Source organism: Lacerta agilis, chromosome 12 (assembly GCF_009819535.1).
Source record: "Lacerta agilis isolate rLacAgi1 chromosome 12, rLacAgi1.pri, whole genome shotgun sequence".
Taxonomy (NCBI): Eukaryota; Metazoa; Chordata; class Lepidosauria; order Squamata; family Lacertidae; genus Lacerta; species Lacerta agilis.
Window position 1 is genome coordinate 29,557,221 of NC_046323.1, and position 121,896 is coordinate 29,679,116.

Here is a 121,896-nt window from a genome sequence, read left to right on the forward strand (position 1 = left end):
ACAACAAGGAAAAGATTTGAGCCTCTGGAATTGTTGTCTTTCCCCTGTTGCAAATTAGAAGGAAATAGATCTGGAAATCATTGGAAGACAATAAACACAATTGTGCTGTATCACATTTTTACAGTTGCTTTTCATAGCTGATTTGCTCTCAGGACATCATGCTTGCTTCTGATGCATGAAACCACAGAACCACAATCAGCTGATTTCATAATTTACTTCTTCCTGTCTCTCTGGATAGCCAAACTAAAAGAGGGGAGGAAAACCCCCAAAGCCCACCATTCCTAATTCGAACCACCTGTCCTAGATACATGGATACAGACGCCGTGGGTGTAACCGACTTCCATTAAAATCAATTGGAGATCGGCCGTTGACTTCTTTGAGAGGCTGATTGCACCCTTTATATTGGAAAAGTAGTCATGTTTTCTTAAATATGCAAACTTTGTGGCTTTCCCAACATCAACCTCAATTTTCATTAAGGCAATATATGATCATTAGTGCACAACAAAATGACAAAACTAATCTTTTATTTACTTTGAGTATTGCTCTGTATGCAGACTAAATGATTTTATTTATTCATTGTAATTCACTCTGCGATTTTCTATAACAAAAATATTTGTCTAGATATCAAGATACTTAATGGCTATGGAAAACAAATGGACAGATTTTCTAGTCCAGATGAAGTCAGTGGGACTTGCAATCACACTGTTAAGGCAGGACTTGTCATCTGAGATTTTTAAATTACATGTATCAAATAAAATCTTTCTGATTAATTGGGTGACTGTTTTATTTGACCATTTAAAAAAATAGTCAATTAATTGATTGAATATTGACTGTATAATTGTAGCCCCCCCTTTTTTGTAATGTTTTAATCTAGTACTAATACTTTTTTCTTCTTCTTTGGCGATCACTTGTGGCCGAGTAAGATTGTCTTCCATAAACATGGTCTTAACAGTGAGTCTGTAAGTGACTGTGGAGGCTAATTCTGGATCCACAATTCCTTCCACAGTGGGGACATAGGTTTCCAGGCGGGAGTTAATTACGGTGAGGGTTTGATGAACATGCCTTCCTCTTAGCACGTTTTCCCCTTTTGTCAAAGCCCATGACACCTTTGGTAAAGGCCATTCTCCATTTGGAGTGCTCGCAGGCCAGTGTTTCCCAATTGCTGGTATTTATACTACATTTTTAAAGATTTGCCTCGAGGGAGTTTTTAAACATCTTTTGTTGACCACCAGCATTACACTTTCCATTTTAAAGTTCAGAATACAGTGGTTGGTTTGGAAGACAATAATCAGGCATCCACACAACATGACAAGTCCAACGAAGTTGATGTTGAAGAATCATTGCTTTGACAATGACAGTAAGAGCTGTTCAACAGTGGAATTTGCTGCCAAGGAGTGTGGTGGAGTCTACTTCTTTGGAGGTCTTTAAGCAGAGGCTTGACAGCCATCTGTCAGGAATGCTTTGATGGTGTTTCCTGCTTGGCAGGGGGCTGGACTGGATATCCCTTGTGGTCTCTTCCAACTCTATGATTCTATGATCTTTGCTTCTTCCAGTACACTGGCATTAGTTCGCCTGTCTTCCCAAGTGATGTGTAAAATTTTCCAGAGATACCGTTGATGGAATCTGTCAAGGAGTTGGAGATGGCATTTATAAGTGGTCCATGTTTCACAAGCATACAGTAAGGTTGGTAGTACAATAGCTTTGTAAACAAGCATTTTGGTTTCCCTGTGAATGTCCCGGTCCTCAAACACTCTGCACTTCAATCAGGAGAAAGCTGCACTCGCAGAGTTAATGTGATACTGGATTTCGGCATCATTATATTTCCTTGTGGAAAGATAACTGTCCAGGTAGGAGAAGTGATCGACACTTTCCAACGTTACACCATTGAGCTGGATTTGTGGTGCTGCAGAGGGGTTGTTTTGTGCTTGTTGATGCAGCACTTTGGTTTTTTGGATGTTGAGCGATAGGCCAGCTCTTCACAAGCTTCTGTGAAGATAATTAAGGATGGTTTGGAGGTCATCCTCTCAGTGTGCACACACTACGTTGTCATCAACATACCGAAGTTCTGCGATCAAAGTTATGGTAACCTTACTCTTTGCTTTCAGTCTATACAGGGATTGGTTTTGCTCTCTGCATTGTTCTTGAAGCTGTTGAGTGGTGAAAGTCATGTTCACTGTTCCCTATGAAAGTCGAAAACCATTTGGGATATTGTTAGGAGACGGTTTGCAAAGATCATTGCAAGAATTTTGCCGGCCGCAGCTAATAAAAAGATGCCTTGATAGTTTCCATAATCCGTTCCATCACCTTTTTTTAAAAAAAGATTAATAATTTGGGCATCCCTAATGTCTGTTGGGATCTCCTCTCTCTCCCAGATTTTTTCGATGAGCTTGTGAAGTTATGTAAGTTCAGTTCCTCCCGCTTTGAAGACTTTGGCAGGTATCCCACCAGGTCCGCTGGTTTTTCAATTGGTTAATAGCTGTACACAACTCTCCCAGATTTTGAGATACTGCAAGCTCATCTCTAATTTGTTTTTGCGGAATTTGTGAGTGGACCTCAGCAGCTACGGTGGAGTTGCAGTTAAGGAGTGGAGTTGCAGTTAAGGTAGTGGAGTGGCCGGCCAGACCTCTTAGGGCACGCATAGGCAAATTTGGCCCTACAAATGTTTTGGGACTGCAACTCCCATCATCCTTGACCACTGGCCCTGTTAGCTAGGGATTATGGGAGTTGTAGTCCCAAAACATCTGGAGGACCGAGTTTGCCTATGCCTGTTTTAGGGGATAGATTCCAAAGATGTGATGCTATGTCAAAGAAACTAAAGTATAGGCTTTTATTTTTTGCAACCAAGGCTGCAACCATATGCAGAATAAGTCCCATGTGGGAGTAAGTCCCACTGAATTCAAACAGATTTAGTTCTGAGGTCATGTACTGAGTTCATTTAAAGGACTGAACTGTAAATATTTAGTTATGCTTAGAGCAAACAACTGGAAGTCTCACTGATTTCACTGAGTCCATTCAAAGCATGACTAAACCTAGATTCAACCATACACCTCTATCCTGTTTATGTCTGAATGGAAATTATGGACATCAGATATGCAGTCTTTCTGGCACTCAGTGTTTCATTGACTATTAGTTTAAAACTATTTTGATAGTATTTTCATTTCTCTTTTGTCATTGGCATCTTGCATTTATGCAAATCTTTTACCAGCTCAGAATAACAATGATTTAACTCAGGGGACAGAAATTGCTTAATGGTTGAATGTGATTAATCATGTACAAATGATTGAATAATATTTCCTCTCTCTTGATTGCTAAAATCCTACAGGGGAATAAAACCTCAATTCATTGTCTCCGGAGAGTTATTGATGGTCACTGACTAATTGTGGACAAAAAATAATAATATCAGTAGTCCATTACAGTCTGATAAATATTCCAAGCATATATGACACATTTGAGTTGATATGTATTCTGAACATGTACTCCAATAATTCTCTCATCAGAGCTGCCTTGTTACCCTAACGCTCTGCAGATACTGATAATTAATCAACTGCATCGAATCTCTACAGAGTAAACAAATCTGCCACATGTGTGGGATGATTATGTTTTGTGTACTGTAGTTGGGAAGATTTCCCCGCTTAATATATTCATGCCAAAGGCATCCTCGGTTGCAAAGTATTTTTTGTCACTCATGGGGAAAAATTACTTTCTTCTTATTTAGAATAGATGTTCTCCGCATGTTATAGGAAAACTCTCAACTGGTGTAAATTAGAATGGAGTCCTTGAAATCTGCAGACCTGTGCCGATTTAGGCCACCTGAGGATCTAGCAAGCTGAATATTTATGGGACAGTTTGCAAAATGTAAGATTGTTAAACATCTCTATTTTTGGTATTTTCTCCCCCCCCCCACTTTCCTTTCCCCTTTTCTGCATTGTACTTGGGGATGATTGAAAAGGCTTTTTTCCCTTGACTTGAGGAAACTCATCTGAGAAAGATTATTTCCAAAGTAGTTCTGACAGCCTTCGTACAAACTTGTTCCACAATAACAGTTCCTCCTTAAGTGCCAAACTCTGCATGCATGTGTGTAAATCCAAGGACAATGTGGAAGAATTGTGGTGGAATCCACAGGAGGGTGTGTGTGTATTCCATGTGGAGTGCAGACACACACTGACAGACACTCTGGCATCATGTAATCCTATGAAGTGCCGGCCCTACCATTAGGCAGGAAGCTGATCCGGGCAGCAGATCCTGGGGCAACCCCATCCCCTTGAGTTGCCTAAGCCAGCTTGCTCTGCACCTCTTAAGCTAGCCAGCTTCCCTTAAGTACCCTGATGAAGAAGGATGCTGTCCTGTTACCAGTGCTGAAGTAAGATTCAACTGTACCTAGAATCTTGTCTTTTGCCTCAGGCAGCAAAATGTATTGGCCTGGCCTTGATCCTATGTTTCACCTAATGCTACAAGTTATGTGGGTTTAAACATATTAAATTCAGTGGGTTTAATTCTGCACTGGATATGGTTACACAATGGCTGTTACAGGGAATCCTGCTAGTGCCAATGGAAGCTGCTCATTCTATTTGCAGCCCAAAGCACCACACTTCAAGCTGTATTTCTCTGTACAGTGGTACCTCGAGTTACATACGCTTCAGGTTACAGACTCTGCTAACCCAGAAATAACGCTTCAGGATAACTTTGCTTCAGGATAAGAACAGAAATCGTGCTTTGGCGGCGCAGCGGCAGTGGGAGGTCCCATTAGCTAAAGTGGTGCTTCAGGTTAAGAATAGTTTCAGGTTAAGAACGGACCTCCGGAACGAATGAAGTATGTAACCAGAGGTACAACTGTATTCCCCAATACCCTGGGGCAAGTGGATGAAAAAAAAGAATTAATCACAGTTTTACGTTCAGACAGTTGAGTCTTTTGGCTCAACCCTTATGCATGTTTACTCAGAAGTTAAGTCTCATCAAGTTCAGTGGTAAGTGTGCATGGGACTGCAGCCACTGGTACAGTTTTGAACATCAGTGTTTAATCTTGGGACACCTGAAGTTATAAGAAATATGTAATTTCTCTGAGCATGTGCGGTGTCTTTTATATCCATAGCACTGATTGGATCCACCTTAGCCAAGAACAGAACAAGGGGAGTGTGACCTTGCTGCAGCTTTTGGTATGATAGACCATGGCATTTTTCAGGACCAGTTCTGTGAGATGGGTTTGAAGGAACTTCTTCTTCTTTGGCGATCACTTTTGGCCGAGTTAAGATTGTCTTCCATAAACACAGTTTTAACAGTGAGTCTGTAAGTGACTGTGGTGGCCAGTTCTGGATCTACACATCCTTCCACAATGGGGACATAGGTTTCTGGGCAGGAGTTGATCACGGTGAGGGTTTGCCAAGCGTGCCTTCCTCTTAGCACGTTTCTCCCTTTTGTCCCGAGTTCGAGCATCTTCAAAGCCCATGACACCTTTGGTAAAGGCTGTTCTCCAATTGGAGCACTCAAAGGCCAGTGTTTCCCAGTTGTTGGTGTTTATACTACATTTTTAAAGATTTGCCTTGAGAGTCTTTAAACCTCTTTTGTTGACCACCAGCATTATGTTTTCCATTTCTAAGTTCAGAATAGCTTTGGAAGATGATAATCTGCACAACATGACCAGTCCAATGAAAATGGAGGAACTATGTCACAGTGGTTCCAGTCTCATCTATGTAGCCAAGTCCAGAGGGCAGCATTGGGAGAACACTTTTGGCTCCCTAGCAGTTACACTATGGGGTGTTGCAGGGCACTATTATATTCCCAATGATAGTGCTGCAGCCAGAACTTAGGTGATGTGGGCAAGGTGCCATCAGTATACTGATGACACTCAGCTCTATTTCTCCACAGCATCTGAATCAGGCATAGCTGTGTGGGCTTAGCAGTAGAGGGATGAAGGAAAACAAGTCAAGCTTAGAAGTTAACAAGATGGAGGCACTGTGAGCAAATGGTTCCCATGTCTGAGGAAGTGGCCATTTTCCTGACCTAGTCAGAGTTGCATCCCCCTGAAGGAGCAGGTACACAATCTGCAGGTGCTTATGGATCCAGTTTTGTGGAGGCCTTGGTAGCCTCAGCGGCTATGAGCAGCTTTGATTGGCTTCAGCTGGCATGTGGTTGCTCCTGGCCTGAGAGAACTTGATCACAGCAGTCCAGGTAGTAGGGACTTCATGACTGGATTACTGCAGTACATCCCATGCAGGACCCCTCATGCTTGGTCCAGAAACCAGTTAGTGAAGCATGCAGCATCACAACTGCTGACTGGAGGGATATTTGCACCGGCTGCCAATTCGTTACTGGACAAGATATTACTATTAGCATATAAACCCCTTAACAGTTTGCGACTATTTCACTTGAAGGACTGACTCAAGTCACTGCCCACTCAACCACTTTGATTTGCAGAACCGGTTCCTTCCATCTCAACGATTCCAAAATGTAGAGATCCAGAGATTCACAATCTCACGGCTCTTGAGGATTCCTCAACCTCACGTAGCGCCGGCAGGCATGCAGAGCAGCTTCCGGGGCTTAACCCATGGCAACCACTGGAATTTGCGCCTGCTTTTAGGCTGCAATCCAATATACAGTACCACCCCCTTACCCCGGGAACACATCCCATTTAAACTTGATGGGCTTTACTTATGATAAGGCACAGGCAGGAATACGCCACCCCCACCCGTATAGGCTACATATGCTGCATGCAGCATTCCCTCTCCACGGGATGCAGCTGCAGGAGGTTAAGGTACGAATTACCAAAAAATAAAAATAAATAAATCCTAAAGTCTCTCCACGCCGCAACCTCCGGGATGGCTTTGCCCGCCAGTGCGGCTACATGTCACCTTATTGGCCGGATATTGGTCGACACGCGCCTACCGGGCGGCCAGGCCGGAGGACACAGGCGGATCACGCGCGCCGCAGCGGGTTCCCGGGGGCCGCCGGCAGCCAATGGGCGGGCGGCGGCGGCGCTTCCTCTCTCCTGGTTGGTGCGTCTGCGAGGACGCCGCTCGCCGCTGCCGCCGCCTCCGCTCGCCTAGCCAGGGGGAAAGGGCCGGCTGCGCAAGGTAAAGCATGGCTGCCAAGGTAAGTCATGGAGCCCGGGCGCCGCGCGCAGAACAGCGCGGGCTGCGGCTGCGGCTGCGGCTGCGGCTGCGGCTGCTGCTGCTTCGTCTTCTGCCCCGGCAGCAGCCGCGCCACTTGCTTCCCCGGGCCTCCAGGCGGCCGGGAGGGGAGAAGCGGGGAGGCTGCCAGAGTTGACCTAGGGCCTGTCCTTGGCACAGCTTGGCCCCCTTTTTGGGGGGAGGGGACATCCCTCCCGCATCGGGGGAAGGGCCAAACCGAGGCCAGCAGGTCGTGCTGCTTCCGGAAACCCCAAAGAGGAGGCGAGGCTTCAGGGAAGAGCCTTTTGGCTAGCATGCAGATTCACCAGCAAGCGCCTCCCCCCCCTCCAACGGAGAGGTTCCGGGGCTGAGGGTTGCTTCCTAAAAGCATAGCCCACAGGCCCCATTTCGCTCGCCCAGCGTCCCGTTTCCCAACAGAGGCCGGGCAGATACTTATAGGAACCCCAGCAGCAGGTTCCCCGCTGGCAGCCGCCTCTCCGCTCTTGCTGCCTTCCTTGACATTCGTAGGTACACTGCCCTTGTGCATGGAGGTTCTGTTTTGCGGTCAGGCTCCAGAGCCATGGATGGAATGGAAGCTTGCCCTGTAGGAGCTGGAATATTGCTTCCCTCTGGCAGCGTTCATGGAGGTGTTGAAACATCCTGTGCTGAAAAGAGAATGCTCTGGGTGTGTTCAAAGACAGCTTTATATGGTTGGTTCATTGGCACTTAACACTAGAAAGCGGGTCCTGGGGCTAAGGCCTAGCACAGTAGGTCTTGACTGGCAACGCTAGTTAGCTCCACATTGGTACCTGCCTTCAGTGCTGTGTTTGCTCCCTAATTAGGATGAGCCTTGAGATTTCTGTAAAATGCCTCTGTATTACAATGAAGTGACTTTTAAGGCCCATTTCCACCTGCAGTCCTTTTCAGTTTGCAAAGCACACTTACCTCAGAAACTGGATTTACTATTTTCCAATATATAAATCCATTATGCACATTTATGGGAGCTATGCAATATAGCTTCACAGTTTCCTTTTTAAAAAAATAATACTTTCCCAACTATAATGCCTGTACAGTTCGGAGCATTGAGACCAACACAAAGGTCACATTTATGTAAGGACTTTGGTTTGAACAGTGATAGTCACCTGACTTTCATTGACAGTTTTCCAAGTTCAGATAGTTAGAGGCTGAAGGCTGCCTGTCAGCCAGAAGGAGAAATGTCTTAAAGTTACCTTGAAAAACCAAACATAAACCTTCTGGCAAAGTGGTGGCAATTTGTGCAAAGCTACAATAGAATGCTAGGAAAATCCTATGCTTAAAGACGCCTTATATCTTCTGCAGCCTTACAAACCCTACAAACAGGACAGTGTTTGACTGCACTGAACATGCTCTGCATTATAGACAGCCAAACAAGCAGAATGAATGAGTGAATTAAATCAAAGGCCTTGCATCATTTGGTAGCCTATTCACACATACAAACTATACATGCAAACCGTCATTCACACAATATACCATAGACAGAAGTTCTCTACACTTCAGTACATGTTCAGCTGCTGTCCATCGAGCATATTCTAAGCAAAAATAGAGAAATCTTAAGGTCATATTGAACCACACCTTGTTCTCATGTAAATGTAGTTAGAACCCTAGTTAATAAACTATTTTAAGTTTTCCAGAAGCAGTTATGTGAGTGCTTACAAAGAATATTCTAAACAATTTCTTTTAAAAAAGTAAGAGGTTGCTAGCACTGTTTTTGACAATTGCTGACAAACATCTGCCTATTAAACTACATTAAAGCCACCCCTGTTCAGAACCCTGATCCTTAATGTTGTCAAAGCTGCCTGCGGTGCTATGATAAAGTGATCACACCCTAAGAGAAGCCACTGTGTTGTATTGATTATAACCTGCTTATGGGTGCAGAGCAGCCTTCCCCACAGTTATTCTCCAGATGTTTTGGACTACAACTCCCATCTGCCCCAGCCAGCTCCCAGGTTGGAGAAGGCTGGTGAACAGGTTTCATACCCAAAACCCTAATCATGGCTATGTGGAGGTAAGTCCTGTTGAAAGCAGTAGACTTGCTCCAAGTTTAGCAAGTTTTAAGTGTGTTAAGGGTGTGGATCGGCTTGCAGAGCAAAACTTTGGTGTAAGGCTTGAAACAGAAGTCTTTAGTTTGAGAGACGGGCAATTTGTTTAGTACAGAGGAGCTTCCTTCAGTCTTATCGTGGAAAACCACGCAGTCTGAAGGCTGAAAGGAATATCGAGGATCAGTCCTGTACAACCATCTATTTTGACACATTTGCTCTAGAGCTGACCATCTCGTATTTATCCATTTAAAAAAAAAAGAAAGTGAGTGAGTAAAAATCCATAGTTGCCTTTGGTAGATTGACAAGACAGGTTATCCTTCATTGGAATGGTTCATGTTACAATATGCCTGGAGGAATATATGGTAGAAACCTCTCAGCAGATGTTTATATTAAAGCATGTTTATTTCGCATTGCACATAGCGATTTTGCTTGCAGGAAAACAGTATACAAATGCGAGAGGAAGCCTTGGTTGACTGTAGCTCCTCACCATAGTTGTACACAGTGAACTGTACATATGCAGCGGGGCTATCAAAATTATGTGGACTTAAAATCATGAACATTATCAGCTTTGAATGCTTTCCTTTCCTTAAGATGGTATCTAAAAACCTTATGCACTTCTGGCATTAAGTCAAACACAGTTGCCGTTCCAGTGCTAGGCTTGTAGGTTTGTGCTGTAAATATATAGGGTAGAGTGAAGCCCCTCTTTGAACCTGTAGAGCTTCCTGGGCACTGGCAGTTTTCAATTCAGTACTGGAAGTTCAGGCTGCGTATCCTAGTCTTTTCTTAGCTCCATGTTTTCCCCTCCCATCACAAATTCTAGAAACTTTGGAATGAAAGTTAAGCTTTTCTTGGAAGAGCGTTCTGACTGCTCTCTTAAATGCAAAGCATGTGTGTTTTTAAATGGGCCCTGGACAATTGGCATGGTTACAGGTGACATGGTATATATATAGTGTTTTCTAAACATAGCATTCTATAGAGATCTGAATTATTTCTTAGTATATATATGGGGGGGCTGGGGCGGGGAGGAAAGGGACAGAGGTTTAATGAACTAAAGTGTTAAATTATGGTGGAAGGTGCAGAAGGACACTGAAATAAGTAGAGTCAGCATAGCATGAGTTTGATCCTGCATGCAAACTACTAGAGGGGCTGCCTAATTTATTACATTTATTTAATATGCGGTCCCAGGATGGATTACGTGGACCTCAGTACTATACAATAAAATATGCAAGACATAAGCATTACTAGAGTATAAATTAAGCTGTAGCAACAGCAGTCAGAAATGACAAAAACACTACAATGAAAGGCATATTCTGATCTCATCTTCCACCACCAGAAGTCTGTGCAAAAAGGGTGCATCTTGACCACACATCATGGGTGTAGCCAAGATTTTTGTTGGGGGGGGGTGTCAGAACCTCAGCTAGCTATGTATTTTTATGGATGGGGGGCGCAGCTGCCCCTTCCTGCCCCCCCCCCCCGGTTACATCCATGCCAGACATCAAAATTTGTACAGTGATGTATCTTGGAGGGGAGGGCATTCCCCAACCTGGGGGCCACCACACCGAAGCTCAAATATGTGCCTAAGGTTCAGGCTGAGTTGTGTGAAAATACACCTCTGATCTGTCTAGTCCAATAACGTTCCGTTTGATTTTTCTCTTCAGCCAAACAATGGATTGGTGAGTCGTGGGTATTTTTCTGAGTCGTTGATATTTTTTTCTGCATTTGCTTGAGACCTGTCCTGTGTCAGCATCCTGCATGATGGCTTTTTAAAATTAATTTTATTCATTTTTGTATACCCTCAAACTCATGTACCCTTTTGTATCCTGTTGCATTGTACTTTAAATGATGTGTTTAAGGTTTCCAGATTGTTCCCCCCCCCCTTGCAAAAGAACACAACCCACTTGGATGCATAGGGTATTTGAGAGTGAATAGGACTTTTTTTGTAAATTGCAGAAGGCTAATATAAGCATTCTTTTTTATGGTCTAATACAGAAAGATTATAAGTACCACTGCAATCGGACGCAGGTGTTGTTGTGGGTTAAACCACAGAGCCTAGGGCTTGCCGATCAGAAGGTCGGCGGTTTGAATCCCTGCGACGGGGTGAGCTCCTGTTGCTCGGTCCCAGCTCCTGCCAACCTAGCAGTTCGAAAGCACGTCAAAGTGCAAGTAGATAAATAGGTACCGCTCTGGCGGGAAGGTAAACGGCGTTTCCATGCGCAGCTCTGGTTCACCAGAAGCGGCTTAGTCATGCTGGCCACGTGACCCGGAAGCTGTACGCCTTCTCCCTCGGCCAATAAAGCGAGATGAGCGCTGCAACCCCAGAGTCATTCGCGACTGTACCTAATGGTCACGGGTCCCTTTACCTTTTTACAGAAAGCTTGGATCAGGCTGCAGGTCCCAACCCACCAGTTGAAAACCACTGCACAGACCTGTAAAGTTAAATAGCCTGCAAAAAACAAACAAACAAAGTACTTGCCTGTTAAGGGGCAACTAGCCCGTGTTTCAGGCAGTTTGCAGAGGATGGACTCCTCCAGGGGCGTCGCTAGGGGGGTGCGGTGGGGGCGGTACGCCCCCGGGCGACAGGGGCCACAAGCGGCGGGTGGGGGCGACAAGCGGCGGGTGGGGGCGACAAGCGGCGCCCCTCCCGCCACTCCCCAGGCAACGCCGGTCACCCCGGGAGCAGCAGCGCTGCACGGATGGGGTGCTCCCTCGGCCGTGCGCTGTTGCTCCCGGGGCGACCGGAGCGAGCGGCGGCGCATGGGGGTGACAAGCGGCAGCCCCTCCCGCCATTCCCAAGCGCTGCCGCTCCCTCCATCACCCCAGGAGCAACAGCGCACGGCCGAGGGAGCACCCCGTCCGTGCAGCGCTGCTGCTCCCGGGGTGACCGGCAGCGTGGGGAGTGGCAGGAGGGGCCGGCGCTTGTCAGCCCCACGCGCTGCCGCTGGCTCCGTCCCCCCGGGAGCAGCAGCACACGGTGTGTGCGGTGCTGCTGCTCCTGGGGCAACGGAGCGAACGGCGGCACATGGGGGGGACAAGAGGCAGCCCCACCCACCATTCCCACGCGCTGCCGCTCCCTCCGTCACCCTGGGAGCGGCAGCGCACGGCCCGACGACGGAGTGCGCCTGCACGCGCAGGCGCACTCTGTCATCGGATCGCCGCTTCCACAGCCTCCTTTTGAGCCGGAGAGCTTAAAAGCGAGCTCTTCGGCTTAAAAGAGGGCTGCAGAAGCGGCGCCGGCACCCCCGGAACCGCCCTGGGGGCGGAGCGTCATGACGTCACAATGTGATGTCACGACGCCCCGCCCCCGGGGCGTTTCCTTTGCCGCCCCGGGTACCGCGGAGCCTTACTCCGCCACTGGACTCCTCTTTCTCCAGCCTGCACAGAAGAATCACCATGGTATCCCAGTAATACCAAAAAAGCCTGGCTGGGGCCAAGATTGGCTACATTTTAGTCCCGTGTTAAAACCTGGCTTTTTACTCAGGCGTTTGGACCATGTTGAGTACTTGACATGCTTGTGCCGTTGGTTGATATTGCATATTTTAAGATTCCATGCCAAATATTATTAATTGATTGTTATGTTTTATGGTTTTAGGAGTTCCCAAGAATGGTTTTATTGTTGTTTTCTGCCCCCCCCATCAACTGATAAATATACAGGTGAAACTCGAAAAATTAGAATATCGTGGAAAAGTCCATTTATGTAAGCAATTGTTTTCATTAGCTACTGGAGTTTAATATATGAGATAGACTCATGACATGCAAAGCGAGATATGTCAAGCCTTTGCTTGTTATAATTGTGATGATGATGGCATACAGCTGATGAGAACCCCCAAAGTTGAAATTATTAATTTTGGGTTCTCATCAGCTGTATGCCATAATCATCATAATTATAACAAATAAAGGCTTGACATATCTCACTTTGCATGTCATGAGTCTATCTCATATATTAGTTTCACCTCCTAAGTTGAATTACTGAAAGAAATGAACCTTTCCACGATATTCTAATTTTTCGAGTTTCACCTGTATATAGTGGATTAGAAGTGTTTTAATTAAATCCTAGCCTCTTAGCTTGCCAGTAAAATCATAATGCCAAATGCACTGATGGTAGAGACTTGTGTCTCCCCTTTCCACCAGTGTTTCTGTACTTGTTGCGGAGGCAGAGACTTAATCAGTTCATCTGTAGGTAGCATGGAAACTAAATGAGTTGGTAGCCTCCTCCATCAGCTTTCTCACTTGCATAGAATTCCTGGTCACCTGTGGCAATCAGGCAAGTTTTTGAATGCAAGGGTGGTTTTAGGCAAAGTCCAGCGAAACGAATAGGAGTTACATTCTGCTCTGACCAGCTTCCTCGTAGGAAAGCAGAGAGTAAAAGCTGGGTGCAGCTGTGGTGTGTCATTTATAGCACAGGCATTGTGCAGGAGAATTTCCTTGTTAATTGCGTCCTTAATCCTCCAGATTAAGCGAGACATGCCAAAATTGTGCTGGATACTAAAAACATATATCCCTCTTTTATCCAAATACAAACTCAAGGCAACTTGACAACAGTTTAAAAACAAAACAAAACAAATACAGAAAAAAGTAGCAGACAACAAAGCAGTAAAAACACAAACTGTATTTTGGAAATGCCTCTTGAAACAAAGGCTGCATATACACCATACATCTAAGGCACATTTAAATCTCACTCCCCAAGAATCATCGGAAATGTAGCTTGTTATGGGTGCTGGGAATTGTAGCTCTGCAGTGGGTAAACTACAGTTTCCAGGATCCTTTATGTGTGGGGTGTGGGGTGGGGAGGAGAGAAAAGGCAATGTGCTTTAAATGTGTACACCGCCAAACCCGTTTTAAGAGAGTAGTTTTAAAAAGTGAGCTGTGAAAAGGCCAGGCACATTTCTAGGAAGATTCCACCACCAGACAGACCTCTTCAGTTGTTCCCATTAGTTGAATGTTTATGAGAAGGAGGCAAGGGGCAGCAAAAAGAGCAGAGTTCTCGAGCAGAGATCTTAAACTGGTTCATATGGTAGAGTCATGGAATTCTGAGTTGGAAATGACTTTTGAGGTTTAACCCCTTGTCCAGATTAACCCCCTGCTCAGTGCAGGAGGCAACTGCAGCATCCCTGGCAGATGGCCATCCAGTCTCTGCTTAAATACCTCCTGTGAAGGAGAGCCCACCACTTCCTGATTATAGGTTTGTGACACCTGTCCCATTAAGTACTCAGAATGCTTTGTGCGGGAGGTACACCATAGGCATGTACGTCACAATAAACCTTTGTTTTTATACCATTGACCTGCACAGATTATGATGGTACATTTTAAAAATTTACAACTTGCTGGACAACAGAGGCTGTTAAGGGGTAGAGGAGGAGGAGGAGGAGGATAAGAAGAAGAAGAAGAGAGGGGACTTGCCAGCCATTTTTGCACATTGAGCTGGCTCTGAAACAGGTCTGAGAGCACAGCTGCATGTCTTCCACTGTGCTTGTGGAACGTTCTCAGACTGAAAACGTGAACTTTGTGCTAACACCCAAGTTCCTGTCCTCTGGGTAATAGTCTTGTTTTGTGAGTTAATGCTACTGTTCTTATGATGATCCTGATTTGGGCCATGGTACAAAATTCACAATAACAGATCCAACGATGTGGTGACTAAGAATAGATTTATGCACCTGACTTTTTCCTATCACACTGTGATTCCAAGAACACATTGTGAAAAGAATGACATGCCAAAATGCTTGTTTTTATAGCTGATAAGACCTGCTGTGCTACATCTGAAAAGCCTTGACTTGTGTGTGAATATATAGCCTTGGCTATTAAGTAATTCTTTTTATTCCAGCTCTGGGTAGGAATTCTTAGTACTTTTTATTAATTTGTTTATCATGCACAGAACAGGAAAATGATGGGGCTACTTCACAAATTATGTGACACGGAGCTATGGCCCATGTCATTTCCTAGCAGTGTTAGCACTTGATTCATGCGAATATATATTGTTCTTCTGTGTATATATCAAATATGATACACAAGTCATAATCTCACTTACCAGTTAAGGAAAAATGTTTGATGCATGATTGTATGAAGCTTTCAGCCTTGAGTCCTGTTGGGGGGGGGGGGGGGAAGGCAGGATATAAATTAATAATAATGTCAAAGAAAATATGCTCTGTAACACAGATAAATGAATTTCAATAGGTGTTCAACAACCAGCCATTTGCACGGAACTGGCACATCTCATTGATAGCATCCACCCTCTGGAATGCCATCCCTTAGTTAATTTTTGAGATGGCAACCTTTGAACATCTCTTCACTTCCTGTGACCCAAACTTTCCTGGACACTGAGGAATTTTTATTTCTGTGTTTGTTACACTTCCCAGTTTCATTTGTGAGATATAGTCGTGTTTGGTTTGTATCTAGTTTTTAAAATATTTTATCAGAGGTTTTTAATTTATATGTAAACAGAGAGCTTTTTATTGTATTAAACCATATATAACTTTTTTTTTTAAGTACATAAAAGCTGATGCAGCCTTGCTTTGGTGTAAGCCACTCTTCTGTTCCAACTGGGTTAGTTCTCAGTCCTAGGAGGTTGGCTGGAAGAAGACCACACATAAAAGTCCACTGCAACCTCAGGTCTAAAACAAAATAGCGCCAAGCAGTAATAGAAAAGAGCCCCCAAACAAGGTCCAGGTGAAGCTGAGGTTCAGCATAGGAGAGTAGCCTGAATCAGACATAATCCAAAGGCAGAGTCCTAAGGCTGAGGTGTAGAGATCAACAGCTAGGAAGGGCAGAATAAATTCAGATCAGGTTGCTAGAGTAAGAAGCAGAAACGTATATTAGTTCTAGTAACTATCAGAGCTCAATGTAACAACAACAACAACAGCAACTGCAGCAGCAGCAACAACAACAGATTTATATGCTGCCCATCTGAATGGGTTGCTCTAGCCCAGGGGTCAGCAACCTTTTCCAGCCGTGGGGCGGTCCACCGTCTCTCAGACCTTGTGGTGGGCCGGACTATATATATATATATTTTTTGGGGGGCCCCCACAAATAACCCAGAGATGCACTTTAAATAAAAGCACACATTCTACTCATGTAAAAACACGCTGATTCCTGAACTGTTGAGAAGGCAATTGGGCCGCATCCGGACCACGGGCCTTAGGTTGCCTACCCCTGCCCTAGCCACTTTAGGTGGCAACCAGCATCAAACACAGTACAACATCATACATTAAAAACTTCCCTATACATGTGGTTTATAAGGCTGGCTTCCCACACTCTTCCCCAAATCAGCTGCTTCATGAGCTTCCTCTCCAGGAACCCTTTACTGTTGAGGTGTTATTTCCAAGGAGCACTTTACTCCTGAGTAGCACGGTGACTTTGGACTTTCAGGTGTACGCCCCTTTGTTGACCAGCTGCTGCTGCTTTCAAGGTCTGAGGATTATTTAACCTGCTCCTCTTCCTCAGACAGAGAGACCTCTCCAAGAGCTCTTGAGGGTCACCCCATGGAGGCCAGTCTGGCGAGGTCTCTCCAGCTCCCTGAATATCATGGGCTTCAGGATCAGTGCTGTAGATCTTTGACCTGCAGATTCCAATGTGTTTTCTGAATGCGTCCTCCCAGGCAAGCACTGTTGTCTTATGCTGCTAATATCACATCTGGGATAGTTTAGAACAGGGATGGGGAACCTTTGGACCTCCAGATGTTGTTTTACTCACGCCCGGTCAGGGATGATGGGCCATGTAGTCCAGCAACATCCAGGGGCTCCCTATCCCTGTTCAGAGCACGTGGTAAGCCTTTTTGCTCCCTGCTGGGAATCCAGGCTCTAAAATGGGAGCGTTGTTCTCTTGTACTGCCGCAAGGGAATGCTTACTATGTCCTGAGCATTGGGGCATCAAAGAGCGCTAGGCCTGCCCCTGCCTCACAATAGAATTTCACTTGGATAATTACATTATCTTGCGTTACAGCAAGAGGCCTAATTGGCTTGGGCCATGATCTGTAGGTCTCTGAGTAGCATAATGCCTAATCCTGTCCAGGTGCTGGAGTTCGTTGCAGATTAAGCGCCGGAGATTAACCACTTAACATTGCAGGCCTCAAGAGACACTGAAATGTTTTTTGTTGTTTTTTAAAAGGACACTATAATAACCTTTTGTTTTGGCAGAAGTAATTCAGTATAAATAGTGGGGGGGGGAATCCTTGCTGGAAAAAAAAACAATTGAATGGGGTGCATGGCTTTTGTGACAAATTTTAGGGCATTTAAAAAAGTTCGGTGTGGTAAAATGAGTATATTATGTGACTATAAAAAAACACCAAAACCCTGTTATCCTGTGGAGGTTGGTTGATTTGGGAGAATGAGGCCTTGACCCACCAACTTCACTCTGCCCTCAGCCAGCCCTCACCTGTCTATTTTGTTATTTATAATTTATAACCCATTTGGGGCTTGTCCACACTTCCTCTTGTGCCTAGAGAGCAGTTTTCGATTTCTCCCGCTTCTCTTCAGTGCTAAATCACGGCAAACGTCAATCCGTGCTTTGGTTCAGCTGTAAAGATCGGATATTCCCAGGGGGAAGCGGTGGGATAAGTGGAAGTCTGGATGAGTCCTTAATCTCAGTGTTGTTGCCCCTTGTAGAACTCAGCAGGGAGTAAGATGGCGACACAATCGTCTGCTGTTAACTCTGGCATCATTTACCAATCCCAATGCAAGAAGTATGATCGGAGAACAAGGATGCATTTCAGCCAGCCAAAAACATTCAAGGAGGATGCAAAGCTGGGCTTTTGAGAAGGGTGGCTCAGGTGGGTGTGTGGCCTGGGGGGAGAGTCCTGAGGACCACCTAGAGAGGCCCGAAGGGGTCTGAGGCTCCCCACTTCTGAAGTAGCTGGTGATGTGGAGACCCTGGAGAGCTGCCTCCTGTCAGATTAGCCCGTATTGGGCTAAACAAATAGTCAGGGCTGGTGTAAGGCATCTTACTGTATTCCTATGTTCCATTAGAAACACTGCGATGGCTTCAAGATAATGTGTTTAGTAATGTAGTGTTGGGACGGTGTTTTCAAGGCAAAGAAATGCAATTTAAATTTCTTCTGTATACTTTGTGAAGTATCCAATCCGTCTCAGCCATTTCCTACAATATCAAGCTGCCCTGGTAGAAGCAGTTTATTTTGGAATAAAAGAAATTGAAATTGTAGCTTTGTTAAGACACTAAGAAGAATGCTGCCGGTACATTTTTCATAACATTTTAAAATAATCCCATGCTTTTTACATGCTTTTAGAAGCACGCAGCTGAGTCATATACTTTACCAAAAATGTTACTCTGGCCTGCCTAAATGGTGGTGAAGTAGGATAATGTTGCTCATAAGAAGTAGGCAGCTGGCATTTTCCTTTTTTAAAAAGAAAACAAGAAAATAACACTTGGAAGTGGGGGTGGACATGTAAAAAGGATGAATTTTGAGAAGATGTACAAAGGAGAAAAATTGATTATTTCGACTGCCTGAGTAGTGTCCGTTTAAGTTACGACTGACAAGTTGATTATAAATCTTGGAAGAGGTTTAGCTGTTGCACTTGTTCGCAGGGATGAGAAACATTTGTCCAGATTTGATAACCAGGTTCATTTATACTGGAACTTTAAACATGTGCTTTATTTGGAAAGGAGAAGTAGAATACTTTTTGCCCATGACTGAGTCCGACCTGAAAGGTTTGCACATCACAAGACAGGAAACTCAGACCACAACTCCCATTTCCATTTAAATCTGTTGTTGCTGATATTTTTGGTGGTGTGTCCTTAACATGTCATTGGTTGGCTTATTTGTGTGCTAAAGTGTGGACTGGTTTTGGTAATAGACCGAGTGGAGCCGACTTTTAAGTTTTGTAAACAAAATTTTACAGTTTGATTTACCTTTGTTAGTTTCCCAATTGGGTACATACTCCTATAGCATCTAAGCAGCTCGGAGTCCATTTTTCCTCCACCACCAATCTGAGAGGAGGAAGAAGATTTGATTAACTTCCGTTGTGAATGTCACTTAGTGTTTCCTTCATCCTTTCGTAATTTTATTTGCATGCCGCCTTTCCACGCATGAAGTGACACAAACATTCTCAGAGTGGTTTTCAACAAAGAGAACAGCAGTACACCCGAAAATCAACAAGAAAATAATAATAATAATAATAATAATAATAATAATAATAATAGGAATACTAAATCAACAACATAATCACACACACACACATACACACACACTTATAGTATTGAAATGTTATTTTTTGTATCAACATTAGATTAGCAGCAACATTAATGAGAAATCTGCAATTGTAAAATGCACTTTGTGTCTCTAACCTCAATCAAACATGGCAGAATGTCTGAAAGCCATTTGAAATTCCCACAAGTAGGAATTATTTGCCTAGTCCCAGCACACTGCACAACCTAAATTCAATTTTGGTTTTCACAACTGAGACGTACTGAATTTTGAATAATTTTCACTTTTCCATTAATGTAGTCATTTGTCACTGACATTAAGTCAGGCTGCTTGTCAGTTCACTATTTTATAGTACAATCTGCCATGGCATGTCAGTTTAGATAGAAGGCATCTTTTAGTGATTGTGAATTAGTCCCTTGTTGATATGAAGTAAATTTTCTTGTTTCAGAGATAAACATAATGATAATTGGATTTCCATTTGACCATTATTGGTAGTTTGATGCCCAGTATAACAATTTCCTGCGTATTAGTTTTTTCATGAGAGTCCAACATAACTTATGCTAAATATTAGGATTGCAGTTACAATGCTTAGGAATACTGCTGTGTATAATCTGCTGATGTTTCTCTCTTGTGCTTGGACCTAGCTAGTGCTATTCTGGCTATGAAAGCATTCTCATTCAGAGAAGCAAGTTCGCTGTTAGTATATAGCAGGCACGTCCAACTCCCAAGAGACTGTGATCTACTCCCAGTATAAAAAACTGGCAGTGATCTCCCCATTGTCATTGGAGGGAGGAGGACCATGCGTGGAGTGGATGGATTGCCCAGAGTTGTTGAGCTTTTTGGGGGGAAGATTGCACAGAGCTATTTTAGCTTCCCCCCCATAACTTTTTGTACACGATAAGGGTCCTGTGATCTACCAGGATCAGCCGGGGATCTACTGGTAGATCACAATCTACTGGTTGGATATCCCTGGTATATAGGATTATACTAACATTTCTATGTTTATCTTTATACTAGTATATAAAGTCCTCAGCCCTTGAATTTCCCAGTAATTTAAGGCTATTTGCTCTTATAAAAATGCTCCTGCTTTTTCAGTCAAAATAAAACACAACTCGCTTCTTTTCCCCTGAAACCTTCCTACTATTGCAGTGGAAATGGTCCGTCTGAGAGTTGCCCTGGATCTTTTCACTTAATTTTAAATCTGATTGAGTGCCAGGCTTGACGTCATATGTTGTTTCCATGGCAACCAGTTGATCTCATTTTTTTTTTTTTTTTTTAAAAAAGGGTATAAAGCCGGGTCTGGAAAGAGAAGTAAATATATCACTTTAACCAACCAATCAACCAAAATCCTTATGTGCCTGAAAATTCAGTTAATAAAGTATTGAACAAAAGGAAACCAAATCTACAGACACAATTGTTTCTGAACCAAGTTTGTGTTTCGAAGCTTTCAGTGCACGAGTGGATTTTAATTACTATCAACAGACATGTCAATTTTTGGGTGTGTGTGTGTGTGTGTCAGTTATAATTAAGTCTTCCTAACAGCTGTTTCTGCTGTTCTTTCAGCCATCCAGCACCAGGCTTGCTGCCACCTAGTCTATCTCTTCTGAATCCATAAATAATCCTTACTTTGCATAAACTGAAGACACTCAAGGCACACTATCATCCCACTGGGGGAAAAAAATACATGCATGCTTTTTATTCTTGTGCTACAGAACTAGGTAACCTGTGGCCCTCCCAGTGTTTTTCAACTCTCCTCAACCACATGGCCAACATCTGAAGGCCCATAGCATCCTCATTCCTGCTGTGTTGTGTTTGTGAAGGAAAGCTTTATACCAGTCGCTGAGCATTTGAAGCTACCTTGCAAGCAAGCGTACTCAAGTTTCCAGCCTACAAAATATATTATGAGTCTGTTGGATGGAGAGCTCCATCCTTTCTCCAGAAGCTCATTGCATTTGTCTGGTGGATTCAGAGTCCTGTTGTCTAGCACCCTGTTTGGTTTCTGTACCGAGCACCGAGATGGGATAGAAAATTGAGTTGGCCCTGTGCCAGCCTGATCACTTGTCTCCTATGGATACCTGGCAAGTCCTGAAATGCATGGCCTGTAGACGCACTGTTTGTATGCTGGACACTGTTCATTTATTTATTTTGAATAGTTCTAAGCTTCACCTTCATCCAAAACATAGATTGTAGGCCAGTGTACATCCTATGCCCTTTTAAAATGTGGCGGGGTGTTTTTTGGGGGGCGGGCAGGCGGGCGGGGAGGTCGTTATTGGGTTGCTGTTTTAATTTTGATTATGTATTTTGTGGTTTTATATTTTGATTTTATTCTGTGAACTGCCCTGAGACCTCCGGGTATAGGGCAGTATATAAATTCAAATAAAAATAATCAGTGCTCCCACCCCAAATGTTTAGGAGTACTCTCATTTTCCTACTCATTGAAATACTGCCCCTCAATGAGGCCAAACTTAGGTTCACAAAATGTTTAGGGGGTGTGCGTACCCCTGCGTACCCCCTCCTCCCCAAAAAGCACTGATCATCATCATCAGTACAAAGCCTGGGCAAATAAAAATGCCTTAAACTAATGCCAAAAAGAATACAGTGTTATCACCAGGAGGTTATTACATGGCAGGAGCATAATGCATCTGGGTCGGAGGTAGAAGAAAGAGAAGAGCCTCCTTTGTAGATCCTGATGCAATAGTCACAAAAGCCAATTTAAATGCCAGTTACTTTTAAAATGGATAGCTAGTTTTTACCATTCCTGGCCTTGAGAACTCCCAGTTCACAACAGAGTACTGTTGCTACCTTTGGGTGCAATTCATATCCTACTGAGGCCAATGGCAAAACTTTTTCATGAAGTCAGCTTTCATGTTCTTCAGCATGACTGCAAATGGAGGACTCAGATGTTGTTGAACTGCAACTCTCATTGGCTTTGCTGGCTGGATCTGACAGCAGCGTACCTATATTCTCATGGCATATGCAGTGGTAGCTTGGTTCTCAAACTTAATCTGTTCCGGGCATCCGTTCGACTCCCGAAACCGTTTGAAAACTGAGGCGCGGCTTCCGATTGGCAGCAAGAGCTTCCTGCACTCAATTGGAAGCCGTATTTGACGTTCGGCTTCTGAACAACGTTCGCAAACTGGAACACTTACTTCCTGGTTTGCGGCGTTCGGGAGCCAAGCTGTTCGGGAACCAAGGTACCACTGTACATAATTTGCTGTAGCATGTTTACAAAGAGAGAGTGGCTTTCTAAATAAGTCCTGATTTTATTTTCCAGTAGCATAATACATTCGAACCAGAGTGGTTCCGTACTGGTGTTCATTTTGCTTTTTTTAATTCTAAAGAAAGCTTCTTGACACTGAGATTTCCCCCTCTTTACTATTTATAGTACAGAAAAATGCGGTTACTTAAAGGTGATGTTGTCTGTTTGCATTATGCATTTGCATTTTAGTCCCCCCTTTTTAAGAGCCAATAAATTGATTCATGCATGCACATGGATTTGTACCCACTCACACACTCAGCTACTGAGGTGTAGCATTTTGAATAGACAGGAACAGACAGATCTGATTATAAATACAATCTTTAAAAGTTAACTTCTGTGCTCAGTCAAAAAAAGAAAACATTGCATGAAACAAAATGCATTTACCTGTCAGTTATTTTTACATAGTTCCTGTCACGCACAATTATTAGGTGGGACACTTTATCTATAGGATTTTATTTTGTCCTTCTGCTTATTCATGACAAGGGTTCCACAAATAAGACAGTCTTGCTAGCAAATTAGTGCAGCGAACTTCTGTAGTAAATAACCTCCACTCCTGCATATTTTACCCAACTTGCCTTGCTAAGGTGATCTGCATAAACCAACTGTGATGACTTTGAAACCAAACCTTGACAAGTTGGAACAGATTGGGTGGGTTGTACCCAATGGTGGATTGTCATTAGCAGAAAGCTCTTATGCTCATGTGAAGTGGGATACCTTATTTTCACTGTGCTTCCCCTACCCAGTCATATGTTGGTGAGGATTGGGAGATCTTCCAGAACATGTTGGGATATGGTGAAGAAGGTTGGAGTAGGCAGATGGGATTGTTGAAAATTGGATTATGAGTGAAAGCGCTTTCCCACCAAGGCAGCCTTTCCCAATCTGGTGTCCTCCCGATGTTTTGGACTCCAGTTCCCCTCCTCTCCAGCCAGATGGTTAATGGCCTATCTGGAATGCAGTTGTCACCCAGAACATCTGGGGGGCACTAGGTTGGGGAAAAGTGCATATGCATTGTGCCTGCTTTTCAGTGATTGTCTTATCGTATGGTCTCTGATTTTAAATTTTGTATGTGTTTTCACTATATGTGGATATCATTGCTTTCCATGATATATTGGTATATAAATATTTTTATACATAAATAAAATTGGTGGCTGTCATGTTGCTAGCCATGAATGATAACAGCCTTTTCTTCCTTTCCATACTTTTGGCCATCCCTTTACAGTAGCACCATCGATAACGTTGGGGAATTCCTTACCCACAGAGATGCGTCTGGTTTCTTCACTTTCGGTGAATGCTGAAGACAAACCTCTTTTCCGTGGTTTTTGGCACCTGAGACATGTGTTTTAAGGGCCCACCATAATCTGTTTTAACTGTTTTAAATTTTAAATTGTTGTAACCCACCCTGGAACCTGCCAGAGAAGGGAGGGTAATAAACCTCTGGCTTTCTACCTACATAGAACATACAAACCTGCCTCCTGCGAGACTAGTAAATATTTGCTTTTCTAGCCTAGCACTGTCTATTCTGACTGATTGGCAGCGGATCTCCAAGTTCTCATTCCATAAAGATTTTGATGATCTCAAAACACACTCCCCCCCCCCAAAGCCGTAGCACTAGCCAAGCATGCTGCCGGTACCAATTACTGGGAGAAATTCAAAGTCTTTGCCTATTGCATGCTTTTATTAATGCATGTTTTTATAAATGAAAAGAGTTGCATTTTTATTTTGTTGTTTGTGTTTGCACATATAGGGCATCTATAACCACAGATTAGTCTCCAAAACAAAGAGTAAAGCAGCATGCTTACTGAGAACCAGACCTATACAAATTTCAAGATTTCCTAGCAAAATGGGACCAACTCAAAATCTACCCACGTTTCTATTATATTTGCTTGTTAACGGTCTTGAGGGCCTTTATTTTAGGGTTGAAAGGCAGTCTAAAATATTTTTGCAAATAAGTACCATGTGCTGTAGGACTATCAACGTGGCACTCACTTTTAAATTAAAACACCCTCATGCTGTGGATGTGAAATGAAGATAGAGCTGTTAAATTATTAAATGAAGGCATATGTCAAGTGTGGGGAACCTTTGAGTCCCCCCGATGTTGCTGAACTACAACTCCCATCATCCCTAGCAGACATGGTCAGTGGCCACAGAAGATGGGAATTGCCATCCAGCAAATTCTGGAGGGTCAAAGACTCCCAATATATGATGGTGGCATGATGTCTGATCTGCCTTTAAAGTTGCAGGAGAATAAAAAAAAGCCTGCCACAATTTTGCAGGCTTGGGGAGCTCTGAGAAGAGCTTCCCAGGTGCCTTTAATAAAATAGTGGCAGTCCTAGCTAAAACTTGCTAAGCAGAGCTGGTCAGTTCTCAAGGGCAGTGTTTTTCAACCTTTTTTGGGCAAAGGCACACTTGTTTCATGAAAAAAATCACGAGGCACACCACCATTAGAAAATGTTAAAAAATTTAACTCTGTGCCTATATTCACTATATATAAAGTAATTCTCTTGAATTTTTCCATTTTTCCCACGGCACACCAGGCAACATCTCGCGGCACACTAGTGTGCCGCGGAACAGTGGTTGAAAAACACTGCTCAAGGGGACGGCTGGTTGCATTTCATTCAGGTTGTATGCAGCTCAGCCCAGTTCACTCAGCTGCTGTTTTGTAAAGGAAATGTGAAATCGTCCAAAGTTTTGTTAAATGGGCACTGCATATGCCAGTCAGGCTTGCCAGTAAAGGCCACCGAACAAGAACAAGCCTAAAATCATGCATGTCAGCGTCACAGACTTGGAACACCATCCTTGTTCCAAGATGCCCCTTGTATCATTCTGATATCTTGGAGGACAAAACTGCCACCAGCAACAATAGGCACAAACTGCTGCTTCCCCTGCAGTACAAGAAACTTAGGAGCACCGGCGTGTGTTTCTAGAAGCCTAGTGAGTGAGGAGCAGATTGTCTGTCTCTTATTGCTTTGTTGGTATGCTTCGCAGCAAGAGCAGCAGAGTGGGCGGTGGACTCTACCTAATGTGTTTCATCAGTTCAGCATTTGAAGGTTAAACTTCCATTTTCTTCAAGTACAAGAAATAACAGACATGGAAAGATGATGGATGCCCGTGTTGTTATGCTGCAGTCATAGTGGAAGGTGTGTGGGAGGAGGAAGACATGGGGCTCGAAAGGATCGATGGATTGGAAGGCTTCCAGCTTTCATGAAAAGCTGCCAGGCAGGTGTTGCAGCTCTTTCCTTGGGCTTTACAAAATATGTCATTTCCTTGGCTTTTTAATGTGGTTCTTGTTTTTGATTTAATTAAATGATAAGATTGTTCCTAAGCTCCATCATGATAGTAAATATTCTGCAGTATATAAATGCCTTCAAACATACAAACAAAACAAAACAAAACAAACCCACCCTCCTTATCCTAGCAGCTACATTTGCTTGGGAAGTTTAGAGTTGAAAAAAATCCTAGTAAAGTATTGTGAATATTCCCTTTATTACTATGTAAGTTGCCCTTAATGCCAGTCTTTAGCAGATGCATACCCTGCTGGCCAGCCTCCTTTTGCAGATGGCATGGTGGGAGGTGTGTATTACACCTGTGCTCTTGCATCTGCAGTGGCTTCCAGTTAGACAGGAAAAATGCAACTTTCCCCCTATAAAGCCCCAAATGTCCTACCATGATCCCTCAGCTAGCAAACAGTGCCCTTAATGTGTGTGTGTATTCCGTGACTTATATAACCACCAAGTATCCCCATGTCTTTCCCCTTTCTCTACTGCCCCTCCTTTGCCAAATTTTACATTGTATTAATAGAGAATGCAAAGTCGTCTTTTAGTTTATGGTTTTGTTCTATTGCAAATTGATTTGAATATTTTTTAAAAAAGTTTTTTTTTTAAAAAAATTACGTTGTAAGTTCCTTGGGGCAGAGACTCGTCATCTTGTAATTTGGGGCGTTGATGGTGACTAAAAACCTTGGAAGGCGTTCTTAGTGGCTACCTAAAATGTGTATTATCCCCCTTTCCCAGTGTTGCTATAAGGATAGGGTCCAGATTTTCACTCTGACCTGTATTCTGAATAAACACCGAAAGTCCTCTTTTAAAAATAAAATAAAAAACAAACTTTTACCTGTGGTGCAGAGAATCAAAAACCCTTGCTAGGATTTGTTTCCTTTTGTCCCTTAATGAATACCCTGCCTGCTGATCCACTTTTCCCTTTCAGCCATTTCACTAGTCCCTACCATCTGATGTCCGCTCAGGAGTGTTTCAGGTTCATTGTAGCTGAACCTGAGCACTTCACTATATTTGAAGGACTGGACTTTGATTTTACTAGTACAGTGAGGGAAATGCTCAGTTAGCCATTAAGAAGGCCAGATTATCGATTCCCACCCACCCAACTCCCCTTTTCTGGACTTCAGGCGTGTGTTGTTGTTTTTTTAAAAAAGCACTGCTACCTATTCTCTGCCCTGTTTCCTCTGCCCTGTTTCCCTGATCAGACAGTTGGGAATATTGCACCCTTGTTGGCAATTTGCTTGTAAACCTGCTGATTGCATTTTGCGACACGCCGTTGTGGCCGTATCGGTTCATCATTCTATACCACAATCAAGGTTCTTAACTTGGATTCTGACAGTGCTGGAAAAGCACAAGTGCCATTCATCCAGAAGAGGATGCTGACAACCAGGTGCACTGGGTCATGGACTGGCGGGGGGGGGGGAGAGGCTAAATAAAATCTGGGCTGTAAGAGGATGGCTTTTGAACCCCTCTGGAAACTCTCAATAATGAAATAATCCTTTTCAGGTCAAGTTAGTTTGTCTAATACAGCTGAGTTTGTTTGTTCTGGATTTAGGAACATTTGCAGGACCTGGAACAAAAGTGTGCTGTTTTTTGAACACGAAAGACAGCCACTGCATTTCCTCAGGTACTCCATTCCATTCCTCTTCAGTTTTTACTGAGCTATGTTTAGGTCCCCTCACACTTAGGATTTATTTTTTTGTACTTTTGCAAAACATGGGGTTCCACAAAGCCTGCCAGTACCTCTTGCTTTGTGTATGGATGGTGCTACTTTGGCTTCAGAAGGAGAATATGTTCACTGCTAATATGCTGAAAAGAACATAGTGTTCGATATCCCAAACTACCATGTGAAGAGCAGTTTAAAGACCATTTCTGAGATATACTTTGAAAGCTAGCTCTCTACTCTTAGGCTCTTGTACAGTTGATAGCGAAGTAGGTTCAGGTAAGGACAGGCCTTTCGTTTCTTTTCTATAATAACTGTTGGGAATCTGCATTAGGAGCTGTCCCAGGTCCTGCCTTGCCTGACCCAGCCTAGCCATCTGGATACTTGTAGACTGCTGTCTTGAGTTGGACTTGGGGTGCAGTTTAGCCACCTGCTAGGCTTTGTTGCTCACGTTGAGGGCTTGCAGTTTTGCTTGAGCAGGGTAGCTGTATTGCTCACACTACATTATCATCAACTATGGTTTGGCTACAGCTTCTGTTTCCATTTCCAGGGAATGACCATTTCGTTCACGCTCAAAGCACACACAACTGAGTACACATACACCATTTTTGGACCCAGAAAAGGGGGGAACAGGGTGGCCTGGGCTTAGGCATTATCCTCGATGTGCACAGTGACCCGGAACACAACACCTGTGCAAATTGGGGGTTGCCTGTAGTTGCAGGTGCTGTGGTTAAAATATGAATCAAGTATTGTTATGTTAGCATGGCGCAATGATGTGATCTTAACTAGTAGCGTAACTAGCCAGGGGCGGGCGTTGGGGGTGGCGGTCTGCACCGGGAAGGGGGTCTGTAGTGCGGCATGACTGCACATGCTGTGCACTGCCCCTGGGCTGGCTGAGAGGGGGGGAGGGCAAGCGGGCTGAGGGCCGCTGGACTCTATGTTGCACAGTGGCCTGGTGCCGCCAGGTTGAGCAGTCCTGGGTCAAGCTTGCCACAGGGTAGAAGTGATGGAGGGGAGAGGCAGCGGCAACATCCCTTTCCAGCTGCCCCCTCCCCAGCTGGGCTCCTGTGTGCAAGGGAGCTCTGGAGACCCTTGCTCCCTTTGTGTCCTGCTCCCCTATGTGCTTTTAGAAATTTAGTATTTTCAGGGAGTGAGGGCAAGGAGAGTGCTTGGCCTCGAAGCGTTTTGGAGAATTCTGGACTGCTCCTAAAATGTTGTTGTCCTTTTGTAGGTGAAGGAGTGATGGATAGGGTGGCATGCTCCTTTTGTACTGGGGAAAGATTTCTAGTTGCGGTTGTGGAATTCATTGAATTTGGGTCCAGTCTGCCACAGAGAGCACAAAGCCTTGTGAATGGGCTCTCAAGTAAATAACTGTCTTAGCACAAGATTATGACACTTAGGACAGCATGTACACTTGGATAACACACATTTTCTGGCTATCTACCCCACAATTGCTCATGTCGTTTCGGTGAGTTTTGGAAGGAAAAAGCTACCAAACATCATTAACCCCCAAGTAGCTAGCATCTAAAAGCATGCACTTTCTTCCTAATGCATTAATGTATCTTGATGTACGTTGTTTAGTTCTAATGAGAGGCATGGGCTAAAGTGAGAGGATACACATTGATTTAGGGTGGGGGTTTCCATAAAAGATGTTTTGGATGGGTGGGGTATAAATAATAAAATTATTATTATTTACTGGGGGGGGGCATTCCTAGGAGATTGCATTGTGTTGATCTGCATTATGTATACAAACGTTCACACATCTGCACTCTTGGCTATGCTGTGCCCATTTGTTTCTAGGGACCATATTCTCAGGAGGGCAGCTCAGATGTTTTGTCTCTTTCTTATAACCACTATGATAGACACCAAAGAATGTATCTCCTTATTGATGTGTGTTTATGGGAGTAGGACAATGTTTTTCCCCCCAGATCATTCAAAGTCAATAGCCATCTTAATATAGAGGATGTTGCCTGAATATAAAAAGGATTCTTCTAATATCATGTATCATTTGCTCTTACAGTTTTTTTTTTAAAGCCTACATTAGATTTTTTAAAAACCTCCATTATTGTTAGGATTAATTTTAAGTTTAATTTGTTTATATTTCCCACACTGAACTGTGCCCAAAGCAACTCACAACAAGTACCCACTCATTAGCGAAATGCAAAAAATTTGCACACACAAAGATGTGCAAGGAAATACATAAATAAATTCAAATAATCAATAAACGTAGGAAAAATTAAAGAATACAAAGAAATAATACAGAGGTAATTACGTTTAATTTTGCTCAGCGTCTGTCTGTCAGCAGACAAAAATAAATAAGAAGATGAATAAAGCCAGTTCATATTACCAATTCTAGTCTTTCCACACTCCAAGGGGCTAGAGCAGCCTGGTTTAGATACAGTTCAGAGCTTTCTTACCAAGGTGAGATAACTCTAGCTAACTCCCTTATCTCTCCTCTGGAGGAGGCTGGGAAAGTTCTGCAGAGGGCAATCAGGGAAGAAGGGTTGTAGGTTAGAGAGGTAGAACATTTGCTGTGCATGCAGAAGGTGCCACTTCCAATCCCTGGCACTTCCAGGTAAGGCTGGGAAAAGATCTCATGACTGAAACCCAGTTCATGAGAGTTGGGTGCTACGTTCCCCCAACAGAGATGGCCACATGCTCTGGCCAGCCAAGCTGCGCTACTGCGCTTAAAGAGTTACGGGTCAGAAAAGGCAGATACCATGTGACTGTAGCGACTCCAGTAACACTGTGCTTTGCTTCCCAAACTCTGGAAGTGAAACTTGGGACTAGAGGGGGTTGTGGCTGGGCAAGTGCGCTTTGCTGCAGGTGTAGTTGCTACTCTTTGTAGCCCCATAGCAAACTGCATGGCTGGAATATTATTTGGAGAAGGGTGGTTGTTGGGTCATCAAGTACAGCTACCGTCCACCATTGACAAAGATAGCCCCTTCCCTTATTTTGTAATCATGATGTTTTAAGTCTGTCCGGGAGTTTCTTCAACCCTCAACCTTCCTTATATCATTGCTGCCCTAGCTTTGAATGGCAGGTGAGTGCAAAGAGTCATTATTGACAGCTGCCTTTCAGACTTATCAAAGCCATAGAGTTTTTCCAGAAGTGATGGAAGACTTCTTGTTAGGACTTGTTTTAATTGCTAAGTATTTACTATTAAATAGTTTATATTTTAATGGCATCTCTCTCTCTCTCTCTCAAAAATGTGTCATTGCTTGTCCCTAGTACTCAGTATTGGGCACTCAGGTTATAAAAAATAGAATCAGTTCCTCATTTAATATTTGCCAGGTTGTTCAGAGGAACAACGCCAGCAAAAATATCAAATAATTGAGTGTAAATGTTAAAAGTATCTATCTATCTATCTATCTATCTATCTATCTATCTATTTCTCACATAAACCACTGCCTAATTTATTTGAGGGGAACATTTATTTTTCATCACTCATTCTTTTGTTTGAATTATCCTCTTCCTTTTTTTAAATGACATTTTGACATCCTTTGTATAGACTATGCATATTAATATAATTGTATTTACTTGTAGGTGGCTCTAACCAAGAGAGCTGATCCAACTGAGTTGAAAACAATATTTTTGAAGGTATGTTAAAAGTAAATATTTTATCCGTTAAAGCCTGAATTTTTCGTTTCTTTAGCTCTTATTGCATTATTCATCTCTTGATAGTCTTCTAACCATTAATCATTCACTGTATTATTACCATGTTAGATTTAAATACCACTATCAAAAATTGAACAATGCTCTCCAAGAAGTCAAATATGTTCTTGAATGATTATTGTATAGACTCGGGGAAATATAGCTATCCCCCCCCCCAAATAGAAGAGAAATTTCAGTGTTTCCTACATGGAGCGGTGTGTGTGTGTGTGTGTGTGTGTGTGTGTGTGACTCTCTTAGAAGATATGTGAATTAGAACTGCAGTCTATAACTGTTTTCATTAGCATTTCCCCATCTCTCCCAAATCATTGGACTGCTAACTATTGGTGGAAGCGAATGCAGATAGACTCACCCTGCCCCTACAAGAGAGTAAGAAGGAATAACATGAAGATTGGTTCTGCAAACATTTTATTGGAGTTAATTGCTGGTGTAACTTCACCTGAATACTAATCATGGATAGGAGCCAGTAGCATAACTGTTTTCTGCCCTGAGTTGTGTGCTCTTGTTTTCCACTGCTACTTGTAGCGTTGATTTCGCACCAAACTTTCAATTGCTAACCAAAGTTTAGGGCTGTGGCTTGGAAAGCTGGTTTCTAAATCTGAGTTTGGAAATGCTCTCAGCTGTGGTTAGAGGGCCGAATCATTGTTCAGGGAGACACTCAAGAGCAAGATGGAAAGAATGCAAACATGCAGCTTGCTCCTGATTTCTAGATTGTGATGGAAGTCTGGTGTCTGCACTGATTTCTCATTTCTGCTTTTGGCTCTTGGAATATGCTAGGTAAGCAAAACCATCAGGTTCATAGTGAGGACTTCCACATTGGACTTAGGCCATGGGTAGGCAACCTAAGGCCCGGGGGCCGGATCCGGCCCAATCGCCTTCTAAATCCGGCCCACGGACGGTCCGGGAATCAGCATGTTTTTACATGAGTAGAACGTGTCCTTTTATTTAAAATGCATCTCTGGGTTATTTGTTGGGCATAGGAATTCGTTCATTTCCCCCCCTTCAAAATATAGTCCGGCCCCCCACAAGGTCTGAGGGACAGTGGACCGGCCCCCTGCTGAAAAAGTTTCTTGACCCCTGGCTTAGGCTGTTGCTTCTGCATTGGGGACGAAGCAGGTGGGGAGGAGTTAAATGTACAGTTCCAGCAAACTAATTATTTGGGAATATATGGCATGGTTTCATTCAAATTCCTTTCTGGTCTCTTGTTTTACTTGTACCTGGAAACAACAGCTGCTTGAAAGTTTCCCTCTACCCTCCGCCTGGTGAGATACAACAACAACAACAACAACAACAACAACAACAACAATAATACCCCACCCTATAACAGTGAGAATTTGGGCCTCTGAGAAAAGCCAGTGGACTTGCTGCATCAAGTAGAAGCTGTTCTAAAAGCTGGATTAAGTAAAAATAATAATAATTTGAAACAAGAGATCTATCTCACAGCTACTTCAATATCAGGAAAGCCAACAATAGCAAGATGAGCCAGTAGCTGTGACCTGGTATAAATGAGAAGGCACAAAGGTCGCTCCAAACCTGTATATTTTATGCTACTTTAACAGGCTTATCATATAAAATGGGATAAGCCTGCAAAGTCTTTTCGATGGCACACTTTGTGAGAAATCCGCATGTGCTGCTCTGAGAGTCTTCGTAGGAGGATGATACATAAGTACACATTTAATTCTTACCTGACATGTGTATTTATGAATATAAATTATTTTCTCCTTTGTGGATTTTCTACGTTGCATTTGCAAAAACGGCATAAATTCCCGATAGTGCCTTTATTTCTAGACCATCCTCACACCAAGTTTATTTAGGACACTTCAGAGTCATAACACAGACTAGCTGAAATTGGCAATTAAATTTCTATTAAAACAAACAACCCACACATACCAAGGAAACCAAAACACAACACCGTTAGAATGGGATTTTTATCACATCATTTTCCATTTCAGTTAAATGCATTGCAATCAGTGTGAAATTCCTTGGTTAGTTACATTTCTCTGGATATATATATATATATGTGTGTGTGTGTGTGTGTGTGTATATATTCCTATGTTGTATTTGTAAGGACTTAAATGGGCTTGAACTAGTTAATGCTCGAGTATTTAAAATATATGATTATCCAGTGTGAATTTTGAAGGAACTTACCAAAAAGCCATTAGGCATTATTGTGTAATATCAAATTCTCCATAGGTATAATTACCAAAGTGGAGAGAAAATACATGACTGCATAGTACCACCTTTTCGAAAGTCTTTATTCCCAAACTAATAGAATTGATGTGTGTGTCCCCCCCTCGCTTTTGTCATGATAATTTCCTCAGAGTAACTCTACTTCTTGTAACTCTCCTACCATAACCTAAGAGATTAGGCTTCAGTCAAAATGAGCAAGCTGACATTTTCAAGGTCATTTTCTATATGTAGTGTGGGGGGTACGTGATTGGATTTCAAATACACAAGAATAAATCGCAGTGGGTAGGAACAGGGGGACATCGAAACCTTGTACTGCTTTCTATTATTGAATGTCTTAGCAGGGGGGCTAGCCTGGGAAAAAAATGAAATGTAGAAGCAGAAAACGGCTGACTTATTTGATTTGTTTCTCGATAACTGTTGTGTTAAAAAGTTTTCAAGCCTGAGACTTGGAAAGATTTTCTGGCAGGTGATTGCAATGAGATCGATTTGGTCTGTGTGCTGGTTATAAAAGTGTGCAGCTGGATGTGTGTGTGTGTGTGTGTGTGTGAGAGAGAGACATATCACATATTAATCAGGTTGCTGATTTTATGTTGCTGCTGTGTTTTAAATTGCTTTTAATTGTGTATGCATGCATAAGCGCATGCGTTGATTTTTATTTGATTCTTTAATGTGTTTTAATGTGATAGTTTTGTTGGCCGGGCCGTTGGAAGGATTGTAAATATATGAGAAACAAACTTGCTCCTAAACCAAGCTTGCTCCTAAACATAGAGCACGTTGCAGCTGAAACACAAACAATTAATTTGAAATGATAGAAACACAACATTATTAAATGTTTGGGCTATATAGTTTTCTGTTTCTCAATAAAACACTTGCCTGAAGGAAATTACTTTACCTATATATGGTTTAAATCTAGACAACTAAAAAAACAAACAAAACACGTACATTTTAACTCTCGGAGGGAAGCCAAGAGTTATGTACTTACAGAAAATGTAAGGGTACTTGTCAGGCACAACGGCTTTATTCAATGGGATCTAGCAGCAGTCTTTGCTCTGCAAGAGCTATTGCAACGTAAAACGAAACCAGAGTCTTTGAAGTTGGTTGCAGAATTGTAGTAGACACCTAACTTACTTGTTACTTCATGCGGATAATGTTCTGTGGAGAATCACAGCAAAATGTTTTTATCAGGCCACCTCAGAAAAGAAACACACCACAGTAATTAGCAATTTGGCTTTCCTGTTCAGAACATGTTGCTTTGCTGCGATACAGATCTTTCTGTTTAAGGTGACACGTGGCAACGTATGTGCTCTCGTAATTTATTTACAGCTGCGTTTTAATGTCCCTTCGCTCACCGCCCAAGGAGTTTTGTAGTATTTAAGGTGCATTTGCAAAGTAGCTATTTTACATTCTGCCCCCCCGACCCCCCTTATCGGATTTTTACTGACCTCAATATATGCAGAGTGGTGGCTTTTAAAAGAATGCAGTGGTGATAAGGAATGGGAAGTCGACATTAATAACACTTAAAAAGTATGGCTGGGATCCAGAGAACTACTTTAGGGGCACCCAAGGGCTTGGGCGTCGCCAATGGATTTGTTTTGTTTTTATAAATAAAATCAAGCCTCTTCTCTTTGAATTAAATATCCTTTGAATATCACCGTTTTCTCCGTCTCCAAGATGTTTGCCCTAAGACATTGAAGGAGGAATTGTTAGAGTAGCGCAAGTCCATGGTTGCCTTCAGCATGCAGAGATAGTCACATGGGTCTTCAGGTCCCAGCCAGTCTACTTTTCAGCTATGCCTGTGCACATTGCCAAAAAGAAAGAAAGAAAGAAAAGAAAATGCATTGCAAAAAGGGGGAGGTGGACCGCAGTTTTGCATAATGTTTACGTGCGCTAATTTTAATGTGCAGATGCAAATTTATAATAATCCAAATAGAAACACAGTATATCTCACCATAGTGGGAAATGCTGGGCCCAGGTGTACTTGCTCAGTCTGCTGTCCAGGGGCGAAGCGCTGATAGGCGATGTCAAGGCACTCCCAGCTCTCCTGTCTTTTGGGTTCTTGGACTGGATACCCCTTCCAATGAAAGACTATCCTCTGTAAAGTGGGACACATTGCCACCCTTCTCATAAGTGCTGCATCTCCAAAGGCAGGCCGCCAAGTGGCCCGTGGTAGTTGCGAGGTGAAACATTTTTTAATAACAAGAATACCCTTTGTAATAAGCAGGAGATTATCAGCATATGTTAAAAGACTCATGGACAGATGTGCAGCTGAGCAGTTGGGGAGTGATTGGTACCATTACATAAGAAGCTGTGAAAACGTCCTTCTCGCCTGCCATCCAGTTGAAATAATGATGATGATGATGATGATGATGATGATAATAATAATAATAAATAATAATAATAATAAACGGCCTCAGTCCTATATACCTGAAGGAGCGTCTCCACCCCCACCATTCAGCCTCGACACTGAGATCCAGCACCGAGGGCCTTCTGGTGGTTCTCTCACTGCGAAAAGCAAAGCTACAGGGAACCAGGCAGAGGGCCTTCTCGGTAGTGGCGCCCGCCCTGTGGAACGCCCTCCCATCAGGGGTCAGAGAGATAAACAATTACCTGTCATTTAGAAAATAACTGAAGGCAGCCCTGTTTAGGGAAGTTTTAAATCTGTGACTTTGTATTGTATTTTAATATTTGTTGGAGGCCGCTCAGAGTGGCCAGGGAGACCCAGCCAGATGGGTGGGGTATAAAATAATAATAATAATATATTATTATTATTATTATTATTATTATTATTATTATTATTATTATTATTATTATTATTATTATATACCCCACACATGTGGCTGGGTTTTCCCAGCCACTCTGGGCAGCTTCCAACAAAATATTAAAATACAGCAATCTGTCAAAACATGAAAAGCTTCCTTAAACAGGGCTGCCTTCAGATGTCTTCTAAAAGTCTGGTAGTTGTTTTTCTCTTGGACATCTGGTGGGAGGGCATTCCACAGGGCGGGTACCACTACCGAGAAGGCCCTCTGCCTGGTTCCCTGTAGCTTTGCTTCTTGCAGCGAGGGAACTGCCAGAAGTCCCTTGGCACTGGACCTCAGTGTCTGGGCAGAACGATAGGGGTGGAGATGCTGAGTTGTGGCTGGAAATGAAGTGGCTGTGAGAGGCAATAATGGTGTATCTCCTCATCCTGAAAGCACTCACCTGTTGGCAAAGCATCTTTTAGGAATTCTTAAATCATTTGAACCAATGGGTCCCTTTCCTTAATATTTTTAGGACGCACCCTATTTTTTGAGATTGCACGTTGTTCTGAACGGTTTTCATTGCATTTTAATTTGTTGCAGCCCACTCTGGGGGCTAAAGGTGAGGGATAGACAGCAAATTAAAATAATAATAAAAACAGCAGCAACAACAACAACCCACAATGCTAAGCTGAAAGCCCAAATAATGCCTACCAGCTCCTGTAATAAATGCTATTCTTGAAAACTTCAGAGGTACACACAATCTCTTCCCCTGATCCCTGTACTCCCCCCTTTTGTCTATCAGTTTATGGACTTAGCTCTATACTTGTGTATGTGTGGGGGGGGGGGAGAAAGAATAGAAATGCCAAATGTATTGTGTGCTTCTCCCCCCCATCCTCTCTTCCTGTGTAATACTATATGATTTCATGGGGTTTAGGCCAGTATAGTGTATTGAGGGCATTTTTATTACTGTTCTTCATATTGCTTTCTTTCCTTTCTGGAGTAATTTTAGTTTTCAAATAAAATTTGTTTTACTTCTGCTTTCACTTCTGTTTCTTTTCTTCTTTTACTCCCAAGAGGTAGATATTTGGGAGTAAAATCTGGGAAAAAAATGTCAGAGTCATGCAACTGTAATGTTTTGCACATGGCTGATAAGTATGAATGCATATGAATGGGCACAATCATGCATTTGTTAAGTTCATATAAGAGAGAGTAGTGATCATATTTCATATTTTGCAAGCTGTTCCACTGGCATTTGCTGGCAGCAGTAAGCAAGAGATTGCTCAGTGATCAAAGACTCAAAATACAGGCTCAATTCATATGATGTTCTGAACCATGGTTTAGAGCAAAGGGTAGAGGCAGCGTGATGCCCTCCAGATGTTGCTGGACTTCAACTCCCATCAAACCTAGCCAGCATGGCCAATGTGGTCCAACCACATCTGGAAGGTGCCACGTTGTCTACCCTTGGTTCAGAGGGCTGGAAACAAGCTATTGATAAGCATACCCTCTTCCCTTTTAATGCTAACCATGGTTTGCTGCAACAACCAAACGAGCAAAATGTTGTTACCGATTGCCCTCCAAAATATGATTAGCGCTTGGTATTGTATTGAGTCGCGATGTTTAGATTTGCTTATATATCTCTACAACAAACTTATGGGTTGTGAATCCACTCTTGAGTTCAGCAATAGCAGAAAAGGGAATATATATAAATCAACTTCAAACCATGGCTTCTGATTCCTGTTTTGGAGAGCATATAATAACCATAATTTGGGTGTCTTGGCAAGCTACAGTTAGCACTCAAAGAGGATAAGGAAAGGCGGCTGGGGGGGGGGACACTCATCATGAGAAGTAGAGAAGGTAGCGTGTGCAAACCCACAGTAGCTTTATGACGTACCACATGAGGCAACGCATGGGGCAGCGCAGCTGTACAAGTGATGCAATGCTACCTTGTAATTTAAGAACCAAATTCTTCTTCTTCTTTTACAGTATGCAAGTGTTGAGAAAAATGGTGAATTTTACATGTCCCCCAGTGACTTTGTCACGCGGTTCCTGAAGATAATAGGAGATGGGGTGCCCAATCCCAGAACCGTTCAGCTGCTCGGAGGTGTGGTGGATCAGACGAAAGATGGGTATGTACTGTGACATTTATTTAAATTACTTATATGGTGGTAGCATTGAAGATTCACAGAATAAGCTGCCCTTCACTTTTAAAGTACCGTATATCGCGGCGTATAAGACGACTTTTTAAGCCCGAAAAATCTTCTCTGAAGTCGGGGGTCGTCTTGTACGCCGGCAACATCATGACCCGGAGTTCCGCCCCGCCACTGGTTGCATGGAGCCTCTCCCCGGCGCTCCAGCCGCAACCGCTGCCTCAGCCGCCATGGAGCCCGGGCTGGGCGTGGGCGGCAAGCGCGGCGGGGAGGTTCTCCCCACTGCCCCAGGCGTCGCTGCCGACGCCTCAGCAGCCGTGGAGGCCGTCCTGCGCTTCAGCAGGAAGCGCGGAGGCCTCCTTTGCGGCGACGGGGAGCTTCTCGTCGCTGCCCCAGGCGTCGCTGCCGACGCCTCAGCAGCCGTGGAGGCCGTCCTGCGCTTCAGCAGGAAGCGCGGAGGCCTCCTTTGGGGCGACGGGGAGCTTCTCCCCGCTGCCCCAGGCGTCGCTGCCGACGCCTCAGCAGCCGTGGAGGCCGTCCTGCGCTTCAGCAGGAAGCGCGGAGGCCTCCTTTGCAGCGACGGGGAGCTTCTCGTCGCTGCCCCAGGCGTCGCTGCCGACGCCTCAGCAGCCGTGGAGGCCGTCCTGCGCTTCAGCAGGAAGCGCGGAGGCCTCCTTTGCAGCGACGGGGAGCTTCTCCCCGCTGCCCCAGGCGTCGCTGCCGACGCCTCAGCAGCCGTGGAGGCCGTCCTGCGCTTCAGCGGGAAGCGCGGAGGCCTCCTTTGCGCCGACGGGGAGCTTCTCGTCGCTGCCGCCGCCTCAGCAGCCATGGGGGCCGCTGTGCGCTTGGGCGGCAAGCGCGGAAATCTCCTGTGTGGCGCGGGGGACGCTCTCCCCGCCGCTGCCGCCGCCTCAGCAGCCATGGATCCCGGGCTGGGTGAGTATACCCCAAACTCTGTTTTTTCACATTAAAAGTTGGGGGGTCGTCTTATACGCCGAGTCGCCTTATACGCCGCGATATACGGTATACGAAAAAGATACTGTATTGCCATAGAATTTTGCTTTCAGTAGCAGTTGGTTCTTCGGTGTCTCTGTGAATCACAGGGAGAGAACAGGGTACGCTGTCTTAAAATGCGTTCCACTAGACACTGGGCCAAATACATAAAGGGTTATAAAATGCATGCACTTTGTACCAAACTCAGTGACAACATTTTTAAACTTGATGTGCCACATTCAGAAGTTACAATGATTAAGTAATGCACGCAAAATGAATTTTATAGAGCAAGTTTGGGAAAAGTAGAGGTGGATATTTAAATGTACGACACAAGAGGAAACATGCTTTGTTCTTACCCATAAGCCTTAGGTAGTAGCATGAAGGACACTGAAAGAGACCTACTCTTGATTTATTGTAACATTTTCCAGCAAAAAAACAAGACTCTGTGACACTTTAAGAGCCAAGAAAATATTTTATGGCATAACCTTTCATGGGCTAGAGTACGTCTGACTCTAATCCACAAAAAATAGGCTATCATAAATTGTTATGCTTTAAGCTGCTGCAGAACTCTTTGTTATTCTCAATTTTCAAAGCCTTCTCAGAATACTAAAACCCCCCAAAACTTAAGGAATAATGTGTCGTCCTGTGCTGTTGTGAACAAAGTCAGACACAAGTAATTTACTTACTATAAATTAGAATTGTGTATGATCCCTTTTTCTTCTTCTGCGAGTGCTAGCATACAGTGGTGCCCCGCTAGACGAATGCCTCGCTAGACGAAAAACTCGCTAGACGAACAGCATTCGTCTAGCGGAAGCTGCCCCGCAAGACGAAAAATGTTCGTCTTTTTTTTCCGTTTAGCGGAGCGCGGCTGTCATTGCCGCTTCGCTGGACGAAAAAACCGCTAGACGAAAAAAAATCGTAGAACGAATTATTTTCGTCTAGCGGGGCACCACTGTACATGCTTTTACAGGAGGGCTTTGGAAGCTTATATTTATGCTAGCCTTTCTCAGCCTGGTGCCCTGCAGATGTTTTGGACCACATCTCACACCATCCTTGTACATTAGTGATGCTAGCTGAGGGGAGCTGGAGTCCAAAACCTCTGGAGGGCAACCAGTTGGGGCAGCCTGATTTATGCTGAGTAATTCAGATTTGAGATCCAAGTCCTACATATAGAAATGAGTTCACTATTGAAAATCTCTACTCTGCTCCCACCAGCCCCTGTTTCAGTCTACCTGTGGTTATTCTTTTGGAGCAACTAAGTTTTAGGTCCTCATATTACCACATCTGTTTTACTTGAATGCCACTTTCCTGCAAAACTGCTCCAAGTGGTTCACAACATATCAGGTGAACAATAACAATTAAAGAAACTCAAAACCATTATAAATCACAATATCAGTAAGTAATAACATTGCATACAAATTTGTTGTTGTTCAGTCGTGTCCGACTCTTCGTGACCCCATGGAGCAGAGCACGCCAGGCACGCCTATCCTTCACTGCCTCCCGCAGTTTGGCCAAACTCATGCTAGTCGCTTCGAGAACACTGTCCAACCATCTCATCCTCTGTTGTCCCCTTCTCCTTGTGACCTCCATCCTTCCCAACATCAGGGTCTTTTCTAGGGAGTCTTCTCTTCTCATGAGGTGGCCAAAGTACTGGAGCCTCAACTTCAGGATCTGTCCTTCCAGTGAGCACTCAGGGCTGATTTCTTTAAGGATGGATAAGTTTGATCTTTTGGAGTCCATGGGACTCTCAAGAGTCTCCTCCGGCACCATAATTCAAAAGCATCAATTCTTCGGCCATCAGTCTTCTTTATGGTCCAGCTCTCACTTCCATACATTACTACTGGGAAAACCATAGCTTTAACTATACAGACCTTTGTCGGCAAGGTGATGTCTCTGCTTTTTAAGATGCTGTCTAAGTTTGTCATTGCTTTCCTCCCAAGAAGCAGGCGTCTTTTAATTTCGTGACTGCTGTCACCATCTGCAGTGATCGTGGAGCCCAAGAAGTAAAATCTCTCACATGCAAATAAGCTATGCCAATTAATTAACTGAAACGAAGCGGAAGAGAAAATAATACCAATTCAAAATAGTATAGTAGGAAGCAAAACATCACCAGATGATGCACTTGTGACCCAGTGGTTTGTTCTGAGACGCCATCTTCATCATTCAAGGACGCCACCCCATTTTCTCACCTGGGATAGTGCAAGCACTCCCACCTTGGCTCTCACCTGGAGGGGATTTTTGCCCACCGTTATCATGGGGGTCTTACCCCACATGGTGGCCAATAGCTTTCCTTTCACACTCTCCTACCAGACAATATGTCTTCAGCCAGAATGGGGGCCCTAAATAAGGTCTTGTGAAGTGACCCTCGACGTGGCAACCCCAAAAGGATTTTTCATTTCTTCCCTTTGGTTGTTAGGAGGTATAAAAAAGTCGCAACAGTGATTCTTTTGAGTGGCCAAAGGTACATATTAACATGAGTTTATCCAAGAACAGTATTTTTGCCTCATACAGTGTTTCATGCTCTCCCGCAGAGCTAATGAATTCTGGTCACTAATTAACAGTAGAGCTAGGAAATATCCCTTGACTGTTATCCCGGCCCCTACTTGGGAACAGTTCCTTAGGAAATGTTTCTCACAGGCAGAAGCTCCGGTTCCTCATCTGGAGCACTTGTTCGAACACCTACCCAGATGGCCACCCACAGACCCAGGCGAAATATCAGTCCTAATATCCCAGTTGAAAGTGGGTAAGGCCCCCGGCCCTGACCTGGTTCCTGCAGAGGCCATTAAATCACATCCTGAGTGGTGGTCAGGAATCCTGGCCAAAACCTTTGATGCCATTAATGTTACTGGCTGTATTCCCAAGACATGGAAGGAAGCCATTATTATACCAATCTATAAAAAAGGTCCTCCTGCTGATCCAGGGAACTATCGTAGTATCAGCCTCCTTTCGACCATTGGGAAAATTTATGCCCGCCTGTTGCTGTCTAAACTGTCTCAATGGGCAGAAGAATCCAACCTGATTGGCCATGAACAAGCGGGCTTTAGACCCAACTGTTCCACCATAGATCATGCCATAATCCTTTATCACTTTGCAAGGAAATACTCCTTCCCCAGTCGAGGACATTTATGCGCTGCCTTCATAGACCTGAAGGCAGCCTTCGACAGCATCCCCAGAACCATTCTATGGGAGAAATTGGCAAGGTGGGGCATTGATAAAAGGCTCCTTTGGCTCATGATCCAACTGCATGGTGGATCCTCTGCCAGAATTAGACTTACCCCCGCTGGTGACCTTACAAATGCGGTCCCGATAAATAAAGGAGTCCGACAAGGTTGTATATTAGCACCTTACCTTTTCAACCTGTTTGTCAGTGATATGAGAGAGCCTCTAAATGAGTCGCACGCCTACATTCACGCCCCCCGCATCGCAAACTACCGTTGTCCGCTGCTTTTATACGCAGATGATGCGGTGATCCTTTCTTACTCAAGGGTTGGGCTATGTAGGGCGTTAAAGATCTTTACTGCTTACTGTCAATCCAACCAATTGTCCATCAACCACTCAAAATCAAAAGTTGTAGTCTTCTCTAGAAGTCGTAAACTTTTTCAGTGGAAGCTTGGTGGAGTTAAAATAGATCAAGTTTTTAAGTTTCAATATCTAGGGATTGTTTTTCAATATAACCTGAGCTGGAAATCCCAAGTTCAACATCTACTTAACAAGGGCAAAACTCTATCTCATGCACTTCTCCAGTTCTTTTTCTCAGACGGAGCCCTACACGTGCCCTCGGCTTTAAAGGTGTACAATGCAAAAGTTATTACCACTCTTACTTATGCTGCTCCGCTTTGGGCAGCTCTGGTAAATCCGGCCCCGCTGGAGGTGCTGCAAAATCAGTTTCTTCGCCGGCTTTTAAAACTCCCTACGTGTGTTAGTAATGCAGCTATACGACTAGAATTGAAGATTCCTTCACTAGAGACTCTCTTAAGGAAACGAATATTCACCTACTGGTTAACTCTTTGGCATAGATTACCCAGCCATTATCTCGTCCAATGTCTTTGGCGTGACGAATTTGCAAACCCTTGGACTGGGAAAATCCACGCCAAACTTCTGTCTTTTGGAATCTCTCCTTCAGATTCGCTTAATTTAGACCCTGCTTCGGCAAAAAGATTAATCAAACAAAGACTGGACGATTTGGAGCTGCAGCGTAACCATATGCTGGGTGGGGGTGTTTGCTCGCCTCGGAATTTTGGAGTTACTCCAATACATCATGTCCCTCTATACCTATCCTCCCTCTCCACTCTGGGCACCGATTCGCTTTCACCAAAGCGAGGTTTAATGTTTTTCCTTCTAATGTCCTGAGACATAGATTTTCCAAGGGCCTAGTTTCCGCCTTTTGTGATTGTGATAAAAAGTCGACGGAATCTCTCCATCATATAATCTTTATCTGTTCCCTGTATAGTGAGGCTCGGGCAAAATTACTAAGACCAATAACTCAGAAACTTACAGGTGCACCAGCTGAGTCACACCTTGCCTTACTCCTGCAAGACAATGACTCCTATACAACCTTGCAGGTGGCAAGGTTTCTAAACTCTGTCATATCTCAAAAAAGGCGCTGTGGCCAACTACACGACCACTAATACTTTTGTTTCCTGCTCCCTGGTTGCAATTTTAAAACTTGTATTTGTGCTGTGGTTTGTTTCCCTATGACTCCAGGGTCTATGGTTTGCTGTAACTTTATGTCATATATTCCATATTTTATGTTTTTATGGGCTTATAGCCGCAATAAATTTGATTTGATTTGTTTCATGCTCTTGCTACAGTAAGCTGAAATAGTGCCTCTGCTCCGCCCCATTCCCATCCAAGAGATTCTTGCATGGTGTTTTCTGGTGATTCGAGACATTACTGAGATTTTTCGTACACACACACACACAAACACACACACAATGTAAAATCCCCTTCATTATCTTTTTCTGCATGGCTGCTATGTTAATAATATTTCAGAAAAACGACCCAACCATCCACGACCTTTTCTCTTGCTATTGTGTGGCCATCTTGTTAGTCCTTGTGTCCAAGTATCTCAGTGCCATTAAGGTAATGACCGAAACTCCAGAGCAACCTTTGTGAGTACCTGAATGCACATCTGTATGACTTTCCCTGTACAGTGCATGCATGAATCCCCTGCTCTGTTTCCCCCCGTGCTGATCCATTGTTCAGCCTCGCAAAGACAGGAGTATTTTTTGCCTGGCTGTTTTCTTGCTAGTTGGATGCACTGCGAAACGTTTAGTGAGAGGAGGCTTCCAGAGGGTTAGGTGGGAGGTCTGAGACCTGTTGTTTAGCTTCAGGAGGGCCATTCAGGGTGCCTGTTACCCTCCCACAGATGAGCATGTAAAGAAATGTTTTACTGCAAATTGCACTCTTTAAAAATCCAACTAGCTTCCTCTAACAATCCATACTTCCCCCCTTTTTTTGCTGCTACAATTAAATTCTGCCCAATAAAATATGCCTGTTCTGCCAATCATAGCTTGGTTTCCAGTAAGCAACTCAAAATACTATATGGCTTTTATTTTTAGAAAGGGTAAACAATTCAAAATAATGCTTTGAAATGCCAGCTTTTCCCATTATTATTGATTTATCTCTAATCTACCATTTTTCAGAACAAGTTGTTTATCTAAGATTGAAACATTAAATAATAGGCATAGCTTACCCTGTGCCCCATTATGCTATTATGGTTAAATTGCTGATTTTAGTAAAGCATTGTAGCTTTTGTATTTATTATACAATGATGAGGATAATGATTAGTATTGCTAAACATGTAAAAGAATGGATGTTGCAGGAATACACACACACACACACAAGAATTTCAGACGTGTGTGCCTTGGGTACTTTGTCATATAGCAGAAGTTAATAATTAGCCAATTTAAAGGTACCGTAGCAAAATTGCCTGATTTTGGTGGAAAAGATGTGTTTGAGGGTAGATCTCTTGATATTGAAGTCAGTGAGTGTTGGGCAGTTGTGGATGGCTGAGTTCTCTGCAAATGGGCACAGATAACTTTACCCCATTTCCACTGGCATTTCACCCCTTAACACAAAATTGCTTCCATGAGGCTCCAGTACTTTGGCCACCTCATGAGAAGAGAAGACTCCCTGGAAAAGACCCTGATGTTGGGAAAGATGGAGGGCACAAGGAGAAGGGGACGACAGAGGATGAGATGGTTGGACAGTGTTCTCGAAGCTACTAACATGAGTTTGGCCAAACTGCGAGAGGCAGTGAAGGATAGGCGTGCCTGGCGTGCTCTGGTCCATGGGGTCACGAAGAGTCGGACACAACTGAACGACTGAACAACAACAACAAGTAAATGGTCGAAAGCATGGAGCTTTCAGTTGTTCTTTCAAACAGGGCTTTCCAAACTTCTTTGCTAAGTCTTGATTCTAGTGGCGCACCTTCTCACATCCCCCACCGGCCAAATGGGAAGCTGCCGCCCATCTAGCAAGAATCTGTTAATATCTTCTGCCGTCTTGCTTTGTGGTGGTGAACTGTGTTCTCTCAAGCTAAATCTTTGTTATGCAGGAGGTCTCCTTTGTGATAAGCCCATCCTTGTTCTCTGTACTTCCTTCCAGCTTTCTCTGCCTCCTCTACAGGTTGTCCTGTAATATGAAAATAGGAATCCTTGACCCTTCAGAACCCACCTTCAAAACCAATTCGTATCACAGGCCCTTCTGTTTGCTGCCACTTCTACCTTTTCTGAATGGGGAAAGCTAACAGACCAACCTGTCGCTTGGTGCTTGAGATGAGACAATGGGAGCAGCCTTATCCAAAGGCAGTCTCAAAGTCAGTATTGTCTGCACTGAGGGCAGTTCCCAGCTCTACTTAGTAAGAGATTGAACCTGGGACCTTCTGCATGCAAAACCGATGGGGAGATGCTGTCTCATTTTCACCTCACATTAGAGATGGGTGAGAAATTTGATTCAGTTTGCATTTAAAGGTGAACTTTCTGAATCAAGATGTGAACCAAAAGATGCACCCATCCTTTGACATTCACACTTCTCCGGTTAAAAATGCATATATTAAAAATGTGTTTATAAGGCAAAATTGCAAGCAAAATTTACGTTAGGAAGATTCACACTAGAACGTTGATTAATTTTCATGGGAACTCCCCCCCCCAACCCCCCCCCCCCCACAAACAGTTGTGGAAATGTGGATAACTGAAGTTAAGGTTGGGAAAATGAGAAACTGTGTGAAACAGAAATTGATATATATTCCCTACCTCAGACACCTGACTGTAGGGGACTGAACCTCCACCTCCCACAAAAAAAACCCTTTGCCATGCTGGTAAAAGTTAGCTCAAACCAGTCTTGAGTTTGCTGGTAAGCTTGTGGAGAAATTGGCCTCAAAACACAACTGAAGAATGCAGGGCGAACCCTCTTTTTTGCCCCCTTTCTTTTTTCCTTCTGTTAAACATGTCTTTGCCACCTCATTCGCTTTTGAAGAAGTGATGGCACTTCCCTTTTTTTCTTCCGTTAAAATGGGGAAGATAGTACCAAAGTGGAGAACCTCTGACTTAGAAGGCATCTTTCTGCTTGATTTATAATTCATCCATCTCCTCCTAGTTTCACATCGTTAAAACGCAGGGTCATTAGGCTTTACTCAGCCGGGCTTTTAAGTTAGACAAGGCCTTGCTTATGTAGGCAAAATTATTCTTAAGTAGCATATTGAGGTTCATGTTAATATGTGCTGTTTAATGAAACCTAATGATATTCAATGAAGGGTTGCACTATGCCAGAGAGAAAACTTGTTACCTAGGCAACTGCCCTTGTGCCGTATAGAGCTTGGAACATATGGCTATGTAACATGCATTATTTCAGCATCTTTAACCATTAGGAACCACATGTGTAATTGACTGTGAAAAATTACTGCTCAGTTACTGTATTGTATGGGCATAATAGAAGTAAATGAGTGCGTCATTGTTGTCGGAGTCGATCTGTTGGGAATCACTTGCAGGCCAGTCTATTTAAGGAGCAAAAATACAATAAGAAGAAAATAGCTGGTTTAATTAACATGTAAAAAATGGGTTAATTTGAATTCAGCTGGCACAGCAGATATTCATGTTTCCTCTGCAGTAGTCTGATGGGAGCCTCGCATTTGTATGCTTTCTCCCCTTTTCCATTAACCCCCCCAACCCATTGCTTTCGTTAAAATAGAAATAAACTCTCTTAATTAAATATCTGACTTTTAGAGGTGTTTGGGTTACTCGACTGAGAAGAGCTTGATGTAGCCAAAAGAATCTTTCCCAATCTGGTACCCTCCAGTTATTTTGGATTACAACATGCTAGCTGTGACTTAATGGAAGCTGCAGTCCAAAACATCTGGAAAGTACCAGGTTGCCAAAGGCTGCTTTAAAGACAACAAATTTCATTTTGGCATGAGATCTGTAGGCTAAAGTTCACTTCATCGGACCACTTAATGTATCTGAAGCAGGTTCTGCCTTATGAATAATTATTTTAGTCTTGTTAATTGGACATCCCGACTGAAATATCACAAATCCGCATTGCAAAGACTCTGGAGCCCGCATCTTTATTAATAAAATTCTACCCAAACCTGCATAAATATGATTTTTATCCATGACAACAGATGTCAGCTGTTGAAGCTCTCACATACATTCCAACAACTCAAGGAACTTTCATACAAAATAGATGCTGACATCTTGTTTTTACTGCTTAAATGATGGTGCGAATTATTATCGTAATGCCGCATTGTATCGCTTACCTTATTTATGTAATTTATATACTGCCCTTCATCAAGAGAAGACAGGGCAGTTTACAACATAAAATTACTTCAGGTAAGATGATGTGCTCCACGTGTGTGGGCAAGTGATGACACTGTGATCCATCTGGTCAGTGGCAGAACCTTTTCCCACGTTGCCTCAAATCAGAGGAGCTACTGCCATGTGCCATCTATTTTGCAAATGATTAATCTGATGGGCAACTTTTGGAACACTTTTTTGGTTGGTAAAATGTAGTTCCACCCCATATTTTTTTTTAAAATTATTATTCCATGACAATTGGATTGGGATAATTTGCATTTCAATTACTAACTTGGCAACTTTCAAACTTGCAATTTCAATTGTGCCACCATTCAAGATGCTAGTAGCATAATAGGAAGCTGCATTTATGGTGAGTCAGACCATTGGTCCATCTAGCTCATCACTTTTTATACTGGCTGCCATTGGCTCCTCAGGGTTTGAGGCAGGGGTGCCTCTCAGCCCTAAACGGCTCAGGACCTGGGCATCTGAAGAAGTGTCTCTCGCCTAGGATTTGAGGTTGTCTACAGAAACTCTTCTGATGGTGCCATTGTTGCATGAGACTAGACAATCTGTTGCTTTTCATGACTAGCAATAATACCCCAGTTATGGAACACTCTCTGCTCTGAGCTTTGACTGGCAGGAACCTTGGATATTTTTCAGTGCAAGCTGAAGGCTCTCTTCTTCCATGTTTTTTGAGTCGTCAGTTACGTGTCCAAGTTTCATGGCTATCCTGATACATTTATTAGATTGAAAATGGCTATACAGTCATACCTTGGTTGCTGAACACCTTGGAACTTGTACGTTTTGGCTCCTAAACAATCGAAAACTGGAAGTGTGTGTTCCGGTTTTGAATGATTTTCGGAAGCCGAATGTCTGGCGTGGCTTCCGATTGGCTGTAGAAGCCGCGCTTTGGTTTCCGAACATTTTGAAAGTCAAACGGACTTCCAGAACGGATTTCGTTTGACTTCCAAGGTACATCTGTATTTTAAAGTTTATTCTGTTTTGTTTTTACTATAATGTACTTTAAATGCTTGTGATATTTGGGGAGGGGTCACATATAATGAGGGATAGAAATCTAATAAGTAAATTACTTACCTGCGAAATGTTCTTCTGGTGATCGCACCTGAAAAAAATGGCTTTCTTTTTCCTTTCGTAGGTTGATATCCTTTCAAGAATTTGTAGCATTTGAATCTGTCCTCTGTGCCCCAGATGCACTGTTCATGGTGGCATTTCAACTTTTTGACAAAACTGGCAAAGGAGAAGTTACTTTTGGTAAGACCTGCTTTTTCCTTCCTTTCCTCACCTTATATTATTAATGGACTTTTAAATGTTGCTATTGCAGATTGGTGCTACTGGAGAATGCTTAACCATGGTGATATTATACCCAGGCGTTGCCCCAATGCAAATTTTAGACATGTTAAAATCTTGCTGGTTGCTTTGTTTTATTCTGCTGGTTTTTGTGTTTTGACATTTTAAGTGGGTGAACTGGCCTGGAACCAGTTTTGATGAAGGGCAGTATATAAACTTTAAATAAAACAAATTAATAAGTTGGGAAATGCAATATACTGTCACTATTTAAAAAATGAAAAGGAAAAACTTTAATGAAACACTTCCAGAAATTCTTCATAGGCTTGTAACTTGTGCATGTTCTTCCAGACATAAGCCATGTGACTAGGCAGGTGGCAATTCAGTCCTACAGATGTCAAGCACTTGTCTAAATTGTTTTCTAAGAATAATACCTCAGTGCCCACAGTTTAAGTGACGCGTCTTGGATTCATGGAGCTGATGTTGTAAAACACTTTTAATTTTTTTAAAAATGTATATTTTATGTGTGTGAAGAAATGTCTCAAAGAGAAACCCAGCTTTTGTTTTTGTTCCATAACCTTTTTTTTTTGGTTTGATTTAGGGCCTACATATTTCTGCTCTTTCCTGCAAATAATACGTGTGCATTTCCTCCTCACACACAAAGCTTAGTTCTTTTGCTGCAGAATAAATGTCCTGCACATAAATATTCTGAAGCTTTCCATTCAGTGGGAATATTGCGCAGGAAATATTCCTCACAGATGATGCTAATTTGATGATCTAATCAGGGCTCGAATACCAGTGAGTCAGGGAATAAAGTATAACCAGCGATAAAGACCACAGAGTCAAGATTGTAACTGAAGTGAATCTCATTTGGTTTATCGGTGTATAATGCTCAATTCAAAGCATATTACTATCTTCATGTGGAAGATAATATCCTGAACTTTGAGGCAAAACATAGCAACATAAAGCAACTTGTAGATGATAACAAGACAGAATTTAGGGAATAATACGGATTAAGAATGACATAAGAATTGCAATAGAATTGAATTGACAAAAGTAATGCATCGGTCATTTAACAGGAGATCTTACTTCTATCTTCCTCTAGTCCACCAAGTTGTCAAACAGTTTTCCTGTTAGCATATTCCCAATTTTCTACCATACCTTGCATTTGGAAGAAAATCCATAGTTAGCTAGAGTTGGGTGGCGAGGGGTGGGGGAGCATGCACATTTTTGAGAGCTGTGTCCTAGAAAACAGAAGAAGGGGGCAGCTGGGGTCCAGAGGCATGTGTGGGACTGACACACACACACAAACAACACTGAGAGCCAGTGTTGCATAGTGATCAGAGTGTTGGACTAGGACCTGGGAGACCAGGATGCAAATCCCCTACTCGGCCATGAAGGTCACTGGGTGACCTTGGTCCAGCCACCGGCTCTCAGCCTAACCTCTCTCACAGGACAGTTGTGAGGGATTAATTGAGGAGGGCAAGATTCATGTAATCCACCTTGAGCTCCTTGGAGACAAAGGTGGGATAGAAAAAATAATTAATATGTAGGAAGATGAGGTTGTTTTTTATTAAGGTGACTGAGCCACCATCCTGGAGGAATTGCAAAAGTAAATACTTTTAACCCCCCACCCTCCCCAAAAAATCTCAAGCGGCACTCACTTCTCTCCCCCCCCCCCCACTTATACTCTTCCATTTTTACTCGTGGAGACTCCTTGAGAAGTTTATGTCAACCTCCCTTCCTGTGCCCAATCATTTGGTTTGCATAGTAGCCAATCATGAGACACCACTATGTTCAGGTTTCTGCCACCCATCTGTAGGTCAAAAAGCATATACAGTGGTATCTTGGTTGTTGAATAGCTTGGCTCCCGAACAAATCGGCTCCCAAACACTGCAAAATAAGTGTTCCGGTTTGCAAACATTTTTTGGAAGCCGAACTTCCGACGCAGCTTCCAATTGAGCGCAGGAAGCTCCTGCAGCCAATCGGAAGCCGTGCCTTGGTTTTTTAACAGTTCTGGGAGTCGAGCGGACTCCCAGAACAGATTAAGTATGACAACCAAGGTACCATTGCAGTGTTTTAAACTAACGTTTCCTTAATGGATACCTATTGGAATTAATTACCATGACTAAGTTGGGTTCATTAATGTCAACGAGTTTGCTCTGTGTAAAAGTTAGTTGGATACAACATATATAGATAGATAGAAAGATTTGATTTGCTATTTCCCCTGGGAGTTCAGACACTACAATTATTCTACACTGCAGTTTGCTAAAGTTAATGGTTCTTCAGATCTAGCCGGGCCCAGATTAACAGATGGTTCCCAGTAACAACGTATGTTTTTTAATGCAGTGTAAGAACAATTTATTTCAAATTCTCATGTGAGAATTATGCTTTTGTATCCCCTGTAGCATTTATATAAGTGTAATATCTTAGAAATAATAATAGCTCGGTGACTGAGACATGCTTCGTATACAAAAGATCCCAAGCTTCTCCTTGTAAGGTAGGGAAGAAAACCTTCCCGTAACCCTGTCAAGCCCCTGCCAATCAGTACAGCCAATACTGAACTACCGGGTAGTTGGACCAATGGCCTGGCTTGTTGTTTTGCAATCTCCCATGTTATTTTCAGGCTTTCTTTTACAAGTCTATTGCATTTGTGCCATACCACTGAAATCCAGCTTCTGGCTATAACCTGGCTACACTTTTAGGTTGCTATGCTGGTCACTGTAAATATTTTCATAATCTGTTAAATATTTGCCGTATACTGCTTAGCATTAGATTGCGTTAATCCCAAATAGGGCCAACTTGACCCTTTTCTTTTCTTTTCTCAGCAATCTCTTTTAAATCTGCATTATGTTTAGAAGTTCCTTTTTAATTTTAGTCCTAGTTTTAGGACTTTGATTTACCCAAACCCACTGTTTGGGAACACAGAGAATCAAGGACTTTCCCTCCCAGCCCTCCTAGCCCCACTTCAGCAAAATTACCCACTACATATATTGTTTAAAATAAGGAAAGTTTAGTTGTTTGTTCCTAGAGACAGCATGAAACAGGAGATGGTAGTGTGCTTTTGGCTTGCAACGGATAGAGATTGCCTTGGCCTTTTGTATCACATTGTACACGGAGCTGCTGCTCTTTGCCAGGAGTTAAAGATCTCAGCAGGAAGGTGGAAGGAAGTTTAGTTGGCTTTTAAATTTGAGACAGAGAATAAACCATTGCTTCTTACTCCTGAGTGTTGACAGGCACATAAAAGCTGATAATGTAAGTCCAGGGGTTTAAGAGGCTTAACAGTTTTGCCTTTTTTTGTATTACTGTATTTTAATGCCTCATTAAAGAGGTAAGAGTTCTTTGATATTCTTTATTAGATGGTTTAATAAAGAAAAGTTTAGATGCTTGGGTCTAAATGTCAACATTTTAAAAATTAACAGTCCTTTTAAATAACCTTTATCTTTAATTCCAAGGGCTGCACTTGCGCACGGGCAAAGCAAATTTAACAACTTCTGGCCTTGCGTACATCAGAAGTAATTGCTTGGAACTTGCATTGTCTTTTTTTTGCAGACGCTGCAGCGCTGGTGCAAGGCAGACAAAGTCTCCATTTTACAAACAGAGTAAATAAAAGCCTGTCGGGTTACCTTAATTTTTAAAGGCGGTTAAGTCGCCGGCTGTGGAACGACCCTTGTTGGCCTATTTGGATATCCGTGAATGTAGGCAGAAGAAATCTGGGAACCAGCTGGAAATGCTTCCAAATGGAAAATGATAGCTAAATGAGAAATAGGATTTTTACCCCACCATCCCAAAAAAAAGGCATACAGAGATCATTAATAAGACAATCCCTGCCCTCAAGGCTTACAATCAGAAAAGCATAACACAAAAGGAAAAAGGATTGTGAAGGAGAAGGGAGGCGGGGGGAAGCAAACTCAGGTACTAGTCTCCGTTTATGATGTTCTTATAATAACCAGCTGGAATAGAAAATAGTTCAGTACTGCAGAAACAATAAAGATTATTTTGGAAGCTTAAGCAAATGTATTACGGAATAAGCTTTTGTGGCTATGGAGTGTCACCCTGAGTTTCGTGTTGCCCTTCTCCTCATTGCAAAACGAGGCCACTTACAGAACGTCGCTATTTTGCAGGTAGGATTCAATTGCGTAACGGCAAACTCAAGTTGCACAATTAAATTGGATTTGGTGCCCTTGTGTGACAACTCCCGCTCCTGCCACGGAATGATCCAACTCTTCGCAGGAAGGAAAATGGCAGGCGAATGCACTGGAGTGTGTGGGATACAGTTGCTTCACTTGGCATTGTATAACCTTCCTGAAAACAAATCAGGATGAATGTTGTTAGAAGCAGGTTATCTTTAAGTGACCTGAGATCTGTGCCACACATGACAAAAAATTCCTTCGTGGAGGTTTTAACTTGTAAAAACTGCTTGTAGCAGATGTCCTGTGTTTCATGAGCGCATGCAGGAACGTCGAGTTGCATGCATTTTGCCACGTGTTGTGAGATATTGCCTGCAGTTTCTAGCAGGAGAGGACTTGATGTGCAGGGAACTCCATCTTCTGTGAAGCAACCCACACTTGTTACCTTATTCGCTCTTAACACCATTTAGGGTGCAGTGCTGATGCTTTGGGAGAGAGGGAGAGCTGGAAGGGGGCAGATACTTAAGCTCTAATCTCCCACCTGAATGGCAGAAATAATGTACCGGTAAGATCTGTTTAGGTCATTTGTTAGTTTTAGTGTCATTTTTTAAACTCCTGTAATTAGTTTTAAGAATAGAAATGCAATTTCTATTTACTCAACTATTGTTGAGTAAATATACACACCTGCTCCTGGCCAGTAGATAATGGATATGGAATGCATGATGGATATGGAAAGCAGGCCCAATCTCAGCCTTCCCCAGGTATAGAATTGGCAGCTGGAAAGAACTGTCCTTCCTCTAAACTGGTTGTAAACCAATCCTAAGGAAGCATGTTGGACACCTCAGGAGATCAACGCTAAATTGCAGTTCACACCAATCAGTTAGCAGTTGCAGACATCCACCACAGACATCCACTGCAGATAAATACATTTTTTAAAAATGCACCAGGAGCCAAAAAGGAGTAGCAGATGAAATGATCAGTCAAAATCGTATGGACTGGCATTCTGGAGTGAAGACGTATTGCACAAATGGGCACTCTTCCTCATACCTGTATTGTGCTACCCAGTTTATTTTTTGCATAGGTTAATAATGTGTTGTCTATTGAACTTGCCAGTTGGCCAACTTTGAATCTTGTTTAAGGGGTGGGGGTTATCTGGAGCCATCCAATTGGGAGCGCTTCTTCTGTACACCTAGCAAGCACAGAATTTCTTGGAGAAAGGGAATCGTAGGAGAGAATGAAAACCTTCCCTTTTGATTAGCACTAGTAGGCTGCTCTTATACCTGAGGCAGAGGTGATCATCTGAGTTTCCTATTGATTGCTGCTACAGTCTCCCCTGGCCCAATTAGAAAATGCGCACAAACACAACTCCACAGTCTCAAGGAGGAGTTCACCGTGCCCAGGTCAGTTTTCCCCTCCTCCTTGGGCAGGCCCCTCTCAGTAACAATAAGTGGGCTTAGTGCATTCGGGTATTTGGGTTTCTCGTACGGCTTTGTTGCATCCATTCAGAATCATCAGAGTGCAGGCTATCAGGAACAGAATTACCACTCGTGAGCATCCAGAGTATAACAACGGAATACAAATTCACACCAGCAAGAAATTGTCTTCTCTGTTGTTGTGGGCTATCTTGTCAAAGATCAGGAGAACAGCGCAGAAGCTCTTCCAGTTCAATGGGTCAAAAATCCACTCTTTTATGAAAGGCTAAATGTGGATTTGCACGAATGACTATAATGGCTCCAATTTTGAAAGATAGAGGTAACGGAGAGCACTTCCAGGTAGCGGGGCTGATTTCAGAATGCAGCTTGTTCAAATGGTTAAAATATTGTGCTTTCTGCTTTCTTCGTTTCTACTTAAAAAGAGAGAGAGAGAGAAGGAAAAAATAGGTATGGAGAAGGTGGGAGAGAACCAATTTGAGAGTAAATTCAAACAGTATAAGGTCACTGTCTGGTTAACTGAGAGCTGAAATATAGCCATCCCTCATAAGACGTCGGTGTGGAAGAAAAGGCCCATTTACTAAGCTGCAATTTTGGAAGGAATTTGACCTGCCTCTACTGGGGGGAATAAACCCCACCATTGCTGTTGTGTGGCAACATTGCTACAGTCTTGAATCTCAGGCTGGTTCAGTTGCATATAGACACGTGTTGCGTCCAAAAGATAAATGCCATTAGAACCATGTTTGTTTAACTCTTTGGTTTTTTTAAAATGTGTAATGCTTATTAAACTCGAGAGTTGTCTTGCTGAAATCAGTAAAAACTTTATTGCCTAATAGGTAGATAATCTGATTTCATGTTTGCAAAGGACAAATAAATGGGGGTAACATAACCATGAAATGGTCAATTCACGAAGCGGAATTGAGACAGGAACTGTTTCTTTACTTCTTTCAGCTCATGTGCCATTAAAGGGGTAGGGGGACAAGACAGTAAGGAGAAGACAACATTTTGACTTTTTGCATGTTAAATGCGTGTCAAATAGATGCATTAAATTAATGTCAACATGTAGCATGGGATGAAATGAATTTAAAACCAGCTCTGTACAAATGAGCATTATGCCTGCTGACGATGGCTCCCATTTTTACAATTTGCAACCCAATTTTCAGTGCTTGAATTATGTGTAACTACTAGTTTCAGACAGCCAGAAAAGGGTGTGATTTTGCTTAAAATCAGGAGGTGTCAAGGGGTGAGGCTTTTGCATTTCAATATGGGGCCTTCTGTCTGTTTGCCCATAGTTCTGGACACTGCCCCAGAGGGAGTCCAAAATCCTATTTTTTTTTTTGGGTGGACCTTTGTGGTGATGCTAAGGATGCAATCCTATACTCATGTACCTGGGAGTAAGTCCCACTGATCTCAGTAGGGCCTACTTCTGAGTAGACATATATAGAATTAGCTGCAAGTTTCCCTAAAGCCCACAGAAATATGGATAGAGATGCGAAAATTCTTGTATGACTGCATCCAAATTGGTCCTCTGTTCTGTGGGTGCAGAAGTGTTATTGCTGTCACAGTCCTGCTTGCAGGCTTTCTAGAACTATCTGGTTGGCCACTGCAGAACAGGATGCTAGTCTAGAAAGGCCAGAATTTCTCTTGCTTATCTAACAGGGCTCTTACGATGTTCATATGCTACCACAATTGGGGCTTTCGTAGAAAGGTGCCTACAGAAGATCATGATAGGGGTTTATAAGATGCATACATGTTGCAGAGAAAGTGGATACAGAGACAACTCTCTCTCTCTCTCTCTCTCTCTCTCTCTCTCACACACACACACACACACACACACACACACACAAATATAATACTCAAACTTGCAACCACTCAGTGAATCAGGACTAATGAAAGATAATACTTTTTCACACAACTTACGATTTTCGTAATTCACTGCGTCAAGATGTGAGAATCGCTGCTAGATTTAGGAGGATTAAGAAGTGAATCAGACAAATTCATGAACAATATGTCTGTCAATAGATATGCGTCATGCTGACTGCATGGACCTTTCAGGTTCAGAATCTGTCGTTCCCTCTGTTTCCAGGGTTTATGTATGTGTGTCATTGCTTATGTAGCCAAAACAGCATCACTGCCACCAGCAAAAAAAGAAGAAGGTATCATTAGACTCTCCAGGTGAGAGGGGACACCCTCCCCCCAATATTTGCATAATTGCAAAAATAAAATCTGTCACCGGTCCCATCAATGTTGTGGTCAATCTCTCTTAGATGTCCTTTCCCACTGGCAAGATTCAGATTATCTGCCTGGTTTTCCAGGGAGTTTGGGGCCAAGGCAGCAGTTGGGACAGTGGTATGATTGTGACAGAATATTATCTAAAACGCTTACCAACGGGCTTCTTGTGTTTTTTTTCTGTGTCTTTTAATGAACTGAATAGAGTGTGTGTATGAACTTTACAGAGCTTAGCTTTTGTTGTTGCTGCTGCTGCTGTTTTGTTAATGATGTTAGCATTGTTTTATAGGTTATAAATGCCATATTGATTTGTTAATCATATAATATGACTTTTGCTGTAATTGTGATGTTTGGCTAAATTTTTAGTTGCAGTTCTTCTGTATTCATTTTCTTACAGCCTTGAATATGGGATTCGAAGCCTCGGCTCTAATTCTACTGCATCGCTTCCCTTGCCTTCAGACCCTTAACAATGATTAATATAAAAGGGCCTTGTCAAAAGCTTTGAAAAGGCAACCTTGGTACTTACGCCATTATGCAATTTAGCTTCTTATGAAATCTCCAATTTGCCTTGTGCTCTTTGCTTAGCAGAAGATAGCTGTGCCTTTCTTAGCCAGTCGTTTGCTGTACTGGCAAGGTGGAAGCTTATTATTCTCTGTCAAATCCCAAGTTCTTCCTTTTTTAAACTTACAAAATAAAGATTCAGAAATAAAGATTCCAGCACGGTTGCTTGGCTGCATAGAAAATGGCATTTTCTGCGTAGTTTCATTACCTAATCAAGACTCGTGTTGTGATATTATATGAAAACAATCCTGAACTTGAATTCAGTAATAAAAAAAGGGAATCGGTTGGGTTGTCTCTCCACCCCCATCCCCTGCAGAAGACAATTAAAGTTGACTTCTTGGGGAAAATCCATACAGGTAGAGGAACAAGTGCCACTGGGAAGCCAGGAAAAACTCCATGGTAGGAGTGAGACACCTTGATGCCAGCTGTCTGTCATGGAAGGAGCATCTCCAGAGAAGTTTCCTACCTCTTCCAAGTGTTTGTTGTCCTAGAACTGCAGAGCTCAAGGAAGGCCCAGGAAAAGACTATATGCACACAGCACATTCACTGGTGGCTCCAGACCATGATTATTTGGGGAGGAGTGCTGGAACAAGGTTAATGTATGGATCATAGAGCTATCGCAGAGCCTCGAATCCATGCAAGGCTTTTACTGCTATATAGCTGTCAGCACAAAATTCTTTTTTTAAGTCATCAGTTTTCATTAGCAGGTGGTGGTAAACTTGGATCCTTTACGATGGTTTTTCTCTCCAGTGTCTGTACAAGTTGTAATCATTTCTGACCTAATAGACTTAACTTTAATAATAATAATAATAATAATAATAATAATAAAATAAATAAAAAAATGGAGGGGTGGGAATTGGTGAGTAAAAGTGTGTGATTCAGTTTCATGGCTTATCTACAGGGAGTGAGCAGTTTTTTGTTTTTTTAAAATGGCTTCCTGCTTTAGATGACCATCTTTTTCATTTCTTCTTTCAAAAGCTAGTTTCTGGCAATTGAACCAGTGTAGTAGGAAGCAAAGAATGGTACAGGGAGAACTAGGTGTAAGAATGTCTCAATTCACACACAACACCAAATGAGTGAGGCTCAGAATCATCAGTCAAGTGTTCTGGGGCACATTTGGAAAATCTTGATCAATTTGGTCTTTCCCAGGAATTGCTGTTATGCTACTGGAAGCTAAACCATGGTTTGGCTTAACATTTGAATCCAGGCTCATGGTTTGTGTCCCCCAAGCAAACCACAAGCAATAAACCAAGAACAAGCTGTAATAATAATGATGATCATGATAATAATAATAATGATAATTTATTTCTACCCTGCCCATCTGGCTGGGTTTTCCCAGCTACTCTGGGTGGCTTTCAAAAGAACATTTAAAACAGAATAAAACATCAAACATTAAAAACTTTCCTAAACAGGGCTGCCTTCAGATGTCTTATAAAAGTCAAATAGTTGTTTATTTCCTTGACATCTGGTGTGAGGGCATTCCACAGGGCGGGTGCCACTATCGAGAAGGCCCTCTTCCTGGTTCCCTGTAACCTCGCTCCTTGCAGGGAGGGAACTGTCAGAAGGCCCTCGGAGCTGGACCTCAGTGTCTGGGCTGAACGATGGGGGTGGAGACGCTCCTTCAGGTTTACTGGGCCTAGGCCGTTTAGGGTTGCGGATCATTGTTTATTTAAAGTGAGACAAACTGTGAGTCTGGGTTTGCATATTGTGCTGAGCCAAACCATAACTTAGCTCCTGGTAATGTGGAAGGAGTGGAGGAGAAGCTAAGTGGACAGTTTTCTAAATGTGCATGAGAACCAGACCTGGCAGTTAAATCTGAAGCCAAAACACTGTAAAAAATGGTTCATGGGCATGAGTGATCTCTATATTTGATTCAGGCAGTATGTCCATTGAGTAAGGACTCTGATCAGTGGATTATTCTAGATGAATGAGTGATGAATCCAGTGAAGAAAGAAGGAAAAATTTAAGAACCAGTCTAGTGAGCTTGTATTGGAGTTTGCGAACCATGAACAGTGGTTGGAAAGAAGTATATAAAAGATGAACAGCAAAGGGGATACCCTGTTTCATAGCCATCACAAGTTGTCAATAAGAGCAATAAATAGGTGATTTTCTGGTGAAGTAGCTGCACCATATAATTCAGTGTGCACCCTGTCAGGAAACCAGCTAATCCTAATTTTAAAAAGATACACTGAAGTCAGTTCATGGCATCACTTTTTGGGAAACACACATACCGCAGTTTTCAGGGATGCGTGCTAAACAAGGAGAGAAAACAGTGATTTGTTTGTAATCGATTGGTAGTGTGAAATGCCAATGTTCAGACATTTGGAGGGCAAGGAATTTGGAATAGTAGGCGATATGAAGCAGGGGAGGGGCAGGTTTTCTGCACTAGGAATCCTATTGAAAATGCACAATTATCTGAACGGCCAGTGCTGACTTGCAGGATGAATGTATTTATAATAGTGTTTATTATTACCATTTTGATAAATCAGGCAAAGTGCTGGGTGACAGCTTGACTACATTTTGCAGTTCTACATGACATTTCCAAACTGGTCTTCCTCAAGTGCAAGCTGACAAAATGAGGCATGCAGTTTCGGTCTCTTTACTGTGGGGATGAGGATCCTGTGGCCCTTCAGACACCCTCAGACTCTATTGGTCCCAGCCAGTATGGCCAGTGGTTGGAGATGATGGGAGTTGCAGCCGTGGAGTTTTCATCCCTGCTTTGATGAATGACATAATTTTTTCATGTAGAGCATGAGTAAGGGATGGGTCGGTGAGGTGAGGACTGCCAAGTGTTAGGTCTGTCAAGTGTTAGAGGACGCATTGGTCGCTTATCAGCATCCATGTCCATACTGTGGTGTTATGCTACTCAGGGGCTGGCAAAGTTTTTGTGGCTTGGGCTGGTTCACAGTCCCGCAGACGCCGTGGTGGGCCGGAGTGTGCACACGCACGCATGCGCAAACACTATTTCTGGCGCTCCTTACGGTGCAGAGGAGGCATGTGTAGCTTCCCATTGGCTGCAGGAGCTTCCTGCAGCCAATGGAAAGCCGGCCAGCATTGCGGAAGGCGGTCCCCGCTCTGCTCCGTGCCGGTTTAGCGCAGCACACGGGAGCTGACCGAGTGGGCAGCGGGGGTCAATGGGCTGGTTAAATGTGGCTCGTGGGCCTTAGGTTGCCGACCCCTGTGCTACAGCATCACTCAGAAAGAAGGAAGCAGAACAAGGCAAGCACTGGTGTAACCTAGCAGAACATCTGAATCTCGGAGCTAGTTAACCCAGAGTTATTGTTTATTTAAATGAAAATCTGTTAATGTTGCACAAGCTCTCATCGAATGAACAGATTTTTACCAATTTTTGCTTCTGCTTTCATAATCATCTCTCTCTCTCTTTCTCCCTCTCTCTCCCCCCTCCCCTTTCCTTCCCCAGAGGATGTTAAGCAGGTTTTTGGCCAGACCACAATTCACCAGCATATTCCCTTTAACTGGGATTCAGAGTTTGTGCAGCTGCATTTTGGAAAAGATCGGAAAAGGCGCCTAAATTATGCAGAGTTCACCCAGTTCTTACTGGTGAGTTTTGGCAATAAATATTTGTCTGAATAAAAGAATAATAATAAAGAAGAATTGCAAGGTTTAATGCCTTCCCCTTACTTTCCATGTTTCATTGCACAGTATCTATCTGTCTTTTTTTTTTTTTAGACGGCTTGGTATGTTTGTGTGTGCCCACGAACTGTGATTGGCTAGTGGTGAAACTGCTGCCTAAGCAGTAATTTTTCTCTTGGCATCTGAAAGCAGCGTAGATTTTTTTTTTTGAAAAGGATCCAATTCAATTTAATCTTGTAGGTGTGGTTCTGAGAAGCTGGCACTCAAGATGATTAAAGGCCCTTGGATATCCCCACCCCAATTTCAGCTACGAGTTCAGCTACGTTGGATATTTGTGACCGAAAGGCAGAGTATCAAATTAGAAACAACTCAGACAAACGTTGCCAAACCTAAAGTCTGGAAGTGGCAGCTTTAACCTGTGTGGGACCGAATGAATTCCTTCTCCTCATGGAGAACTGGAATGTATCAGTGGCTTACAATGAACTTATGGGAGGCCAACCAGCTCCCAGTATCAATGCGCCATTTTAAAGTGGACATTTGTTTGTTCAAGGGGAAGAGGGGGAGGGAGAGACATGCAGGGAAGGAAGGAATTTTGGGATTTACAACGGTTCTGCTCATCAACCCCTATCTTAAGATTTTTTTAAATTATTTTTTACCATACATGGCAGATAACTTTTTTATTTACTTTGGAACAAATGTTTTGCATTTATTTATATCCGACACTTGGGGTGGGAATTTACTATAAATACATGGTAGCAATGGCAGGCGCAGCGCTGAAAACTTCTTAAGGCAGGATGAGTGCTTCTGTTTGTGTTTCCATTGGGTAGGCTCTAAAGTGCCATTACACAAGAGAGTTTTGACAAAGGATCATGTTTCAGGACTATGGAGCCTGTAATTTTGTTTACATAAGGATGTTAGTTCACAGTAGGAAGTGTTATCATTTTGATGAGGAATAATTAAGATAATGCTACAAGGACAAATGCTTCAAATTGACTTGGTGGAGTAGATGGAGCCTCATTAACTCTTTGTCTGAAGAGGATGTTGGAATTCCTGATACAGTATAATCACATTCTCTTCGTTTTAATGACTCCCCTTTTGCTGACTTCAGTATCCTTCATATCTAACCATTCTTGCCACTGAGAGACAATTTCAGGGCAGTGCAAATTCTAGCCCATTTCAACGAGTTGGTGTTCCAGATTCTCAGCATCATCTTAGCGCCACAAGTCTGTCCCACCCAGCTGTCTGGCAACCAGTTCAAGACAGCAGCTTCTCACTGATCAGTCAGTGCCGCGATTTGTTAGAAATGCTTAATGCAAAAAATGAATTCAAGTGGCAGAGGTTTCTTAAAAATATTTATATTTTATTAAGGTGATTTCAGTTAAAAGAAATAAAGTGATACAGAAAAAAAGAAGGAAAAGTGAGAGGGAGAAAAACAACAGCAGATACATATAAAAGTGAAAATATGCAAAAAAATGAAAAAGCAGCAATATACAATATTCCCATACATTCTTGTATAAATTGGTATAATGTTGTTTTCCTAGTGCTTATATAAATTTTAATAGCCTACTACATTTTGTATAAACACATTCCAAATGTTATCATATTTATCCATACAGAGTCTCCACCTGTAATCAGTCCGTTCATAAATTGCCAGTGATGTCACATCGTTAATCCATTGATTGATGGGTATCATATCTTTATTTTCCCAATTCCTCAATATCAATCTCTTGGCCACCATTAGGGCACGGGAAATCCATTTCCGTTTTCCCGTTGATAATTTCCATACTGCAGGTATATTTGTTGTTGTTTAGTCGTGTCCGACTCTTCGTGACCCCATGGACCAGAGCACGCCAGGCAGGTATATTGTTCAATAAAATATTCTCCGCTGAAAGATTTAACTTTTTCTGCACAGTCATAGTTACACAGTCCAGTGCTTTCTCCCAAAACCTGTTAAGTAAAGAACACTGTACAAACATGTGCTTCAGAGAGGCATTGTCCTTGCCACATCCCCAGCACTGAGCTATCTTAGCTAACCCATTTTTATACAACCGTAAAGTAGTCCAATAAACTCTAAATATTATTTTCTGTTGTATTAGTCTTAATTTTAAATCTAATGACACCTTAGATATTGAAGCTTCCCGATGTCTGGGTAACAATGAAAGTTCCAATTCTTTATTCCAATCACCTCTGCATATTGAACTTGTGTATTGTTAATAGATATCCATAAAAAAGTAATTGCTGGCTTTTTTATTTTTGAACGTTGTCCAGTTGCTCCAATATCTAAGGTATCTCGGAAGCTGGAAGGGCTGACGGCCCAAACACACTTGTTAGGAGATGTTGTAATTGAAGATACTGCCATTGGGCTGCATCTGATAGGTGATATTTTTCTCTTAAAATAGCAAAAGTATAAAATTCATCTTCCCCATCTATCAGTTGGTCCAGTGTCAATGCACCTGCTTCTATCAAATTTTTCCATGTCATCTTTTTTGCAATTCTTTGTGTGAGGTTTCCCCACAGAGTAAGTTTAGCACGTGAAAACGGATCAAATTTGTCTTTGTTAGCCAATATATCCCATATTCTTCTAAGCGGAGAGTCAGGCGGCAGAGTTTGTCTGAGCGTTCAGAGCATCTTACTGGGATTTCTGTACAAGGGCTTCCTGGAAGGGTTGGCCACGTGTGTTGGTGAAAGAGGGGAAGACGAGGGGTTTGGATTTGTTTGCACAATCAAGATGCCATTGCGTTGATACCTTGTATGCACCAACATGGAATTCTGGGGCATTTCAGTTTCTCCCCCTTGCTAATGATCCAGAGGAATTTGCAGGACATTTGGTTTTCCTATAAAGTGTGAATGCAATGTACAACAAATGACATTTTCCTAAGTGTGGCAGAACCCAATCTCTGGAACTCTCAGCATACTTTATGCCTTTGCTGTGTTGTTTTGTGCCAAAAACCTTTTTGTTTAAACTTTAGACAAACCTAAACAGACGTGATCTTACTATGTATGTTTGTTTGAAAACTACTGATTTTATATACATTTTGATGAAGTTGGTGTCCCCTTGTCTTTAAAGTTCTGCTTCTGTCAATATATGATGATGATGAATATTTTACATTATTTTATGTAAACCACCTAGAGGGGTTTTTGTTGTTATTGATTAAGCAGTATGTAAATACAATATTTATTGTAATATGCATTTTCTCTTTTAACCCAGCAGTATTTGTTGGTGTTTTCACATGTGCTTTTTTGCTGGCTTTATTTTAATATGCTGTATACTGCCTTGATATATTGAAAATCCAGATTATAAATAAGTAAACAAATAAATATTGGTAGGATAATCACCATGTATTTGCCCTAAACTCCTTGGAGGAAGTTGAGACAGAGGCGGAATCCAGTTTTCATGAAGTCATAACTCTCAGATCAGGGCATTGAACCCAGAATAGAGCAGGACTAGGCAAAGAGTTTGATTCTCAGTGGCCTCCATTAAGTTCCCTTGGGCATAGTAAGTGTTGTGCAATCTAGGACACAGTCAAGAGGAAGTATAGCCTAGCCCTTTCCTGGGACAACCCTTCTGCCACCCCACTACAGGGATCCCATGGAAATGTACAGTATATTTCTGTATACACTGGTGCACTGTGGTTCTTCTCAAAGGGAATTCTGCAGTACACAAGCCAATCTGCCACATGTACATCATTCCAGTGCAGTGATTCCTGGAATCTCAATTCTTTGCACCTGCAGACTGTCTGGAAGGGTGGGTGTTGTTGTTTTTAACATCTGTATGCAGAATGCCTTTAAGCATCCCCAGTAGGGCAACCATCACAGCCAGCCATCATGGGTCTGGGAATACAGCACCTAGCTTCTAGGCCAGATAACATTCTAGTTTCTATTGCTCGGGAAGCTTCTGTCAAAAGCTGCCCTTAGCTGGAGATTAAGAGTGGCTGTTCACATCTTTAAGAAATCTTGCTTTGGATTAAGCAACCGTTGGCATTTAACCCTTGTCCTTTGATGCTTTTCATGTATATGAGTCGGTCACCTTGTTCTGGCATCTAGACCTTGGACCTTAAGACTGCAGGGGGACGCCGTTGTCTCTCTGCGTGAATTATATATTCCTCTTAATTTGTACCAGATGAGGCACCGTGATGTACTTTGAAATTATTCTGCAAATACTGCCCCACTCAGTATAGTTTTATAAAATAATAAGAATAAAGGTAAATAGCTTGTAAGATCCTGCTGCCTACAATTATGATCATTCCGTCACCTTTGTAAGGAGTTGCAATATCAATAGTGGAAATAGCTTTGATTAAACAGAAATACATGGACATGTTACTAGTGAAGCTGTAGGTTTAAAAAAAAAAGACAGTGGAAGTTTTAAGGGTCTCACAGGGAAACATGCATCTAATTTGATTCAACATGGATTTATAAACTGTGGGTAGGATTCACCTAACGAATCCTGCCAATGGAAGACCTGCGTGAAACTTCTACTTGCACAATGGGGCTTCCCTCTCCTGCCATGAACACCCCCCCCCACATACCCCAAAATTGGCTGGGGGGTGTCTAAAGTACCCTCAGAACAGTGTACAGGGAGAGGAGAGGGGACAGTGTTCTGAAATGGCTTTAGAGCTGGCATCTCTAAAGCGTTAGCATGCCTGAATAGTCAAAGCTGTGCCCCCTGAACCATTTTTAAATTGGCAACATGACTCCCAAGCAAACAAGCAAGAGCACTTGCAAGGCAAAAATAAAACTTACAGTGTACAGTCGTACCTTAGAAGTCGAAGGGAATCCGTTCCAGAATTCTGTTCGACTTGCAAAACATTTGGAAACCAAAGCATGGCTTCTGATTGGTTTGCAAACCAAAATAGTCACTTCCGGGTTTGTGGCATTCGGGAGCCAAACGTTTGAGAACTAAGCTGTTTGAAAATCAAGGTACGACTATACATGGATTAAAACACCAGGAAATAAGAATGTAGACTAGATACCCCCAACACAGACTTTTTCTCCCCTGTTTAGGGCAGGGGTTCTAAGACATGGTAGATGGAAGAAAAAAGTGTTCCTTAGCATAGATAAATTGATCTCAAAGGCCTCAAAGTTTAACCACAATGTGGTTCAGTGAATGGAAGGTTGGGTTTGGGATTGTTATTATTTATTTCTGCCAACTGTTTATTAGTTGCTTTTCAGGGCCAAGCCCTTACAATGCAACATGCAGAGAAAAAGAGAGAAAATCCCTAAACCCATTGAGTGGATACAAACAAGTAGAGGCATGGGATAAATAAAATTAGGTTGCCTAAACTTTCTTAAAGAAAGACAGTAGTAAAAAACAAACAAACAAACAAAAAACACCTAACTGAAAGGATTCCAGAACAGTGGGGCCACCACCAAGGAGACTGGTTCAAATCTCAACAAAGCTTACTGGATAATCTTGGGCAGATCACTAGTACTCAGCTTCATCTGCTTGACAAGGATGTTGGGAGATAAAATAAATCACCCTGTGATCCTTGAATGAAGGGTGGTTTAGAAATAATAATAATAATAATAATAATAATAATAATAATAATGACAATCTCTATGTTCATCACTCTTGAACTCTTTGAATCAAAGGCAGTGTGTAAATAGGATGGATAAATAAAATTGGATTTTTTTTTAACACAATGAACAAAATTGAATTTTTAAGTGAACAAGCATTTGTTTTAGTATTTATAAAACACAGCTGTTCATAAGATTGCACAAATGGTGAATTTTCTTCAGGAAAGAGAGTGTAGCCCACTTCCAAATAAGGTTTAAGCAAGAGGCTCACACAAAGTCTGAAGTCTCTGCCCGAACACCAGTTTTTCACATTATGTTTTACATGTCCTCATTTTATGGCTTTGTTAAATAACTTCAAATGTAAGCTAGCATTCCGTTCTGGCATGCTCGTTGATGAGGTAATAATACCTGTCAATGGGACCTCACAATATGCAGCGGTGGGGAGGATTGTGCTGCACGACATCAAGTGAATTTTTGATCAATTGGAAATATCAGACATCCCTGAATATAACCTCCTTGTACCTGGAAAATAAAATAGCTTTATGAGCTGTAACAGGAAAAATAGAGTTTGGAAAGTTGGGGTTGAGGGAGTAGGGGAGCGGAGTGAAAATCAAGTTGGGAAATCCTTTCATTAAAGCTCTGGTGTCAGAGTTCCTGTTATCAACTGCAAATTAATTTTGTATAAACACTTATTGTGGTTTTTAGGAATTCAGACACCCAGCGTCAAGGAACGAAGCTGTTTTTAAAGTTATGTAGAGGGATTATGCCTCCTCTAATCTAGGGGACATTTGGCAGGCCATTTATTTTGCATTGAGAAGCAACTGGATTTATTTTTCTTGCAAAGTTGCTTTAACCCTTTCTTCGCTGAGCCTTGAAACTCTTCAGTGTATATTGTATAGGACATAACTCACAGCAGGAGTAAGCTGCAGAAATGAAGGATATTAGGATATTTTTTGAATTCAGTAATAGTAATAATATTTCTTATAGTGGTCAAGTTGCTTTTCTCACAGAGTGTGCTGAAGCAACTTAACATTAATACCAATTAAGATAATCTAATAAGACTCGAAAAACACAGCTGAACAGACAAAAGGCAGGACTTAGACATCTCACCCCATCAAAGAGGCCACAATGCCACCCTTCAAATTAATGGCCAAAAGTGCCAATAGAGAGAAAAGTCTTTGGTGCCTACAGATAGATGAAGACGGTGCCCGGCTGGCCTCCTTAGGGAGAGCATTCTGCAAGTGGGGGCCACCACCGACAAGGCCTGATCTTACACTATATTCCATTTTAAATCTATGGCAGGGCCAATGTCAAGGATTGGCTTGGCTGAGCATCTGCTGATGACCCACTGATGAGAGCTCTGTGGACCAGTTATGGTGAGGAGGTAGAGCATGGATAGAGAGCCTATGTCTGTCCAGATGTTGTTGGACTCCAGCTCCCATCAGTCCCAGACAGCATGTTCAATGGTCGGGGAAGTTGGGAGTTGGAGTCTAACAACTTGTGGGGGGCCACAGCTTCTTCACCTGTGAGACAGAAGCACTGAGGGAGAGGGGGGGTCATGAAGGGTGTCTTGCCTCGGGGCCTCTGGAACCTAGAGCAGACATGGCTTTCACCTGCCAAAATTAGCCCATTGGTTTCAGTGTGGAAGTGTTAAGCCATGTACTTAACTCCCTCCACTGAATGGCATTGGATTGGGTCTCATCCTGTGTCTTGAATACTAAAACTGTCAAATCAATTGAACAGTATTTGCTCATTGTTAATATTTTATTTTAATACCTTGCAGTACAACCTTTCACCCTTTCTGTAAAATAAATCTACATATTTCAAAGTGTTTACAGCATCGCTAAGAAGACGATTTGTTAAAACAATTCATCAAGAAAGCAGGTTTCCTGACACAGGTAGAAAATGATAGAAAATGCTGCTTATGAGCTAATAATTGCACTCATTGGATAGAGAATAGTGTGCTCTTGGACCCTGGCTTCACCACCTCGTCCTTGCACTATTCAGTTTGTGGAAGCTTTGCTGGAACCAAGTCCTGAACCGTGAACAGATGGGGACTCCCAGCATGCATGCAAGGGGCTGTTGGGATCCAACCCTCAACATTAAAATTTCAGACTTTGGAAGATCTTCATGACTGCACAAAAAGAAAACAAAATTACTATCTCCATACTTACTGTTTTGCAAATAAAGAGTTTGATCCTAAGCATAATTAGATGGGCATTAATCTACAGAAGTCCTATCTAAAAGGTTGAGATACTTTGGAGAACATATCTAACCTACAAACGTAAAATGGAGTTAACTGTCCTGAGCTCCATGGGACTTTGGAAAGCTTCATGCTGTGAGAAGATGCTGACTCCCAACAGAGTTCTCGACCATCACCCCATCCCCAAAGCTAAACTAATAGCCTGCAGCAACCTTCCAGATCTTACTGGATTCCATTTCCCATTATCACTGTCTGGGACTGATGGGAGATGTAGTCTGACAGCACCTGGACGGCATCTTGAGTATCTTTTGGGCTCTTTGTTGTTAAAGAATTGTGTACTCTTCAGTGAATTCTTAAAAAAGAGAGAGAATGTGGCAAAGTTAGTTATGAACCTTAGTTAACTGTTGTTTTATCTACCCCTTCAGGAAATCCAGCTGGAACATGCAAAACAAGCATTTGTACAGCGAGATAATGCCCAAGCTGGAAGAGTCACTGCCATTGACTTTAGAGACATTATGGTCACAATCCGGCCTCACATGTTGACACCTTTCGTTGAAGAATGTCTAGTAGCTGTAAGTTATTTTTCCATATCTGGGTCATGCCTAGGGACCTTGTCTCATTGAGACAAATGTGCATAGAGGATGTTAAAGGGAGGGCAGAAGATTGTTTACTTTTATTTATTCCCCCACCCTGTTCTTTTTTGTTTGTTTTTTGCTAGTATCTTTAGCCCAGCCTTTGGATGCGTGAGAAGGAGTTAAAATTTATACATGATAAATCCATTTAGCCATTCATGCAAAGTTTTCTTCTCCAGAAGATTGTGATACTATCTTCTCAGGCCCAGAGTAGTAGCCAGCAACCTTGAGGCTGTTATCAGATGACCCGTTGCACCATCAGGGTAATTTATTTATTTTTTTGTGCTGTCCCAACAAGCTACTATTCCCTGTCGGGGCAGTTCTGCATGAAAGTCTTGTTTTGTAAGGCTGATGTTCTGCTGACACAGGGGTTGGCAACTTGTTCAGCACCAAGGGCCACCAAGCGAAGGATGCTGAGCTTGAAAGCTCACATCTGCTTTGCATGGTTTTAAATATGCTTAATCTAATTTAACCCACAGATTGCATGAAATTTTGCATGACATCTTAATGTGGATGGCAAGAGAGCCTCAAACTTTAGCTATAATTTAGAAGTATGATCCCTGCGCGTTTGACCCTACAAACTGGTTGGTTGCGGGGTGTGTGTGTGTGTGTGTGTGTGTGAAGTGGCGGGTGGTAATATTTCACTTCCAGGCAACTATTTCTAGCATGTTGAGCTGCTTAGCAAAGCTCTTAGTAGCTCATTAGTTTTGGAGCCGGCTTGAGAACGGGCCCTAAGGACTTAAAAACTTTCGTACTCCGACCTCCGTTTCATTGCCTGCATTTCCCCCCCAAGCTTTTCTCAAGCGTAGTATCAAAAAATAAACAACATTTTGCTGCCTTCGTGTAAACTGTTCCACTTGCACATCCCCAGTTGCCAAGAAGCAAAAGTATCTGAATGCCTTGATTCCCGCCTCCTTCTGTTTACGCCATTTAAATATATGAAATATATATTTTAGGGACGTTCCCGCTTTATAAGTTGGTGGTGACTTTGCACTAGCAGACACACTTCATTGCCAATCCCTCCTATCCTCTGCTGCTCTCCTTGCCCCCCCAAAAAAAGCTGGGGGCTGGGGGGGGAGAAACCTCTGTAACAATATGGGATGTAGCATTGAAGGTTGCAGTTGGTGGGGATTGGTGAAAACAAAGTGTCCCTCCTTCTGCAAGCAGAAGCACTTTTAGTACAGTGGTCTCTCGGGTTACAAACACTTCAGGTTACAGACCCCGCTAACCCGGAAGTAGTAGCTCGGGTTAAGAACTTTACCTCAGGATGAGAACAGAAATCGCACGACGGCGGTACCTCAGGTTAAGAACAGTTTCAGGTTAAGAACGGGCCTCCGGAACGGATTAAGTTTGTATCCAGAGATACCACTGCAGTGCAAAACCATTTACAACCCTATCCTGTTTTATGTAAGTGCTGGGCTGTGTTCACAGGCCCCCCTATCAATGAAGGGTCACTTTGACCATGTCCTGCTATCAATCATGTCAGTGTCAGCTTTACTTGAAAAAGAACATTGCTTGAAACACCATTCTATGCTGTATGTTTCTGAGGAACCATACACACAGCAACTTACATTAGAGAGCACACTTCTGATGTGATTTGGGAGAAGATAAACAGCACCAGGACTGTTCCCCTGTCAAAGGAGTCTGCTTGCTTCATGCAGCTACATTATGTAATAGTATGCATATTTTGGTGATGCAAACTGGTTTGCCACAGTGTTAATATCAACATTATGTTAGTAGTATGTGGACGATGGAGCAGAAATACACAGGAATTGAGGAATGGGCAAAGTGTAGCTTGGAGACACTTTGATAGATAATGGAGAAAGACCTTGAAATACTAAATTGGTACCCTACTGTAACAAATAAATGAATTCCAAATTCTCTGGAACGCTTAACCGTAGAAGAAGAAGAAGAAGAAGATGAGTGTGTGGAAACTTAATTTGCATGTGTACTAGCACTCCACTGTGTGGAGTTTTTAAATTTTTAATTTCATTTGTGCACAGACCTGATTACAAATCTCATTCAGTACAGGCTTTCCTCGAGTCAAATATATTGCTACATTTGCTTTGCAGTGTTGAGTTTCTTAGGACTACTGCCATAGCAACCAGCCTTTAATGCATCCGTAATAAAGTTCCATCCCTTCTTTGATTTTTGTAAGGGTGAAAATTGCTTTGCTAACAGTAGCACTTAGATATTGGCATTAGCATCCCATGTTCTGACTGTTTGCATCTCATACTGAGCTCTGGTCCTGAGCAAGCATAATGTTAGTATGCTTCCTGGTGTCCTTCGCAGATGTTTGAAGGCTGAATGTTCTTTCATTCATTCAAACGTTGGCTTGGAGACAGCTTGGAATTCTGTTAAAATATAAACATTCTGCAAAGTATGTGTACTGTGTTACAAAGCAGAATTCACAACCAATGAATGACATGGCATATTGGAGAGAGTCCCACTTCAGCCTGTGGCGGATTCAGTTAAATGGACTTCTGCGGCAGGCTCAAGAAATAATTGAAGTGTGAAGAACCACTGGCAGGGTGGCTGTGTCTCCACGTAACACTAAACCATGGTTTGATGCTATGTCAGGCTCACATGTTCCCCATCTCCTGTGCGGCAGGAGTAATGATCCTCTCGCGTTTAAAAAGTTGAGTCAGTCTGTGAGCCATTTGGAATTTTGCAAATTAAAGTTTCTCATGGATATTGGGAAGATTTGCTTGCATTTTCTTTCTTCTGGGAAATGGCATTTGCGCACTGTTGAAGATAAGACCTTTGAATTCCTTGGAAACCCAGAGGGAGGATTTCACTATTGGCTGTAGGTGATATAGTGCTCTCTGGATTTAAATATTAAAGCAGCCTCATTCTCCCAACCCCCATAGCATGATTGATTTTTTTTTAATCCTGCTCCCCCTCCCCAACTGTAACATACTTGGCATTTTTAAGCCTTTGAGATTTGCTCATTAGAAGAAATAAAGCAACTTATAAAACATTTTCGACTGAAACAGTATTGAAACTTGAACTCTGTAAATTACCACTGGCCATGTTGTTATAATCCTGCATATGTATTTGTTTAGGTTTCCCTGGAAGGGGGGGGGCAGCTTGCATGCTGGTCATGATTAGCTCCAGTAACTTTAGAATCTATAATAGGCTTTTTTCATTTTGCATTTCTAAAATCCCTTGCTACTTCTATTGCTGTTTTTCTGAAATTAAAAAAAAACTCCAACATTATTCCCAAAGTGTTCTCCCTTCTCCCCACAAAAGTTCCAACTGGTATGATTTTTTTTTAAAAAAAATAAAATGAACAAATCCAGATACATCTAATATCCTTTTTTCTCTTCCTGCTTTCCTCATTGCTTTCTCTGTTCTAGGCTGCTGGAGGAACCACTTCTCATCAAGTCAGTTTTTCCTATTTTAATGGATTTAATACCCTTCTTAATAACATGGAACTCATTAGAAAAATCTATAGTACTCTGGCTGGACATAGAAAAGACGTGGAAGTTACTAAAGGTTAGTTAAAATGTGGATATGAACCACTGGTCATCTTTTCAGGATATCAAGTGAGATGATTTGACAGTGGTAAAAGGAACTCTCCAAGCCTAGCTGTCCTTGTGCCTTTCCCTTTTCAGTTGCTTTGTCCATTACAATTAGTTTTTCTACCTCTCTTAAAAGAAACTTTTTTTTTAACTTTGGAGAGATGGAGGTCTTAAAAAGCAGGATCGAATGAGCAGTCGACGTAAAGATGTTTTAAAGGCTTCAAAAAACTTCCTAGGAGTCGTGCCAAATTGGCAGCCTATTAAAGTGACCTTCAAGGCTAGTTGAAAAATTCCACAAACTTGTATTGGCATTGCAGTAAGCTGATCTACAAGTTTGGAACAAGATGTTATCAGCTCTATCTAACCACTTTTATAGAGAACTCCCTCGGCAGTGCCAACCCTCTATTAATGCAGCCCTACTGGGACGGCACAAGCAAGAAGAAAGTTCCACATCTCTGTCTCCTTCCCCCCACTCCCCCACTCTGACCCACAACTGATTGATACCGTATGTCAAATATCCTAAATCCTGCTGTTAGCAGTAAGCTATAAGACCAGACTGCTTCTCCTATTTGCATGATGGATAGAGTATTTAAAACATACATTTACACAGTGGCGGGCATGCTATTTGCGGTATTTTCTTCTTCTTTTGCTGCACATTGGTTTAATACTTTAAAACGTTAGTGATTCTAGGATATTTGTGGATAACTTTTGGTGTTGTTTGATTAGTTTCCCCTTCTATATTTTCCTCTCTCTCTCTCCCTCCACCCCCCAATTTCTACTGCAGAGGAGTTCGTTCTGGCAGCTCAGAAATTTGGCCAGGTTACACCCATGGAAGTTGACATCTTGTTCCAGTTAGCAGATTTATATGAGCCACGGGGGTAAGTTGAAAATTACCCTTTCTTTGCTTGCAAAGAAAATGAAAACAACAACAACAACAACAACAACGGAATACGTATGGGTGAACGGAATACTGCTGGCAACTTTCCTCCGGGTGTCCAGTGCAAATTTCATTTTTTGTGATCAATTTTTTCCCCAGGCGCATGACGATGGCTGACATTGAAAGAATCGCTCCTCTGGAGGAAGGGACACTGCCCTACAACCTGGCTGAGGCACAGAGACAGGTGAGGAGGCAAGTGGGGATAATACGAAGGCCTGCATTGACTTATTTCTTTCTTTTGCAGCAGCTAGCCCACAAGATCTGCCCAGTACGTCATATTGAAATTGCATCAACTCCCTTGCAGGTTCAGTATGAAAAGCAAGGCGTTGCATCCAGTGACATTCTACTCAGAGTAAGCCCATTCAAACAAATGGACCTAAGTTAGTCCCGTCTGTTAATTTTGATGGGTCTACTCCGAATTTGACTGACGTTAGATACAACCCTTGGTTATTAATTTTTTAAAGCAAAATAATTTGCTTACAACTTTGCTTAGCTGGAAAATAAAAAATCCGGTGTCTGTCTGTGTGTGTGTGTGTGTTCCCCTTTCCATTTAGAAAGTTGAAGCGTGATTGATCTGATAGTAAAGATCAAACAAACAAGTAAGGGTCTCTCGCTAACAATATGCAGCAGGGAAGGGAATGTTGGTTCACCGATAGTGCAGTTCTGTAATGTCAAGTTAATAGATACAGGATTCCAACCTTAGTAAACTAGCTGACTTGGCCCTCCCTGATCCTGTCTCCAAATGCGTTTAATGAAGGAAGTAATGCTTTACAGTTTATCCTGGGAAGATGTTAAATCTTCTGTTTTCGCAGCCTCTCTGTTGCGTTCTGTCTTTAGCCGCCTATTGAAATGAATGATGGTTTTGTTTAGTCTGTCACAAGCGGTTCAAATCTTTTAAGACTGTAAAAGAAACCCAAGTGCTGTGTGGTGTTCCTTGTTTTGTTTTTGTTTTTTAAAAAATTAACCTTAATTTTTAAATGTTTGTATCTGGAAAGGGGAGATACTGGAAAACTATGTGGTGCAAAACACACACACACACACACACACACACGAGTCTCTGCCAACATTAAAAAAAAAACAACACAAAACTTTTATTGGTCTCTTTCGTATATTGAAAGCTGACACAGACCTGGGTGTAGTTCTGTTTTTCTGAAACTATCACTTAAAGTCAAACCAAGTTCTGTATGTTGAGATCTGGAGGGTTCCCCCCTCCCCACCGCCACCCCTTCCTATGCTCTGGGTCTGTACAGAGACGCCAGTTTGACCACAATGAGTTGATGCAGGCTACATTTTTGGGTCTAATAGGCCTTGAGCCAGGCCCTTCTCACTTGGCTGCTTCCTCCCTTACCCCCCCCCCCCAGCAGCATTCACCCTACAAACAGCATATTTTTAGCCTCGCCTTAGGAGCGAGTGTGTTAGGATACACACTCCTAGTAGCTGACTCCTAAAACCTGTCTCAGAGGTTACCGAGAGAGGTACAGAATAAGCGTCCGTCTGCACATGTTTAAGCCCCACACCGAAAAACCGCTTCATGAATGTGGTAGCTTTTCCACGCAGAATTACATTCTTGGCACCCGCATCAAGACTTTCTGCGCAGTGCAGATGATCAACGGTACTGCAGGGTTTCAGCTTCTGCCTGGAGAAACCACCGTGGAAATGCTTTGTGCCGTGATCAGCAGTTGAAGGGGATTGTAATGAGTAGACCGGTCTTTAGAAATAGCCTGGAATATAAGCCCAGGTAGCAACAACACATGCAAGAGGGGGTTTCTCGAGCATATCTTTGAAATGTGCAATTACTTACGTTATTTCTTATGCTCTCAGTGGTGATCTGTGGTTGAAATCCAGCAAGCTGCTTTTATGCACTGTTTTTGCCCTGTTCACCTCCCACAGAAACTCCTACGCCTTGCAAGAACTTGCAAAAATTGTGGAGCAGGGCTGAAGCTCAGTGGAAGAGCACAATTATTATTATTTATTAAATTTCTATACTGTCCATCTGAGGATCATAGGGAAGTTTACAATGTAAAAACATAAAAATGCATGATGATGATGATGGTAATTATACACCGCCCATCTGGCTGGGTTTCCCCAGTCACACTGGGCAGCTCCCAACAGAATATTAATAATAATAAAAAGTGATAAAAGATCAAGCATTACAATCTTCCCTAAACAGGGCTGCCTTCAGATGTCTTCAAAAAGTCAGATAGTTGTTTATTTCCTTGACATCTGATGGGAGGGCATTCCACAGGGCAGGTGCCACTACCGAGAAGGCCCTCTGCCAGGTTCCCTGTAACCTCACTTCTCGCAAGGAGGGAACCACCAGAAGGCCCTCGGAGCTGGACCTCAGTGTGCAGGCTGAACGATGGGGGTGGAGACACTCCTTCAGGTATACTGGGCCGAGGTATGCAACATTGTAACAAACAAAAATAATGACCTGCCCCCACCGCTTCAGTTCAAAAGGCTATAGATTGTTTAATTAGCCAAAGGCCTGAGAGAAGAGGAATGTTTTTGCCTGGTGCCTAAATATATTTAAGGAAGGCTCCAGGCGAGCCTCTCTGGGGAGAGCATTCCACAAGCAGGGAGCCACTGCAGAAAAGGCCTGTTCTCGTGTTGCTGCCCTCTGGACCTCTCACGGAGGAGGGAGGAGGCACATGAAGAAGGGCCTCCGATGACAATAGAATGGTCCAGATTGGTTCATAAGGGGAAAGACAGTTCTTGAGGTATGCATGCAATGCATCCAAGGTCTGATCACTGGCTTTTTCAGTTAGGCTGGGAAAGATTCCTGCCTCCTGTCCAAAGAGAAGCTGTCAATCTCAGTGGACAAGACCAAGCCAGATACACCAAGCATATTGCACAGAAGCTTTAAAGAACAGTATTTTATGCAGCTATATGAGAGGCTGCTCTTAGGAGAAGCAAAAATGGAAAGCGCTCTTATGTATGTCAGAGCTAAATTTGCAGTCATTTGGATGTCAACCAGTACGTCCAGGTTCTGTATCTCTTTTATTTTGAGAAGAGACATGTTCAAATGCAATAGCTAATTTTTTCATAGCTATAAGCAATTCTTTGCTTATAGGATTTTTAAAAAACGATTTGTTGTACATTTGGATTAAAAAAACAGTAGTGGTATAATAAACCGAGAAATATGTTTTCTATTGTTTCAGAAACCCAACCTGGTTTCTTTGGTATCTTCGTGGTCTGTTGGCAAGAAAGATTCCACAACACTTGTTTTAATGCTAATATCTCTTGCCCCTATGGCAGCCCAGGCCAGTGTAACACAAAGCTGTGATGGAAAATATTTTTATTTTTGTTTTCTTGCATGCCTCATGCATTTAGACATTCCCAGAAAGCAGCCTAGGAGCAGGAGTAGTGTTGAGATCGTGATTTGGCTCAAAACTGGAAGCAGACTGGAACATTTTCTAGGTGCCCAGAATTGTGACCATTTAAACCTTTGACTAATGCACTTGTCTGCAGTTGTCATTGAACTCGGTGAGACCTCCTTCTGAGTAGATATGTATAGTATTGTACTGTAATAAAGTATCTGAGTCTCAGTTTGCTGTGCGGAGGACTCATTGCATACTACTGGTTGATGCTCCCTTTTTATCCTGAACAAGGAAGTGTTATCCTCTGCATTAACAGCAAGGGCACAGACAGAAGTCCCATGATGTAGTTGCTACCTTGGGTCAGTGCCTGGATGGGAGAACACCTTAATATCCTACCCGTGTCCCGTTTTGCTCCTGGGAGTAAAAGTAGAATAGAGCTGAATACAATATTGTAATCGTTAAATTTCCTCTTTCGTACTTGATCCTCGATTTGTCATCACTGTATTGCTGTTCGGCCACAGTCTAACTTTCCCCCTTCACCTTTCTCTTCCCAAATCTTCTCCCCAAACTCCACCACCTGCAGCAAGGTCCAAGCGACGTGTCTCGTCCCATTCTCATCCAGGTAGCGGAATCTGCATACAGGTTTGCCCTTGGCTCCATTGCTGGAGGTGAGTGAGGGAGTTTGGATGCACAAAAAGAACTTTTGAGAAAACCTTTCCACTTGCTTCTCCTTTACCTTCCCTGCCCTTCATTATATACAGAGCTCTGCAGCTTGTGACCAGGTTACCAAAAATGGCGTGAGCTCCCCCTGGCTTTTTTGGTACTTCCCCCAGATTTAGGGACGCCTTTCCAAACCTTCTGCCTTCCAGATATTTTATAGGACCATAACTCCCCCATCTGGAGGGCACCAAGTTGGGGAAAGCTGATTTTAGGATTCCGTAGAGTGCGCTTTGTGAATAGCCAATGGAGTTTGCAACGAAAATCTTCTCGTGGCGTGCTCCCAGTTGAGATTCCAGTCAGCTATACCCTTGTACAGGATACTCCGTTGCATCCTACCCCTTCCCCAATTTTCCAATATCCTCCCACCCACCCCAAGAGCCAGTCAGCATTCCATACCCAGTGAGCATGCTCAATTCTCAGCAGTTTTCTTTGAGGGGAGGTGCCCCCCCATATTTTTACTCACCCACACATGCTTTTTCAAACTTAGGGGTGCCCCTGGCCCTGCTGATATCTCCCTCTTATGTGTGAATAGTGCAGGGATATTACGGTTCAAAGGATGGAAGGGCCCTGGGTGCACACAAGCCCTGCGACACTTCTGCAGAAAACTTGCAGGGTCGTGGCTCGTCCATGTACAAGCTTAGAATGAACCCAGTGCAATGAAGTTTGCTAGAGAAATGCTCTTTTTAAAAATATATATATATTGTTACTTCCATGTAGCTGTTGGAGCCACGGCAGTGTATCCCATTGACCTTGTGAAAACCCGGATGCAGAACCAGCGCTCCACTGGGTCATTTATTGGAGAACTGATGTACAAGAACAGCTTTGATTGCTTTAAGAAAGTGCTACGCTATGAAGGGTTTTTTGGGCTCTACAGAGGTCAGTATCCCAAGTGTTGGTTCCGCCCCCCCCCCAAAAAAAAAATTTGGTGCAAGTTTACAAGAGAGAGACTTGCTTCCGGCATGGATTTCTATATCCCCCTGTTCAGAAGAACTTAACTCAGAATGAAAATTCCCCAGGATTGAGTTGCGGCGTCCAAAGAGGAGTTTTATTGCCCTGATCACTCCCAGTATTGATCGGATCTCTTTCTCCAGCCCCGTCTGCCACAAGGCATCTACAGAAGCGACGTGGGCTGCCTTTCTAACCCCACTCACCTGGGAATAAGCTCCACTGAATTCGGTAGGACCCACTTATGAGTAGACATGGTTAGGATTTTCCAGAAGTGTAAGATGGTGATAGTACCCTCTGGAACACACTGTCTTGTGCAATTTGGGAGGTGTCAACTGGGGTGGGCTTTAAACGTCTGCTGAAAACGTATCTGTTTAGACAAGCTTTCCCTGACTCTTAAGAAATCTTTAGATCTCACTGCTCGGTGTTCTGTTTTTATACTCAGTTGGGTTTTATTGCAGCAGCTTAACATCTTCAATCAATTCCTGTTGAATTTTTGTGGTATCTTGATGTATTGCACTCGCTCGGGTTTTTAAAAAGTTACATTCTGTCTTGGATGAGCCTCCTTAAGCAGCATATAAGTTATATAAATCAATAAGCCTTAGGAAAGCTTTTTACCTGCTGTTCAAAAGCCCTTGATTTTATAATCATCATCTCAGTTTGCTGTTGTGGACTGGACTGATCGGTCTGTCTTAACTGGAAACAATAGAGGAGATATATGAAGTGCATAGCTGCTCCAAAGCCCACAGATGCCGTCAGGAACATTTGGGGCCATCTGATGCTACATAATACCTTTCCATTAGCATATTTGTATGACACAAATAGCAACAGCGGTCATGGTGTCAACAGTATAGCTTCAGAATAAACATAATAAATGGTTGCTGGTTATCATGAACCGGTGCATCAATTGCAGTGGTTGTACCTCTCTTGCAGAGGCAGGACCTGTGATCCACAGAAATGATATGCACACACAGGGGAAATTGCTTTGATGTTGCCAGCTGGCTGGTCCCATTGCCGAGGAAGGCAAGCCACTGTGAATTGTTCATACCACCCCAGTACAAGCATTTCCTGCTGCCTCCTTTCCTTTCCAGAGACATCAGGAAACAGAGCATGCTCACCAAAGCTTCTAACATAAGCTCTGGGAACCACATTTGCAATGAATAGTGGCAGCCATAGATAGAGCTGTCTGTGCTTACAGCAACATCTTCTAATACCTACCTCTGGAGGTGTCACTGCTGCCATTCTTTGCCTCCAGTAATACTGGGAAAGCAAAGAGGAAATGGACCTGCTTTGAATCAGTCTGGACTTCAGGACAATCTTATTTGAATCCCAAAGAGCAGGGACCCATGAATCACGTTTTCCGGACCCCACCTGGTTTCTGGTGTAAGACTCTGACAACCTCCCAGGACACTGATCTTAGGGCAAGCAGACTTGGAACAAAGAGAGATTCCAGTGTGAATCTGCCGAATCACGGCTTGTTGGGAAATTCAGCTCTTAACTAGAGTGCCCTGGCTCCCACCCAGCATATGTAGACAGTTTACTTGAAAATAAGAAAGGGCCTTTTATTCAGGCAAGTAACGGTTCAGTCTCGGCAGCAGACACAAAGCTCAGGAGTCATGGTTCAGGAGTTCAGGAGCAGGGCAAGAAGTTCACAGCTGGACAGAAGCAGCAAAGAGGCCCCCTTAAAAGGTGACTCTTAAAGATGAGGCATGGTGATCTGCTCGACTTCTGCGAATGTCAGGATTGCGAATGACTCTGTTGGCGCAGGTGGGTCTGTTCCCACCTGCAAAGGTAGCAAGGCTGCACCTTCCTGTTCAGGTTCCTGCTCAGTCTCTGCCTCCTCCCGTTCTTTCTCCTCCCTTGGCTGATCAAAGCCCTTGGCAGGCTCCGTCTAGGCTCTCCACTCCTCAGGAGGGTTGAAAAGGAGAGCCAGCATCCCTGCTCCTCCTTCCAAAATGTTGGAAGTTAGGGTGGAAAGGAGAGATTGTCCCCTCCTCTAACCTAGGCTCCCATCAACCCCCGTGTTTCTTCCTTCTCCTTAGCTTACTGCATGTCCAACTCAGTTTTTTTGTGACGCTTCTCTCCAGCCAAACCACCTGAGGCCAAGGTTTGTGCTTGACTTCCCAGTCATGGTTTGGGAGGAACAAACCATGAGCGCTTCCATGCCCTGTGACCATTCAAAAAGCTGAAGGTCGGGGTACACTTGGGAACAATTTGGGTTGTTGCACAAAGAGATGTAAATGGAGGGGAGTTGGCAGAAATTATGTTCCACCTTGTGCTTTCCACTCACACCAAAGTTCCTTTGCATCCACCTATATATGTGAAGATCTTCAAGAAAGTGGTGAAAGCAGTATTCAAGTAATGTATCTCAAGTTACACCATTTCCAACATCTTTAGTAGCATATATATTCCTAACAGAAGATCAAACTGTAATCCAGGACTGATACCCTGGTGTGTTAATTGTGGTTTTTTTTTTTTTACAAACCAGTTTGATGGGATTTTTTTTTGTACACACAACTGTGGTTTGTTACAAACTGGAACATGGAAGCCTTAAATTCCCTTCAATCATTCACAAAAAAGAGAGGAGGGGGAGCACACGAGTCCAAGGTTGGCCGTGCTCTTGGAAGGACCAACCATGCTTTGTCATTCCACCTGAATCTGGCATACGTCTAATGGGCTGAGGTTGCCTTGGTTTCACACTTAAAATACTAAGGAGGTAAGCAGGAGTAATCATCATAGCCTGCTTCTGTGGGATGGGGGCTTAAATACACATAATAGGCACAATCCAAAGACGTGGCAAATGCTAAAATCCCATTAAAACCAACAGGTTTTAAGTACTCCAGACTCTACTGGAGGTACAGAGCTATTTTGATTCCCACAATCACAATCACTGAGCAGGGAGATGGTAAATGCAAGAAGAAATACAGTACTTTTTTTAGTAGCTTTCCAGCAACTCTGAGCTTGAAAGAAAACAAAAAACCAGACTTAGTGCCTTCTCAAATAGCAGGCAAAAGTAGTTGCGGCAAAATTGGTTTGCTCCAAAATCAAGCATAAACAGAAATCTCAAAAAGCTGATGCAAAAAGAGCAAAGTGGTGGAATAACCATAATGCCTCTTTATTCTCTCATCTGCCTTGAGAGACGCCTCTTGAAGTTTGTTCAGAAATAGTGAGCTGTTGTTTTTTTTACTCAAACATGAAAATATGTATAATTGTAAATTTTTGTTTTGTTGACTTTCTCAGAAATAGTTGCTTAAGCAAATGGCAAATAACCCTACAACATTTGTAAAATTAAGCTCCTTCTCTCTTTTTTCCGTTTTGCAAACAACATTTTATGCAGCACTTGGCTTTCAATGCTTTCTTCAAGATTGTGCAACAATCTGTAGCAGAAATTCAGCATCCAACGAAAGACTTACGCTACCTGCTTGTTTATCATAGCGCTTGTAACTTTAAAAAAGCAAATATGTTGGGTATGGCTAGGTAAATAACCTGAGCTTAAATTTTAAATAGCAAGGCGTTTGGCCAGGACAAACCCATTAAGTGAACTTAAAATCAGCCACGAAGAACACAGGAATATGCTTTATCCTGAGCAGACCATTACTCTGTGTAGCTGAGTATGCCTCTGCCTGACTCCCTGGGGCTGTCTAAAGCTTTGAGCTGAGGTCTTCCCCAGCCAGGCTTGCTACCTGCTAACTGGAAATTCCAAGGATTGAACCGGGACCTTTTGCATGCAAACCATGTGCTTGACCACTGAGCTGTAGCTGCAAAATAACTTTGACGTGGCTTGGCCTGCTTTCTTTCCCGTTGGCTATTTCCTTATGGCTGCAGATGATTGTTGCTGGTGATAATTGAAGCACTTGGGAGTGTTCAAGTCATTTCTCTCTCACACTATTTCCACAACCTTTTCTTGAAACCCTACAAGATTCATAAGGGAATTTATGGAACAGGTGAAATGTTCAGCTGTTTTCAGCTGATGGGCTTTTTAGTCTTGTCTCGTAAGACACTGTGATGAAGAAGCTGTGTACCAGCTTTACCCAACCCAAGACTGGCAATGCATGCGTACAGACGAGTCTCTAGGTTTCTGAAGGTACAGCAACAGGCTAATGCATTGCTTCTGAATGAGCCCAGGGAAAATCTGTAAAGGGTAGGTTTCCGAATTGTGCTTCACCATTTACTCTGAATTATAAGCCATTATAATGGAGATATATGGTGGTGTTTGAATGGCCGCAGTTCTGAACCATGATTATTTTTGTTTAGGTGGTTAAAAAATAATAATGACATGTCTAGATGCTCCTGTTGAACATAAGAATAGAAAATTGCTCTAAAATTGGCCCTCCCTCTTTTTAGGTGGCAAACTTTGCATAGCTGTTGATTTGCCAACTTAATGATACGTTTCATAATATATATTTTCGCTCCTTTTATATTTACAGGTCTTTTGCCACAATTATTGGGAGTAGCCCCAGAAAAGGCCATAAAACTTACTGTAAGTACAATGCAAAAACCTTATCATATATAATCTCTTATTTTTGTATCTTTGAATTTCCCAGTGAGAAGACTTAGGGGGGTTGTTTGCTTAAAGCCTGCATAAGTGCATGCCTTCCTTTGATAAAGTTATACTTGCAGAATGCAGTCTGTGTTCATATCTTGCCTCTGGGCACTGCAGGTTGCATGGAGTGCGTTTCTATGTGTTTTGGATGAGAGTCTAGCTAAAGCCCATCATCTAACAGCCTCATTTGAAATGTTCAGTTCAGTAGCAGCCCCCTTCATCTTCATTGCCTTGTACTTTAATATAAATAATTATGACACAGAGTGAAAACATTATATAAAAAAGAAGTCCTGTTCATACATTTTCATGTTCCTTGCATTACTTATTTCTTGTAGTGCTTAAAGTTGAAAAGCAACTAAGAAATCCACAAATACCAAATAACGATACTTTTAATTTTAGAAATCTGAAATCTTGTGTGCACTATCTTCTTAGCAGTAAACTCAAAAATCATTGAAATGGTATTGAAATCATTACAGCTTATTTTCAAGATCAGGCTCCCACACAGTGGAACATATTTGACGAAATATTCAAAAACATTTAATGCTTTAACTATTTTTTAAATAGATGAATATACCTGCTGATGTGTAAACTCTCCTGCTGTGCTGTAAATCTGATTTAAATGGAGCAGTCCTCTTTTCTAAGTATACATACCATATTTATGAAAGCCATAGAATCCATACTTATGAAAATTTGTATTCTTTTGTTAAAAAAAATAAGGGGACATATTTTCTTCCTTCATTTGACTGAAGTTTTGTTTTCCAAGGTAAACGATTTTATAAGAGACAAATTTATGGCGAGAGATGGTTCTGTTCCTTTTGCAGCAGAAATTGTCGCTGGTGGCTGTGTAAGTATCTTCTCTATATTTGTTTTATCTGAGATGCATTTATTAGGAACAGAAACAAAAAGATTAAGCATTTAAGCTTGCTAGCCTATTGGTTCCTTTCTTAAGTAGTCAATTGAAGATGGCTCTTAAATGGTAACAGGTTGAGCATTTTGAGTGTGTTTATTAATTAATTTAAGGGTTTAATAATTTTTGTTGTAATAATAACAGTAGTAGTAGTAGTAGTAGTAGTAGTAGTAACAGTAGTAGTAACAACAGCTTGGTATTTTAAAGGTCCCCCTTTGCTAAAGTTACATACAATGTTGCTATATTTGTTACTATTACGCTTGTAATTATCTTGGCATTTTAAAAGTGCACTTGGTAAAATGATAGACTTGATTGCATACAGTGTAATACAATACAATGTTGTTGTTGCAATATTGGCAGTTTAATCACTTGCTTGCAAACACTTACAGACTTGCTTAAATACAATGTGTATTTGAAAGTTGGCTCAATGCACAAATTCGCCGTGGCACCTACTCTTGCCTTGTTCGCCTCTTCTTTTATGCCCCCCCCCATTGCCCACATTTCACCCACTAATGTTCCCATTCAGGCCATAACACCAGCTCTGCAAAATGGCAAAAACGATTCGCGCTTGCTTGTTGCCATAGTGTTGTTAGGCTTTGTGATATTAACTGAGTGCACCGTGCTTTCCAAAATGTATGCCGTATATAAAAGGCGTTCTGTTTTGCAGTCCGTTTTGCCTTCCTGGGGTGGCATCTTACTGAACGACCTGCGTTCCATTCTCTTTAAGTGACAATATCCCTGCTGCTTAGTTTTGCAACATTGGTTTATATAATTATAACCAGCGCTCTATCGAGGAGTATTGATTTTATTCAAGCAATTAAAATAAATCCTTTGTACATGAAATGAACTCTTGTTCAAAGATGAGTGCCATTTTGAAGACAGAGAAGGCTGTTCATTTAAACTGGCTTTGATCATCGGGGCAGGGCAGGGTTGGTGGCGTTCCAAGCTGACTGGTAAATTTCTTGCTGTCATAAGAAGGATGAGGTCACTCTCTAAAGCAATTTATATCTCTGCTGCAAAGAACGTGGAAGTACAAAACGGATCACAGCAAACAGTACCGTAATATCAGGAGAAGAAGAGACTCATGCAGCTGCGCCTAGAGAAAGCAGTATATGTTCTTCAGTGCAGTGCAGGCTGAGAAGCTTTAGCTTTGCACAATTCTCCTAAGGGTGGGGGCGATGTCTGCCTGTTCTGTTTGATCAGTGACCTGTCACACAGTGCCAAGTAGGCTCACCTGTTCTGTAACTGAAGGAGCGTTCAAGGAGCATTTTTCTTTTCTTTTTTTAAAAAAGGGAAGACCGTGGACCTTTTTTTGTTCACAAGCACAAAATACACAGTAATAAAACTATAAACGAAATAAAATATTTGGGGATGCAGAAGAAAAATTTCCAAATAACCAAAAGCCCAATAGCAGACAGACAAATTATTTTTATTATTCATTTTTATAGCACCATTTATGGCCAATTTACATTGTGTCAGTTTGTGCAGCTGATTGATTTTCCTAATTAATTCTAAATAATGGGTACTTCGCAAAAAAACAACAACACTTAAAATAAAGTAATGACACAGGTATCTTTTTAGTACCTTCTTATGGCTCAGTCATGTTCTGAAAGAGGACCATTTCATAGCTGTATTTTCAAAAAGTGCTGTGTATGCTGGATCTTTCAGCCGGCACCCAGACTAAAATTAATTATGTGATTCTGCATAATTTCCTGGCAGTCAGTGTTTGGTGGCAAACAGCCCAGGGCTTTCTTTGAATTGAAGCATTTAACTAGAGGGCAGACAACAGTGCCAGGTAGGTAGGATGAGTCTTGTGTTGTCTCTTTATGGGTGGCCTTGTTTTGTTTATGTTCCAGTAGGTCTTTCAAAGTTGGCAGCATGGATAGAGATGGTAATTCCTCCATATTTATTTCATTTCATTTCATACTTATTTTTAAATCTTGTATCCTACCCTTCGTCCATAGGTCCCGGTTGTATTGTCTTTCTCTCTCATTTTCCCTCATTCTTCTAAACACCACCCTTTCAATGTTCCATTTTCCCCTTCAACAGGAAGCAAGGGTATTCTGTGGCCAGTCCTTATTGGGGTTAGTTTCCTCTGGAGGTGTTTTTGTACTTCTGCAGACCTCGGGGCTCTCTCTCAAGTCTGGTGATACTTCCCTCTTGGGGTGGATTGTGCTGTTTCGGCTACATAAGCAACAGCACTCACACCTGAACACCAGAAATAAAGCCACTCGTTGACTGTGGCTAGTCTAGACCTAGGCCAGTGGATGATTAATTTTGAAAGCCTTACTGCAGAGCTACGCAATAGGTATAGTTCTGCTGTTGTTGTTATTTTACACGGTGCAGCTGATGAGGCTACAGTTTAAAGGAAAAGAGGGGCTTCTTAATCCTTTTTTCAGATGAAAACTGCCCCTTTTATACCCTCTGTCGTGAAAAGATACAGTTGCCGCTTCTTTTTCCCTCATGGGTGAGAAAAGCTGTTGGTGGAGGAAAGGAGAAGAATATGTCTTTCCGCAGGGAAAAAACACGACAGTGCAAAAAGAAGCTTCATGCTGCCCCCTTTTTAGATTTCTGCCTCATGAAAAAGAAAATAAAAGATTCCACGAAAGACTAACAGACTCTAGGTCACATAACAAATGGTTGCAAGTTCTGTCCTTCATTTTGACTTTTGCTGATTTTTACGCCAGTGAGATGGATTCATCCTACGGAGAGGGAAGGAAGCAGCAATACTAAGCGCAATGCTGTCTTGGTGACTCCCTCCAGGCCTTCCAGCACACAAGCCCCTAAAATTACTGAGTCTGGGATAATCATGAAGTCGCCTGTTGAAGTATAACGTAGGCAGGAGATAGGTGGAAACATACACTGGCTCTATTGTCCTCTGTTCAACAGGACAGCAGATTTCCATTTCGATATTCACTTGTCATATCTGCTCAGCAATAGCTTGATTTGCAGTGCAGCCTTACTCATGTCTGCTTACAAGAGCAACCCACTGGTTTCAATGGGACATAAGCCACAGCTAAGTGCATGTAGGACTGCTGCCTTAATGAGGGTTTGGTTTTGCCCTTAGCTTCCATTGTAATAAAGGTTTGGGAGTTTGTTTGCTTTTTCTAAATGTAAACTGATTCCAGCTAAGGAGTTGTCGTATGCCGCGTTGGGGTTTTTTTTTTTTTTTTTTTTTTTCTAAAACGAGAGACGGCGACATCGAGAATAGGAACAAGTGTTTCGAGTGGCTCAACAGGTATATTGTCCTTCTGGAATTTGGTTCAGTGTCACAAGCACAGTTGTTGCTTTGCTGTTTGCGCTGCAGTTGACATTCCTCGACTTTTGAGTCACTGGGGAGCTCACCTTGCAGAATGATTAGTGAGAATTAGTACACATGGTTGACTTCTGCACTTGCAACCCACAAAGCTGCTTGTCTCAGTGGAAAAGGCCGCCTTCAGTTGCAGTGAACTTATTTTCTTCGCTAGGGAAAATAAGAGGTTTTTGTTTCATGACCCCACGGTACTTAATTCAGTTGACAGCCCAATTCCATCTTCTCATTAAGGAGACAAAAGGTATCTTGGAAGGTTATTTTGATATCGGAAGTAGCGTAAGGAGGATTGATGTGCAAATTGCCCTGTTTAGTCACAAGTCCTGAAATGTTTCTCATCTTTAAGGTCATCTGGAGGGGGGGGGGGAACTTGTGCATGGTTAGTGTGGTAAGTTGCAAAGTGCTTGGTGGCATGCTCTTTGCTCTGACAGCTTGATCCACAGTTTGCAAAAGTCTTGTGGAGCTTCGAGCATAATTGAAACGCACCCAGCCCTTTGCTTGAAGGGCTCTTTAGCTCGCCTAAAAATGGCGTGGGTACAGACTGTGATCTGGGTACACACTGAATATGGGTGGCGTAGTGGTTAGGGTGTTGGACTAGGACGTGTGAGACCAGGGTTCAAATCCCCACTCAGCCATGAAGCTCACTGAGTGACCTTGGGCCAGTCACTTCTTTCAGCATAGCAGAGTTGTGTGAGAATAATATGAGGGGAAGAGTGTATGCCACCTTTGGGCTGCTTGGAGGAAAAGTAAATTTAATTATAATGTAAATAGTGGTGATTTTTTCATTTTAATTCCTCAGACGTAATTCCTTTTCACAGCAGATTACAATATCATTTGATGTCTTTGCTAGAAGGCTTGGAGAGAAGCATTGTAGCTGGTTAAATAATAACCTGTTAAGAAAACACAGTGGCATTTAAGAAACACCAAACTTGTGTTGACTCCAATGGCATGTGTGGAAAGGATGCAAATAATCAAAGCAAATAGTTCTGAAAGTACACAAACAAGCTTGTCACTGAAGTTTTTGTTAACAATAGGAGGAGCCAATAAAGCAGAAGGGCTAAATAGAAACAGTTTGTGCACTTCTGCTAAGCTGTTGAAATTCTAACAGGGCACTTGCTTAAAAACCAGTGGCACAAAATTCTGGATGAATGTGTGTTGTAAAGCAGTGTAACTAGGCATTTAGCCTGGACTTGCCATGTCCTGTTCACTCACATTTTATGGGGCATCCGCACAGTGTCCCTGTCCCTGTGCTTATTGCATCTTTTTTTCTTATTGCAGAAAGCCTGGGGGCTTTTAAGAAGTAAAGGTAGTGCAACCTTCACAGGTGTTGATGTTAGCAGCGATGCGTCAGGCAAGTTAGCTTATCACGGCTCAGCACACTTTCACTTTAACATATAGGCACCATATTATAATCCTGTTGATTTTTTAAAATTGAATTTCCTGGGTACTCCTGTTTAAATATGGAACTTTAAGCAAAATATCCCTTAAGTGAAAGGGTGTTTAGCAATTTGCCATTATAAAGCTAATTTAAAAACAAAGAGAAATAAAGCCCCTTTTCATTCACCACTCTTTTAGGAACACGGTTTCCTTCCTAATTAAACACTGCCACTCTAAACTTGCAACCCAAAGCAAATATTAAAACACTTCATTTTTTTTTGACATTTCAGGGATTGTAATGGTCAATCGTGCTCAAATGAGAAGGTGTTTAGTGCCAAATAAATGCTCTCTCTCTTTTTAAAACAGTCTCAACTGTTCTCTCCCCTCCCTCTCCCTGCCTGCCCTCTCTCGTTTCACTGCTCAGGAGAAATGGACCTTTGCTGCTCATATCAGCTATGCCATGCCTACTGGTGGCAATAGAACATAGGAGGAACATATAGGCAGTGCAGTATCCCTAATAGTAAATTTTTATTTCGTTTGTGCCTTAACCACGGAAGGACAATGATTTATTTGTATGTTCCACTTGTCTGGGAGCAGCCCTAACGTGATACAGTATTCGTTTCTTATTTTCTAAATTTAAGCAGCTGCCCACTTAAAAATCTCACAGCAAGAAACATCTTCCATCTCTCTCTTAGATAATCTTAAACGTAACTATATCGTAGGGTTTGCATGTATGCTGGCGAAATGCATGCACCCTCAGATACTCCTGGAGTCTGTGCCACCCCAGGGAGTGATTTTGCAAGGATTTGAACTGGGCAACCTTGTTAGAAGCATCTGTGTTTGGCACAAGGGATAAATAGCAAGAATGCTTAATGCATTTTTTTTATTAGTTTTTTTTTTTTTGCTTTTGTTTCCAAGCGAAGAGTGTTTGATCCAGTTGGTGTAAAGTGCACTTTGGATATTGTTTCAGATCATTGCAAAACACATGAGGATTGTAGCCTTTGTGATCCAGGTGGTAGTAGTTGTTGTTTTTATTTAATTTTGGGAATATGTGTTACTGTTGGGGGGGGGTGAAAGCTTTTGCAGTAAGCAAAGACCTTGTTCTGATAAGTCATTTTATTTGGCATTATGGATAAAATAAAACACTGCACTTTATTCCAGGAGGGAAAAAGATACTTGTGGTGGAGGGTGTGTGTGTGTGTGTGCAGTATTTAGGAAAGAAGTTGTTCCTCTTCTGTGTGTGGAAAAAATAGACGCTTGTTGTGTGTGTGGGGGGGGGGGTGATTTGAACCTCTCTAGGGAAGGGGAGTTTTCTGTAGTATAGCATATAGGAATATGCTGATACTCCATATGGAATATTGGCTTAGATAGCTAGATCCACTTCTGAGGTATAATTTGAACAACCTCAAGAACCTAGAATTTTGTTTTCACTGAGTAATTCATTCTCCTGAATTGATATGTGATACAACACTGGTATCAACTGAAGTCTGTTATGTAGCGATGAGAGTGGTAATCTCTGGCAGGATTGAAGTTGCTTATGTGAGCCCATTTTTACCTTTGGGCTACATTTTTTTTAAAGAGTTGTTTCCTCTGCCGCCCGCCCTTTCTTTCTTTAAAAAAAGTTGAGCATCTTTTCATTTTAAGGGGGGGGGGAGAAGGCACTGCTTTGAAAAATAGTTACTTCAAGCTTCTTTGCTGTCCGTTCATTGTGAATTATTTTTTCTAATTTAATTTATAGCATTGCTTAGTTTTTCCCCAGTTAGTGTGCTCTTCTATCACCACATTCAAATGCAATCCAAGGTTTTCACTTTTACTAGAATACAATATTTTTTTTAAAAAAAAAGATCCCTAACTCCCCACCCCACACCCCCATTCTTTCAGAAATTAAAAGGGATACAGTCCCGTGTGGTATTCTAAAAGATACCGAATCTATCAGGATTTCATGTTTTTCTGAAGCTTATCCTTTTATGGAGCTGAGCGGGTCATTCCCTCTATCCCACCAGTCAAACTATGCTTACCTAGTTTCTACAAGAGCTATACAAGGAGGTATTGCCACAAGATCTATGGCAACGAGTAAGACTGAAACGGAAGATGTTTGCCACTATCTGTTATAATTGTCCCATCTTATAATTTGCCAAGGAGGAAATTGCTTGGTGAGTTGTTAACCCGGAGTGCAGATGATATTGATAAGGTTCACATTCTCATTTTTCAAATATAAAAACATTCCTTACATTTCAGGTGGCCTAGAAAGCAGTGATAATTTTATGGAACCTCACCTGGGTAGTTGTCAAGCTTGACAATCTGTACTAGAATGTATTATTGTTTAATATTGCATTTCATGGCATGGCATGCCGTTGCTGTTGTGTTAATGTTTGTTTGCTCCAAGTGATTGAAATCTTATTGCTGGAGGACTAAAAAGAACTGAATTAAGAAGAGAGAAATAGTTATGAAATGTTTTTTTTTTTGTTTTTTTTTTAAAAAAAGGTTACTACAGTCTGCAAATGCGCAAATAAAGGCAAAGGGGTGGTGTCATAGATTTAATTCAGCTACCAGACCTTAAGACATGGAAGGTCTGTAAATCATTAAATGTTACTACTTCTACTACTTGCAGTCAAAATAGACACATACTAGAGGCAGAGCCAAATGTTAACATATTTGACAAACCTGTGACTTAATTGCTTTTATAACATCAATCAAATAGGCTCCACTTTGATTTCTTGGCTCAGCTTCTGAAGAACTGCTATAGCTAATAAAGTGAAAAATATCAAGTCTTCTGTTTTTATAGCACAGAACTGGTCAGAGCTTGTAAATAAACTATATTTTTCCTACTTAGACATGCCGTTAGAAAATTAGAATGAGGAAATCTTAAAAAAAAATTCATCTTTTTCTGCACTAAATTAAATCTATGCCACGTTAGTAGAAATATTACTATTTCATATTGTTTAATTCCATGGTTTCGTAGAGCTTACCTTACCAGCTTTTTTTTTTTTAAAGAAATCTTCAGCATTTTGTAAGATAAAAATGTACTGCCGACGTCCTTAAGTTGTGTGTTCGTATTGTGCTGGGCTGATAAATCCCGTTTTGTTTCTGTTTTTTTTAAATAAGAGGGGAGCACTCCTCAATTAAAAAACAACAACCCTTTTCTGATAATTTCAAAATGCAATAAGTATGTAGTCACGCTGGTTCTCTGCTTATGAAGATTTGAGTAGCAGAAAAGCAGAGAGAAGTGAGATGAGCAGATATCTGGTCGGGACTATTTTCTTCAGGTGTTTGGGGCATCATCATCATCATCATTTATTTATTTATTTCCTGCACCTTTTCTTCAGAACTGGGATTCAAAGCTCACAAAAATGAAAACTAACATGGATAAAACACAGAAAGCTTTTTTTTTAAAAGATAACATTTAAAAAGTAATTAAAGTATAACAGAATTAAAATGAAATAAAAACAGATTTATCAAATCTAGTAAACAATCTAGTAAAAAAAACAAACCAACCCCAGTCAGTTGTTCCCCAAAGCCCACCACCATAAAACAGTCTTAACCTGCTGGTAGGACCAAGGAGGGGGAACCAGTCTAGCCTCTCTAGGAAGGTAGGCTTTCTAGGAATGCTCTGTCATTCAGAGGAACCAAGATGGCTACAAGTTTCAGTGGACTAAAATGAGATTCCTGACCTGCATGTACCACCATGGTTAATAACTTTGTAAGTTGCTAACTTTGACCAATATTGTCATACTTTTTTATTGAAGTCTGTGGTGCAGCTAGCTCTGTAGTTGCAGCCAGAGGTCTGTAGCTCCTCCCTCAAAAACAGGGAAGCCGTGTGATCTGCTTTAAAGATGACAGTTCTCTGTTTGAAGACATCTTCTCTATCTGAAGGGCTTTCTGGTCCACGTCTGGTTCAAAGAATCATGAAAAGAGAGCAGGGAGGGCCTTGTGGGTGCTTGTCAAAAGTTTTCCACTAAGACAGCAGCTACACACGGGTCAACTGATCACTGCATCCCCTACTGTTGTGAGATATATTGTATTTCTGCTTACCGTATATCGCGGCGTATAAGGCGACTCGGCGTATAAGACGACCCCCCAACTTTTAATGTGAAAAAACAGAGTTTGGGGTATACTCACCCAGCCCGGGATCCATGGCTGCTGAGGCGGCGGCAGCGGCGGGGAGAGCGTCCCCCGCGCCACACAGGAGATTTCCGCGCTTGCCGCCCAAGCGCACAGCGGCCCCCATGGCTGCTGAGGCGGCGGCAGCGACGAGAAGCTCCCCGTCGGCGCAAAGGAGGCCTCCGCGCTTCCCGCTGAAGCGCAGGACGGCCTCCACGGCTGCTGAGGCGTCGGCAGCGACGCCTGGGGCAGCGACGAGAAGCTCCCCGTCGCCGCAAAGGAGGCCTCCGCGCTTCCTGCTGAAGCGCAGGACGGCCTCCACGGCAGCTGAGGCGTCGGCAGCGACGCCTGGGGCAGCGGGGAGAAGCTCCCCGTCGCCCCAAAGGAGGCCTCCGCGCTTCCTGCTGAAGCGCAGGACGGCCTCCACGGCTGCTGAGGCGCCGGCAGCGACGCCTGGGGCAGCGGGGAGAAGCTCCCCGTCGCCCCAAAGGAGGCCTCCGCGCTTCCTGCTGAAGCGCAGGACGGCCTCCACGGCTGCTGAGGCGTCGGCAGCGACGCCTGGGGCAGTGGGGAGAACCTCCCCGTCGCCGCACAGGAAGCCTCCGCGCTTGCCGCCCACGCCCAGCCCGGGCTCCATGGCGGCTGAGGCAGCGGTTGCGGCTGGAGCGCCGGGGAGAGGCTCCATGCAGCCAGTGGCGGGGCGGAACTCCGGGTCATGATGTTGCCGGCGTACAAGACGACCCCCGACTTCAGAGAAGATTTTTCGGGCTTAAAAAGTCGTCTTATACGCCGCGATATACGGTAAATAACACTTATTAAAGAATTAGCACATGTACTGGGTTTTTTTGGGAGGGGGGCAAATACTTCTCTATTCCCCACCCCCCACGCTTTAATGACAAATTTTCCCTATTTTGGCAGTGCATATGTGGCCACCCTCTCAGTAATAACGTTGTTGAGCAGGAAAATGTGTGGAGTGGAAAGGAGCAGCCAAAGTTATCGAAAGGCTGACTCTCCTAGTATTTGGAATTCCTTAGTGTAGAACAAAAGGCGACTAGGTAGGGGCTTTAAAAAAAACCAGAATTATACTCTTTGGGGACTCCAGATACCCTGTATTCTGTTTCCATTCTTGGAAACGGAATGAATGCAGGGTTCTTCCTAAATTCTTTTGATAGCCCATGCGACCTTGTTTTTTTGAAAGATGTTCAGGTACAACCCTTTACTCACAAATAGGCTTTTCCCAGCGTTCAAGCTGCTCCCTCTATCTTTAACAAGGCAAACACAGTAGTTGCTTGCACTTAAATAAATGGTATTCTTCAAAACCTGAACTTCATTGTGTTTGCAGCCAATTCATCGGGGGTCCCTCCCTTCAAATTCCAGAATTCTATGATTTGCAAAAGTTTGCCGTGTCCTCTCTGGAGTCTGAGGTGCAGGATATGGGAAGGGAAGAAGAAGCAGGAGGGGAGAAGAAGTTGCATGTATCATTTCATCCTTTCCTCTTAGTTCAGTTGCGTGTAAATGACCTGAGAGCTTCCTTCAACTTGTTTTTGAGTGGTGGGTCAAGCAAACAATCAAGTTTCTTTCCCTCCTAAATGGTAATTAAGGTGGTCAGCAGCATTGTGGTAATATTTCCCTCCCCCTCCTAAGTGACAGAAGACTCTTCTTTCAGACAAAGGAGAAATATCCGATTCCCTACCCCCATCCCCATTTCTCCTGGGGAGTGCAGAGAAAATATGATAAAGAAAGAAAGAAAGAGAAAAGAAGAATGATAGATACGTGTGTACAAGGTTATACTGCCATCGAGAGGTGTCTAGCGATATTGTGGTTTTTGTTTTGAAGTCAAGAGTTGTCACTGAAAAAGTGCAGAAACAAATTTCCATAAAAATACACATTAACCTACAGTAGAGAGTGGATAAGGCGACTTAGGGCTGTCGTGTTGTGTGGTCCTTGAGTGCTGAAACAATTCAACATTGATCCTCATCTTGCTGTTCCATAAAAGCGTTCCAGCAATATTCATTATTTTAAAAACAGAGTGATATTTTAACTTTTAAGTGCTTTTTTGTTTTTGTTTTTACCTTTTTTAAAAATCGAATCCTTGCATATATAATGTAGTTTATGGGATGTCGCTGAGGTCTCTGAAGCAGCAGTGTCTCTGTGCAGGAGGGCTTTAAATTCCTGCAGACTGCCATGACATAAACCCCTTTTCTTTTGTTTGTTTGCTTGTGAGTATAACATTCTGATCGAGCTGTTCCTCCAGAAGCTCCTTGGAAGCCTCACAGCAATCTGTGAGGTACGTTAGGGCTGACAGATCTTGGCTTGCCCTGGGCCACCTAGTAAGCTTCCTCGCTGAGTAGGGATTTGGTCCTGCACCCAAACCCAACATCCTGGCTCTGGGCTGGGGACCCGGGGACCCTTAACTTTAACTCAGGCAGCATGGCCAATAAGTAGGAATAATGGGAGTCCCATAACATCTGGAGTTTCACAGTTTTCCATTTCCTGCTCTAACTACTGCGCAGCATTGACAGAAGCAAATTTTCCGCCGTTTGTTAGGCCGTGGCATTCCCATGTATATGCCTCCAGAGTGATTTTGGACTAGTCGCTGTCCCTCAGTCTAACGTACTTCACAGGGTTGTTGTGTAGTTTGGGGGGGCAGAGACCGTTGAACTCTTTAGAGGAAAGGTGGGATATAAAGGTAACAAACAAACAAACAAAACCTGCCAATGCATTGGTAGTACCATACTTCAATGTGAAATTGTGCTAGTTGTGGAAGCCTTCTAGGACTTCAGCCTACCAATGGTAGAATAAGAGTGGCCAAGTATATGTATAACTATTTCCTCCTCACCATTACTGTGCATGTTGCTTTCAATAATTAAAAAAAATTACCTCCTCAGGCACCATCATGGTGCTTGGTCACAAACACATGAACAGAGTCAGTGCCACCGATGGGATGCCATGGGCTGACCTCAGCTAGCCCTGTACTTGAAGCACAGGTGAAACTTAGTGATGGGGTGAACTCTGTAATTGCATATATTAAGCAAATGTGTCCAATCTGCTGATTCGATACTTTGCCACCACCAGGCAAAACAATGAAACTTCAGAATATAAATAAATAAAGCCACGAGTTGCTTTAGCTTAGTCCCACTCAGAGTGGACCCGTTGAAAGGAATGCCCATTGACTTCATGGCGTCTGCTTGGAGTAAGACTAGTGTGAATACCACCCCATATTGATCATTTTATTATCGGAAGCTTCCTTATACTGAGTCAGAGCATTAAGTCCATCTAGCTCAGTATTGCCTACTCTGGCTGGCAGCAGATCTGCAGGGTTTCAGGCAGGGTTTGCTGCCAACTGTGTCTGGGACCTTCTGTGTGCAAAGCAGGTGTAAACACCAGTTTACAGCTGCAAGAGTAGACCGGGGCTGGTTTTACCTCTCAGAAAAAAACTGTAACAATGAGGTGTGTTTTTCCTTGTCACCAGAAGCACCCATCAGTTGGTGGCTGCCCTGGTCTCCATTGAGATGATATACATTGATAATCTGGGAATGGGTATATGGACAATACTAGCTCAGTATTGTCCACAGCCACTGGCAATGTCTCTCCAGGATTTCAAACAGAAGAAACGGGGCGGGGGGCTTTTGCATGCAGAGTATATGATCCCCCACTAAGCATTCCCCTATCTGCACTTTCACTGTGCTAGGATTGCAGAGTTCCCAGACTTTTCGTTGGAAAGGGACCGCAGTTCAGAGCTTTTGTGCAATTTGCTCTCTGTCTGGCATACTTAAGAGCCTCCATCATTTGTTTCATTATTTAAACGCAGCTTGCAAAGACTGCCACTTTCCAACAAGCTTGGTGGTATTTCACATGCCAAACCTGCATTTTAAAATAATGCAGATTTTAAAAGTCGCTTAGCAGCCCGTTTCTGAAACTTCGGGAGGAACATCATTCTCGTCTTAATTATTTCAATATAGGCATGGTATCCACAGTTGCAGCTCATTAAAATAAATAGAAGGAAATGGCTAATCGCATATCAATTGTGGAAAATACTAGAGGAATGCCCAGGCTGGATTCGGAGTTGGGTTTTTGGCTGGAGATCAGAAACTAATGATTTGGCCTCTAATAACCCCGAGTAGTACCATTGATTTCAAAGGGCTTTAAGACTTGAACTGTCATCCTTGCCTTGTTAACATAATCCATCTGCGTCAGATTCCCTCCATGTGTTTTTGAGAAAATGCCTGCGAGGCCCCATGCGCTATGGGGATGGCACAGCAGAACAGATATGGCATACTTCTCAGCATTCTTCCCACACTAGCACATTTAATACAACATTGTCTGCTATCGTTGGCAAGCATAGCAGTGTAGCCTCGGGAGTATGAGTGCATGCAAAACCAGTGCAGGAAACCTCCAGAGGCACTTGCGTGTGACACAGGAGTTTTATCAGAGTCCCGCTCCCTCTGTTGCCCTTCTGGTTTTCTTCCCTCCGTGGCCTCTGGCCAAGAGTGGGCACAGGCAGGTAAACAATCCATCATCTTCTGCTTCCTCTCAATTACTCTTGGGGACATATTGAAAAATGGTTTTGTGCCTTATACCCAGGCTCACCGCAACAGAGCTCGAGGATTTGCTACTGTGCAGGGATGTATTTGCAAGGGAAACAAAACAAAACAAAATACCTTCAGCTGATCCACTGGGTCCTTTCCCCCTTTTGTATACCAGCCTCAGAGACTTTCTTTCCCCAGGACTTGGTGTCCAGCCCTGGAAGTCCCAGCATCCCAGTGCAGGGGATGAACTAACCCAGTGTTTTTCAACCACTGTTCCGTGGCACACTAGTGTGCCGCGAGATGTTGACTGGTGTGCCGTGGGAAAAATTGTGTTTATTTGATTCCTATTCAAGAGAATTACTTTATATATAGTCAATATAGGCACAGAGTTAAATTTTTTAACATTTTCTAATGGTGGTGTGCCTCGTGATTTTTTTCATGAAACAAGTGTGCCTTTGCCCAAAAAAGGTTGAAAAACACTGAACTAACCCAATGCCTTACTTTCCCAGAGATGGCTGGGTTTGAGGGAGAAGAGTGTAGGCTGTTTTCTTTGTCTTCCATGACTACTGGTTTACATCCCAAATCTTCCAAGCTTTTCCTAGTTGTCAAATGTAGGATTAGCTTTATTAGTGATGCACTTTTGTCTGCTTAAGTATTGTTGTTCTAACGGGCTGTTGGCAGTTCCTCATGACTAACTACGTTAAGCAAATGGCCACATCGTTACCCAAGGTTTTCTAAAAAAAAACACAAATGAAAGTAAGCTACCAAGTTGTTAGAGAAACTCTTGGTTTCCTGCTTGAGTTCTAGTGCTATCTGGAGCGAGTTGAATAAAGTAGGACTGCCTTTTGCAAAGAGAAATGATGTTCACATCAGATTAGCAGCAACTGAGTATAAGATGCCATTTGAGGATATACAAACTTTCAGTTCAGTAACTTTTTAAAAGCAGAGGAAATTAGTTGTTGTAAATACATATGTTCCACAGCACTTTCTGTACGGGAGCCAAAACAGGGAGAGAGAGAGAGATTCTGCCAGACTTCCTTCTTTAGTAGCCTGTGATAGATGCTGCCAGGCAGATTTCATTTCTTCTATTTACTTAATAATTCAGCTTTGAAATGTCTACGGCTTGCTTTACTCTACTCCTGGCCTGCCAGGATCATGGAAATAGATGTTACTGACTTCTTTTTAAGCAAAGCTGTATGGAGGTCACCTTACAGTGGCGTATGTTTATCTAAGGGTTGTTTAGCTCATTGTGTCTGTCAGCCCAGCAGCTTGCAATCCATAAATCAGTTGCAATTAAAATGCATAATTAACATCAGTTCATTTTGCACTGCAGTTTGGAAAGCAGTGTCGCTGTATCACCTCAATTCACCCCTATCCTTGTGAAGGCACCATTGAAGTAAATAGAGAACCTGTACCAGCAGCATTCGGAGAGTTCTTCCTTTCTGTACTTCACAGCGGGGACATGTTCACGGTGCGACTCATGTGTTTTCCTTTCCCCACTCCAGGCTGGAGCATCTCAAGTGATTTTCACAAACCCACTGGAAATTGTCAAGATCCGCTTGCAAGTGGCTGGAGAGATCACAACGGGTCCACGCGTTAGTGCCCTTACTGTACTGCGGGACCTGGGATTTTTTGGTCTCTACAAGGTAAATACATCTTGGTTGCGAATGAAAGAGAATATGCTATTTGAACTGTTGTTTGAAACTTGCTCTTTTCAATAGTAGAAAGTGGCATATTTTTTAACAGTATCCAAAAACAAAGGAACGCCGGTGCCCAAAAATACAATGAAAGAAACCTCAGTCCCTGTAACAAAAGCTGCTAAAGTTTCTTTGAAATTTCTGTCAGGTTCACGTGGCTTAAAGGTCTTAATTCTAGAGTACCTCGGGGCCCATCAGCACAGCAACTAGACCTTGAACGTCATCAAGCAATGTCCTCGTGTGCTTCTGCATTCTCCTGTTCCTTGGACTTAAGCCAATATACGTCTCAATTCTAAACACTTACTTAGAAGCAATCGCCTAGTCTCTGAGCAACACCCTGTTGATCTGCTCTGGTGTCACAATACTCCTTTGTTACCTCTTTGCCAGGGAGCCCCGGCTGATGATGTCACCATTTCTGTAGCTGCCATTGGCTTAGCTGCTGTGATGTCTTGGAAGTGCTGGCCAATCTGACCCAGCCAGGTTGCTGTGGGGAAATTAGGGGAAATTAGGAAACTTTATCTTCTGGCTCCCAAGGTCTATGTGCTGCCCTTAGAAGCACACATGTACAGTACTGTTGGGGAAAGGAGCTAGACTGTGAGAGCAGCAGAATGGGAGTGAGTTGAGGGCCCCTTCACCAACAACTTTCCTGCTCCTAGTTGCCCCCTGCCCAAAAACCAGTTCATGAAAAACATGTGAACTACTGTTGCATGCATTTGTGTGTTACTTCTTGCTTGGTCGTGGAATTGTTCCTAAATATTGTTTGATACCTTACAACTCATCCTAATAGCTGCATTCCAGTTAAATGTTCTGCATATTCCCCCACCCCACCCCAAAAAAGATATTTTTGTAGTTGCATGCTTTTCTTATCCCTAGTGTGACATTAAAATTCTACCTATTGATCTGGGGAATAAGGTTGGATGTCTTATTTAGATGGTGGGCCATGTTATAGAATCATTGAATGGTAGAGTTGGAAGGGACCCGCGGGTCATCTCGTCCCAACCCTCTGCAATGCAGGAATCTTTAGCCCAACATGGGGCTCGAACCCGCGATGATGAAATTAAGAGTTTCATGCTCTCCATACTGAGCTATTTGCTTCCCTGTGTGGTGATGGTAAAACCACTCTGCCAATACAAGAGCTAGTGCCACTAGTGGGTGCTTTTCCTCCCATTAGCGGTAAGTCAAGGAAACACTCAACCATTCAAAAAAGTAGCTGTAGCTACTGCTAATAAATTCTCTTTTGGCTTGCCATGTAAACACATCTGAGCAGAGTTAACATTGGTTACATACCAGATTTGTTGTGTATGTGCATATTAAACATTTGGAAGTCTTGAAAAGTGGAAGGAAGGAATGAAATCTGAAGGGATTCCATGTACATGTTGCTTCATTATTCAGTCACGCCTATCGGAATTGCTTTGTTACCACGATAGTGAGGGAATTATGTGTCTTTTCAGACTGGGGAGCCCTACATCCATAGTAATAAATGGGGATGAATGTGGAATGTGTGTCCCTCCCATTGACTTGTGAGCATTTTAGCTGTCTTTTCTGTGGAATAATTCCCTTGAATTTGCATTATGGCACTGCTTGGGCAGGGAGAGACCAAAGGTATGGTCCAAAGCAGGGGGGGTGGGGAACCTCAGGACCGGGGAGTGGGGATGAAATTTGCGCCCCCAATCCTCTCTGTTCAGCCATCAATACTGTCTCCAGGCCACCACACCTGCTGTGGGTTCCGTGACAGGAGAAAGGTGGAGTATAAATGTAAGAAAATAAATAATATCATAATAAGAAGGGAGGGGAATGTGTTAAATACTCCACATTCTCAAGGCTGTGACTTTTTTTTTAAAAAAAAGGTAAAATCGTAGCTTTAATTATAAACTAATGCTTAACTATAAAAAAAACCTCTTAAGCGGCTTACATATAATAAATTATGCATTCAAATTATTTTATAAAAGTTTAGAGTTAATGTCGGGGAACTGTCCCCGGCACAGCGCAAGGTGGTGGAAGGGCTCTCGGGATCCTACAGAGAGCCCCGGCCCCACCTGTCCAGCAGCACCTCCTCTGGCAGCAGAGGAAGCAGTGAGGCTTCCAGCGGGGAGGGGCAGGCTTTTCAGGGTATGGAGGGAAGAGGCTCTGAGGATGCTGGAGAGACCCTGCACTCCCCTAGATCAAGGGGCGATGAAGGAGACACACAGCTTCCGGCCCTCTTTTGTTGGGGTCAGAACCGGAAGGGGCCATTCCCGGATTCTGACGGCGCTTGATACAGACATGAACTTATTAGCTCTGCACTGTACATAGTTTGCACAACAAAACTATTAAAGGAAACTTGGAGTTTTGCCGGCTTACTCATGAGCAACTAACCGAGGGTCTTACAGTTAAAAACAATATTTTAAAAAAATCAAAATAGAAATGAAACAGAGCAGCTAAAAGCTGTGTATTTCTCTGTGTAATTGTGCACCTTCATCATCTTCTCATATTTGTGCCAAAATAGATTTACAGGAAAGTAGATTACATTCAAACTGTTTGCAACTTTGCCTTTTAATTGTTCTAACCATACCTGGGATCTTGGGGTGAAGGGTGGGTAAATAATAATAATAATAATAATAATAATAATAATAATAATAATAATAATTTCTTTTGGGAGTCACTTCCAGATTATAATTCTTAGTTAGAATGTGTATCACAATGTTTGTAATGCTTACCTTTTCTCATGGACAAAGTTTATTTGTTATAATACTGTATATTACCTCCTCTGCCCACTTTTAACCACCAACCTTTAAAAAAAATGCCATTTGAATTGCATTTGTTGTGATTTGAATTATATACCATGGAACAGAATGGCATGTATGCAGAAGTAAAGTATAACTCCCTATTGTTAGTGTTATTCTTTATTTTAAAAATTAATACATTAAACACTTTCCAACATTCTTAGGATTTTTTGTTTAGTAATTTAACAAGAACATGTTGGATAGCATGAAGGATAACCTTTTAATTTATCATGTTATTTATGATAGGTGGAATAGCTATTAGATGGGGTCGCTTTTCCTGTTTTAACACCTTTTTATTCAGCTTTCTGAATAGCTTTAGTCCTTTGTACTTTCCTCCAATTATCCAAGTTATTTTATTTCATTTTAATTTTTTCTCAGAAACTTTAAAGCAAGCTCCAGTGGGGTAGCCGTGTTAGTCTGTTGCCGCGTAAAGGAGACTAATAAATTAGGTGCTGAGATGGACGAATAAATTGGTCTTAAAGTCTAATAAATTGTGTGTTTTGATAGACTGGAGCCCACTCTATCAGATGCATGAAGTGTAATCCTCAGTTGCAAGGTATCTAATCACAGGGGAGTAAAGGGGAAAAAATGGAGAAGCTGGAATTAAGTGGCAATTCAGTTAGAGCTTGAATGTACGGAAAATAGGTATTAGAGGAGATAGCCAGGAGCTTCTGGAAGGGAGAGGGAACAGCAGAGCTTAGTTGGCTTCCTGACTCTGATGTTACTGCAGTTTATCAGAACAGGAGAGATGAGGCAGCGGGGAGGTCAATACAGCATGTCTGCCCCATTGGAGCCAATCCGGTGCTCCTGCCAATGCGTTTGAACTGCACTTGACCTGCCCCCACTTTCTTGCCCCTTTCCTTCCCAGTAAGCCACACGATGGTTCCAAGAGGCCAGTAAGTGCCACTGCCCCTCCCCACCCTCCACTTTTGATTACAACACAGCGTATCTCAGCACTGCTGGGCAAATTAGCATCTGTAATGGGACAGGAAACCATTGTCTCCATTCAGCCCCAAATGAGTAGGATTAAACTTCTGTATACATTAAAATTCAACAGTTGGAGCTTTCCCTGTCTAAAACAAGAATCTTTGGGGGATTCTCAGTGGAAGCAGGTGGGAGCCCCTATCTGACCACTTTTTAGAGTTGGGTGTGCCATCTTCTTGGAATGGAGGCAGCAAACCTGACGTGAGCTGGGAAGATCATTTCAAAATACTTGTATCGTTCAGTTATGCATATCTGTGTATTCAGTGTTGCTAACCCTGTTATTTTGGTTTACGGGAGCAACATTTCCTCAAGTGCTTTGGACGTAACTTAAAACTCTAAACTTGGAGCTACTCACCTTTCCAGGCCGAGATGTCAGCTGAAGTCTCTCCAACTTTTCCCCGGGGCTGTGGAAGGCAGAGCAGGTGGGGGCTTCCAGTAAAAAAAATATTGGGGCGGGGGGGGGCGTGTTTGACGACGCTTGCTGCACTTCCGAATTGGAAGGGTTAAGTTGCCCGTGAAACCCAAGAGGAATGCTAACGGATCAAGAAATGACATGCTGCCTATTGTTTGTTGCTATAGGATCAAAATAACAATTATACATGCCAAATAAATTCTAAACCTGTAAGGTAGGAAAAGAGAGGATGGCGGTAAGTACAGGTGCCAGAAGCATTAAATAACCCTCTCAGACAAGGTGCAGTACTGTTGTCTTGAATTCTGCAAGGTCCCCCCCAGTCTGGCATTTCCCCCCCCCTACACGAGACAATGTGCATTCACTGCAGGAGACTAGGTTAAGCCTGCGTCTCCCAGACCTTCTGGCTCCTTATGCCCAACCCTGACACAGAGGTGCCTTTGTGAGTATAATTACCCTCCCCTTGTAGTAGAAATAGTTTATTTAGATCCCCCCCCCTACTTTTTTTTTTTTAACCTCAGGTAAGGCTGGAATAAGCGAGAATTAGCATGCTAAAGAACCTGCCCCAGCTCTGACTTCTCTGAGTTGATTATCCGAACCTCCCGACAACCCATAGCTCGTTTTCTCTATTGGTTTGTTCTCTTAAGATACGATCCAGTGCTACAAGAGGCCCAAGAGAAAAGATGTGGCAGTGGGGAGTCAAATTAGCCGGCTGGTAAAGGGGTTGGGGGGGGGGAATGCCTTAATAAATAAACACCCCAAAAATGTCATGCCCAGCAGGGCTGTGTATTGGTTGGCAGAATAAACTCAGGCAGACGATCATAATAATTTACCTGAAGACTAATTTTAAAGCTGATTTCGGGATTTCTACAGCATACACATCACTAAGGTACAATGAGACAGGCGGTCTGGAACGCGCTTAAAAGTAGGAAGCAAGTTTCACTGAAAACCATACGAGAACTTGCTTCACAGCAAACTTTTCCCTGTTTCCTTAGCATTTTCAGGATGCATTGGCCATTCTCCCTTAAAGCCTTCCTAATTGGCATTAGCTGGTTGCAGGTGATTAACTTGCAGTTAAATGAGGCCTGCCTGTAAACATGCTTTTCCCAGACTTTAAAACCGAGTTGGCGAGGGGAAACTTTAGACTGTTGAGATATTGGAAAGGAGCCAAAGGTGGTGGTTAATAAAGTGAATCCGAGTTTTGATCCAGCTTTGTTTACACATAGCTGAACAAAGCTTGACAGATATTTTCTGCCTTGAAAGCTGAAAGCGTATTATCAGAGGGTCTTTTTATATATATAGAAGTATGCTATTTCCATCTCTGGAAAGAGATTACTGTAAAAGTGAGAAGAGAGTGCCGGTTAAATTCCACTAATGATTTTGAAGAAACCAAAGCATATATTTGCCATTTCTTTATCTGAAGTTCTGTTCTGTCATTGGAACGTAGGAAAGCAGCTGCCTGATACTGAGTCAGACCATTGCTCCATCTAGCTCTGTATTGTCCACACTGACCGGCAACAGTTCTGCAAGCTTCCAAGCACGTAGAACAGGTTCTCTACCCTTGAGCTATGGCCTGTTTTGGTGCCTCGGGGAAGATGGCACGTGGTGGTGTTTGCAAACAATATGCACCCATTTTTATATGCAGAAATCTCTTGCCTTAATTCTCAACCAAAATCCTGCCCAAGCATAAAAGGGATGCTCTATAGGCTCAGGCTAGGACAGGGCTGGGGAACATCTGTAGTCCTCCAGATGTTCTTGGGCTACAACTCCCAGCATCCCTGACCACACTTGGAACTAGCTGAGGGATCCTATTCCCTCCCCGTCGATACTTCCCCAACCGTGACACTCCCTAAGTTTCTCTGTCCACTAGGATGAATCCTTCAGTGGTTATATGGGAGTTGTCTCTGGGGTACCTCAGTGCTTTACGTTCGAAACAACTCTTGCCACCTTGGGATCTCCCGCCCTGGGTTCCCAAACTACTGCAGCTTGCCTTCCCTTTTTGGCTACTGCGTGGCACCTTTGGCTTCCCTGCCCAGTCCTCTGTATGCCAGGAAAATAAGCCACCCGTTCCCTCTATCACAGGAAACCCTTAGTGCTTTTCCCCTCAGCCACACCTCTTGAGGCACTGACGCACTGCCAGAGTCCACAAACGTTTAAGCACTTTTAACTTTATTAAGGTAACTTGAAAACATGGATGTCTTGAGTTATTACTGGTACAAATCTTCTTATATAATTCAGCTCAGTTATAATCTTTCCTGCATCCCGTTAGCAATGGTAATGCCCTTTCCTCCCATTCCCCAAAGCCTAACCTCGCAGTTTCTCTTTCTAAACCTCCACACCCAACTGCCAAACCCCCAACTCAGCCTCAGCTAGTTCCAAGTGTGGTCAGGGATGCTGGGAGTTGTAGCCCAAGAACATCTGGAGGACCCACGGGCTCCGCAGCCCTGGGCTGGGGCCCTACTGAACCCACATGGTAAGTATGTACCAGGAATAGCTTCCTGTGTTCCTTCGATGTTAAACCTGAGTGGTGTTGAGAGGGGGCTCCTGGTCAACCTTAAGGTTGTGATGGGTTGGAGAGAGAAGGGCATGAAGGGACTCTGAAAGATCTTAATCAGTATCTTGAAGTGCAATTGAAACAAAAGGCATCTGGGTGACAGCATGGAAAATGAAGTAAGACTATTGAACTCTCCTGTGACAAAAGGCATAATGCATTCCCCCCCCCCAACCCTTCGGGGAAAATATTTGAGATGAAAGAATACTTGCTCATCTCCAGCATTGCCTGCCAGAGAGTGCAACAAATCACAAGGTTGCCTGCCAAGTCAGTAGAACCCGGAAGAGTGTTTGTCTCTAGGAATGTGACTTGCTGCATTTATGAGCCCCTTAGGCATGCTTTACGCCCTTGTAGCAAATGATTGCAGGAGTGCAACCGTAGATGTTTGCTAAGAGAATAAAGGGGTAGGTAGGGAAGATGAATAGGAGTCAGTTTCACAAGTACAGAACTGTAGTTCTTTGATATTCTGTATACTTATACTAAACTCATTATCCGAGTGTGGATCCTTAATGTAGCAACAAGGGAACCACTCCTGCACAAGAGGAGGGTATAAGCAGACATAGGGAAGCATGAAGAATCTTTAGGTAGCCTAAGTAGTGGGGGGGGGGCAACACCCCCCCCCCAAAAGCAGCACATTGAAAACTGAGAGTGCTCAGTGGGCACAGAATTTTGTTGGAGGGGTGTGTGGAAAGGAATGAGATATCCTGGAAAAGGATGTGGCCGGCTGGAATCCTGAACAGGAGCAGTGTAGTGGCAAAGTTAACAAGCGCTAATAGGCCGTGTCTGCACTTTGGTTCACATCTGTTCTATCAGGTCGGGCGTTTGTTCTCGTTGCTTATGTTGCAATATCTGCGAATTCCAGGGCTGCCATGTTAGAATCTTACTGTGTGACCCCATAGATCACCCGAAGAAAAGCTTGGTTTCTTTGCATTCTGTGTATCCCAAGTGTGCCTGCTTTTCAGCTGTCTTTTCTGTTACCCTTTCCGTAGGGGAAAGTACAGGTAAAGGTAAAAAGGTTGACCATCTGTGGCTGAGCTGCATTTATAGTTCAAGGTATAAAAATAAATCAAAGCCACCACAGATCTCACGTTTTTGAAGGTGTGGGGAACAAGGCTTGTTCTGCTTGCCGGTGATGATCTCTAAGGTCCCACAGCCACTCGGCTGACTGTCAGTGGCTCAATTTCAGACTGGGAACTCTCCCGGCCCTCCTTGGAGATGCCAGGGATTAAATCGGAGACTCTCCCCATACCAAGCAGATGCTTGTACCACTGAGCATCTTTAGGCTGACCTGTTCAGGGACTCACTGAAGAATTGCCCATAGCTCCTCTCGCTTGAGGAAGAACAGGTTATATATTCATATGCAAGCAAACTACACTCCTATAAAGAGAAGCTCATCAATGTGGCAACTGACTTTTAAAGTTTGTTCCAGGCAGCCAGCATTTCCCCTTGTGCAGTTCTCAAGGCAGTCGTGCACCATTTACACAATGCCACACGTCTTTGCAAGTTGGGCCGTGCCAGTTCAAGTGGAAGCTGTGTTTCACCTTACTGTTGTGCAAGACTGGTTTGCAGGCTTGTTTGTTCACAAACTATTCTGTGCCACTTGCCATACCAATCGCAAGGCAGCTGAGAACCTTAAAAGACAATCCAGTAAACAAACAAAACAAAGACTAACACATTACAACAAATACAATTTTTGCAAAATGTGAAGAACCTGCTATGCAGATTGGGTGGTGCTATGGTTTAAACCACAGAGCCTAGGGCTTGTCGATCAGAAGGTTGGTGGTTCAAATCCCCGTGACGGGGTGAGCTCCTGTTGCTCGTTCCCTGCTCCTGCCCACCTAGCAGTTTGAAAGCATGTCAAAGTGCAAGTAGATAAATAGGTACTGCTCCGGTGGGAAGGTAAACGCCGTTTCCGTGCGCTGCTCTGGTTCGCCAGAAGTGGCTTAGTCATGCCAGCCACATGACCCGGCAGCTGTACACCAGCTCCCTCGGCCAATAAAGTGAGATGAGTGCCGCAACCCCAGAGTCGTCCGCGACTGGACCTAATGGTCAGGGGTCCCTTTACCTTTACCTTTACACAATCCTGAGACTACAATCTGAGCAAGTGACAGGGAGCCTCAGCCAGCTATGGTTGTATAGCTGCCCATTTCCGCTTGTTGCCTTATTACTCATGCCCTCCAAGCAGCAAACTTGTGTTTGCAGCAAATTTTGTCGCATGAAGGGGACTTACTGGTAAGCAAAAACAAGCCGGTACCATTTGTCTTTCTTCCTGTCAGCTATAGGGTGTTGAAACCTGGGTTGAGGTCCTCCAGTATGCTGGTACTCAGGAAATTGTTTTTATTTTGGTCCAGTATTATAAGCCAAATACCATTCATAAAGCATTTCTATTACTTCTTATTTAGCAAAATTTATATACCACTTAATGTAACAAAACCTCTAATCGGATTTCAAGCAATACAATATTAAAATTACCAGTAAAGGGATATAATTAAAAATATGTAAAAAAACAACAACCCACAATTAAAACCAGTAGTAAACTAAAACATCAACATCTGCATGTCTGGATAGACTTGCCTAAACAAAAATGTTTTAAGCAGGTCCCTCCCCCCCCCAAAAAAAATACAGTGAAGGCACCTGCCTGGTGCCAGTAGGCATTTGTGTTGGCCACATCCTTAAATCTACAGTGTGAGAACTTTTCTTGAGACTTTGCACAACACCTGGGATAGCTCAGTCGGTAGAGTGTGAGACTCTTAATCTCCAAGTTGTGGGTTCGAGTCCTACGTTGGGCAAAAGATTCATGCATTGTAGGGGGTTGGATGACCCTCGTGGTCCCTTCCAATTCTGCAATTCTATGGCACCTTTCCACAAGTGGGTGGCATTTTTACTTTGCCAGCAGAAAACCAGGAGTAGCTGATGCAGTGGTTCAGGGTCACAAAGCCATTGTCTCGACACCGGTAGTGAGTACAGCAGTAGTGAGCTTGGGGTTGCCCATGCACCCCAACAGGGCCCCTCCTGCACTCCCACCAGTGCACTTGTGCAGACCCCATCACCACCCTGTCCCACACACACCTTGCGCCACTCAGGTAAGCAACAGCGATGCTGGTGTCTTGAGGGTGGCTGCGCTGCACTGGCTGCTCCTGCAAAACAATATAGCCACACTCTACCCTAAACAAGTGTGCCTAAGAAGCCGGTTGGATTCTGTGGTCTGCAGCTTAACTCTGCGCTGGGTTGTGGCCTTTGCTCTTCCTTTTCTAGAGGGGAGGGGAGAGCAAAACAGTTGTTCTGCCTCTCAGAACTCCCGATCCTTCCTTTACCTTGCTGTGGATCTGTCCATAATGCAGCTTTTCTTTGTTTGTTCTGTTTTCCTGTCCTAGGGAGCCAAGGCATGCTTTCTCCGCGACATCCCCTTCTCTGCCATTTACTTCCCCTGTTACGCTCACATGAAATCTGCTTTTGCAGGTGAAGATGGGCGGGTGAGCCCTTGGTCGCTGCTTCTAGCTGGAGCAATAGCTGGTAAGTAATGTTTTTTTTCTTGGGACGTTAATGTACCAGGGGTGGCGAAGCTCTGGTCTAGGGGCCAGGCGTGGCCTGTCTGTCTTCTCCATTTGGCCTGCCAGGGCATATTTTTTAGGAAGCCACGCTCAACCATCCTACACCCGACCTCATGCATGACATCATGCTCAAAGCTCCCAGTCGTCCAGTAAGGCGTTGCTCCCACCACCCAGCAGCTGACAGAGGGATAGGAGCACAACTTGAGCCTCTCACATGTTTCTTTTTCCAATGCATGTAATTGGAAGACCTTTTGTGTACATCCCCTATGCTTCAAAACAAAGGGCTTTAAAACAGCCACCCCCTCAAATGTGTGGACATTTGAAGGAGAAGCACCAGGAGTTGGATGATTTTCAAGCCCTTGGTACACATCCCTGCATGATAATGCTTATAATGCTTCACTTGAATCCAGACTGCAAAGGAAAGCACACAGGGTGATTGGCAGCCCGGCAGCCCCACCTGCCTGTCTTCTTTGGCCTGCTGGGGTGCAGGTGGGGGGAGATAAAGATCCAGCCCTCTGGTCGGAAAAGGTCCCTCACCCTTGTTCTGTACCCTTTGGTGTTTGGAGATTGCAAGTGGATTGGGCCCTTGAATAGTTTAATCCAGGAGTCAGCAACCTTTTCCAGCCGTGGGCCGGTCCACCGTCCCTCAGACCATGTGGTGGGCTGGACTATAGTTTTATTTTGGGGGGGGGGAGAATGAATGAATTCCTATGCCCCACAAATAACCCAGAGATGCATTTTAAATAAAAGCACACATTCTACTCATGTAAAAACACCAAGCAGGCCCCACAAATAACCCAGAGATGCATTTTTAAATAAACTACTCATGTAAAAACATGCCGATTCCCAGACCGTCTGTGGGCCAGATTGAAAAGGCGATTGGGCTGCATCCGGCCCACAGGCCTTAGGTTGCCTACCCCCCGGTTTAATCTGTATCTAGTTGGTTCAGGAAATGTGACGTCGACTTTGTTCAGTATTGGAATTGCCACGGAGGTGGACTGGTCAGTGATCTGGAGGAAGCAACATTTTGAGCAAAGAGGTCAATATTTAGGACTAGCACAGGGAGAACCGGTGCCTCCGGATGTTATTGGACTTCTGCTCCCATCAAGCCCCAACAAGCACGGCCTGTGGTCAGGGATGATGGGAGTTGTAGTCCAACAATCATATGGAGGGCACCACAATGGCTACCCTTAAACTATGGTGCTGCCTGGCAGAGGCTCTCCAGGGTTGTGGGCAGAGGCCTAGTCCACCAGCTTCTCCCTGTTTCTTTTGACTGAAGGTGCCAGGGACATTGCAAAGCATGTTCTCTGCTCCAAAGTTGTCATTCCTGCCCCTGCACTAGCAGGACCAGATTAAATGGCATGAGGTTTAGTCTGCAGAGCCCCCCCACCCAATGCTTTCCTTCTCCTAAGGCTCAGATTTCCTTGCACACATACCCATAGATGACTGTATCCTTACATATGTGTCGTGCCTGAAATCTGATCGAGGCTTTTGCAATTCTCTCCAGATTTGGAAAAGAAAAGAAAAAAGAATAACTTGGGAGTTTATAAAATAGATTGGGATCTGGTTTAAGCCATGTGAAAGCAAGCATGTGCCCGCACATGATGCATAATATAGCTCGTGGAACTCCTTGCCACATGATGATCTAGCTTGCAAAAGGCTCATGGATGTCTTTTTAAAAGCTTGAGATTAATATGTGAAGGACTAACTAGGTCTGCGAAGGGACTACTGAGAGATGCTGCCCGGTGTCCTGCTTTATAGGTCATGTCACCAGAATCTTAAGTGCTGGAGCTGGTGTGTTTGCCGGAGTCCTGGCGTCATATGATGCTGGTGACCAACTGCTAGGCCCTTGCTAGCCAGTTACATACAGCTAACTCAAGCATTGCAGCCAATCTGCACTAGGAATGTCTTCCATTTCCAGATTCTCTTATGTCAGTCTGTGATAGATTTGAATGTTGAAATGGTAATGAGAAGAGCTCTCTTGCGCAGGCATTTGGGTAGGGGCCGTAAAAGGGGTTGCTTAAAGGGCTAATAAAAGAATATTCATACTTTTGACGTCTCCCTGATCAGCAGATTTTTGAATGTCATGTTAATAATACAGTCATACCTCGGGTTGCGTTCATTTCGGGTTGCGTTTTTTCTGGTTGCGAACGCGGCAAACCCGGAAGTGTTTGCTTCCGGGTTTTGCCCCGTGCGCATGCGCAGAAACATTCCACGCAGTTCGCACATGCGCAGAAGTGCGATATCACGCTTTCACGGATGCGCGATACCGCTGCTCGGGTTACGGACTTTTCAGGGTGCACCCCAGAACGGATCGGGTCCGTAACCCAAGGTACCACTGTATAAGAATCTATCCATGCCTTCTGACAGGAGGAGACCAAGCCACTATGATAAAAGAAAAGCTGCTGCTGGTGTAATAAACTTCATTGACTATTGGAAAGGGTAGAGAGGGGAAAGCTCTCTCTTAAAAATAAAATAAAAAGTTATACATAAAATAAAAAAATCTTTCTCTCCAGTGTGGCTCAAATCAGCATATGTTTAAAGTAGCACATTTGAAATCCTGCATATAAATCTATCTAAAAGGTGAACTTCTGTTATTATGATAGATAATGGAAATGTAATGGCTCTGGGAGAAGCCAGGCCTCTTCTGCGTGGAATGAAAAGGCAAATAGCAAATGCGTTTTCCCCCTGTCCTGCTGAGAAGCAGCTAAAGGGGCCCTGTGTAGAGTCACAGTTCAGAAAGCCCGGAAAAAGCAGGCATTGAGCATTTTGCCTTCTGTATTCCAAATGCGAGAGTATCAAAGCTAACTGCTCCCGTTCCTGAAACCACAGGCGTTGACCCCGGCATTCAGCTCTTTCAGCGTTGGGCTCTGCTTCAGTCTGTGCCGAATACTCTGAGCAGAGCTCTAAGCGGTCTCTCTCACACCTTTCTCTCCCCCTTCCTTTCCCAACTTGGCATGTTTTTGCTCTCAACATGTACTGTCTATATAAAGAGGCAGGATATAATATCCGGATGCTCTTTGCAGCCAAATGTTCTTTACGACTGATGGCCAGATTATCCACTTCTGCTATTGGTAGCTGAAAAGATCCGAGATGCTGGTTCACTCCCGGCTCTGCCATTTGCCTGCATCGACTTGCTTCTTTGTTGCTTAGTTTGGAGGTTGACAACTGAGAGGTCTGACGTGCTGGTTCGTAGACCACGAAATCAGCGTATGCTGAGACTTTAAATAGGATGGCTTAGGAACATAGGAAGCTGCCTTCTACTGTGTCAGGCCATTGAGACATCTAGCATTGCCTGCACTAACTGGTAGCAGCTTCTCCAGGCAGGTTTTTCTCCCAGCCCTACATATGGAGATGCCCAGGGTTGAACCTCGGGCCTTCTGCATGCCATGCCACTGAGCCTCAGCCCTTGCTTTTCAGCCTTCTGCAGTTGGCTGTTCCATATTTCACACGTCTCTGGTGAACACATTGTGAGTGTTCACACTTCAGTGCTGAGTCCCAGTTCCTCACTGCTGTGTTCTTTAAAAGAAAGAAAAGAAAAGAAAATAGTGTCCAGGCTTTAAGTATGCAAACCCGGATGCTTGGTTTTTGGGAAATGCAAGAAATGACTAAGCATTCGAGTAGATCCAAACCACACTTGGAATCCTGTGTGGCAGTTCTGGTCGCCACACCTTAAAAAGGATATTGTACAGCTGGAAAAGGTGCAGGGAAAGGACAGCCAAAATTATCACGGGGTTCCTGTGAGGAAAGGCGTACACTGTTTAATGATTATTTGTTTCTTTTTTTAAAAAAAAAAAAAGGCAAATAAAAAGTGGCAGGGGAAGAGGTCTATATAATAAAACATGGGGTGGAGAGTGAGAATTCCCCCTCTGTCTCTTATAAAGCTGGAACCTGGAGTCATCCAGTGAAGCGGAATGGTTAGTGGTATTCAGGACAGAGATGGTGGGAGAGTCAGGAGATGGTGCAAAGTTAAATTGTGGACCTCGCTGCCGCCATCTTTGGTGACTTCCAGCTTGGATGGCTTTAAATGATCATTGTACACATTTTTGGAGGATTCCAGCTGTCAGTGGCTACCAGTCATGGTGGTTACTTCCCACACCAAGAGGCAGTATTCTCTTCATGCCAGTTGCCTGGGATCACTCTCAGAAAAGTGCTGTCGTTCTCACATCCTGCCTGTCTGCATCCCATAGGCATCTGGCTGGCCACTTTTAGATGCTGCACTTAGTTCTGACCTGTCCTTAGTTCTGACCTTGCAACGTTCTTCCTGTGTTCTTAAATACTTCCTTCCAGCCGAGGCCTACAATCGATTTTAGAATGAGTCAAGTAGTAAAATACACCCGATTGCAGTAGTCCAAATACTATGAAATGATTCTTCACTTGTGAAAATGCCTTTAGATTGGGTGCATTTCCCTGATAAATGTTGCCCATGTTATCTGTACCATAGCTCTGGGCACCATTATATTCTAGTTATATGTATGACCTAAAGCTCATCATGACTTCTGGGATCAAACAGGCTGTTCTCAAGTGAAAACTCCAGGCAGCCAACTCCTTTGAGAGATTGTCCGCTGTCTGCATTCAGCTAACCCAGTGCTGATGGCATGCACCATTCTACAGCAGATGTTTATTTTGATTTGGGACTTTCAGATTCTCGTTTTTTAATCCATTATGATTTTGGCAATTTGTATGCTGCTTGATTATAGTTGTGTCTAAGTGGTATGTGGGATACCCTGCACAAATGGACACAGAATACTGAACACATGATTTATCCAAGCCATGAGGAGCCACTAACAGTGACTCCCAAGAAGTCTTTAGTGATTGAGCAAAGGATATAAGGGATCAGCTGGTGATATAATTAATTACTCCTATGATACATGCCTAGGCATAACATACACAAGAGATGCAGTTATTAAAAACTGCTCAGTTAGTACATTACTTTGTGCTGAATAGTCAGAAGACTATGGATTTAAAGCCGGGTCAATTGTAACCCAACATAATGGAACAAAACAGTTTTTGAGCTCTGTATCCTATCTAGACTTGAAACCTAAGCCAGTGTGTTGAGCCAAGTCATTTCTTAGATTTTCTAATTTTTTTCCTTCTCTGCCCATTGTTAAGCGATTGCAGACTGTGATAACTGTCTCTTTGAAGTTCAGTTCAGCCACAGAAGTTGACTCTCTTTATCAGTAGTTGCCAGTATAGGGTTAGAAAATGCACAGTAATGTGGACCCTATCTTGTATTTTTTTTTAACCTATATTTCCATTTCAGGTTATCTTCCATTAGCTGATTACTATTGAGGGCAGTGACTTGACTCTCTTATCGTACTGGGGAGGGTGGGAATGAGTGGCAGGTACTAGCAAAAGCAAGGGTGATATTATTGGGATAAAAGGAAGTAAAGGATTATAGGAAGAACTGAAGTTTTATCATGTATACTTTATATTGGCAGAAACATCATACTCCCCTGACTGGGAGCATTCAAATTTGGGGAGAGATTCTTCCCCTAGAAATTGAGATAGGAACTAGGTTTGGTTGTTCGGGACAGAAATAGGTTTCTCACAAGGCCCCTGTACTAAGCCTTGGCTAATGTTGGAGGCACAGTCCACAGGTAGTTATCACGGTGCCCTCCAATTGTTTTGGACTGAGGTTTCCATCATCCTCTGCCATTGGCAGAGTGAATGGAGTTAATGGGAGTTGTAGCCCAAAGTATCTGGAGAATTCAAGGGCTGAGGACTGGCACAACCCTCCTCCAAGTCTGTCCAGGGATAGCACTCACCTGGAATTTCTTGACTTGAGTCAAGACCATTGTCACCTCAGAGGTCCAGATGTAAAGGAATAGAGCTGTGTGTCATCAGCATATTTCCGACAACGTACTCCAAAACCCCAGATGACCCCACTCAGTGGTTTCATTAAACGGCATGGGGGATACAATTGAAACCTGAGGAACCCCACATTTAGGCTCCACAGGGCCAAAAAACACCCCCCAAGCCTCACCCTCTGGAAACTACCATCCAAGTAGGACTGGAACCCCTGCAAGCAGTGCCACACACCCCTAACTTGGACATCACATTTCAGGAGCAAGTGAACAACTGTCCAAAATTTTCCAAACTTCTCTTTGCTTCTTTCTCACCTGTTCCACTTCCTTGCCACAAACAGCAGTCTATTGGTTCCTGTACCTAAGCGTTTCTGGGTTGTGTCATTATTGTTGTTAGTATGAATTCAACTGATATCCTGGCCTTCTTTCCGGAGGTGCCCAGGGCAGCATGAGTTTTTACTCAACTGTACGATGCCTGCTTCGCAACCTACATTAGACTATTTAACTCGGCCGAGGGTGCCTGGACCTTTGCAATTAAAAGACATTTCTGAAGAATCCCGGCTTGCCAGTTTTCAAAGCCTTGCAGATAGTTGCATTCCCAAAAAATTGCACAAGATGGAAACTATTTGGGAATTGTACCACAAAGCTCAGGGTTAGTTCACACTCGCCTATGTCCCCAAGGGGGAGTACCTTGGAAGCATGCAAGACTACTGGCTGGTTTGTGGCCAGACCAGGCTCACATGGCGGCATCGTTCCTGTGAAATACCACCTCCACAGCGGGGATGGGGCTTCTGCCTGCATGGCTGGTGTGTTTGCAAGAGTCAGCTAATTTTTAAAGAGTGAAAGTCCAGCTTCTGTGTCTCATAAGCAGGAGGTGAAATGGATGACTCGTGGACTAGTTGAAGGGAAGCGCTGACCATGTTAAGAGAAAGCCACCTTCTGCCAAATGTTCAAATGTGAAAGTTCGCACAGTGTGTTTTCCTTTCTTTTTTTAATGGGTTTTGAGAGAGGAGGAGCAGTCCTTATTTTGGTGATAAACACACACTTTTACATCTCTTTCAAAGGAGTCTACTAAAAAAAAAAGTGAGATGGCGTTCTGGAGCCAGACCACATTGGTTTGGACAAAAACTGTTACAGAATTATTAAGCTTTAGAGGGAAGAAGAAGATGAAAAAAAAAGCAAAAGCAAAGGAGATTTATGCATCTACATCTGACCAAGCTGGTTTGGAACTGATGCAAAATGGAAAAGTAATAAAATAAGAAGAGACACTGTTTTTGAATACAGTCTTGCTTTATTTTTGTGTCCCCCCCCCCTTGTTTTTCTTTAAATCTAAATACGGATTATTTCATTAGACCTGAGTTTGAAAAACTGCTGGTTCAAGGCCTAAAATCATTCGATGTGCCCCTTTGGACTTCGTGGAGAGAGCATGTTTCAGGATTGTGGCCCCTTCTCTGCTGATCATTCGGTATTTGTTGCTTTCTGTTGTTTATCTGCCAGCATAAATCTTCCAACAAGACTTTGCTGAAGAAATGAGATGCTGGAAAATGTGCATATGCCCAAAGGAAAACATGGAACATTATTGAGTTGGGGTTTGGGATTTTTATTTTACTTTGGCGCATTGTGAACAACTTGTACCTGTCTGCCTGTTTTGAGTTTAACAAGACTTCTCACAAGATGTAGCCCTGAAGTCAAAAAAGTGCAAAGATTTCCAGTCTTCTGTACAGAGGGGCAAATGCTAGAAACCACAAGGGAGCTGACTTTTACCCCCCCCCCCAAAGTGAACTCTATAGACACTCTGCAAGCTTCAGACATTTTATTGAAGACTTCTGTTTGCCTCTCAACTTAAAAAGAAAAATAAAGCACGAATGACAGATGGCTATCCAACCTCTGCTTAAAAATCTACAAGGAAGGGGAGTCCACAGCCTCTTGCGGGAGACTGTTCCACTATCGAACAGCTCTTAAGTGTCAGAAAGTTTTTCTGTATGTCTAGTTGGAATCTCCTTTATCTGCTTGCACTTTGACATGCTTTCGAACTGCTAGGTGGGCAGGAGCAGGGACTGAGCAATGGGAGCTCACCCCATCGCAGGGATTCAAACCACCAACCTTCTGATCAGCAAGCCCAAGAAGCTCAGTGGTTTAGACCACAGCGCCACCCGCGCCCCCAAAGAGATAGAGTACTATTACCTCCCTTGATCTGGACACTATACTTCTGTTGATGCAGCCTAGAATGGCATTAGCCTTTTTTGTTGCTGCTTCACACTGTTGACTCATGTTAAGCTTGTGATCCACACTAAGACCCCTAGATCCTTTTCACATGTACTGCTAGTAAGCCAGTCAGCACAGACCATTATGAGCTAGATGGAGCATAAGACAGCTTCCCAGGGTCCTAACAGGCCAACTCACCCATCTCCAAGCAAGTTCAACAAGCTGGTTTCTTTTCTGCCCTGCTTTCCCTTTCTCCAGGAATGCCTGCTGCTTCTTTAGTGACGCCTGCAGATGTGATCAAGACGAGGTTACAGGTGGCAGCCCGTGCAGGACAAACGACCTACAGCGGCGTGATTGACTGTTTCGGGAAGATCCTACGAGAGGAAGGCCCCAGGGCATTTTGGAAAGGAGCTGCAGGTAGCCTTTGCAAACTCATTTTAACAAGGAAGGATGCATGTTAACCTAATGCATTAACTTGGCTAATAATGGTGTGGTTTCCTGCCCCTCAGCTCGTGTATTTCGGTCGTCTCCTCAGTTTGGAGTAACCCTAGTGACTTACGAGCTTCTGCAAAGATGGTTCTACATTGATTTTGGAGGAACGTAAGTATGTTGGGTTGACCACCTTAGCTCTCTTTATAGGAGTTAGTCACAAAGGGCTCCAGATTTTCTTTATGAATTAAGGGTCACTAAAGCTCAGCAGAGGTACACTTTTTAACACCAGTGCTTGTCATGTACATGAGGGCAGACAGGAAGAGGAACACGAGCAGTTAAATAGCAAAGGGAAGATCCATTCACATGAGTGCAGTAGGGTTTTAAAAAAAGACTTTTTATTAAGATTTTCCCATAATACAATAAAATTACAACTACAGAAGATACAAGTCGATGAAGTGAAATACGGATTCCCTTCTTTAAAAAAACAAAACAAATAAACATAGTTTTATTGATTTCCAAACGAAGTTCCCTCTTAAAAGTAGTTCCTGGTCCTTACCACCCATAGAGGACAGTAGCTTCTCACAGCCTCTCATCCCGGGAGACCAGCATTTCCCTGGCCGTGACCCAGGGTCCTCCATCAACCCTATACTACCCCCATGAGTATAAATCTCTGAACCCTAATAAAGGCCCCAGACATAGGACTCCAAAGAAATAGGAGAAAGCAGAAAAACAAAGCCGAGAAACAGAAAAAACAAAGAAAGGGACAGTAGAATTAAAGAAAGGAAGAAAAGAGAGAGAGAAGAATGGGGGGGGGGACCATTAGCGAAAGATACAGAAGGAAAACTTTCATTTTTCCATCTGCCAATAAAAAAATAAAATCATTAGAAACCTTTGGCACGGTAGAGTACAGTAGTGTTGGCATGCTGTTAATACTGCAATGCTGTTGTTGATGAGATTGAGAAGTCTCATCGACACTAGTGTTAAGACGTGCCTCACTGGTGCATCATGTCACCTTAAGTTTCCATGTTTTCACCTCTTCTGCCGACGCTCAAAACAGATTTCACACTGAACAGATTTCTGGGCGAGTCTCAAAGTAATTTTTAACGTACTTCTACTGTGCTGCTTTATAGGCAGCTGCTGGAGATTATAGGACTTTGTTTTTCTACACGTATGTAAAACATTCTCCACCCCAGATACTGTTGGGCTCCATCTTCCATCAGCCCCAGCCAGCAAGACCAGTGGCCAGGGATGACGGGAATTGTAGTCAAAGAGCATCTCAGTCAGTGGACTAAAGTTTAAAAAACGGTGGCTTGCAGTCTGAAAGGATTGCGTAAGGAATGGGTACAAAAGAGAAAAAAAAGATTATAGGAAGCTTCCCATCTAGCTCAGTATTGTCTGCCCTGGCAGTGTCTCTCCATGGTTTCAGGCAGCATAGCTTTACATGTAGTTGCTGGGGATGGAACCGGGGAACTTTTGCATAAAAAGCAGATGCACTGCCACTGGGCTATGGTCCTTCCCAACCCCAGGTACCAACTCTTCCATAAGGTTGAGTGCTGATGTTGCCCAATGACCAGGAGGAATAGCCACAGATGGGGAGGGAGTGTGGAGAGGGGCAGAACCAAATAGCATTTTGTCCCAGGCAAGCTCTTGTGGGCGGGGGCTCTTTTTCTCTGGAAAGAACTTTACTTTTCAAACAGATTTATATAATATGTATTTCAGGAAGCCAGCTGGATCTGAAGCCGTTCTGAAAACAAGGATCACCCTACCTGCACCGAACCCCGACCACGTGGGGGGCTACAAGTTGGCCGTCGCCACTTTTGCGGGAATTGAAAACAAATTTGGACTTTACTTACCTCGATTTGGATCTTCACCACCTACCTCAAAGACAGCGTCTGTCTGATCACAAGGCAGCGACTTACTTTTACAGAATGTTGGGAAAGAGCCATTCATCTGATCAGTCTTAATACTTCATTCCTTTAGCTTTCCGGTCTCAACCCAGCATCGTCTGATCTGCAAGTCTTTCTTCCTACCTGCTCCCCATCTTTTAAGTGTGAATCATTGGTCTCTGTGCTTCCTTTTATCAGATCACTGTGAAATTCTTGCTAGAGTAGTCTTATTGGTTTGGGTCCATGAATGCATTTTTGTTGTTTCTTGCACATACCTGGGATCATGAATGTACTTGGGCTCATTTTGGGAAAGACATTTGTATGCAACTGCTCTTCTTGTTGGGGAGGGTGGTGTGTTCAGGGGAGGGCTGTCCTGTCGTCATGGCTGCATGTTGGCTATTCAACAGAGATCATGGTGCTCAACGCAGAACAATTTAGACAGTGCGTCTAAGAAATGGGGACACATTCCATTTGCATCCGTACCGTAGGATTCGAAAGGTGTCAATACGAGCGGTACCTGACTCTTGCCAAGAGTGACTGTATTTTACATGAGTACTACATGCACAAGTTGCATTCCTGGATTGTATTAGGAGGGTTTTATGGGGAACATGTTTTTGTAACTGAAACCACATCGACGAGCGTTTAGCAATTATATTCTGTTCCTGGTATCAGAAGGCTTGTGGGGTTGGGGGTGGGGAGAGAAATGTAATTTCCCCCCATAGTCTCTGCACTTTATGGAAGAGCATCGTACCACATGAGATGAAAATTCAACACCAAGAGGCACGAGCCACCAAGAGGTGTAGCTATACATTCTTCAGTGCTATTTGGCTCGGGGCTCCAGCACAGCTTTCGTCGACACTATTGGAGGCTGTGCCCAAGGGGGTCACACCAGGCCCTGCTGATATTTAGATTCTTGGTTTTTTTGTGTTGGTGCAATTAGAGTAACCTGCTGCTTGTTTAAATAAATGCAATAGAAAAATCCATGCACTGTATCAATGGTATCTGCCTTAACTGCCAGCTTGTAATTGAAAAATACTTGTGTGGAAATTCTTATTAATTTTGATGAATTAAAACAGATTTTTTTAAAAAAACAAAACAAAAATACAATAATAATAATAACAACCAGATTAATATTTTGCCTTCTTTTGTAGGGGCGGGCGGGCGTGGGGCTGCCTTGCAGAGTTTAGTGGGGAACTGAGAAAACCCTTTGCTGGAAGTCATACCAGCATTAAGGCCACATACATGCCATCAAATTAAAGCGCCATGACGCCACTTTAAAACAGTCACAGCTTCCTGCAAAGAATTATGGGAGCTCTACTTCATTAAGGGGGCTGAGAGAGAGGCTAAGTCATTGAGGGCTGAACTCTTTTCTTGCTTTTAACAAGTATTGCAACATGTGCCTAGAAAGGCTCCGCAGTGCAAGCCATCTGTCAGGGATGTCACCACATGGCCTGTTTTCCCCATGCCGAGACCACCAGTAGCTTTTTAAAAGCTCGTCCCATTTTTATAAAACGGATGTAGGCTTTCGTTTTTAATAGTAATAAAAAAAGTTTGCCTTGGATCTTTTTAAAGCGTTAACTAAAGCCACTAACGGGATCAAATTCTCCGCAAATTATTACTTAAAACATAAAATCGGAATACTGCAATTTTTATTGATTTAATAGAACTGATTGGTTAAAGTTCTACGTCTCAATTAAGACAAAGGGCCTTCATTAAACAAGCTTTGGGTGTTTGCAGCAGACCC

The 121,896-nt window shown here is 43.0% G+C and overlaps 1 protein-coding gene across 3 annotated transcripts; it reads left to right on the forward strand.

Annotated features, from left to right (window-relative positions):
* Window positions 1-6,980: 6,980 nt before the first annotated feature.
* Window positions 6,981-121,232, forward strand: SLC25A13 (solute carrier family 25 member 13). Of its 3 annotated transcripts, XM_033165242.1 has the most exons (19): window positions 6,993-7,086; window positions 10,840-10,854; window positions 31,072-31,125; window positions 38,112-38,254; window positions 49,217-49,332; window positions 61,137-61,276; window positions 69,452-69,598; window positions 73,018-73,156; window positions 73,967-74,060; window positions 74,219-74,303; window positions 78,020-78,104; window positions 78,874-79,032; window positions 83,529-83,581; window positions 84,408-84,488; window positions 99,374-99,514; window positions 109,646-109,784; window positions 118,093-118,251; window positions 118,344-118,434; window positions 119,986-121,232. In XM_033165242.1, the coding sequence occupies exons 1-19, from the start codon at window positions 7,075-7,077 to the stop codon at window positions 120,164-120,166; spliced, it is 2,034 nt and encodes a 677-aa protein (XP_033021133.1). In that variant the 5' UTR covers window positions 6,993-7,074; the 3' UTR covers window positions 120,167-121,232. The 3 variants fall into 3 exon arrangements, with proteins under 3 accessions (XP_033021134.1, XP_033021135.1, XP_033021133.1); XM_033165243.1 differs by lacking the exon at window positions 10,840-10,854 and having other exon boundaries at window positions 6,981-7,086; XM_033165244.1 differs by lacking the exon at window positions 118,344-118,434 and having other exon boundaries at window positions 6,992-7,086; window positions 119,986-120,160.
* The last annotated feature ends 664 nt before the right edge of the window (window positions 121,233-121,896 follow it).

Bases quoted from the DNA above. Each gene is read 5' to 3' on its own strand.
- SLC25A13 (XM_033165242.1), top strand. The intron at 74,061-74,218 runs GTAAGTTGAAAA...TTTTTTCCCCAG, and splicing joins GATTTATATGAGCCACGGGG to GCGCATGACGATGGCTGACA. The intron at 78,105-78,873 runs GTGAGTGAGGGA...ACTTCCATGTAG, and splicing joins CCTTGGCTCCATTGCTGGAG to CTGTTGGAGCCACGGCAGTG.